The 105,123-nt window shown below is 39.5% G+C and overlaps 2 protein-coding genes across 2 annotated transcripts; one reads left to right on the forward strand and one right to left on the reverse strand.

The window, feature by feature from the left end:
* The first annotated feature begins 3,183 nt into the window (after positions 1-3,183).
* ano2b (anoctamin 2b) lies at positions 3,184-68,540 on the forward strand. Its single transcript, XM_038739280.1, is given in 27 exon segments — positions 3,184-3,629; positions 6,972-7,182; positions 7,185-7,345; positions 18,921-19,013; positions 19,384-19,532; positions 20,288-20,342; positions 20,424-20,475; positions 22,933-22,988; positions 23,643-23,690; positions 24,418-24,482; positions 25,301-25,435; positions 26,806-26,966; positions 27,840-27,922; positions 28,455-28,541; positions 29,706-29,789; positions 40,642-40,719; positions 40,964-41,099; positions 41,102-41,164; positions 42,694-42,805; positions 44,196-44,253; positions 44,349-44,449; positions 47,685-47,827; positions 53,052-53,204; positions 54,343-54,395; positions 55,718-55,896; positions 65,779-65,884; positions 67,078-68,540. Coding segments are annotated over 27 exon segments (2,985 nt in total). The 5' UTR covers positions 3,184-3,596; the 3' UTR covers positions 67,408-68,540.
* A 13,753-nt stretch (positions 68,541-82,293) lies between these two features.
* Positions 82,294-87,148, reverse strand: LOC119917909 (capping protein inhibiting regulator of actin dynamics). Its single transcript, XM_038738329.1, has 4 exons — positions 87,039-87,148; positions 86,869-86,937; positions 83,083-83,178; positions 82,294-82,463 (listed from the first exon to the last, which is right to left on the reverse strand). Exons 1-4 carry the CDS (start codon positions 87,105-87,107, stop codon positions 82,374-82,376), a joined length of 324 nt encoding a protein of 107 aa, XP_038594257.1. The 5' UTR covers positions 87,108-87,148; the 3' UTR covers positions 82,294-82,373.
* Between the last annotated feature and the right edge of the window lie 17,975 nt (positions 87,149-105,123).

The raw sequence follows: 105,123 nt of genomic DNA on the forward strand, positions 1-105,123 counted from the left end.
TATTTGCGTAGTCTTTCAAAATAAAAGGTGTAACTGAGATATTTGGATGGTTTAATCCAACCTGACATTGAGTAAAAAGTGTGAACATGTGAGTCTGAGGTTAATGTTAGTTTTGGGGAAAGACTTCTAATGATAAATCCTGGGGTGTATGTGTGTGTGTGTGTGTGTGTATATTGTTGAGTGAGGTGTTTTGGGTAGGCTGCATGTTGATGATTTTTACTAAAATGCACACTGTAAAGAAGAAATATAATCCTGGGACAAAAGCAATGCTTCTATTACATTTTATATAGTTGCTGCTGTGATTATGGTGTAGCGCTTAGCTCTCAATTTTGAAATATGAGTAATACATTTTAAGAAGAGACATATTTTTTATTCAAAAATATCGAAAACACTCCAGGGAAGGGGGAAGTACACATGATCGCAAACCAACTTGTGACAGAAGGTTGAAATTTGAGATGTAGGGGAGAGCAGGATGATTTGAGCCGGTGAGTCACCCCTTATTGTTTCTAGGTAACCATAGACAAAATTGCTCATGTGACCAAACTTTTTGTCCATTTTACCCACCCTGTGATGGAGAGAGGGCTGTGGAATGAGTGGTAAGCATATTAAAGTTTAGAAAACGGGTTTTTTTATCGTGAGTTGTTACGTTCAAAGAGTCATGATTCTTGTGTCTGAACAATTACAGACAAGTTTGAAAAGAATCTCACATGTATTAGTGATTTAGGAGGTTAGAATATGAGGCTACACTGTTAGCATGGCGTTAGCTCTAAACTGCTGGATGATGCAGGTTAGTTAAAATGGCAGAGGTGAGGTAGCTAATTTGAGCCAAAAGGCCTGGCCAGTTATGATCATTATTAAAGTAGGATTTTACTGTAATTCTACATTGCATTCTTATTTTTTATCAGAGAAATTATGTGACATTTTGAATTTTAGACCAGAAACAATCATGTCCCTCTTCTATAAAAAGAAGACATAAAGGGCTACAGCCCCTCTTGTGGATTTGGACAGAGCAGTGGGAGAGGCACAGAATGGAAAGTCCACACGTCAGGTGGCAAAGGACATGAAGATTGACAGGATGACTTTGAAGTGATACACTGATATAAAACAACTAGGAGAAGTAAAAATAACTGGATATAAGAGGACAAGACATGCCAATCAAGTTTTCGATGAATGGAGATTTACAGATTAACAGCCATTTTACACAAAGTTGTGTAAAATGGCTTCAACTCCTATTGTGGATTTGGACAGAGCAGTGGGAGAGGTACAGAATGGGAAGCATAAGTCAAGTGGCAAGGGACATGAAGACAGGATGACTTTTAAGTGATACTGATATGAAACAACTAGGAGAAGTAAAAAGAACAGGGTATAAGAGAACAGGACATGTTAATCGAGATATAAGGTGTTAATTAGTGAGCTTTGGAGGTGCTGTTCAAGATAAATGTTAGTTTCAGGAAAAGACTTGAGTTGAGGATTCCGACTGATATTAAACATAGCTTAATGATAAAGCCTGGGGTTAGTTGTGCCTCAGAAGGTGTGTGTGTGTGTGTGTGTGTGTGTGTGTGTGTGTGTGTGTGTGTGTGTGTCAGTGAGTGAGGTGTCTGAAGTCTACTGGGTAGGCTGTTGAATGATTTTTTACTAAAATGCACACTGTGCGGAAGACAGCAATATTATCCTGGGACAAATGCAATGCTTTTAATACATTTTACACAAAGTTGCTTCTGTGATTATGGTGTAGCTATTAGAAACACACAGGACTCTATTCAAATTACATCAGTGAGCTATCAAAGCAACCAAGGCTGCTCCCTCTCTCCATGCTGCAAAAAGTATCCATCTAAATAAATTAAAAGAATTTCAAAATAAGAGCAATTTCAAGAAGAGACATATTTTGTATTAAAAATTAAATGTAAAAAACACTCTCAGAAAGGGGAAGGGGAGTTCCAAGAATGGCTGCAAATCAACTTGTGAAAGAAGGGTGAAAATTGAGACGTAGGGGAGAGTAATTTGCGCCTGTGGGGAAGCTGAGTCACCCCTTGTTTCTAGGTAACCATAGACAAAATTGGTCATGTGACCACACATTTTTGAAGAGTGGAAAGCACATTTAAGTTTAAAAACAGTTTTTTGCCATTCTAAATGATTTTTGTTATGTTCAAGGAGTCATGATTCTTGTGTCCGAGCGACTAGAGAAAAGTTTTTTAAAAATCTCACACGTAGACTATTAGTGATTTAGGAAGTTACAATATGAGGCTATACTGTTAGCATCACATTAGCTCTAAACTGCTGGATGATACAGGTTTGTTAAAATGGCAGGGGTGAGGTAGCCAATTTGAGCCAAAAGGCCTGGCCACTAATTTTAAAGTAGTATTTTACTGTAATTCTTCATTTTAGCACTGAAATGGCTTCAACTCCTATTGTGGATTTGGACAGAGCAGTGGGAGAGGTACAGAATGGGAAGCATAAGTCAAGTGGCAAGGGACATGAAGATCAACAGGATGACTTTTAAGTGATACTGATATGAAACAACTAGGAGAAGTAAAAAGAACAGGGTATAAGAGAACAGGACATGTTAATCGAGATATAAGGTGTTAATTAGTGAGCTTTGGAGGTGCTGTTCAAGATAAATGTTAGTTTCAGGAAAAGACTTGAGTTGAGGATTCCGACTGATATTAAACATAGCTTAATGATAAAGCCTGGGGTTAGTTGTGCCTCAGAAGGTGTGTGTGTGTGTGTGTGTGTGTGTGTGTGTCAGTGAGTGAGGTGTCTGAAGTCTACTGGGTAGGCTGTTGAATGATTTGTTACTAAAATGCACACTGTGTGGAAGACAGCAATATTATCCTGGGACAGAAGCAATGCTTTTAATACATTTTACATGTTCACAATACATTTTGTGTCACACACACTGTGATTATGGGCTATTGGGAACACACAGGTCTCTCTTCAAGTTACATCAGTGAGCAGTCTAAGCAACCAGAGCTGCTCCCTTTCTCCACACTGCAAAATGTATCTATCTAAACCTGTCATTCTCGAAATAAAAACAATTTTCTAGTCTATAGGCCTATATGAAAAAACTCCCAGGAAGGGGTAAATCATTTCACGATTTATTCCAAATCAACTTGTAAAAGAAGGTGACATTTGACACGTAGTGTATTTCAGAAGTAGACACGACTTCTAAAATCAGTTAAAACCACGCAAAAAAGAATTTGGCAGAAATGTGATTTCTTTAATTGAAACACATTTTGTGACTCACCATCAAGACTAAACAACATATTGAAGACGGACATTTTTTACAGTGTGGCACGCTCAGCGCGCCGGCGGTGCGCAGGCAGCCTTCAGACCACAGTTGGGTAGATGGGTATCACCAGCATGAGACCAGGCTGCTGAGTCTACATGCGCAGCATCTTAAATCTGACAGAGCTTTCTTTACCAAAACAATGTGGGGCAGATGAGCCGTGGACAAACTGGAGTGACCTCGGGTGTCATTTGTTGATAATGGGGATGAAGGTGGTGATGATGAATCCGACTGTTTTTTTCTGCGGAAACCGCCAACTTTCACTCCTTCTCTCCTTCTACTTCTCTGTGGGTCTGTAAAGCGCAACAGCATGCAGGTCTCCCCGGGTGAAGACAAGATCCCCGTAAGTACATCCCCAGCCATCTGCCGCCACTCTATTGCTTTTCTTGTCTTTGCCTTGAGGTTATTTCGCTACACCTGTGACCAGTCTCCGTTGACATATTTTTTGACGACCCACTGTAATAGTTTTCATAGTCAGTCTTCATTTGGCGACACTGTAACTCCGCGAGGCTGTTTGCAGTTACCTCACTAGAAACCGCTGCTCAAGAAGTGATGTCTGTAACTACTACCTTTGCACAGGAGACTATTTGATACCACGCTAAAGTACACAGAAGACAAGACAACGTAAGATACCGTGAAGACCCTTATTAACTTTAATTATATTATTATTATTATTATTATTATATTATTATTATTATTATTAAGTAAATTGTTTACCATGTTGACGTTTTATATGGTATCAGCAAACACAGGATGTTCTTTCAAGGCTTCTACGACCCTCTGGGAATGTCCCCCAGAGGTTTTGTTAAGCCTCCAGGAACAGAGCACCTGGTAACCTCCTTGAAACAAGCTACGCTAAACCAAATGGGATTCCTCCCAGTACACTTTCCTTTATATAAAAATAAAGTTTCAACAAATTGAAGCCCTAAGGGAAAGTTTCACCTGTGAGAAGGTAGAAGCCATTGTGTGTCCTGTGAGTCTCAGCTGGTGAAAATTTACTAAACATCCAATGGATATTATTATTTTACTTGACAGTACTTTACAGTAGACTGCTGCTATGTTTCCAAATGCAATTTACAGTGAATTGAGTTAAATTGATTATAGTATAGGTACTAAAAGTGACAAATTCTCATATTCATAACCTGAGAATGTTTTCAACATAATTTGCTTATGAAACAGTGTATGTAAAGAATGCACACCTCTGAAAACATTTATGTGATCTAATTTATTCAGTTCTGAGAGAAATTGCTCTCTATCTTTAAGTAGTACTTATTTGTTCATTCTGGACATTTTTGAGGGCACTATATAGGGCACGAGTTCCACACTGAGAATTCAGACATTCAAATTAAATATCAGAAATAAACATAGTTATGGCTCGGTTATGGACGCATCCCATGTAAAGAAAAAAAAAATGATGAAAGGTGTAATTGTTCTACCCAAGAAGGAAGCAAGGAAGATGTCAATCGAGCACAATCTGTGCACACCCACACGGCCATTACAAGAAGTCCAATCAGTCTAGATACATGAAAACACCAGTGTGGGAGGACCTATTAGTCCTAAGGGATTTTAAATATTTTAACTAATTTGGCACTGGAGCCAACAAAGCATGTGGCCATATTTCAATGTCATCCAGATACAAACTTACATTGACAGTCAGGAACGGTAAGCAGTCACCTAAGCTGCAGTTTGAAATTCTGAAATCAGAGTTGAACATTTGCCCACAATTGTTAGCTATTTGGCTAGTGGGAAATTGTGAGGCATTTCAAAATTGTACATGCAAAAACAAAGGCCTTGAGAATCCTTCAACTATAACACTATAAAGATCATTGATGTTTTTGTGTCATGTGCATAAACTGGACTTAAAGTTGTGACTGTTTCAAACGTAGTCAATTACATATCTAAGAAACATTTTGTCCCAACATCATTAGCCGATAACCAATATCTTTACAATAATAATGTATCAAATGACAATGTGAAAGCAATGTGACGCCCTTAGCTTTTAAAATACAGGACTTGAACTGGTCATTCCAACTTTGTTTAAATTTGCAGGTGTATTTAGATTTATTAGGTGGAACGGTGTCATGCCCTGACATTTTGACAAAAGCCCGTATTCTTGCTTAGAGAGCAGCTGCGCACACGCCCCTTGGATCGGGTTGTGGGTTGACAGGTTGCCGTGACAGATGGGTTGAAAATGTACATAGTATGCGGATTGTGTTTCATAGGTGATCTGGCCACGTGAGTGACGTCAGACAAACAAGCAAAACTTGATCCGTAAGTGTACTGTTTGGATGTTCTCAGCCACACATGGCAGCTGTTTAAAGCTCTAAAAATGAACCGTACACCTGCTCATCACTAAACAGCAGAAAGACACATTTGGCGTCTTGCTGGTGAACATAGTGGGGCATTTAGCAGCTAATGAGCCAAATATTCCCCCAAGGAGTTGGTAGAGACCAATAACAGAGCTAAAAGATTGAATATTTGACTTAATGTTGCCAGTTGGCCTGAAACATAAACGCTAATGTTGCTCTGTAACAACTGGACGTATACATGCAACTGTTTGCTAACAAGTTCACCTTATTGACATTAAAGGCAATGATATGTCAATGATGTTCATGACTTGTGCCCGCTGCCCCTAAGTGGCCGGTTATTGCAGGTTTTAAGCATGTCGGAGATATTTTTCATACATGTGTAAAAAAAAATATATTCTGAAGCATACATACAGTCAACTCCACTAGTATTTATTCTGTTTTAGCAAGACCTAACCAACAGCATTTCAGACCAAAATATGTTTAAAAAAATGTACATGCTATTTTCTATTCTGTGGGAAACTATAGCTTTTAAAGTTTTAACAAAATAAAAATATAAGACAGCTTAGCTTAGCTATATTGCATAGGTTCTTCCTACATTAAAAGGGTCATCCCATTATTAGCGAATTAGTCAATGGGGTTTTGGACTTATTGGCTTATAATTAGTTGTCATGCAAAAGCCCAGAAGACGTGTTGTCTTCACTGTCACTGTTCATCTGGTTTTGAGCAGGAGTACATTCATTAGGCTATAGTTGCAGAAAAAAGAGACGCACATTTGGCCAAAGTTATTTATAGTTGATTTATTGGTCTTATTCCATTTAGTCATATCACACACACAGTGATAAAGGAATAGAGGAGAGAAGAAAATAGATGCACAACACCACGTTTTAGAAACCTGTCCTGCTGATAAGTAAGAAACCAGCTTCTAGGAAGATATAAAAAAAAATCTCCCATCATGCCCAGAGCCTATAGAGTGTTCCCTCTCGTGCCCTCCATGTTTAGTCTCCCTCTCTACCTTCCCACTGTCTAAATAAAGAATAAAACTGCCAAAGGTGAGCTCACTGCCCACTCTGCTGCTGGAGGTTCTCACTTCAGTGTTTTTGAGAACCTGCCAAAAGCCACTTCTGCTTGTGTGTGCTGACAGTGCAGTAGATGTTTAAGTTCATTCAAACAGTTATTACATAACTCTGCTGCTTAAAGGTTTTGTGGATGCTGTCTTTTGCATTTGTCAATTTATTATTAAATTGCTTGTGATACCTTGCTGTGATTGAGCTTGATATGAGATGACTGGTTTCCTCTTTCTCACAGCAGTTCCAATGTTTAGCGCTACTGTTGAGTACTTACAGTATTTTGCACTCCCTTTTGATTTCTCCCTACAGGTCGTGGGTTCAGCTTCAAGCCCTCAGGGCGGCAGAGAAGGCCTTTACTTCTCTGATGGCCGACGAAAGGTTGACTATGTTTTAGTCTTCCATCAACGACGGCCCAGCTCCATACGATCTCTTGCCAGCGCCTCAGTTTCACATGACAGGTTATCCATTGTTTCCAATGGCAACTTTCCTTCAGTGGGCACAGATCCGGCAGTAGGAAGAGGAGTGGCATAGCGGGAGGGCAGCCTGCGAGTGTCGGTGAGGTGTTCATGGAGCTTGGAGGTCCAGCAGGGAATGAGCCTGCTGACCATGAGATACATCTAATCAGACAGGAATTTGAAGCCAACTTGTTGGAGGCCGGCCTGGAGATAGAGAGAGACAGAGAGGTGAGTGTGTATGTATGGCTACGCTAATGTTCATGTTCTCCCCTTCCTCTCTTCTCCAAGGCACAGTATTGTCACTTACAATTGCTTATTTGTTACTTCCTATTGTTATATAATTATGTGGTAACGCAGTTGTGAGCAAGCGGAAATGATGCAAACGCGGAAGTCCCTTAAACCTGCATCCTATCGAACGGCCAGCAGGGGCGACTCTTCTGGCTGTCCGGTTCCATTAGAAATAATGGTAAAATTAACCTACTTCTCAGCTGAACCAAAATTGCAGTTGTGAAACCTCCCACGGGCCACCAAACAGACAAAATTTGGTCTGACGAAAAGAGGTAGTTTCGGTCCGGATCAAACTGAACCATGGTTCGGTTCGTTTTTAGTGTGAAAGCATTTTTTGGATGGTTCGGACTTTCAGACCATTTACAGGAAGTTCAGCATTTGCCATATAAACCGGAAACAAACAAATGCACGGAGAAATGAGGACACATTATAAATCTCCCGGGACAGCTCACTGTCCTGTCAGCGACGTTATAATGTTCGCACAACAAGGACGTTTAATTGCGACTAGCCTTCAGTATAGTTGGTGCTACAGGTAGTAATGCTATATAATAATAATATAGTGGCAAATATGCATGTTAATTTTTTATTCATTCATTCTTGTCAAAGACACCCACTGAACTGTTTAATAAACCAATCAATGTCAAGTATAGGGAAACGCAGCCCACATAGATGATGTATAGTCCTTTAGTGCGGTCGCAGAATTGCAGTGTGAAACCAAACCAAACCGTATGTATCAAAACATGAACTTTGGTTCGGACCATGGTGCGGACTTTCAGGTGTGAAAGTTCCCCTGTTGTGAAAGCCTTATGTTCGCTAGACAAAATTGTCAGCCCTGTGCCACACACGGCCGTTAGCTCCACCGCCTCGTCCAAAGTCCACAAACCAACGGGTGACGTTACGATGTCCACTTTTACATACAGTCTATGGTTTGTGAATGATGATTAGGGTGAAACTCTTCCTTGTTGGTGGATTCAAAGTGGAAAACTCACAACCAGCAACAATTTAATACAAGTCAAATTGTCACTATCACGCTGCTCCCCACGTTTGTCTTCCTGACAGTTTTTCAGACCAGATGTATAAAAAAAGTTTAAATTAAAGTGCTGCTGGTCAGCCTCACTAAAATGTCCATAAACACACATACCAGAAAAAGATTTAAGTAGCCCTTAAAACAGCCCTTGCTGCACTGGCAATGTTTTGGCTTCAGGCAGGCCCCAACAGTCAACTAAAAGAGACTATGAACAGAATGTGTTGAATGAGAATAAAATATGCAATAAAAATAAGCAATATAAACACAAGCTACTAGTGGAGAGTTAAACCGGCTGTGATATATTTGCGGGCAGCATAACAAGTTGTTAACAGAACAGCGACAGATATGGCATGTTAAGAAACAATATAGACAACAGACCGCAACAGACACGGAGCAACATTAGCATTCATTTGAAGTTGTGTGTCTTCCCATCTGATGAATCTAAGTCTAATATTCACTTTCCTTTTAGACCTTTTAGATCTCCAGCAACTCCATGTTACTCAATATTCACCTGCTAATTGCTAACTTTGGCTGGTAGTGTGTTTTTTTGCTCAGAACAGCTGTGTGTTGCTGCTGGAAACAATGCTGATGAGAGTGGTGAGAGTTAAAATATTAAAGTTGCAAGCCAAAAAACAAAACAAAACAGCGAGCTGAAAGATGCTACAGTGCTCCATAGATCTGAGGGGAACTGCAGTGTCAGGTGATAATCCTCTGTGGGTTCATCCCTCTGAGAGACAATTTTCACATTACAATTATTTTTTTCCATTGTTAATTGAAAACACTGATTGGTGCAGCTTTAAGTAAACTATAGAGCATTAGTAGGTTATGGTCAAAAATTTACAAAACGACTAGCATGTTCCTTTGCTGGTGTGTTGGTAGAAGACTTTGAACTGTTTGTTATTTGGAAAAAGCATTGTTATTTAATCAAGATAAACAATCATGGGTCCTCTTTTTATTCACAATATCTGGAGAAGTAATCAAGATTATAATTTCAGACATTTAGCAGCAGCCTGTGGTTTAATACACACAGTAAATGCTATAGTTTTAGTGATTTTTTAAAGATAAATGTTAACACAGGATCTGATGTAACTGTCTTGAGCTATTTAAGGTGAGCGCCTACATAGGAACCTGGCTCAGATGGAAGAGAAAAGAGGTGGGTGAGAGTGTGTTGTTAAGGATGTATTACGAGTATCTATTACACCAGCAGGAACCAAGTTTCATGAGGAGGTTTCCACTAAACTCTGAAATGTATCTTTTGTACCATGTTGTTCTGCCTTCCTTAATTACCTTGCAGCTGCTGGACAAAATGACAGAAACAAAGCATAAAAAAAGTGAGTAGGTCACAACCGAGAGGAGTCATTACGTTAATGCTGATTATCATTATGTGTGTCTAGGGATGCACCAAATTTCGGCCACCGAAATTAATTGGCCGAAAATAGCAATAAAAGCAGTTTCCGTGCTCGGCCTCAATCTAAAGACCCAATCAATTTTACCGAACAATGTAACAATACAGTGTGGAAGCATTTTCAAGTGTCTGAGAAAGACGCAAAAATTGCCGTTTGCAGACACTGTTCTGCTGAATTGTCTCCTAGCACATCCACTTCATCTGTGGCTGACTTCTTAGAAAAGGCAACGATCATTTCTGAGAAGTCGCTTAAGCTAGCCGCACCTAAATTTGGAGGGCACACGTATTCAAGCCTTTATGGTAATGTTGGATCCACTGAAACAGACCAGAGCGAGCTGACAGGCAGGTTAGCGACTTTATCCTGTCAGTTTCTCTCTTTCCAAAGACAAGTGTTGCAGTATGAGAGTCCTACCTGAAGAGAGGCTGCGAAGTCTTCACGTTACGCGATATGAGAACCACATACAACATTATTTTTCAAATTGGGTCGGACTTGATGAAATTAGCGCGAGGATACACATGTGACAACGTCCGGTTTTCAAAATAAGGTGTTTATAAACTATGGAAATAAGATTAATTGGATTATTTTCACAGAAAGTAAAACATTTACAGTGTACATTAAAAGTAAATGGACACATGTAATTTACTTTACCGGACCCCCTTGGGCCTCGGACTCACCCACTAGTCACTCCAAATCCTGTGGGAAACACTGAGTAAAAAGCACATTTTTACTATTTAATTTATGCAATGGTAAAAAATTGTCAAAGTAAATGGGAAAAAATGGGAAAAACCTCAATATTCAGTATTCAGGAACGTTTTTCATTATATTCGGTTTCGGCTACAGCCAAGAATTTTCATTTGGGTGCATCCCTAGTGTCAGCTTTAGAGCAAACAAAGTGCACACACAATCATAGCCAAAGGCATGATAATATATCCACCTGTGTCATTAAGCTCAACAAAATATTTCCAACTGTACTGTGTGTCAGTAGAATCTCATACACAGGTAGGACTGCTCAGTCAAAGCATTTAAACAAATATTTTTTAATAATATCATAAATATGATATATTTTTCTGTGGCCTTACACAGTATCAAACTCTAATTTCTGTGTCACTGTGTTCACAGTGGACACAATAGCTCCATTTCATACTCAGTCATCAAATTCTGATCGTCAGATCAGTCCCAAACCCTAACAATAGGCAGTAATCTTGCTATGTGATAACAGTTGACTCAAATGACCAAAAAATTGACTTTTTTAACTTTAGCGCTACCTGCTAGTATATCATGGTGAGCACAAGGTTTAAATATCATAAATTTAAAACAAAGTGTTTATTGTCACACACCTTGATACCCCTCTGCTACATTGTGAGAGCTTTTAAAGGCCTCCTGAGCCCTTTGGGCTTCTGGGGTAAGGGGTCGAGCTTTAAAGAAATAATGTAGTTTTGCCACTTGAGCAAACCTGAAACAATGGGAAAAAAATCCAGTCTGATGAGCCATTCAGCTTTGTTTCTTCTTCCAGAAACACACACAAAGGAAACCTTTAACCTATATTCACTGCCAACAGCGTGGATCTGTATTGATCCGATGGCAAATATAAAGACTGGTGATTGTTCTACATGGTCAAATATATATATATTGAACATGCTATTTTTCAGGACCAAATTAGACCATTAGATGTGGTGGAGCTCAGAGCATTTGAACTGAACCCTGGACTGAGATATGAATAACTTCTCATTAAATATAATTACTTCCTCTCATGTAATGGAAATACAGTTGTCTCAGTTATGAGCTTTGTTCATGTTCTTTTGAAAATTCACATTCATTGTATTGATTCTCTAAACTCTTTCATAAATGACCTATGCTTCTATATGGCCGTTTACTGGATGTGTCTCACCTTTACTGCTGTTTCCCAATCGTGATTGAGTTACTTGCAAACTAAACTTTATTTTCACGTGATGTTTCTGTTGTTTTGTGTCTGCCTGTAAATACGACTTCTGTTGATTTTGGAGTCGGAATACACACGAGGGCCTGATGGTTTGATGTGAGCTGCCAAACTTTAATTCTATTCGCTGTAGCCAACACAGCTGCTGTGCTGACCTCTTTGTATCGATTTACTAATTTAGCCTGAAATGGGTAATTTTGTTTTGACATGTACAAATCGCTTCGCTGTGATTGTGTGTTACGTAGCAACCATTACTTGTGTGTGAGAGTCCTGTTTTTGGGTGGTGCGTGCACTGGTGTGTGTGTGTGTGTGTGTGTGTGTGTGTGTGTGTGTAGTAGGCGCTTGGCAGAACACAGTCTGTGTGCTCTGTGTTCTTGAAGTGGGGCTGCAGGCTCACTGCCACTGGTATACAAATGTAAAGTTGCACTCGTTACTAAGTAAACTACTGCTGCACTTTATTATAACTTAATTATCTGCACTTTAAATGCAGGATAGGGACTTTTACAGTGTCATTCCAATGTACAATATTAGAGTTTGTGTGATACCAATTTAGCTAAATACACGTGACTGTGTGGATTTGTGTGTGTTGGCTGGCATCCAGTTGGCAGTGTGTGCGGTCTGCAGGCTATAGTATTAAACAGATTGTTGACAGTGAGGCCACAGAGCCTAAGCAAGGATGAGATTAGCTGACTGATTAATAGCTCCTTATCTCATCTCACTGATAGAGGGGTAGATCGAATCTTCTGATGAGAGCAGACAGTATAAGTGAAAGACTTGCATCCCAGTACATCACTTGAATATAGTGACGGGTACAGTTTAACTGACATACATAATTAACACAATTATGCGCCTTCCATCCGGGTGTAGCCAGATGTGGTAGGAGGTGTTGGCAAAGAGAAGAAACTTTGTCTGATAGTAACTGTAGGTTTGCCTGTCACATATAGATACAAGCTAATAACAGAAAATCAGGAATGGATTTTGTCACTGCAGCCTGTGTGCAGGGGTAGTCTGTTTAAGTTTGACGTACAGTACCATCATTAAAAAGGGAATGTATTTGTACCAGAATGATGCAGTTGAATCGAATTCTCTGATCTGAATCTGAAATAAATGAACTTGCATTAAATGTTGACCTGTTGGTTTATAGGGGCATTAATTGTGTGGCAATTGTTTTAATAGACATTGTAGTACTTTGTGAGAGATTATGGTTAATCTAAGATTGGTTAACATGGTTTGTGGACCTGGTATTGAATGATGAACCTCAAATTTCACTTCACTCCAAATGTGCTATTTATTTTTTTGATATTTAATAGATCAGGACTCAATTTGGCTGTGTTTCTCACAGCAGGTTGAAAATGTGGCACTAAATGAATGACTCAGCGAATGAACCAACCTTTCAATGAGGCAACACAATGACTATAGCTGTTGTTCACGTCCAGGTCAACAAAGATAATAATAATTGTATTGTACAAGCCCAGTGGTCAGTGCAGAAGCAATAAATAACTTGCTTATTTAGACAGTTTGATTGAATTTATGGCTCAGAAATAATGTGAAAAAAAATGAACCCTGTAAATTGGCATATTTCTGTATTTTCTTTTGGCGAGGCTAAAGGTGCTGAAGAATTTGTTGCCATTTTTTTAGTTAAGAGTTGAACTCACTGCTGTTTGAGTGACTCTTAATGTTTCACAAAGCACATACACCGAATTAAGGTAATGAAAGGAAGGAAATATTCTAAGTTAAAAAAGACTGATTTAGGCCACACCTCACTCAGTCTCAGTAAGAGCAGGTGTGGTGATGGCTGTGGCAAGACTTACTGGAGTTTGGCCCTGTCCAAAATTATTTGAATTCAGAGTCAGTACTCACTATTTAACCAGTGTTACGCATTCCAGAATCAGGGCAGTATTATGAAGATATTAATTTATAATAGTTACATAGAGGTTAAGATCTCTGTGTTTTTACTGCATAATTACATGACTTAAGATAACTTAAGAAAAGTAAGAGGGAATAATGTTAAACACACTAAACTTGTTAAACCTTTTTAAGTACTTCTCCCAAATTTGTGGTAAAGTAATGTAAGTAAGTGCTAGTTGCTTTCAGCACTTTTGTTTTGGTGTAGGTGTGTCTCATGGTGTCTTTATGGAAGACAATAAATTTTGGGATTGTGCTTTGCCTTTTTCCTCTATCTCATGTCTCTGTGTGGGAAAACTTAAAGCCACCGTCGGACAAAGGTTTTGAATTCATGTGCAACTACATTCTGCTTGTGTCCAACCTGTTTGCCTTCATATTAATTGGATGCTAGAAAAAAAAAAAGGCTTGCTTTAAGGCTTGTCGAACTTGTTGACTGTGTCTGAGGATTATTGAGCTGACCTTTGATTTCTTAGGGACATCCTCTTACAGAACATGCTTAATTAAATCAGAGCAAGATGTTAATTTAAGAAGTGGAGCTGGGACGTTTGAAGAGTTCACTCTGTGGGGGCTTGGGGAACAGAATGAGCAGGATTAACTGTTTGGTAAGACTTCCCTTTGGTAGAATGATTCCCTCCTGACAAATTACTTAAGAAGCGGCAGGACAGCACACTCCACTGTAGTACACCTGCCTGCTCAAGTCCTGCTGCACCACTGTGTTGTAGAGAAATGCAAATAATCCCCCAAAAGATCAAAATCACAATGCCAATGATATCTAAAGGTGCGCTACCCAAGAAGTGAATAGCAGAGATTGTGTTTGAAGCACATCCCAAAATACTGAAATGATCCTTTAAAGTTTCAGTGTGTAAGTATTAGTAGCATCTAGTGGTGAGGTTTGTGAATTGCAAACAGTGGCTCACGGTGCATTCATGTGCTCCTTGAACGGTTTTATTTCCCGAGTTGTGAAGTCGTTCTTCCGACTTCAGTGTGTGTTCATGTGCTGTTGAGTCGGAATGTGGAATTAACATGGACGCTATTACAAAGATGTGTTGGATTAGCATTATCAGAGCATATAAACAACACGCAGACATTAAGTTCACTTTACATGGACAGCAAACTAACCGTTACAACCATATTACAAAGTACATGTTTGCAAAATATGTATATGCAACATGTGATTTTGCACGAATCTGATTACATTTACCATTTCACAGTGATGGCAAAGCCAGCATGCGAGCAAACAAACACTCGTCTTCTGAAAACAATTACTAAACGCTGATCTAATCAAGTTAACCTTCCTTAGCTAGTAAACTAGTAGCAAGGTAATGTTTGATTGCTGATGCTGAGCTAAAAATTATAACCGTCCATTATAAGGCTAATGCACATAGTCATACAGTTTCCAATTCACCTTACCCACACGTGTTTGGACTTTGCGAGGATACAGGGGTATTGTACAATTTACCCGTTCATTGCCACTCATTCACAGCAAACTATTCAGTTCCTGTAAGGCAGCACACATTACTGAAAGCCAACAGGAAAAAAAGTTTTTGAGGGTGCTTTTTAAGACATGATTGTCTAAGCACAGCGATTGGGAGCAAGATGAAGTGTAACCACAACTGTTACACACTGTTAGTCCAAAGTACAACCATAGCTATGTTTGATGAACAGAGAGACAGAGTGGCCATCGGGCTGGGTCACTCTCCAAGCTACTGCAGAGCTTGTAATTGATGCTGAACTCTTTGATTTAATAAACTTTTATGATCAAGAACAGTGTCAAGCGGGTTTCCTCTCAACACATCATCGCAGCATTATTGTTCGGACACCACAATACCCAAGTGGAAATGTCTTTTAAATGTTATTTAAGTCATTATTTTGTGTAAAAACAAATAGCAGCAGGTTTGAGTGATTGTTGTAAGGGAAAGCAGCTTATCAACTCAAGTGGTTAGTTAAGATCTGTGCTTATTTTGTGTGATGCAACAGGTATCCTGTAGTTGTAGAATACATTGAGGTGATCCTCAGTGCAGTTTGACTTCGGCTTTCATGCTGCATTACTCTTTCTGTCTTTGTCTTAATTTGTCTTTTTCTGTGTGATCCATTTTGTCTACCTCTTACACTGTCTTTATCTTCCTCTCATTCTCACCATACTCGCTTCTCTTGACTCTGTTTCTCTCCACTTCACTCTCTACCCAGGCATCCCATCGCCCAACTGATCACCCTCTCATACTCGATGCCCCCCTCCCCCCCATCCAAAGACGCCCCCGGCTGCGTCCTAGTTACCCCCCCTACAGAGATAAGAGCTAATTGGAAATCCCTATACTAATTAACCTTCTCCAGGCTGAAAGGTATTTATATCCTCTGCTTTTTGATGGAGCGATAGAAAGAAAGAGAAGGGAGGGGAAGGGCAGAGGAGGAGGAGGGAAAGGGGGGGCGAGAGAGCTGAGAAATTAATGTGAACAAGTGGGTGGAATATAATGGATGTTGGTAGAAGGTGGGTACAAGTAACTGAAGGAGGAGAGTGAGGTATAGATGCCAAGGTACAAGATTTAGCCTTTTAACATAATATCAAATTATCATTTCTAATTTCTTAATTTTGTGACAGAACAATAAGCACCATGAGCAAACAACACCATTGCTCAGAAGACTGTCAGCTATCAGTTTTCTGTTCTAAATTTACATTTAGAGTTACCAGGGGGTAGAGGCCCCAATAGAAAAAGAACTTTCAACATGTTTATGTTCTTCAGGGAGAGGGAGGAGGAAAGGCAATCAACAGGGGCTTATGGGAAACTAATTTGTAGAAACATTGCTCTTGCAATACCACATCTGTGAGATACAGATTAGCAGTTTGTTTACCAATCATTTACCATGATTATGTGTGTTAGCAGCAATTATATTAAGATGTATGGTTAATTTGACATGAATATATTTTTAAAATGCTACATTTAAAAGGGGGTGGTGGTCCAGCAAGGCGCAATTTAAGAACGTGCAAGCTCTCATCCCTGGTGGATGATTTTGTAATGTGAATGCTGTGTTTTTGCTGTTTCCCTCACAAAAATATTGAAAATAAAATATACAAAATATAGAATAGTTGCAGCTGTCATAACTTTCTAGAGTTGTAAAGACCTGTCTTAGGTATTACAAACTGTTGTGCAGTGTGCTGGCATCTTATAATCCTTCTCATAATGCTTTAATTGGTTACTCCAACTGGACTTCTTGGATCCTTTATCATTTTCTCACTGGTATCTTAAACAACCCAAAGGTTTCTCTTGAACCTCTGGCCACACCCAACATCACAGCTGCATGGTATTAGAGTACCATGGTACATCATACCATATAATAGACATGATGAGGTTTTCTTTCTCCTTAAAATAACAACTTTTTAAATAACTTCATGTATCTCCAATATTTTCACTTTGAATGAACTTACAACGATTGTTGTAAGTTGACTTAAAAAAATAACATATTGAAAGCATATTTCTCTGATCTACATGACAAACATTAAGTTAAGTTTACCATCTTCATTACACAGATAAATGTATCACTCTTACTTATTCTGCCATAACGCTAATTGGTTAGGGCAAAAATAACAACCCCTCCCAAATACAAAACAGCTAATGAGAAAACAACATGATCATCAGGCTTACAACACCACGCATCATTGAGTTTATTCAGTTGATTTTGAAAGTTGTTTTCCATTTCATACAGATGGTCTTCAGTGCAAGGTAAAAAAATGTAAACAAACCTACAAGTTACCTACAAACATTTGACTTATGAATATACATACGTGTATTTTGTGACAAACATATTTTATTAAAGTAGTGTTAAAGCTCAGGTGGCGTTACGCTCCACTGTATCCCTTTATAAGACAAAGGACAGCGTGGATTTTAAGCAAGGGAGAAGATAATGAAATTTAAGAGGAGCAAGAGTGACAGACAGTGAGTCAATCAATCACTCAGTGAAACAGTGTCTAGCGCGTAGCAGAAGGTACTGTAATATATGGAGGGGGCGGGGGTGAAAGATCTCAGGAGACGAGAGAGGAGAATGGGAATCGTTTCAGGTTTCTATCATTTGCCATGCCACCTTTCTCTTCTCACCCCCCACAGCTGACGGGGGTCTGAGAAGGGTCAGGTTACCTGGCTGTCGCCCAAACCGCAAACCAGCTCCACAATGACTGCTGCATAGATTTTGGAGTACCAGTTTTCACTGATCCTCACGGTGAACATGTTATGGTTTTTGTTTCTGTTAAATTGTAGCTCCTAAGTCAACTGTCAAGTCAAGGCCAGAAGGGGTTTTGTCAATGCGCTGATGTTCAGAATTCAGTCACGTACCTTTTGATTCTGTTTGGAGCTGCCAATTATCACATTTTGCTAATGCATCTTAATACTAAATAATAAATACAGTGTGGGCACTTGCCCATGATTCATTAGCAGGACAAGCTACATGAGTCAGGATTGTATTTCACATACAGTAAATACATGATTTCCGTTTGGTGGAGAAGATGTTAAGAACAAAAAGCATCCAATGTGTCAGGAACAGGCTGCAACAACAAAACAACTCCAGGCTTTGCTTTAGGAACAGAGGCTTTATCTATCTTTTATAAATACCGGTAATGCTGCTGGCCAAAACTGGTTAGCCAAAGTGTTTCAGTGGGTCAGGCTGATGCCAAGGATTGGTTGTGTCTGGTTCAGATGTAAAGTGTAAGTTTGATTGTGCACTGCTATGCAGTCTGAAATATTGCAGCTCCAGAGGCCAGTTGTGAGGTCTGAAGACAAAAGCAGCTGAGAAGCAATTGTCTACAGTGAAGTGCACCACACACTGAGGTCTCTTCTGCTAATACTGAGTTTGTTGGCTATATTATATTGCAAAACACTGACAGATGGCCTGGTAAGCAGGTAGTTTCAGCCAAGCAAAATGTTTTGGGAAATAGTGTATTTCCCAAAACATAAAAGTTGAGGGTATAAAAAGTTAATTACTAGTAGAAAACATTCAACAAAGCTCAGACACTTTAAGGTGCATGTACAAACGGAGAAGGGGAAAATGGGGTTAATCAAACCAATAATCCTTGTATCTTGTTGGGAGATCAATTTGAAGAAACAAGGATGATTTGCAGCTCTCCAGGATCTAGACATACTGTATAGCACTAACTTGGACCCACTGAATTTGACCACATGACTGAAGGTTCCTGTCTGCATTCAATTACACAAACATTATATCTTATCTTTACATAAAGTTTTGTTTGTTTTTCAGTTGAAGAGCCCGAGCTTCACTCGTCTCCATGCGCCCTGGCCGGTACTATGTCGAGAGGCTGAATTTCTCAAGATTAAAGTCCCCACCAAGACGGTGAGCTCTCAGTACCAAGTTATGTCTTTTTTAAGCAGTCAGTGGAAACAAACATTATGTTTCTGGGTCCATCTACAGTTGTTGTTATTTCTGAGGTCAAGATAGACAGCAAAGTAACAATGCAGTTACAGTAGAATTTGATAGAAAAAATGTGTCAGCATTCTAAAACATATTTGGTAAATGTAAGATTTTAGTGTTTAGTTAATCATCCCTATACTGATATTTATACTAATAATGTAGTCGGGTCTCATTTCTACAGGCCTGCTCAATCCTTGAAAAGTATAGTTTCTTCAGACCTTTAAGGCACTTTGAACATCTCTGTCCAACATGTGAAATAAGTTGACTAATTCTGTGTTGTGTGCTTCATCAGAGTTATGAACTTAAAGAGGAAAGTGGGTTCGGGTCCAGCGTGAGCTCATTCTGGAGGAAACTGAACCACCCTTTCCAGCCCAAAGTACATCAGGAGCACGGGCGCATCAAATTTCTCTCACACTGCTTCTCTAGGGACAAACTCCACCAGTGAGACACACACCACACACTAACACTATGTAACTTTTGAAAGACCGGCACATTATTTCTCTTAAAAACATGTTAAAGCCTTACATGGTCTGGTAACAGTAGTTGATGTGGCTAATGTTGGCAAAGGTACGTTATATATTGTTCTGTAACTGACAAATCATTTTGCTGACTTTAGGACTCTTTTCTCCTTATGCTAATGATGCACTGCATTTAACATCATCATGCAGCCATCTTGTGGCCATGCAGCCGCTATTTAGCAAATGTTACAAAGGCTCATTTGAAAGAAAATAGAGATTTTTGAATGATTGCACTCTTGGTCAACATACTGTACATCTACCAAGTGATAAGAACAGAATTTCATGTCCCTGGTTTATTGTTGCAGTGATAGTAAGAAATCAGTATTATTTGAAAAAATTAGATCCAATAACATCTGAATGAAAAGATGTCTTATGATATGTGGCTTAGACTGGTTGTTTTGGACTTGGTTTTAAATAATATGAACAAAGTTTTATAGTATATCCCTTACCCTTTTAAGTTAAATCCTTATATGCACTACGTATAAGTATAAATCATCAGACCCAGTGATCTATTGGGCAGACGCATCACATTTTGGTGATCTGATCAATTAACAGGACAGGAAGGTTCCATGTGATACACTATAATAATATATGGATTTAAAGATGGTCGCACAGAAAAAGCCCACATTAGTATGCATAACGTTTTTTATTCATCGGTTGTGTTTTTGTTTTTTTCAGGTATAACATCAAATGTAAAGACACATTCTTTGACAATGCCACAAGGGCCCGAATAGTGAGTATACATTCATAATCAAATTTGTTTTTGCCTCATGTGGTTTGTATGTCCAGTCTAATATTCTTACATCTTTGTTAGGTGTATGAGATCCTGAGACGGACGGTGTGTGTACGGACATGTCAAACCATAGGTGAGGATAAAAAACTCTTCATAGGTAAAACTATGTGTGCTTGTGTGTGTCTGGTAGGAGTTTCCCAAACATATGCAGCCTTTTTCAGCCCTATGCATTCATGTTGACATGTACACTTTGACTTGGTCAGTGTTTAAGTGAATGACGTTAGGTGGAGCCATTCTGACTCTAATATGCTTGCTGCTGGCGTAAGCATCTGACACATGGTCAATGATTTTTCCATTATGTTCCTAGTCAAAAATTGTGCACAAAATAATTGATTGCTTTAGCAATCAAAGCTGTTGGCAAGCAGCAGGAATTGTAGCAATGCAATCTGAAATCCTCCTCCCGACCCCTTGAAGTATGATGGCCGTTAGCTGGCATAGTTGGCAGCGTTGTCTAATGTTGGCGGTACGTTGTAAAAAGCACAGAGGTCTGTAGAAGAATCTACAGAAGAGGTCATGAATCACAAAACTTGTAGTGGCTGTATTGTGACGCTGTTCACTGATTCATTCTTCTTCATCCAACATCAGTTCAAAATGCAGGTTAATATGAGGTCGGAGTATTTTGAAACTTGATTGGTTTGAGAGTTTTTGCTTTAAAATCATGCCTAGAAAATTAAAATCCCAGCAACATGTTCTGTAATAGTTGAGAAAGCCACAGAAAATGATCAAAAATTCAATCAGCCCCCAGCACGTATACTGTGCTCAAGAACAAACCGTGTGTATTTTCCCATTTTAAGGTTGAGATCAGAAAGGCAAAGCAGGTGGAGTGGAACACTTGTGTAACATCTTTGGCAAAGATGGCTGTCAGTTGCAGTTCAAGGTTGTGCTGAAACTCTCAAATACAATTGGACTGTGTTGGATGGACTACAGGTGAAGTGGGAGGTGATATTGATATGCCTGCTGGGAGTTCATTGGGGAGGTGAAGTGAAGTGGAGTGCAGTAGACGCAAACAATGATTGGATAATTGCATGAGATCAACATCTTTTTAACCCTAATTTGTTTGTTTGGGCGTTGTAGCAACAACCTGTTCCCACCAGGCTGCTCCTAGAAACTGGCTTCGCTCATTAACACCTCCTTCAACTGCAGTTGTCCACAGGGACAACTGGCAATTAAAATCCAGGCTTACCTCAGCAGCGGTGTCAGTTGTTTATGACATTTGTAAGCAAAATTTTACAAAGTCTATTGAGATGGCAACAACAGCTACAAACGCCTCCAAATATCTAAGAAACACAAAAAAGATAGTGTCAATAAGACTTGAAATAAAGGTCTACCGCTGTCTGTAAGAGACAAATAAACCCCTATGGGGATTTACGAAATGAACTGGAATACATTCAGCACACTATCTGTAGCTAACAGCTGCCTATGCATTTATGACACCCATCAGTCCCATATAGAATGTGAGCTGACACCCGTTTCATTTCCAGTGTCCACCGTATGTCTGTTTGGCTTCCTCATCATAGCAGAAGGTCTCAGCCAGCGGGTGCTGATGGAGCTGCAGGGGGAAAAGGGAGAGAAATTAGAGTTGCATCTCGTTAACCTCGATTTCCTCTTTCCTCTTGATTATTGGTGTATACACTTTGTCACAAACATACACTCACCCACGTACCCCCCCCCCACACACACAGCCCACTCCCTGTGTCTCTGTTGCCCTCCTCCATCTCCTCTACAAGTGGGTCATACTTCCTGGGTCAGGCTGAGATTGAAACAGGGGCCTCTGCGAGTTGTGGTTGTTTCTAACTGGTTAAGTGGGTGTGTTGGTCGTGAGTTTCACAGCTAATCACTACATAGTTCCCAGTACCCTGATAATTAACTGATTAATTACTTTGATGACAGAGTCAGTTGTGTGTGCAGGTCATGTGGTGTGTCATACTAAAAGTTGCACTGCATACTGCAGATACAGCTAGTGTGCAAAGGAGACTGTTTAAAACATGGCAAATCTTAGCCCCCATGGCCAGTGTGAATACAGGGACAATTGCTATGTTCAGTTTTCATATAGAATGGATAAGGAAGTGGAACACAATTTATGACATTTAGAGTGTAATGGTTTTGACATTGGTATGGTGTGAAGAGGAATTTCATCTTCAGGAAACAATAAAATATCAAACCAACCGTGTGCAGCACTAGATTTAAGAGACAGACGGTGCTCTTTTTTTAATGGCTACCACTTTATTTCACGCCACATCTTGGAGCCATTTGGTGGATACTCACTCCTTAATACCAGTGACTCAACTATTACTTCACCAGCTGCTCAGATGCCTGGTTTAAAACTCCAATCTTCAGTCAAAGAAGTCCCGCCCTACTGAAGTTTTGAAGACAAATAAAGGTTAAACTATCAATACTTATCTCCAGTGGATACAGTACATGATTTACATAAAAGGGGATGATTTGGATGACAGAGCAGGAGGAAAGGAAAGCACCTCATTCAAACAATCCCTTGGGTTTTATGTCTCTGCTGTCTCTCTCTCTTTTCCAGGAATCAGCACATTGATAGCTAAAGGCGTGTATGATTCTGCCTTCCCGCTTCATGATGTAAGTGTGAGGTTTGGAATACCCACTAGACGTCCATTGGTTTCAATTAAATTCATTGTGATGTTCAACTTGCAGAGAATGGAAACTTGCTTGAAAAAGGAATCACAATCAATGCTTTGTTGGATCTCATTTTTTGTCGACCTTGTATCATATTTTTGTGACCCAAGAGCTAGCGGGTACAGGGGCATTTGTCCATGTAGCTGTGTGAATGAAAATGAAAATGAAAGATAAGACCAAATTCAAATTTTCAGCAGCTGGCGCTAATATTCTCAAATGTTGAAGCTATCTAAAAGCATATTGAAAGCACGAACAAGGAAAGTGACAAAATTGTTCTGAAAAGAGGTAAGGAAAGTAAACATGAGTTCCAATTAAGATGCTAAAACCAGTTTGGTACTTTTGGTTTTCAGAACATTTCTTATGACACTCTGTGCTGCCTGCTAGACAGATTTGAATGTTGAATGATTAGTTTTAAGTGTAGTTGGACAGTTTGTGTTTGATTTTATTGAATGTATTTTTGCAGCTTATATGTGTGTGTTAATGTGTGTATTTCTAAATGTTTGAGTGAGTGAATGAATGATCCCCATTACAGATCTCTGTGTGTTTGCATGCCCTGGTGCCCTCATGCGGTTCACCCTCTCTCTTTTCTCTCCTTAGGGTGACTATAAGGTCATCGGACACCTTGAGGAGAGGAGTGACAGACAGGTAGGCCAACTCCTCTTTCATTTCTCTCTCCCTCTGTTCTCTCTTCTTCCATCTGCTTCCCTCCCTCCTCCTCTCTATTTGTCTGTCCCATGAAAAACTGCAAAAAGTGAGCTACTGTAGACTACCACTTCTCTAGGGCTTCAGAAAGTGACCTATGCTATCAAAAAGGGAAATTGTCTGTCATCTGAAAGTCTACTGTACAACACCTTTAAACTTGCAACAGCTGAAAAGCAAGAACAACTTTTCTAAACAATAGTTTCGTCTATGTAATTTCCATCTCATATCCTTTCTTCTTTTCTTCTTTGAGACTGTTCTTCCATCCCATCTGCCTAACACTGTCACAGATTGGAGTTTAAGTTCAGTCAATATTTCTCAGAGGCAGAGCTGTGCTCAAGGCAGAAAGACAACATTCATTGACTGACATGAATGACAAACAAACAAAGACCCTTTTTTTGGAGTCAGCAAACAACAGCAAGCAACAAACTCTGGTCAAAATAGAAATGAAATATACAGATAGCAACTTCTCCATTCAATCATGTTCCTGGCATTTATGTTAAACCAATCAACCAGTCAAACTGCAGTTCTATGGCTTCATCCACTGAGGTTTAACTTGACCGATCAGATGATTTCTGCCTCCAGATCAGCTCTGGTTTTGAGGAGTGTTTGTTTCAAACATAGAACACGACAACATACGCCCATGCTGACTCTCTTTCCCGTCTGTTTTCAGCTCCTGCATGAAGAGTGGGCCAGATACTCAGCCTTCTACAAGTACCAGCCCATTGATCTGGTCAGGTAATGTGACCACAGCAGCAAACTGGGGGATATTTTTTTATGTGGGATGTTTTTGTTTCATGTAATTTGCAACTAAAGATAACTGTCATAGACATCTTACATATGATTAGCGAAAGACACACTAGGTTTCTGTAGTTCACTAACAGACTTGTTATTTGGCAGGATTTTATCTTTAAATGAATGCACCACAGCAAATGAAGCACCACAAAAACACCACAATCTTAAATGACAATATTCACATGCCCGTATGGACTTTGATACAGTTATTAGTCACTTTAATCATGCCTCTTATCCAATCTGGCCGGGAAGTGATCCCTTTCTAGCTCAACCTCATTGTGAGTGTGGCAAAATCCACAGTCCTTGCTTTGTGCGAAAATGAATCAATTTGAAATGTGAAGCTAATATGAGGCTTAAGCAGTCTGAGTTAGCCATATACTGGGCATTACTGGGTAATGTCCCAGTGTTGTAGTCTTTTAAGAACGGAATTTCCTCTTTGGGATTTACTCTTTCCCTTTATAGCTTATTACGACCATTACCTTTCAGTGTATAATAGATTATTCTTTCATTGACTTAAAGTTGGTTGGTCTTTAAGGTTAGAGTTAATGTTTGGTGCAGTAGAGCTGCTACACAAACCTGAAAGAAAGTGCTTTGTAAATGCTCAGTGTAATGAATGAAAGCTCTAAATAAAACATCAACACAGGCCTTATTCTCTTTTAGCTATATATTTTTAAGCATTCTCACACATGTGTTGCATGCTGCTTAATACTTCACAGTCTGCTCTGGCATGACCATGAACTCCTTGACCTCTAACCCCACAGAAAGTACTTCGGGGAGAAGATTGGCCTGTACTTTGCATGGCTCGGTGTTTACACTCAGCTGCTGATACCAGCCTCCATAGTGGGAATCACTGTGTTTGGGTACGGCGTGGCGACAGTGGATACCAATATACCCAGGTACCACAGCACATTCATGCATGCAAGAAAACTATTGTGAAGTCCCACACATTTCAGTTGAATTAAGGTACAAAAGATGAACAAATCCCATTGAAACTTGACATGTTTTGATGTCAGTTCACTGCAATCAAAATAATACTAGTCTGTAATAATAAAATACTAACATTTAAAGGATGCAGAAAATTAGGATTTCTCCTTACCACAGTTTAAATGTATGCACACATACCCGTACCCACACACTAGACAGGGATTGCCCAGATACCTGCTGTATCTGGCTTTAGTCAGGGGTGTGTGGGAGGAACACAGAAGGTACGGCTGGCAGTGTGAGTGTGTCATGAAGCAAAAGGTTGATAATTCCACCTACACTGACTATGAATAGGGTCAAAGCAGAGAAGCTTGTATTGTGATTTGGTGTTCCATTCATTTCTCATGGTTAAATGTAACAGACACGATGATCTCTGGGTCTTTTTACAGGGACAGAATCCACAGACCTCAAAGCAAAACTTTAGTTAATTATATGGTGCTTTTCCATTACCAGTACCTACTCAACTCGACTCGACTCGACTCGATTGTACTCGGTTTGGCCGTGCTCCGTTTTCCATTGCAGATAGTACCCAGAGATACCCCTCAATGTAGCTGGTTGTCATAGCAACGCCACACACAACTGCCGCGACGCAATTTTCAATGTGACACACACACCGGCGGTCCACACAGCTGTCTCTTTATTTAAGTTAAAACGTTTCAACATTCCTCAGAATGTAAAGACAGATAAGCGGTATGAAAACCTTCCAGCTGTAGCGGTCTGTGTGACGGCGGGAGCAGAGGGCTCTGTGAGCGGGCGGCTGGCCGGCTCAGGCTTCCCCCGCTGTCACTTCCAGAGCTCCCGAAAACTTTCAAGCGCATTTTTGTTCCGCCATCACTTTTCATAAAACTGTCAATATTCGAAATCTACACAGCTGATTTCTCACCTGTGATGAAATTACATACGAAAACTGTAAAATATAAAACTTTGTGTTGCTGGCCTCCATCTGGCACATGCAATGATGATGCAGTTAATAGTGACGATTCTCTCTGACCAATCAGTAGTCTGCTGTGTTTTCACGTCACATTTTAGTATCGCCTCAGCTCGCTTGGAACCTCGACGGAGGTGATATGAAAAAAGTGCCTGTTAGCAGGTACAGGTACAATTTGTCCACAATGGAAAAATAATCAAAGTCGAGTCGAGCCGAGTCGAGCTGGTACTGTGCAGTGGAAAAGGGGCTTTAGTGGCTTGCATTTAATACTTCAACTTCACTTCTAAAATGTCATTGCATTAATGTTGTTAGATATAGGTGCTCTGTGTCTTAAGTCTTGATAATCTTCCCCCTCAGTCAGGAGATGTGTGACGAGAGTCTCAATTTCACCATGTGTCCTCTCTGTGACGGAGCCTGTGACTTCTGGCATCTCAGCTCCGCCTGTGGCACCGCCAGAGCTTCACACCTCTTCGACAACCCCGCCACCGTCTTCTTTGCCGTCTTCATGTCTCTGTGGGGTGAGGTTACGTGCGTGTGAGAGTTCATATGTGTGTGTGTGTGTGTGTGAGCAGGTGGGCTGAACATGAAGCTGCTCATTCATATCTTATGAACCCCTTCACCTCAAGAGCAAGCCTTGCTGAGAGCAACATGCTAAAATTTAAAAAGGTTAACAAATGCAGAAAAACAGAGGAAAAAAGAAAGCTGATGAATTCAAACATTGGATTTGCAGCACAAACACTCAGTTGTCTAAATGTTAATTGTGTTTTCATATACTCTGATGCATAATCAGCTTATTTGCATTTTGTGTCATTTTCTCTTCTGTCTTTATTACCTAAAGCATGTGATGCCACAAGAGGATCTTTTTTTCCTGTAAAGTGGCTCTTACAGCAGGATATAGAACAGCTTTTGAATTTGTGCAGACAAAAAGAAATCCTCCTGAAAATCAGTTTAAACTATTTTGATGTGGGCATTTTTGTGGGCATTTTTTAACCCTTGAAACAGCAGTTTGATAAAAAAATGTTTTACTTTTATTTTGAGGTTTACTTACCAGCTTTTTCCTGGGCTTTCAACCAGAGATACCCAGTTACTAGCTTTTTTCGACTATGAGGTGCAGTTGGAAGCTCTATGAGAGCTGGTAACTTCATGGTGCAGTTTTATACAACTTTGAGTAAATAATGTTGTTGGGCAGTGGAAATATGAAAATTCTGCTCTGGATGTATTGCAGCCACTAGAGGTTGAGTCCAATACTAGCCTGTTCATGTGCTGAAATTATGAAATTATTCATTTTGATCAGCAGGCAGATCAGTGATCACCTGATCAATGCCAAACCATAAAAAAAAATGCATCAACCAGATCGCAACATTATTTGACTTTCTTGTGTGTTTATGTAGCGGTGCTGTTCCTGGAGCAGTGGAAACGTCGTCAGATCAGTTTGAGCTTCAGTTGGGATCTGACAGGCATTGAGGAAGACGAGGTATATGCAGTATACATGTACACACACAGACACACACACACACGAATACTCACACACTAATAAAAATGTACACACTTGAACTTTGGAAACCTCCATATATAAGTTTTTTATAGTGACAATATTTGTGAGCCTTCAGTACCAACATTTTGCCAAAGTCTATTGAGATGATTTATTCCTAAGTTACAATATCAGCGTTTGGCAACTACAATATGTTTAAGGTAACTGGTAATATTCAAGGCAACGATTGTCGTCATGGCTTTGAGCTGAAAGCCAGACATGCTGTACTCTTTCCCTCTGACCACATAAAGGACAAACCACTTCCTGCATTTGCACTGAACACTGGCATTAAACATTAAAGATCCGTCGAATATGAACTGGTTTAAAATGTACATAATGCAACATGCACGTGCACAGCACAGTCATACGCACATGTACATAGAGAAAACACACAGACACACCTGAGCATCACTCACACATACAAGCATGTAAATGCTAAACACACATTTGACTCTTTCCCCTATTTTTCCCTCAGGAACATCCCAGGCCAAAATATGAGACCATCCTCCTTCAGAAGAGACAGAGGAAGCAGAAATCTAAGAAGAAGAAGAAAAAGAATGAGGTAGGGAAGATTAGATTTACAGTAAGTGCTTAGGACCACGTTTCCCATAAAGCCTGTTTACCTAATTCACGAGTGCGTGTTTGCGTAATACAATATGAAGACCTATGAATTCCATTCTCTTAGCTGGACCTGACTCTCACCCATACTAGTGTAATACAGTAAAACTAAATTATTTCATAACATGTACCACATACGGCACATTTTGAAATATACATAACATCAGGTTTGAAAATGCACACTATATTTTCCCATCATGGCATCATACATTCTGTGGGGAAAGACCAGTGTGATCACTTGGCTGTTCCACCTGGCTCAGTCTTCCCTTTGGAATCAGATGCTTTGTGAATTTCCAGATGGATCCTGATAGTTTGGTCTCCAAAGTGTGCAGCAGACATTAGAGTGATAATCTAATGATTGGGAACGATCTAGATTCCCTCTGTAAATTGGGTCAATCACATTGAGTCCTGTTGGCCCACATACACTTTGCTGCGGCGACAGATGGCTTCTTGCCACAGACAGAGTGAGGCAGGAACAAATGCACATGATGCAGGACCACTGACACACCATTGCAAAACCTGATCTGAGCATAAAAGCAAGAATCCTGAAGGATCCAATTGACGTTTCTTTTGTTGTAATGAAAGTGTGAACATACGCCATCTGCTGGTTGTGTGTCAAGAAAAAGAAACAGTTTGACTGGCTTTGCGTTAGGGGGTTCTTTGCCTTGATGTTATCTATTACAGTTGTGGAAGTCATAAATAATAAATACGAATAAAAGAAATAAGAATCAGAGTGTGACTGTGGCGTGGTCTACACAAAGACATATCTATATCTAGAATATATATTTATAACCAGATACCCTGGCCTTTTACGTTTTTTACCCTCTCTATTATGGCTGCAATACAGTGTTAAACTAATTAGTTAGTTTATAGTTTATAGCTGCTAATGGCTTAGTTGCTGACATTAGTGATTATGAATACAATAATATTATTGACTATATTATAATAAACAAGATTCAGACAGGAGGGTCTGTACAGTGGACAGGAAATGGCATAATGATGATTGTTCATATGTTTTTGTGTGATTATGTACGATTGTGGTTTGTGTGTGTGTGTGTGTGTGTGTGTGTGTGTGTGTGTGTGTGTAACCTGTCCCTCTGTCTTGCAGCCAGAGAAGCAGGAGGACGGGACAGTGACAGGGAAGGACAGATGGAGACAAAAATTACTGTCTGCCATGGCTGCAGGAATACCGGTAAACCCTCCTCTCCTCCCCTTGCCTTCCTCCTCATCTCGCCTTCCTTTTCCTCTTTTGCTTCCTCTTCCTCCTCTCCTTCCCATTTTTTCCTCCCCTGTACTCTCCTCACTTCCGTCTCCTTTCACCTTCCTTTTCATCTTTCACTTCCTTTTCCTCCTCTCCTTCCCCTTTTTTCCCTCTCCTATCCTCTTTTTTCCTTTCCTGCAGGCTGCTGCCTATCTGTTCTTCTCTTCCTGTCCCATCCTCTGGCTGCTACAGTCTCAACTCTGCAGGTATTTGCTTGTGCATCTTTCTGTGCATCTGATGGTCACAACTACTAACTGAGCTTTAATAATCTTGTCTCTTTGTGTGGGACTAAAACATGACAGAACAGTTTTTTCCAGCTTCCATTCCAAATACAGTTGTTATGAACAAAAACAGGGGCAGTGTGTCTGGAAACCTCCAGCCAGCCTTTTGTTCCAAAATCCAGAAATTTTACCATTGTAAAGTCAAGTAACCATTTAGTCACTGAGCTTTTTTAAGCCTGCTTGTAGTTAATGACACGTTTAAGAAGGACTAGATGGACAGACCAGAAGACAGACAGCTGATGCTAATGAGAGATTATCGGCCTCTGTGGTTCCTGTTTCAGGATAATGTGTTAGTGTGTGTGGGAGAAACATTCACACAAACAAAAACACATACACTTGTCTTAAACACACTGCTAAAGACTGACAGAGTGCCGGCATTAACTGATATTAAAGGATTATCCTGGAGATTTTTTGTTGTCAGCCATAGAGGAACATTGTTGTACTAAAACTATTAAAAACACACCATTGAGCCACATGACATTAAGTGACATGATCCTTCATTACCACGAACACAGTGTAATTCTATTTTGAGCCTTTAAATACCTACTAGTAACCAAATACGTATTAATCTGTTGGCTAAAAATTACAGTGCCCAGCTGTTTTTAGGAAGTTACTGAGCTTTTCAAAAAATTTTAATATATATTTGGACGTGCTGTTAACAATTTCAGGAAATTACACAGCAGGCATTTTGACAAAACCTGCCAAAAACACAGGCGCTATTGATAACATTAGTAACAGCTTACTGTGGTTGCTGGCTCACTTATATGATTTAGTGGAACACCTAAATGGCACAGAGTTGTCATTAATTAATGTTATTAGTTATATCTGTGCATTTCCTGCAATGAAAGTTCTATATTTCTGCTGTGAAAAATATTTTGAATGCTGTAACTATATTTCTGCACCTGCTTGGCAACATTGTTTCTCAACTTTCAAACCAATTCTTTGGCAACAACTGTCAAACCAATTTTTTGTAGAACTAAATTCCAAAAAGACATCAAAAGAGACAAGGAGAAAAAGACAATGAGAAAGACATACAAATAAACAGAGAGAGACTTGGAGAAGTAGGGAGATGGAGAGAAACAGAGGGAGGGCGGCTGAGTGGGAGTGAGGCATGCTGGGCAGGAAGCCAGGGGTAAGATTAGTGAACGTCACTATGGCGACACAAATCTCTCTCTCTCTCTCTCTCTCTCTTTCTCTCTCTCTCTCACTCACTCACTCACTCGCTCACTCACTCACTCACTTACACACGAACCATTTGATTTCTTACCTGGGGCACTGAAATGTGCTGTAAGATCAAATCTAGAAATATATTTTCAAAACACTACTGCAGTGGTTATTTGTCTTTAGTTGTTATTTGTTTCTAAGACATTCTACAGTCAATGGACCGAACACAGCTAATGTATAGTGATATAATAGACTTGTCTATATTTATTCATGAGTACTCAATGTACAAAACATATTGCATTCATTTGGCAATTTGGAACTTTGAACGTGTGATCAAATGATGTGGATGTTGTTCTTTTTACTTTTTTGTTACCTTCTCATTTAAGCCATGAAGCCATGTCTGTTCCTCAGTGACGGACAGTTCTCTGTCAAGAGATGTCATATTTGTGTATTTGTTCTCTCAAAAATATATTTATCTAACAGTTAAAGACAGCAGAAAACACATGAGCAGATCTTGTACATTGTCACGGCAGCAGCTTACAGTATGTAAGAATGAACGTCACTCAATGACTATGTGAAGTTTCCAAATGGTTATTCACCCAGAGATTTAGCAACTATACAACCAAGAGCTTTATTTGCTTCCATTTCTGAAATGGCTGATTATTATTCAACGATTCTGTCAAGATCATAACAGCAATGAACCACATGAGAGCTCAAAAGTCTATGCTGATATGAATTTTAATTATAAACAGTGAAGCACTTGTGTGTATTTGTGTGTGTTGGTATTTTTGGAATCATACTGGCATGTATTCAGCTGGATCCAAAATCACTCCCTAATTGACTACTCCCTATGTAATAGATATTCAGAAGTTTATAGTGTTGATTAAGAAACAACAAAAAGGTCAACAGGCTTTCGTGGTGTTGTGACAGGCAATAATCCAATAAACAGAAATCCAAAATAAATCAAACAAAAACATATCCAAAATAAATCCAACAACGATCCAGACAAAAATCAAAACCAAGTATGCAGTCTATACAAACACCAAGCAGCCAAATCCAAGAGACAAAGCTAATAACAAAGTCCATAAATCTAAAAAGAAGTCATGGAAAACTCGAATGAAACACTGGGGACCGTGACTCTTGGCAAGATACAAAGACGAAATCCAACACTAAACTATGGGAAGACACAGGCTTAAATACAAAAGAGGGAGGTGATTTACAATACACTAGCAAAACCAAACAGGGAGGAGCAAACAATCATGCAAGTAGGAGAACCAAAAGAGCAGGAATTGAAGTGAACACAAACACAAGAGGAAGGGCGCAGAAAAACAGATGTAGTTTAAGTAGCCATCGAGTGACTCCACCAGTGACTTTGTAGCTAACATGCTAATGGAGGTGCTTGGGCTACAGGATAAACAAGGATTGACAGAGCTCACCGTGTACTACGCACTCTCAGCATCTGATCTCGGTATACATCACGACCATGCCCTGGAGGAGATATTATGCAAGGTTACAGCCGCAAGCCAACTCATGTTCCAGGGAGGTTTTCTGGGCCTGCCATCTGCAGTGGTCAAGCAAAGAGCCCTCCGAGGCAAGACAGCTTCTACACTGCAAACCAGGTGTCAGATGTGAGTTGTTGTACAAGGAGACTCTGCTCATCAGGCTCAGAAGCAGTATTTAGTGACCCCAATGACGCCTGCAGTTCATTCAGCGCAAGTTTGGGCACATTTCAAAAGAATGAGAATAAAACAATAAAGGAAGGTATTTAAAGTTGAATAATTTGAAGTATATGACTGTAAAATGAAACAACCTTACGGCTGCTAATGATCTGACAGTGCACGTTAGGTACAGCTGCCTCTATGACAACAATGAAACACAGGCTCATATAGCTTCCATCATGTTTCAACATAAAACCAATTAACTAGGTCAGTGCTTAGTTACTAACTTCCACTCACTAGCTGAGCTACACATGAACAATGACAGCCGTTGGATTGGATATCTTCCACCTGGATGGAGCTACCCTCCAAGAAGTGAGAAAGAAACAGAAACTGCAAATGCATCAGGGATTTTCTTTTTTTTGTGACAACAAAAGGAACAGGGAAATATGGTAAAACAAGAAATAGTAATGGATTCACCTATTTGTAAAAGTAACTAAGTAACTGATCATTTGAATTTACAAAACTAATGTGTTACGTTACTCGTTACACAAAAAAGTATCGGAGTACTCTAACGCGTTACATTATACCACTTAAACTGAATCTGAATCCTGTCTAAAAGTCCATTTCCAGCACTAAAAAGATGAGAGCTATGAAGCCTGAACTCTCCCTCTACAAAAAGCAATAAAACACGCATCGGACAAAGAACTGGGCGATATTTGGAGACATCTGGGATGACAGTCTACAAAATGTACACACTTGTTCTATAAATTTCAGACAATGCATAATTTAATTGAAGATGCTGCATTGGCTGCATTATTCAAAAAGTCTAGCATTTTTCCTGAAGTATCACTACAGTATAATAAGTGCAATTATTTTAAGGGCACCTTTATTCACAGCTTGGCTTGCTGTCCAGCTTACCAAATATTGCCTGTGAAGATTCACAGTCATCCAGGTCATAGTTATCCAAGGACAAAAGGACATTTATTTTCTTATAATATTGGGATATATGTATATATGTCAAGGAGTGACAGCCTGGCTACCCTTCCTGACTACATACTGTAACTCTCCCCACCAAACCCCACATGGACCAGAAGCCGAAAGCTGCTTGAGTTGTTGCATTTCCCATTCCCCATTATTTCTAAGTATAGTTTTACATACAGTGTTTAATCTGGGCAAACCATATTATTAACCACTCAAGACATTGCCAGTAGATGTGAATGTGAGTAAGATGTGTTGTCTGCATGTGTTAGTTGTGACAGACTGATGACTGTCTGTGGTGTACCCTGCCTTTCGCCTACTGTGAGCTGGATCAGGGATGAGCTTCAGCCTGCCTCGTCCTTGGAAAGAATAAGTGGGTACAGATGATAGATGGATGGATGATACCACTAATTTGATGTGCGTGTGTAGATAATATCTTGGTCAGTGATCTTGCAACTACAGTATCCTCTTAGGGTGAAGGTTTGCACGTAGGTTTGTATGCAGTGTTGCTTGTCTGTAGCTTTATTTATTTTTTCATTAATTTAAAGGATATAGAATGTAGCACCTAGAACACAAATATTAGGCATGCTGAGATGATTTTGCTTCCTAGGTAATTTGATCAGCAAGTCATAATCTTCAAAAGTAGGTATACTGTAGGACAACCAGGGTTTGGGCACAAGGATAAAAAGATTGAGAGAGGGAGGAGGGTGAACAGAGGGAGCAAGCGAAAGAGAAATAAAGATTGGGAGTGAGTCTCTATCACGAGATGATGGCTTTGTTGGGCTTTCCTCAACGGAGGTTACAAGCTAAATATAACACCTGACCCATTTACTACTGCCCCTCTCTTCGATGGCTGTCCCCTCCGACCATCACACACACACACACACACTCAAACTCCCACTGTGAAGGTCTTTTTGTCCTTCAATAAGTCAATTGCTCAGGTTCGTCAGCTTATGTGGCTGCGGGCACTGTGTGTGTGTGTGTGTGTGTGTGTGTGTGTGTTTGTAATATAGAAAAAAGCATGACAAGAAAAGCTCTTTGGTATCTTGCTTGAAATGACGTTCTCACTTCTTAAAGGAATATATTGTCCTTGATCATAAAAAATAATTGATATCTAATTATTAACGTTTATTAAACAGTCCTGCTGAGAGGCCGATTTATTTTATTCTCTCAGCCAGACTGGGTGGTGGTGCCAATATGGGTCATCAGCATAAAGAGATGTGTTACAGGGGTAAATGTAAATAATGTACTGTTTTTGTATCTTTGACATATTTATGTGACATTTCTGATGAGGGAAATTCTAGTTTAAACACTTTAAAAGAGTGTTTATTTGATATCAAGTGAAATCGTGTTCAATTATGTTTGATAAAGACAAATAACTTGCATCTCTGAAGGTTGTATGTAGATGTGAGATTGTTATTATTTTTTTTCTAAACTGAATATAAGAATCAGACAAGTTTGCAAAGTTGTAAAACATAAAAATGATAGAACACCTTTATTTATTATTTCATTATTTCAAAGTCAGCATGTTGTTCTGAAGGTTCCATCCATCAGGATTCTACAACTTTTAATCTCTGTTCATCATTTCAACATCTTCACACTTCACGCAAAGAGACATCCAGTGTTCAGCTGTTTACATTTTCAACTTTTGGATCAAGCTTCAACACCTTTCCAAGTAACCGCATGGTAAGTCGATTAAATGTGTTAATTTATTTGTGTTTTAGCACAAACTGTTTTTCTCAAAAGGTGTAACTAATTAGAAACTGCTGCATACAGTGTATATGTAAAACTAGTTTAAGGCTTATTTGCCTTCTTTAGGTACTGACATCTAATTTAAGGTTCACTGACCTGTTAATCTAAAAAGGAAAATCGATAAACACAAGTAATTAGATAGTTGATAGATAGTCGCCCCTTTCAGCCATTTCTATATGGCTATTAAAGATACCAATCTAGTTTTTTCACAGTCTGCTGAAAAATAAATTTTGTTGCTCAGACAGGAATGTGATTAGGACTAACTAAATTAAGGAAGATGCCATTACATCACAAATCAATGGGAGTAACATGTTTACAAAGTACAAAATGTTTATGAATTATACAAAAAAATTGTGTCGATTATTCTTTAATTAAACTACATAAAAGTTATATAAATATGTGTTATTTATTTTTACTTTTTTAGTTTTTGCAAGGTAAAAATTTAAGGTAAGGTGAAAACAACAGATCTAAACATGAATCCAAATATTCTCTCATTTAGTATTACATGGGTGATGAGGGGGCCAGGGCCAGACTCACAGTTGGGGAGAAAACACGACCACTTGACTGGCCCAAAAAAGACCTGTCTGTGAAAGGAAATGGGAGGCTGTTTTCCAGCCAGTATCAGAAGGTAAGTGTTATATCACTTCCCTGTACTGTTGATTTACTACTGGGATTCAAACTCTGGAGATTCAAACAACGTTTTATCTTTATGCAAAACAGAAAGAAAAGAGTGGATGTAAATGGAGAGCAGAACCAAACAGAAAGAAAAGAGTGGATGTAAATGGAGAGCAGACAAACAGATACGACATACCTTTGGTTGTCATCCCACAAAGAAAGATAAGAGCAGGAAGAAGAAACATGAGAGGCAAAGGAAAGGAAAGCCAGGGTGCAGAGAAGCTCTCCTAATGGGTTCAATTTAAAAAAAATAATTTGTCTTTATCCCAGTCTGGGATTAGATTTAATATTTAGATTTTACTATCAAGATTAAAGAGACTGAAATACTGAAATACTTGTGATCTGTACAGACACCCTGTTCATGATGTGAAAAAATCTGGAGAGAAAGGTGAACAAAGGCAAAGTGTGGACAAGGCACTGACAGACGCAGGTCGTTATTTTATAGCAGCACACAAACACTTGTTCAATTTAACACTTTGATGTTTGTGACATGAAAAGGAATCTGAAGTTTTCATACCTGGTTTTGATTTTCAAGCTGTGTGTGACTAAGCAACTTGTCCTTTGAGTGCTGTTGCTTTATCGTTTTATTTTAAAAATTTGTTATAGAAATTCTTTATACAGGTCATACTTAATGCGAAAAACTGGACGGAAAATGAACTGCTCCCCAGCTCGTCGTCACTCCAAGCCTTCTTGCCAAAGGGAGCGAAATGGATTGCATTTCAGAAGATGGATAAACCCACAGAACATGCATATCACTGTTTGGTCTTCACGTGATTAATTAAATGAGTGAAATAAATGTATTGATATTTCATCTACAAATGTGTCTGTTTATAATTTGTCTACCTTTTAAAGACTGTTCATATGCGGAAAATAAACCATCTTTGATATATGACAATATAAAAATTGATTTATAAAAATATATCAAAGTGAAAGATGCAGTAGTCAGCATAAATGGGCTTGTGTTATTGTAGATATGGGTCCTCCATATAGGCCGCATTCACATATATCACTGATTTTCAATAAAACTGCATATTGTGCTGAAACTTAATGATTATAGTGGCTGAGATTGATTTAGTTATTTAGATTATATCATAAATACAGTAAGAATACTGTAATTGCAAAGGCCTACTTACTAGTTGTCATAGGTTTCAACCAGAGCTCAAGGTCTTCTTCAGTGAACAGAGCTTGCTCAGGCTCACATGATCTAAATATGAATCTGTGGACATGTTGAATGCCCTGAATCGAACCTTTGAGCTTATACCATATAGTTCAAGAATGAACATTAATGCTCAGATGATATTTATCTGACACAGTTCTTGTTTCAAATGTGTCACGTGTGGAAACATTTTTATTTAATCTTAAAGGAAGGTACTGTATAAACATACAGTACCTTCCTTGCCAAGCCAAATATAAAAAGACAAAAGAGCCTATACTTTTTGGATGGAGGAAGATTTGTGTGGTCACGCGTGTGCAGATTTGCATTCCAATCAGAAACCTCATTAGCTTTTGTCACTGATTAACACGCTTTCAACCTGAGAATGTAATTTCCTCAGGCATCACAAATGATCTTAGCGCGATCCAGACAGGTTCAATTACTGTAATAATAGAAATTCACCATGGTCTTATATAAAATGTTAACTTCAAATGTTAACTCTCTTTTATGTTCATCAGTTAAATATATATACACAGAGATTCCATTCCTTTTGTAGTGTGAACCCTACAGATTTTAGTAGTATGGTCAGAGGTCACCTGTTAAATAAAGGTGGTGTACATGTGTACCAGGTGTGAGGGATAATATGGCCACAATATAAAAGTGGGAAGATGTGAGATGTATAGTTTGTTCTCTTTGGTCCTTGGACACTAAGTTGCATGGACACAAAGTCAAAGGGACTCACAAACAGCTGGTTTAAAAGACAATGTTGGTGTCTTTTCATACTGCTGGTGACAGGTTAAAGTTAAATTGGTCTTTTTTGCAAATGGCATTATTTTCACAAACAATCTGAAGTTTCAGACAAGGAATATGACCCAAAGCAGACAGGCGAGGTGGACGAGCTAGTTTCAATGATTGATGCAAGAGAATCACTGCACCAGGATATGGAAACAATCTGTCCATCTATCCATCCATCCATCCATTCATCCAAACTTTATATTAGGGCTGTCCCCGATTTATTTATGCACTTTTAAAAACATTTACTGAAAGTTTTATTCTTTTTACGTATTTACAGCATTAAATGTTGAATTGTATATTGTAATAGGTTGAGCACCCCCATATCGCCAAAATGGCATGATCCTTATTTCGCTGCGAATCAGGCTCCGCCCATCGAAGCATTGAATCTTCGACTATTGGGGTTCAGCCCTACTTTATATATAACTTTACTTAACCAGTTAAGAGCCTCACTAAGTATAAACATCCGCTTTAAAGCAGGGCGAGTCATGGCCAAGATAGCAGTACCACATTGACCACAGAACATAATAATAATCAAGATTCACAGAACACATCCGATCAAAAAGATGATGTAAGATTGATAAAACAAGAGGAATATGATAACAAGAAAAATATAAACAGATAAGTGATAATAACAATATTTCCTATGTTCTTACCAATAAATCACTGTGTCTTCCCCAAACACATGCTCTCACATATTTTATGGGGTACTATATGTTTGATTTACTATTATTTAACACTTTACAGGTTAAACAAAACAAAGGAAAGTAATATTTATGTTCGTGTGAATAGAGCAAGTGTGACCCACACGTTGCACTGTGTCAGTGTATTCACTAGGTGGTGCCGATGTCTTGCTATTATTGAAGGTCATCCGATGTACAGACTCTCTGTCCATCATGTGTTAGTGTATGTGTGTGAAAATCCTGCCTGCCTTTGCCTGCCCATGTAAGAAGATGTGTGTGTATTTGGGTGAAGGGGGTCACATATTGGATGGAGATGCAGCATTTGTCTCTGCAGAGATCAAACCTTAACCGCAGACAGGCCGGTGAAGTAGCTTTTCTTGTTGGCACAAGTAGGTCAGCTTCTCCCACTGGTTTTAAGTTCAGGGAACCATGCCATACACACACATTTGAGTGGTTAAGAAGTTGGAGTCAGCAGGTTAGAGGGCATAGGAAAGTCTGATATTTTATTTTTTCATCCTACTGATTTTTACAACCAGATCATCCACATTCATAATTGAGTCCAGTTTCAAAGTTTTTGTTGACTTTGTCCTGTGTGGACTTTTACTTAAAACTGTCTCTTGGGTTTTATTGGGTGTTTGGCACACCTTTTCCCTCTTTCTGGTCTAGTTATTGCAGAGAAAATAAAATAACTTCCCTTTCATTGCTACTCCACCAACATGGTGGAGATAGGTACTTCCACTGATCATGGATACATCTGCCACAGTCTTCTGTCAACAGGCTTTACACATGGTCTCTGATTATGTTTTGGAGCAATCCGTATTCAAACATTGATTTAATACAATATTTTCCTTTTAAGTGGTTTGACATTTTGGGAAAAACTCTTACTTGCTTTCTTGCTGAGAGTAAGGTGAGAAGATCAAAACCAGTCTCTGCTAAGTAATGAAGCTACAACCAGGAGATAGTTAGCTTAGCCTACAGTAATGTTAGCATTAAGAGTGGAAGCAAGGGAACAGCTAGCCTCTAGAGCTTACTTGTTTACCAGTATATCTGGTTTACGTTTTACGTTAAACTGAAAAATAAAAATGATAAGTTGTAGAGTTACAGGGAGCTGGACTAAACCACAACTTTTTAAAATTGCCAAGCTAGCTGTTTTCCCCTGCTTTAGTCTTTATGCCTGGCAAAGCTAAATGTGTCCTGGCTGGACAATAGATAAATCATATTAAATGGGGGTTGTCTGGGTATGGTGGGGTCCATGGAATGAAAACATTTATTCCAAGCTGGTCTCTAAATGTAGGAAGCAGATTGTAAAATGGGCTATTGTGCTCCTTTATGTCTCTGTTGAGATGTGGTAACACTTCCTGTGGGGGCGGTAAGTTACAGATGCTGCTGCTGCTTCAACTCTATATTCAGCTTTTTGCAAACCATATGAAAAGAAGAAAGGGAACTGTGACAGTGCTTTTCACATCATGCCATTAGAGACAGATTTGTTGTTAATTGATGCAACAATATGAAACAGGTTTGTTCTTCCTTCTTCTCTTTTGTGATGTCTCAAGTCTGGCTACTTGAAGCACTGGCAATTGTATGAGTGACTGCTAACGTTCCCTCTCTCTTCCTTTCCTCCCCTTTTCCCACCATCCTTCCTGTCAGGCTACCATAGAGAAGTTGACCTGGAAAGACCGTCTTCCTGGGTACTTCATCAACGTTTCCTCATCCTCTTTATGGTTAGTACATAAAAAAAGGATTAATGCTCTACTAAGAATGATACATTTTCTCACTGTCTATGAATGAAAGTACTTTAAATAGAAAAATAAACATGTAGGCCTACACGGCACAGCTAATGTACGTAAATGAGTATATGAGTGACCTACATCGGTGAGTTCTTGCCGCACTGGGAGTATTAGACAAATATGGTTAAGTAATGGCTAATTTATTTTCTTCTTTTTCTTTCTTTTTTCCTTTCTGCTACCAGTTTGGCTTGACGTTTTCAGCAGTGTTTGGTGTCATAGTCTACCGCATCACAGTGTCGGCTCTGATGGCGATGAGCACTGACCCGGAGACCAAGTCCAATGTTCGGGTGACTGTGACGGCCACTGCAGTCATCATCAATTAGTGGTTATTCTGATCCTTGATGAAATATACGGCTCTGTGGCAATGTGGCTGACTGAATTAGGTAAAGAAATACTACAGTCATTTACTATTATAGTATGTACTATAATAGCCTACTGTGCAACTTTTGAAAACAGACACAATGCAATTTCAGGGATGAATAATTTATCTATCTATCTATCTATCTATCTATCTATCTAAAAATGGGCAACATTGTCTAAATAAGCCTTACTAGCTAGCCTCAACAATTTTAGAGCCATACTAGGTGAATTATTAAAGGAATTTGACATTTTTTTGAAAAACACTTAATTGCTTACTTGTCAAGAATTAGATGAGAAGATTGACACCACTCTCATATTTGTATTTTAAATATGAAGCCAGGATATTGTTTCAGGAAATCGTTAGCTTAGCTTAGCACAAGACTGGAAGCAGAAGAGTATAGTTAGCCACCCTCTGTCCAAAGGTAAAAACAACATAAAATCTTTCACCTACTGTATGTAACTTGTATATAGCAGCCCTTATAGCATGTACCCTGTTTCTGATGTATGACTCAAGGCAAGCAGTTTTGGGCTTGGCTATTACCTGGATCGGAGATGACCTGTGAAAATTAAGTTGCTGCTGGAAGAGTTGTTGTTGGCCAATAGGGGGCAGTCTTCCCTCTGGTCCTAATAAAATCGAAATGCCTTAGTGCGGTGATGGGAATACTGTGCTGTAGAAGATGCCATACTCTGGATGAGACGTTAAACTGAGGTCCTGACAGATCCCATGGGACTTATCACAAAGACTAGGTTCCCTGGTGTCCTGGCAAAATTCCCAACCTGGCTTTCTAACAGTAGAGAATAAAATGAATATCCACCTCATTCAGTTCACAATATTAACAGATCCTTTCATCTTCACCTTCTGTGTCTTACAGTTTCAATATGTAGCGGAGTGTAGTCAATATCCATGATGGCATATTTCAGAAATGTCAGTAGAAATATTCTGCCTCACCAACTCAATGAACAATTACATTTCTACATGAAATAATTCTGCATCCGTGAGTTTGAGAGACAGGAAGAGTCTTTCTGCCTCTTGGTGGATGATTTGATGAAACTTTGATGTTTTCATGCTCCAGTCATCCCATCACTCATCCCAGGAGGTTTCTACCACATTTACATTCATATTCAAAACCTCTGAAATAGAGGAAAAGAATGGAAAGCAGAAGTGTGCGAGAGAGGGAAAGTGTGTGTGTGTGTGTATGTGTGTGAGAGAGAGAGAGACAGAGACAGGACATGTGAAAAGTGCCATCATTTTAACCTACTTCCAGCACAGTGATTATGTTATAACTCAAATTTCAAGATTCAGACTGACAGAATCACCACTTTTCTAAGAACAGACTCAGTCAGGTCCAGGACTAAAGAGACATTCTGTAGAAAATCAGTGTAACACCCATTTATAAAATACAATGTTAGCCAAAGGTAATATAGATAATGTACATACAGTAAATTCCATTTCTGTTGTCATTTAACATGCTCTCTAGCTTCCTTGCTGTCCTCTGACCTCACAAAACAACACCAAGCCAAATCTTACAGTTTCACTTTACCTGTTTTTCAGAGATTCCTAAAACAGAAACCGACTATGAGGAGCGTCTCATCCTGAAAGCCTTCTTGCTCAAGTTTATGAACGCATACGCACCCATCTTTTACGTGGCTTTCTTCAAGGGCCGGTAAGTCCTGCTTTTTGCGTGTACACCGCTGTCCTGTGAAAACCATGTATCCCTAAAATGCCAGCCTTGTTTTAAGCTTTGCGACAATGCATTTTCAACTAATCCAATGGCGATATTTAACTTAACTAGAAGAATACAATCAACAGAGTGCAGATCTCCACCAGGTCTGGTATCACTGAATAGTGTATGAATAACACAGCAAAGTCATTTTTCATGTTACAACACCTTTTTGTTTAGGTCATTTGGTTTGTACTGACTTATATTGTCCAGAGACGGCGTGTCATTTTACAAGTTTCATTTTACACAAATGTCATAAAGGAAAGAAAATGTTAGGTGACATAGTATAAAGAGCAACAAAGTCAACGTAAGGACGAGGTCAGGGTGGTTGGATGGGTGAAATGGGATCATCCCTATGTTCCCAGGATCCTATGTTTCCAGTTTCCTATGCCCATATATGTCTCCTGATATAAATTAACATTGTAATAGATTGGTAAATTACAAAAAAACAAATGGACATGGACATTTCAAATGCAGCTTGAATAGTAAAAATCAGTTCAACCTCTTTTGGAGATATCAATGTCAAGTCAAAAAAACTACCTTGCCTGCAAATAGGAGGACATCGAGGTTTCAAGTAGTATAACATAAGTAAGCTGTATAAGCTGTAGGTGGGTGGGAAACACACTGAGGAGTTGTTCTAGGGAAAAAAGATTGCTGAGGACATAAAACCCTTTGAAAGGTCTCCTCTTTGAGTCATATCAAGAGGATATTGAGCTGGGGAACATTGCGCCCTGGGTGAATTGAACGCTGGGAACATACAGTAGATACACTCTTGGTGAAACAAACAGGACTTTCACCCAGGAGGCCGCTGTTCGTGTCCTGTGTGAAACCAAAAACCAGAGTTGGATTATTTTAACTTACGTAACATAAGCAGCCCATTAAGAGGAGCGAGCAGTCAGTAGTCAATAGCAGTATCAAACAGAGCAGTCAAAAAAATAGGTTTTTAAAAAAAATTGTCTGTCACTGTAACCACGACAGGTCCTTAAGCCTACAGTCATTAGTATCAGTATGCAAGATTAGCTGTGGACAGATACAAAAACAAACGCTTGATCCCCTCCAGGCTTAAACCTGGTTGAGATAATAAGGAGAATTTTCTCAAACCATAAAGGAATGTTTTATCCTTCAGTTTATTTGTCAAAATCTCCAAATTTGGAGATAGATGGTTTTCTTCAGACAGCTACAATATGCACTGGCACCTTGCATTAACACGCCGTGCATTTTACCTGGATTACACTACGCATAACACAACTGTTTACATCCATTTCAGAAAAGGATCAGGATGAAGCCAGGTGCAACCTCTCTGTCCTTATTGTGTGTTTGTGCTTTTTCGCAGGTTTGCTGGTCGACCTGGAAATTACATGTATGTCTTCAATGATCATCGAATGGAAGAGGTTTGTTACCTTATTTTGTATCTGTTTAGCCTCCAAAGTAAAACATAAAGTGGTGATGAATAAGTGTACAAATGAAGTGTGTTCTCGCCCCTCAGTGTGCACCAGGAGGCTGCCTCATTGAGTTGTGCATTCAGCTCAGCATCATCATGCTGGGAAAGCAGCTAATTCAGAACAACATCTTTGAGATTGGCATCCCGTAAGTAAACTTCAAGATTCCGTCTCACCATTCTTGTTTTAACAACATTCCTCTCATGTCTGCATGGTGGTACTTCAAAACCCAAAGGTCAGAGGTCATCTTTGTTTTTAACAACTGTCTAACAACAGAGGTGCCTTTTGACTTCAGGCTGCACTGTTACTGTTGCTGTAAGCACAGCTTGACCTGCTGACCCGCTGGTCTCATCAAACACCGTGGTTTCTCCAGGACGTCCTGAAGGATCAGCAAGCCACAACGCATACCATCATAGCATCTACATACCATCCACTCATTTGCTTCACATTCATGCACTTAAAAGCTTTCAAACCTGGGAGCAAATCAGTAAAGTCTCATATTGTGGGCCAGTGTGCAGTTTTATAGGGAATCTCTGGAGCCACTGAGTGAAAGAAGTACTTCAGAAGTTTTCACAGGTTTACCAAATTGTAACTGACCCTTAAAGCCCCTGTCTAATGATGTAGGAGACGGAGACATTTAAAAGAAGTTAAACCCAAACAGGAGAAACTGACATGATTCAGAATTAATTCATTTTTAGGTATGCTTCTGTATCAAAGTTGCGACAATAGAATATCTAATTATTAATGACATTGAATTAGTAATATTCAATATCTTCAATTAACCAGCTCATTTCTGTATGGGTTGAAAGATGTTTTTCTTTTGGAACAGTAGTATTATTTTAATTAGGTAGTGATGCACATAAGAAAGAGCCTGCATTTTAATGTCTTGTTAACATCACCGGGGCTGGCTAACTCCCAAAAACACAACTTAACAGGTTCCCAGGGGCTGTATCCTTGGTAGAACACAAACAACGGAGGTGTATCTTTCAGAGGAGTGAGGGCTGGTTAGCTGACTGTGCACATCCTCCCAAACAGGATTCAGATCTATGGAGACTTCACAGCAGCGTCATTATGAGCTCGCATCCATAGAGACCAAAAGTGTGACTAAGGCATGACAGCATGACATATATATATATATATATAGGGTTTGTTTTTTCTGCATTTGGAGGAGGCTTCCTGACAACACAGTCTTGTTGACTCATTGTGATGTGTTGATGTTTGAAATGTGAACTTGTATGCGGCCCGTGAACAGAGGTTTGGACTGAACCTGTTTGGCCTGCTGATTTGGCCCACTAATCAACACAGTCAGCAGTTACAGCAGCAGCAGTGGCTGTGACACACAGATCGTGGAGGAAATGAAAGTATTTTAAAACCCATAGTGCACCATTGCTGCAGTTTATGTTAAAAATCATACTTCTTCTCCGAGTCATCATTCAGTTAAACGCACAGTACATAATATCAGCAGCTAGGGGTCTCTCGAATCAAAACAATAACAAAAGACTAAGTTTGATGATGTTGTGAAGTAGCATGGGGTCATGGGAGTTGTTGTCTTTATTGTTAAAATATCATTATCTCTGATGTTTACTGCAAATAAACATATTTAAATTCACTTTCAGATCATAGAAAAATACATTCCTTATACCTCCAGACCTTGTCTGAGAATCATCACGTCTTTAAATATGCTTCAGTATCAAAGTAATCCCGTCATAGTCTGTACATCCATGCGTACATTGCAAACAGTAGCTGATTTGGAATATTTCCAATGATTCTAATTTGACAAAAGATAAACAAATGTTGGCTAAACAACATGCCAAGTTGTAGCCTAAAGCATAACTCAGAATGAGGGGTGGGGGTTTGAGAGGCACTGGTATCTCTTGTTCTCTTTCTCTGTGTCTGTTTTGAATTTGAAGTTATTTAAAGCTGTCTTCAGTGATTATAACCAAAAAACTAAAACAGATTCACAAAAACACAGCCCTGACAGGTTGACCTAATTATAGTAGTTTTTAACTGGTAAACACTCTGTCTTACACATCAAGCAGACACCTGCTGCAACATTATCATCCCATTTGGAGTCACGTTTCTGGCCACCTGATGACTGGAAGTCCAATTTTGATTGTGCTTTAAAACAACAACTCTTCTTGTGAGATGCTCAATTTAATACTAAATATCAGAAACTGTTGCTAAATTCAGGTTGAATTAGATGATCTGGTAGGGTTTTTTTCAAATATTAACTGGCACATTTTCCAAATGAACATTTACGTTTTTGAGTGATGTATTGCAATTTTCACAAGATATATGACTAGTGATGGCATCACCTGGCTGTAGAGCAATGTAATAGCTAAAAAAAAGGGACAGGAAAGGAACAAGGGGCAAAGGAATCTCTCTCCTCTCTCAAACCTACCCCAGTATCATGACAGTGTGCTTGGAGATTGTGTGTATGTACTCCACTAGATTGTAAAGCATGTTTGTATTAGTGTGGACATGTTTATCTAAATCTACTGTATGTGATGGTGTGTGTTTAAAGGACAGTAAACATTTATATATTCACTGCCTCCTTGGATGTGCAGTACCATCTGTAACTCCCCTGTGTGTGTGTGTGTGTGTGTGTGTGTTTGAATCACATAAATAATGCAGTCAAGCATTTAGCTGCTTTTATTAGAGTTTTTTTTTTTTACAAGCAGTACACACTTACAGTATACACACTGCACACACTGTCACACGGTATGTTTTGTCCATTTACACAGTCATACATGCATCATTTCATGTACACATATAATATGCAGGCACACACATACTGTGAGTGGGAATTATTTACCAAGGCATGTGCTTACTGAAACACAAAACTCTTTTGCTCTCTGTGTACCTGGCTCTCTCTGCTCTCCCACCGTGCTTCCCAGCAGCAGCTTGTTAGCATCACATAGCTTCAGTTTTCAGTTGAATGCCAATCTGCTGGTTGCTTTCTTCATTCACGTTTATTTGAAAACAGTCAGCTTCTGAGTGTTTGTTTAGCCTTACTTTACCTGTGTAAATACTTGTTATTATGTTTCACAAGCAGAGACAAGTGTCAATACATTGTTCCAAGGAAAGTTTACACATTCCATACACAAGCACCACACTGCTTCACACATAATATTTTATAATATGAAGATGTGGCTGTTTTCTGGGATTAGATTGCTATCTTACAACATTCAGTCAGTAGGATTCCTTTTTAGTCACAGCGACTTTTATTATTCATGGTTTATAATTATGTACATTTCTTCTGTTTAAATTAGATTTACACTTTGTATTGAACACTAAGCATATGGACACACACGGTACAATGTGATCTTTTTTCCTCCGTTCCTCTCCCCACCTTCTCCTCCACCTTTCCGTCATCCAAACAGGAAGTTGAAGAAATTGGTGCGTGCAATGAAGAATAAAGGATCAGCAGAGAAGGAGAGGGAGGACGAGCGGCCGCCTCAGCAGTGGAAACTGGATTATGCCCTGACTCCTTTTGATGGCCTTACGCCTGAATACATGGAGATGAGTGAGTCTGCATGGATGCACGCACGCACACATGCATGCACGCATGCAATGAGCAGCCATTTAGGCGCCAACATACATTTAAAATGACTGAGAGGTGTTATGTAATCCATCTCAGGTAAAAGTGCACACCGGTACTGAAAAGTATACGGATATAGGATGTATTTGTGTTTTCTTATAGGTCACGCTCATCAAGGCTGTCCCTTATGAACAGCATCTGTCAGTTGCATCTGCCTTAAGCAGCCTAGGCCTGACCTGACAAAGACCTCTACTGGAGACAAGAATCATGATTCTTGTCTGTCAGAAGCAAATGATCAGGTGGCCCAACAAAGCGTGTCTTTCTCAGAGGGGATTGTTTCAAATTTTTTCTGACACATCGTTGTTTTCTTTTACCCTATGATGTTTTCCTAACCTTAAAGGTGTAATTTTTGTGCCTAAACCTAGTCAAACTTTAACCACAGCAGTGGCTGATCAGCAAAGGGTCATACAAATTGTTTTATTAAGGTCAAACAATTAAAAATAAATGTTTCTGTACAGTATGTTAGTCTTCAAAACGTCTTCATTAAGGTCAATTATAGGCTAATTTGTTAGGAAGGGACTGTCATGTGTCAGTAAAAGTTGACTGATTCACTGCCTGTGAGAGGAAAAGTTATTATGTGGAGCTGGTAAAAACCTGCAGGTCTTGTGAGGGTACACACAAACACACACACACACACACACACACAGCTGTAGTCATTCCTCTCTCCTATTAAAACTAATTGCAGTCATAACATACCAAAACCTGCTTAGTTATAACTCTTCCTGAGAAAAAAATTAAGCCTTAAGGTTTGATGAAGAACTAACTGGACTGCAGGGATCAACATTGAAGATTGACATTTAGTTGTTAAAATTTTAGTTAAAGTTGTAATGAGCAGATTTGTAACATAAATATCTGTTTTGCCAGGTTCTGTCACAGACTGCCGATGACGGTTGTTTCAAAAAATAATTTCAGTTACCTCGTTTAAAATTCTTTAAATTATATCTAGTCCTCCCTCATTGTAAAATCAAATCTGTGAAGGTTTAACTGCAGGAAACAAGATGTCTCCTACTTCACTGAGAAGTACATTTTCACTGTAGGTGCACTGGAGGCTTCATGTTTCTCCATCACACTTGTTTAAGTAGCATATTGGCCAATATTTGCATTCCAAAGTTGTTGTGAAGTCACAAAATCATATTATACGTACATGTGTTAAACTGACATTTTAGGTAAACACAGAGAATCTTTTCCCTCCTCAGTAGATGAATGTGAAAACAGACTTCAGGGGAAGTAACAACAATCAAACCATATTTTTGAGTGGAGCTGTACTTTAAATTTGCTGATTTAAACACTTGAGGTATGGGAGAGTCAGTCTTTCCCATCACATTTCTTCAATTTAGTTTAGGTTAAAAGAATCAAGAAAAACAGATTGGATTAAATACAATACTTTCAGGATATCAAATTGCAATTTTGCATGTTATCTGTATATCTTTAATATTTTACGCTCTGGTGTGAATTTAAGCGAGCTCTCTAGTTGCAGAGTAGGTGCAGTCAAGCTGATACCCAGAAAAGGAAAAGACAACATTTTTTAATCTTCAGGGAGGAGTGACAGATATGAATTGACAATCACGAATTAAGAGATTTTCTGCTTTTTAGTCAACATTTTTGATAAAGATGCAGCTCATCAGAACCATGAGTAATGCCTCTATGTCCATAATCTGCTTTAGAGCTTTGTGCTTCTCTGATTTTAAGACACAGGACCCTGGTGTTATCTTATGACCGAGGTGTAAGGTTAATTCATGCCTGACCTCCAAACAGTGAAGGTAATGAAAATTTTACTGGAATGTCCATTAACCAACTAGGTACCCAGTACCCCCTGTAATGATGTGTGGGTTGAGTGATTGACCTATTTTACCAGAAGAAAACTGGCAACTGAATGTGAAAATATCTGCTTCCAGTCTCCATTGAATGCATTAATTGTTAATATGTAATAGAGAGAAAATAAAAGCAAAAATGTGCTTGAGAAATTCATAAAGCAAAACAGACAGTGACAGCGGATATGGCCACACAGCTTGATGTTACTGAGCATTTCCTCCAGGTTGAGCAGCAGTTCAGCAAACTTGCAGCAACAAGCTTGGCTTTAGAAACTGGCAACATATGTGCAAACATTGTGAACCAGTAAAACTGTCTAAATTGTGCTCAGTTCAAAGCCATAAAAACACATGAGATTTTGGTGAAATTGTAAATAGCAAGTTTTGTTGGCAAAATCTGATGGGTTCTTTGTGGGAAATGATCTTGTAAACGTGGGATCCAAAACAAGCTTAGAAACCTATGAAAGATAGACAGACGCAGGAACCGTAACTCTTCACAAGTGGAAACATGGTCAGATTTCCTGAAACTTTATATTTTAAAATGAGTGTCATAGCTGCTACCTGTGTCTTTTGGTGGAATAGAGACCCTTCCAGAGTTCAGAACTGAGTAGAAAAGTTCTGTTTTGGCTTCTGACCGTGCAGTGATAAGATAATGTGGAGATTTCACGCGATATGGAGTGAGGACAGAGGGAACCGGGAGGAGGGTTGAGGGAGAGAAAAACAGAAAGAAGACTGAGCTGATGTCGCTGCAGGGCACAGCAAGGAATGTCAGATATGTCTGAGCTCTATATGCAAACACACACTCACACACAGCTGTTAGAGTGTGAATGGGTAGTTCTGGGTATGTGTTAACTCATTTGTTATTTATTTCTGTGTGTCTGTATTTGTAAGACCTGGTCCTTGTGTTACGGTGTTTGTGTTCTTTGTGTGTGCGTGTGTGTGTGTGTGTGTGTGTGTGCCTTGGCCATCCTTGAACCCGTCAACCTCGGCTCGGGTAGATAGCGAGGTTATTCTAAGCTTGCCCTCTAGCGTCCGCCGTTCCACTGTCGTATTTTCTTCCTCGCCGCTCTTTGTCTCAGTGTGGCGTCCGGAGGTGAAGCCGTCAGTCTCCAGCTTGCTGGAAATACCCGTTCCCACACTGCTAAAGTTCCACTGCCCTGATCAGAGCTGAACATCAGCCAAAGTCGGGCAAAATGCCTTGTCTCTCTCATGTTTCCTTTCCACATTCTAGGAGGCAGGTGGATGTTGATTTGATCATGTATTGATCAACCCAAAATAAATGTTTGTAGCAGAAATAATGTGAAAAAGCTTTTATCTGTTTCTGCTTTGTCCGATCAATCAAAATTGACAGCATCTCTACCTTATTCTGGGGATAATATGAAAGGTGAATAACTTCAACCCACATCACAGGGTTAGGGATGATAAATCTCTCTGTTTCTGTCACCCTGGCTGTACTGTGCCTTTAACGATGAACCCCTGCTGATTGCATGAACTTAAACACGTTTGAAATTCATGCAGTTAGCTCAGCTTATTTTCATTTTGCTTTTGTATCTTGGGGACATTCAATATCATATAGTTTATAGCCATACAGTTGATAAACTTAGAGGAAAAATGTTTTCTTCTTTCTAGTTTGCAATTGGAAATTAGTGGCCAAACCTCAAACCTAGCTCTGTAATCTAACAATTTTCAGTCAAAGAACAAGAACGTAAAGGCAGCCTGGTGAACTTTCTGTGTATGTAAACTAATCTACCTCTATCTGAGAACACTCCAGACAGAGCTGACTAACTGGAGCTGACCTCTCTGTGGCCAAAGGGAAGCTAGCGTGGCACCTGTCCAGGCACAAAACCAACCACCGACTTTAGTTTTAATTATTAGTCATGGTTGTTGTGTCTCTGGGTTATCTAACCAGACTGACTTGCATAACACACAAACACACACACACACACTCACACTCACACACACACACAACAGACAAACATAAAGCATAGATACACACATACTGTAGTCCCACACACTGCTTAATCATAAAAAGTCCCTGTTTAGCTGGTGCATTGGAGTGTTTAACCTTAAAAGGCATCATCTGAAACACAGAGCAAGCCTGGACAGACAGTGCGACTCCTGACCAGACAAATAGGCATTCACCAACGTCAGTCTGACGTGGTTTGAAAATGTGTACTTTCAGTGTTGTAGGATGTTACTTTGTATCCTACATAGCATTTATAATTGAACAGACCTTTCTCACTGTGGTGCATTGCAATCTGCCACACTGCGGTTGTTTTGTTAGTGTAGATGTAAATGTAGCCAGCGTTAACTACTGTAAGCTAGTATCTGTAGCAAGGAAATACACCTGGAAACAAGGTGTAAATCTAAATAAAGCTTTTTGTATCTGCAAGCTCTACAGAGTCTTTTCTTTACCCTAAACTCCCTTCCATTTAGTAAAAATTGAGAATGCTGAACAATTCTCTAATTATTATTCAATTATTGCCTTTCCTTACTTTTTAACTATAACAGACAGAACTAAACATAAACATGACAACAAGTACATACATTATGCAACTCCCAGTGGATGACTTTCACATCTGTTGTGGATCCCACTGGAATTAGCTTAAACATTTACCAGACCACCATCTTGATGTGGATCCAAGATGCATTTCTGGATCGTGTGGAGAATAGAAAGTAGTTTTCTCTCTTTAACAACTGTAGCAAACTCTGGGCGTATTGAACAACCTTATCAGTTGACCTAAATTCAGAATACCCTAACTAGGACATGCTTTGTGACAAAACAAAGACAAAACCACTGCCACTGTCTGGTAACTCTGCTGCAAGGCAGTAACAGAAACAGGGAAAATACTTTGTAATGTTTGCTGCAGACTGTAGTATTTTACATGTTGTGATACCCAACGTTAAACTGCGGCCTGCAGTAGAAAAGTGTAACTTGGGTTATCTAAATGTCCTTACGACACCAAGTGAATTCCAGCGATGGCATGACTGATGTGCTTCCCTAGTTTTTATGATGGCAGCAGCAGCTGGAGGGAATGGGACCAAACCTTTTGATACAGATATATACATTTGAATGTTATCAGAATAATTGTGCACACTGTGCCAGTGTAAGTGTGTGTACATGTGGCCTGGAGCAATGGGGATTATGGGAAATGTCTCCTTCATTTCCAGACACACAAATAGTGATACCATGTCCCCACCATGGTCTCTTTTGTTGAATTATACAGCTTCTAATTATGACAGGAATATTATACTTAGTAACAGTATTTTGTGTATGGATGTTTGATACCAATACACCTACTGTGTCAAGTTTAATGATGATGTTTATCTCTCTTCTCCAGTCATCCAGTTTGGTTTCGTCTCCCTGTTCGTGGCTTCATTCCCGCTTGCACCTCTCTTTGCTCTGCTCAACAACGTCATAGAGATCAGACTGGATGCCAAGAAGTTTGTTACGGAGTTACGCAGGCCAGTCGCTGTGCGTGCTAAAGACATTGGTAAGCTGCTATGATGCACATAAAAAGGAATAGACAAACACATACTGCTTTACAACCAGGATTATAAACTAAAATATCAAATTTGGCAGTGGATAGATTTATTATGGTTTTGTAGATACCTTCCTTCATGTCAAAGTGGAAACACAGCATTTCAAACATCATGCAACACCAAAACTCTCCACTGAAACCAGACAGATTAAGCTCTGTCAGGGTTAGCAGCGCCTTCAGGAAGTGAGGCGTGTTTCACGGCTGAGCTGGCGCGTGCACTGATAGACCCCAAAGGGTTCCTTTTCCCCTAACACTTTTGTTAGTTGTTTTAGGCTATTTATTTATTTTCAGTTGCCACATTTCTTTCTGGAAATTTGATTTATAGGTTACCAAGAACTATGATGTGTTTAAACAGCTTAAAAGGCTATTGCTATATTAACGCTTTTTAATTGTTGCTTCAGTGCAAGCATTTAAATGTTGTTTTGCAATAACTTAAATAATTAAATTATTTATTTAATTCAGTGAAAAGTGAAGGGTGTCAGAGGAAAATGAGCAACAAACAAAATGATGGAAACAAGGTTTACTATGCTACAAAGTTTGTTGCAACTTCACTGTTATTGTATGAATAACAATATGACATGCGGTTACCAAACTTTCACCATCTCCAGAAACATGAATTCAACCCAGAAAGGAACATACTGGCCACATATTTGTGCAGTATAAATATACACAGATAGATATGGATAAAATGGATAAAATAATCTTGTTGCTTCGGTCTCTTGTACATATTGGACATTGCATTCTTGTTAATGTTCTTTTCTGGAAGAAACCATTTAATGTGATTCAAGTTGCCTGAACAACTGAACACTGAATGAATTTCATTAAAACATGTCAAATTTGTGGTACCTTCAAGGAAAAAAGTGTTTGAATGGCCGTATGGCAACATGGGGTGGAAATAGATGAATTGTAATTACTTACTTACTTACCAACCTGCCCTATGCTTTGGTTCATGGTGAAATAACCTTCAAAAGGAACGACATTTTTGTCAGCCTCAGCTGTACTTAGTGTTTAGTGCTAATAAGAAAATGTTAACATGGTAATGTTTCTTCCATGTTCCTGAAAAGCCTCTCTCTTGCTCTTCTTTCTCTAGGTGTGTGGTACAACATACTGAGTGGAATGGGAAAATTCTCAGTCATTATAAATGTAAGTATTAATGCAATGCCCTTCTTTTTACCATCTTCACATTGAATTAGTGAAGGCAGATATATGACAACAAATGCATGAAGGCAGGTATTCTATAGTATATAGTACATAATGTGAGCTCTACTAGCAGCCTCTCCAGTGTATTTTAAATTGTGGGTCGCCAGGTTAGATTTGGAGGGAAATCAGTGGTATTACTTCCTAGGACAACATGGAAAAAGATTAACAGAGCACATACAGAAAGTTCAGTTTACTTGTCATGAGTTCTGCTCAACTTATGGAAACAGGATCTTGATCATGTCTAAGAAAAATCTCACTTTTATTACTATATGTGGTTATATTCCTATTCTTGTTCGAGTTATTACATTGTTAGCCAGTATTGTTATTACATGACTAGTTCAGATGTCCCTGAGAAGTACTGTAAATGACTAATGTAAAAAAATTTTTTTCATTACATTGAAATGTTTGACTCGTTTAGAATAACACTGAGCTACATTTCCAAGTTATTACATAATGCCGAAGTCACAAATCCAATTTTTACATAAACAAGGCCAGTTTATTAACTTCAAAGACATCGCAGGGAGGAATAGAGCTTTACAAAGATTGCATAACACAACAGTGCTCTACCACTGACCTCGAACTTCTTTGCTGGAACATTTCGACACATAATCCAGCTTTCATCAGGTGTGTTGTGTGTGTGTGCGAATGCCCCAGATTTAACCTCTCTCTTTGCTGTTAGATGTCATGTGTCATGACCTTGTGAGATCCCAGAATCATGTTTGAACCACCTTAACATGCTGATCTGTGGAGGTCACAGTATATGTGTGTGTGTGTGTGTGGTGGTGGAGTCAGGAAAAGTTCTGCTCGGGATTTGTCCTTGGCCGGCTAATCAAATCCTATTCAGTTTACTTTTAATACTAAGCAGATTTGTGGAGGATTCAGAAAAACAAGCAGCAGGAGTTTTTATTTATTCTAGAGCTATAGGGCACTGGACACACTTACACACACTTAAGCTGCTCCGGGAGCTTCAGCGCAATGGAAAACAGGGATCAGAATTCCTTCTTTTTGTGCATGAATCAGTTCTACAGACTTTATTTCATTGTACTAAATTAATATTTCAATACATTACTCAAATATCTGTGTGTAGTTTACAAGAACAGTGCTTTTGACCATCTAAAAATAAACAATTGAAGGAAGATATTTGACAAATCACAAGTTTTACAGAATACAGCATCTTTTCTTGTGGTGTTTGTTTGCGTTTCGTCAATGCTCGTGGCTTCACTCTCTCTCTCATTGTCTGTCTGTCTCTCTATTTCTCTCTGGAGGCCTTTGTGATTGCCTTCACGTCAGACTTCATCCCTCGGCTCGTCTACCAGTACATGTTCAGTCAGACTGGCACCATGCACGGCTTCATTGACCACACACTCTCCTACTTCAACGTGTCCAATTTTAAACCCGGCACCGTACCGCAGAACTCCGCGCTCGGAGACATCTCAGTCTGCCGGTAAAAAACTCACACACACAAACACTCATGCACACACTGAAATGCTGCAGTTATTGGAAGCAGTACTTTTAAATTATAATTTGCTTAATTGCCTTTGTGTCAAGTATTGTGAAATACAAAGTACAAATCAAGGTGCCCTCTAAAAACAATACTTGTGGCAAAGAAAGCCACCTGGTCAATAAAAATAGATACATAGTCATACACAATACATGCACACATGGGCCTCTCTTTTTCTTGTTTTCTGATTAATTTTCCTTTTACTGCCAGTGGAGTTCTGGGTGAGTGTTTAAGAAAACAGTCAAGTCAATCATCTATCTTTACAAATAGATTACAGGAATGTACTTTGGTGGGTTTTGTCTTAAGTGGATTAAGCAGCATTACTCTGACTTGTCAGAGCTTATAACTTTGACCTTAACAAATACATAAACACTTCCCTTCAGTCTCTGTGTCAACAACAAATAAGCCTTGCTAATTTCAAGGCTAGTATCCATTTAATTTGACAGAAGCATGTTTTTGTTTCTCCTGTGGTTCATGGAGCTGAACTGTCCAACAGAATTTTCTCGCTTCTTTCAAACCTTTATTCACACCAGGAAACCTTTTGAATAACATCTTACATTCACATTGGAAGCTATACGGAACAACCACAGCCCATTACTATGCACCATTTGCTGTGACCACAAACTCTGAAAGCTTTTGCACGTAAAACAGCACACTTGTTCTGTTATTGTGAGATTCTGTTTTTGTGATAGTAAGTAATAAAGCAGCCAGGCAGCGGAATTAAAGGCATAGCTGCAGACAAAGTGCCAAATTGAGGTGAGTGTAGTTGGAATTGATGCATGATGATGCATATAATAATCATTTTCATAAAGCACCATATTGTCTTTATATTTAATGACGTGTATATAGACCTACAATAAGACTGATGCATTACATGAGTGATATCTAACTGCTTAAGCAAGGGCTTCCAGAGATAAACAAAGTGGGGAATAGTGGACAAACTTGTGTGGTGGATCTGGATTACACTACTTCAGGCAGACCTGTATTGAGAGGCTGTAGATGTAGGGAATAACGAATCTAGTATTTGCACCTTTATATACTTTTAAACCTAGATTCAAAATGAAACCACTTAATTTCAACAGGTAATCCCATTCTGGATGGTCATAGGCATCTAGGTTTGAGATAGGGTGGAATCTATGGGTTTCTTGCCACAAGTAGGAAGAAGAAGGAGAGTATCCTTAGTTCTATTCAAAAACTCTTGATGAAGATTGTTGAGCTTTGTGCTGTTACTGAGGTTTGCAGGTGAAGAAACAAAGCTTTCAGTTGGAGTTCACTGCAACTTCCAAATGATACAGTGTTAAATTTTTCTCTAAGCCATGGATGTGATAATCGGTTAGGGTCACAGAACAGTTTTTGGTTGGAGATGCAGATGGGCTTGAGGCTGACACGCACCTTAACGCAGTAGTAAGTCATTCTGAAACCAAGATCAAATGGGAAACATGTTGTCACAACTCCAGTGAAGCTCAACATTATTAAGCCCAAAAGACAGTGCACTATTGTATCTTCTATGCATTTTCACTCATTCCAGTGGCAAGCATCTCTTTCATAATGTCAATATAAACCGCTATAGATGAAAAGGTCATGGATGCCGGCGCCCACAGAGGCCAACCTGCTGTTACATAAGACAGCAGAGAATTACAATGCAAGAATACAGTCTTTGTGTCAGTGTAGTGTGGTACGTCACGTCTCAAACACGATGAGCCTTGAATGCTTATAGGCATGAAATAGACTGGAAGATGTTCCAAGAAGGGTGTGTGTGTGCCTGCAGTGTGTAGTGCTGTATAGTGTATGTACAGACTAATGTTGTGCGCTATGCCTCCAGGCTCAAGGCAAATGATTCAAAACTGCATGTAATTCAAATTATGTCAGAGGCTCCAGACAGTTAATTTCTTTCTTTCTTTCTTAGTTAATTTGGGGACTTTGGTTGTGAGATGAATAAATGCATGAGGGAGAAAAAGAGGATAAATGGATGAATGATGTCTCAAACAGGGAATGGACAGTGGCAGATAATATCATTGAACAGAAGATAAGATAAAGCTAGGGACAAGGAAGCCAGGAAAGAAAAAAAACACAGAGGAAAGGAAGGAAGGGCAGAGGGAACACATTTTGACAAATAAACGCCTGCCTTAATTAAACGCCTGGTCTGGTTTTTATAGAAGTTCTTTGTATGTATAAAACCCCGCGGGGTTGCCCGCTTTAGCTGCTTCTAAGCTGCTTAGATCATTAATACAATATTAATGTTTAAACGTATGATCAATATATCCGTATGAACATCGTTACATCGGTTAGATCCTCCACAATACCACTGTTAAGTTCATTTAACGGAAACAACCAGAACCAAAGTCTAATTCTTCTAGATTTACCGGTGTAACCTGCATGGCTGCAAGAGAGAAAAGGGAAAAAAAGTGCTGACTCACGTTAACTTTGAAGCGCTCGTTAAGCCCGAATGTGTCCGTTCCTTGATTATTTAATATATTCCTTTAGTCTGTAAGTTTCCACCCATAAAAAGAATCAAAACAGCTTTTCAGAAAAATGAATCCAATTGTGAATCCTGTCATGTGCAGTCCATCGCTCTCTGTCTGCTAACTTTTCTCTTCCTACACCGTGTTGTTGTTTTCGTGAGGTTGGTGCCTTAAAAATAAAAGCGTGTGAGCCGTCTGTCGGAGCTAGACCAAATGAATGACGTGTATTGGATATTATTTGATCATTTTTACACAAGTATTATTCTGTTTGAAATAAATAAACTGTTTCATAGTAGTTTCTGTTTTGTGCAAAAAGAATTAAAGGCCTGTCCCATATGGACGTCTGTCTCAAATAAGGGTCAATTCAGTGACTTTAGCAAATAAAAGCCCAGGCTATTATTCAAAGTTTTACGGTATGTATGAGAAGTGGTATACAAGTTATTAAATCTCAATTACAGGTATGTGTACTGTATTTGGTTACTTTGAAAAGTTTTAAAAGTGTGGCAGTAACAAAATAGCAGCAATGGCAGCACTAGAACAGTTTGATGTAAATCTCGTTTTGGTACCTGCGATATTCTGTCGGTCAATACCCACAGCTAATGACGTACCTACATACGTTTACCAATCCAGAGTTTCACTATAATTCTCAATTCCCTGTCCTTCATGACACCTTGACCATCACTGATTTTGAACACATTTCAATTCATGTAACTACCAGTAAATAAGACCATCACTCAGATATCTTGTAACCGTTTGTATTGTAAGTCACCTGGCTGGATATGAAGAGATCAAGAATGATTATAAATGTGAATATCTAACATCTGGTCTGTAATCTGCCACTGTCTTCCTCATGCTTTTAAAGACAAACATTTTAATTGGTTGGTATAACTCCTTAAAGTAAGTTTACCTGCTTGTTGCTTGTAATGTAGTGTTCCAATAGACAGATGGAAGAATTGCCTTTTTTGCTAAGTGGCTTAGCCACACAAACTTGTTGGGAAATTAACCCTCTGTTTGAAGTACCTGTTATATGACATGGTGACAGACGCTGTATATTATTATAATGTCTTCTTTGCACAGTTCCCAGTGATAGAGCAGTATTACACAACAGATTTGCGATGATTTTAGTAAATTGACCAGAAACTTAGTCCAACAAAATGTCTTTCTTTAAAGGTGATTCATGTCCATGCCCCTGCTCAGTTACTTCTGAGTGAATATTAAATCCCTACCAGCCCCTACTGTCATTTGACCTCTGAGCTCCATGTGGAGGGGGCAAGAGAAAAGGGAATTTCCATACAGGGATACAATTTTTCTCTGTATTCCTACCGACGTCAGTTCTACATCAAATTTTTTTTTAGCCAGAAAGCTTCACAGTGATTTAGAGAAAACAAAGAACACAGACACAACATATTAAGTATAATAAAAACAATACACAAGAGTAGTTAGCCACAAATTCTTGTGATTAGTAGGCTTTATATGTTGCAAATCATTGTCACTTCTTGGACAGGACTTGGAAAAGTATTATGATAGCGGGACTTTCAGGCTTCTACCTGTTTCATGTCAAGACAGCGCTTGTTCCCTGAGCTGACGGGAAGTTGGCTCTTAAACTCTTTTATCACCAGGAAGTCAAATGAGGGCCAAGGAGTTGGATTATAATGTCATTTCTGATACGATGTTTCCTCCTGGTGCATCAACTGAAAATGTTTGTTCAGGAAGTCAGGATTAATCCTCTGGGGATCAGAACCTTCCAGCAGTAGGCATGAAGTCTTTGCGCCTGATGCTGTGGAGTTTGTTCATGGTCAGCCGTGGGACATCAAAGTCAGAAACATGGCATTCCCAAACGCTGGAATTGAGCCACTACGGTATAAAAACATGAGCGTGCGTAAGACAGCTGTGTGTGTTTGTACACAGAACTGTACAGCAGCCAATGTTACTGTACTGATGCCTCCTGACTAGACAGTCCAATTTAAGGGATTTCTTATTCAATTTCTGCCAGATTGAAACTGTGAAATGACAGATGGAGCAACATGTGATCCTTTATCGGTCAGTATCTCAGAACATGTTGGGCAAGAATTTTGGACCTTAGAGTTCTTTTCCTCTTGTTCCTCTCTCTATCTGTCTCTGTCCCCAGCCAGGAGGAAGTAATAAAAACTGCTGAGGGATGGAAGTGGTTTTGGATCAAAGCAAGCTGGATGCCAGACCTGTCACTGTTCTCATGCTCTTAACAATTCTGAGGAAAGAAATAGAAATGAGAGGGGGAAACAAATTAGGAGCAAAGAATAAACATTTACTGAGAGTGTCTGAATAAAAGATCACAGAAAACTGAAAGGCAGATGCACAGACATATTAAGAACACATATTCTTACCCACAACAGATAGAAAGATAATATTGTTTTAGGTCATTGATTTCTCCCATACCTGAGAGCAACCGCATTCTGTGATGAGAGGTTGGCTGTGTGTGTGCTTATTTTAAGGATGGGAATGGTCTGACCCTTGCTTGTCTGTAAATGTATTCCTCAATCCCAGGAGAGACTGTATTTGCAACAGTAACACACACACACACACATTCTCAAGCCTCTCACATACTAACCATAATCTCATTGAGAGGTCTTATGAAAGAATATTGAGTTAGGTGCTCCGGTTGTTGCCGAGCTGCACTATTATAACCAAACATGGGGCGTCTACAAAACACACACACACAGGGAGAGAGAGAAAATGTTCTTTGAGAGTAACATTTTAGATTTCATTCCAACCAGACAAGTTAAGCATGCATGGAGCATGACAGGACGGGAGGTCTTGTTTTACAGTTTAGTTCAGAAGTTGATCCACAACAAATTACAGTAAAATACTGGCCAGCGAGTGAGACAAAGATGAATAGATCAAAAGGGAAATGAGAGGGAGAGAATAGATGACTCTCATAGGAAGCATTCCTCACTCATGACTGTATAAGGAGAAAGAATCAGACACCATAAGACCCTGCTAACACACATAAACACACACACAATGCACACACACACATCTCCCTTCCCCCTCTATTATTTCTATACTGCTAGTCAAGTACTTAATGAGACAGCTCAATCAGGCCATTTCATCCATTTTGGCTTTGGAGGAATTTTTCATGACTGTGTGTGTTGTGTGTGCGTGTGTGTCAGTTGTCTCAATTTAAAACTTTGATCTGAGCCATCACATTAACCTGACATGTTTAACGGCTGTGTGTTTACTGTAAAAGACAGTTTCCAGTGTGATTGGAGTTTCCTGCATTCCTTTTCTGTTCTAATTCATCTTTTAAAAACACTTTTATCTAGCTACTGTAGGATGTATTTTAAATTCAGTTTTAAGATTAGCTGTATACAGCACTGTCGCCTCACAGCAAGAAGGTCATGGGTTCTCTCCGGGTGCTCCGGCTTCCTCCCACCATCCAAAGACATGCAGGCTAGGTTAATTGGTGTCTCTAAAATTGTCCTTAGGTGTGAATGTTTTGATGGGAATCCTGCTTTGTAACATTAATTGCCTCGTTGAGAAAGCAGTCAGAAGTTAAATGGTTAGCACACACATATAAAAGTTTTCCAGTTTTTGTGGGGACATTCATCCATCGTCAACTGCTTATCCTGCATACAAGGACGGGGGGGGGGGGTGGACATCGGGCAAAAGTCGGGGTACACCCTGGACAGGTTGCCAATCCATCACAGGGCCACACATAGAGAAACAAACACTCACACTCTCACCTAAGGACAATTTAGGATATTTCCATCATAAATAAAGTTAATTCACTGAGTCTTCACTTCTAGTGGGAGTGTTGGTTCTGAGAAATAGCCGTGCTTTGCTCACTGTCATAGGTTTATGTTGACGGAGTCGGTGTAAGAAAGGAAAGAACAGCAGAATGCTTGGAAGATTCACTATGTTTTCACTCTTTGGTTGGATTAAACTGTAAATATCCCCCTTGTTTTATGTTTGCCTGCTTGTTTTTACCAAATGCCTTATGGAAGGGAATGTTTGAAATGTCTCTATACTGCAAGTGTTGCAGTATAGAGGTGTTTGCAGGGTTACACTGATTTGTGACTTAAAAAGAATGTGGGACAGTGGCGTAAATTTTGGGGGCCAATGGCCTATTGCTTGACAGGGTTGTGAATGACAGGAGGCAGAGCTATTCATTCAGACACACCTTTATATTACAGTTCTAATGATAAATGTCATTGTCAGACAGGTTGGCAAGTTTGCGTAATGGCTTACTTACTGAAAGTTAGATGAGAAGATTGATACCAGTCTCATGTATTTCCATTAGATTTGAAGCTATAGCTAGCAGCCAGCTAACTTAGCTTAGCTTGGTTTAGCCTAGCTCTGCTTAGTGTAAAGACTGGAAACAGGTGGAAACAGGTAGCCTGGCTGTATCCAATGTTAATAAAATCTCACTCACTCACTAAATAAACCATATATAATAAAGCATGTAAAAAGGTTATAGTTTTAAGAGGGTTATGTGGCAGACTGTTTCTTGAATCGAAGCAGTGACTTTCTGAAGTCTTTTATGGTTGCTTGGCAACCACACGGTGACAACAAAACAATAAATCGGCCAAGAAAAAGTCTGGCACACATACCCTCATAAAACCACAAAATTTCCCCTTGGGCGGCATGGCAGTGTGCTAGTGAAAATGAAAATACATGTAAAAAAATTACTCAACCACTTGTTAAGTTTGGAGGAGCAACAACGCTTACCTTCTCTTTAAGTTTATGCCAAGTTTTTGTTTGGTTATAGTAACCCTAACCCTGTCCTATGCATTAACAATAGAATTCTTATGAAACAAAGCCTAATCCATCATAATTTGCACTATACAACAAATAGTTTCTTTGTATCCTTGCAAAGGAAGTGGTTGAGATTCTTGTGGCCACAAAGGTTTGCTTTCGAGGTAGACTGACAAACATACATAGATATAAACCAGTTTAGACAGTTGGTGTCCAATCCATGTTTCTAGTCATGGCAAGGACCAGCATGATGTGCAGAACTGTTACGCAGAAAACATGTCACAGTTTGATTATCTCCTCTACAGAATTTTTCCTCTTGATTTTCTGTCTTATGTTAGAGGATGCAGTTATGCAGATATGTGCTAAATATGTTTACTCTTTTTATTTTCCTTGATTAAGACTCTGTCATGTGTTCTTAATCAGATGCCCTAAATGCACTAATGCGACCTAATGCTGGAAGACTCTGTCTACAGCTCCACATAATGCTGATCTTTGTTTATAAAGCTCAATCTCTTTCTGTCTTCTGTACATTCAGTGGGTAGGGAGGATGCATTTTTCTGCCTAAAGATATTCTCAAGATTAACAATGAGACCAACTGTCTCACTTGCCTCGAACAGAATGTGATATGTTGTACTTTCTCTGCATCCCACAGGGAAAATGACTTTTAAAGCAACTTTGTAACATAAAGCTGCGCTTTACTTTACACTCCTCTCTTCAAGAAATACTACACCTGTAAGGCACAAATACAGACAAGAATTACAAGAATTACAAGAATTTTACTGACCATAATATAGCTGTAGAGGGTTGGTAGAGGGTCAGGGTAGTTAACAGCTGCTGAAATGTCACTTTCTGGCATGCACTGTGCAATTCCTGCAGTCCCTGCGTTGACGTGTCTCCACGAGATGTTTCTGTTGTTAATGAGCTTTGTCTGACCTCGCTGCATGTGTTGACATCGGGCCACCATTGTTGAGAAAGAAGAATCAGTCAGTACATTTACATGCAAACACATCATTTGATTACTTTGAATACCCATATTAATATCCCAATTTGCAAGCATACACCTGGTTTCCATGATGACCTGAGTTGCATACAGTTTTTTCTCCTCAGATTTGTATTCAAAAGGAAGTGTTGTAGCCTACATACAGTAAATAAGATAATAGCTGGAAACTAAAATTGTATGGTCATTTATTGCTTTTGATAAGTCTGATTATGTGTAGCAGGCTTTTAAGCAGTTACTGACTAACACTGATGTCACCTCAGCTGATTGTTATGCTGAAGAGCTGCTTTTGACTGAACCTTGCTGTGTTCTTTTATGTTTCTATACGTGAATGACTGACTGCATCCAAATAAAAATATTCTAAACAAACACTCAAGCTGAGCATAAGGACGATGAGAACCTCCTTATGTTATTTAGGAGTGATTGCATCCAACAGGAAACATCTTGGTCAAACTCTCAATCAACTTGGTTTGTACTGGACACAAACGTACACAATATGTTGGCTCATCCAAGCCATCAGTGTATGTGTGTTATTGCTGAAACCAGATGTTTGTCCAAATATGTAAGTTTTTGGCTATAACAACAAAACACAAGTTTTTCTCCTTCAAAGTCCAGGTTTTGCAGTTACATTGTGCGCCTTAGACTGACAAGTCTAGGGCTTGTCATGTCATTTGTATACATATATATATATATGTATTTGTATGTCGTTTGTCTTGTCATATATACATATATATATATATATAATAAACTAAAGAATAATAAATAAACTAAAGACTGGCTCTAAAGAATGTTTTCATTTTTGTGCCCTAGACCCTCCACTCATTCAAGCCTGAACATTTCATTAATGACCAAAACAGATATGCAGCTGTTTCACGTTGTCTCTGTGCTTGTGTGTGTGTGTGTGTGTGTGTGTGTGTGTGTGTTGTACCGGATGAGAACACATCCTCAATCTGCCCACTCAAATAAATTCTGCTATAAACAAAACAGCATCTTCTTCTCTGTCTGTCTCTCTAAGTTGTCATTCTTTCTTTCATTTCTCACTGTTGTCTTTCTCCATGTTCCTTTTCCTCTCTCTATCTCTCTCTGTTTATCTCTTTTTTCCATCTCTTCTGTCTTCTGCCTCTGTTCCTTTCATCCCTCTTGCTTTCTTACTCTCCTCTCTTGTCTCTGTCCTTGATTCCTTGTCCTCATTTGGAACCATTAGCTCAACATGTGGTTTGTGTTTTCTGCTGTTTGTTTTGCCAGCACAATAAAAAGTATTTACTACAAAGAAAACAAGGGAAAGGAATCCTAATTAAGTGGATTGAACTATGTGTCAGGTGAATGGTGTGAATTGTATATTTTAATTTTAAAGGTAAATCAGTTTGCAATACAATAGTACAGGAGGAAGTTTGTCATTGAAGCAGTGTGGGAGGTGCTTTCCTTGGATTATCAAGTTGTTTATGTTTGTGTTTCTGTAGGTGGTGCTCTTTTGTTTTAGTGTTTAACCATGTTGCTCAACCGCACACATGATTCCAAACCAAGCTCATTTAGATATTTTTTCCCCACACAGGCAAGAAACAATGAAACAAAAGAAGTTTGACATACTCCATTTTTAGCATCTGTACTGAATTAATTTGTGTTTTGTTCTAGGTATAAAGACTACAGGGAACCCCCCTGGTCTCCAAACGCGTACACATTCTCCAAACAGTACTGGTGTGTCCTGGCTGCAAGACTGGCTTTCGTCATACTGTTCCAGGTATGAGCTCATTGTGTTTCATTTGTAAGCTGATCAATCAGCAACAAAACACGCAGAGAAACAAATATGAAGAGAAAAGCAAACAAAGCATATATGGGAATGACATCTATATGACATCTATAACAGATGCAAATGTTCTGAGTTTTTCCAATGTAGTTGCTACTCTGCAGTATAGTTTAAAGCACACACACTGTACTTTGATAAGTGACATATGTGTTGGTGTATCATTTTTGTGGTATTTTGCAGTGGAATTTAAGAAATTTCTATGTTAAAAAGACAGATAAAGTAATCGTGTGTGCATATGTGTGGGTCAGTCCTGATTAGGCGGATCACGCTGTACTCTCATCATGATCGGGAATATTACCAGATGCCTCGGTCAGTTAGCGACCAGCTAATTTGATAAACAGCTCCTTCTGTCTGCCCGCCTCACAAACATATGTCTACCACATGTGTTTTTAGAGTTCAGGATATTCCTTACAACGTCTTTAAGGTTCAAGATTAGACGTTTTCAAACTGTGAGACCTGCCTCTCAAGGGGTGCGCGGGAGGGTTGTGGGGTGGACGTGGGGTGAGAGACGTGAGGCAAAGGTACTGCATGAGGTGAAATTGATACTGATTCTAAAAATGTGTCCAGTGCCAATCAACGTCCATAAATCTGCGTAGAGATCATAGAAAAGAGACACTTGTAAGTGCAGAACTTGCCTGAGAATCTTCACACAAGTTTTCTTCAGTATCAGAGTAATCCAATCATAGTTTTCAGTACATTCCTGGGTTCATAGCAAACACGACAGCTAATAACTAATTTGGTATATTTTTAATAGTGGCAATATAAACACATGTAGACTAAAAAAACAGCAGACTTCACTGAATCCATGGCAACATTATATATTCTGTTTACATCCCCCAAACAGAAGTAAGATAAAGAATATAATTATATATGTGGCTAAATAAATAATGTTAACATTTTCATGTTGCACTATCAGCATATTTTGACATTACCAAGGCTCAGAATGTCATATCAACATGGTTCAGATATTACGGATCATACAGATATTTGTGTTAAAACCATTTCTATTCTGGAGCCTAGATTCCTTGTAACCTTTTTGTAACATTACTTTTGTCGTCCATCTCTCTTCATATCCATCCATCTTTCCCTCCCACACATCGCTTTCTCCTCTTCACTCCCTCCTCCAGAATCTGGTGATGTTCCTCAGCCTCGTAGTTGCCTGGGTGATCCCTGACGTTCCCAAAACCATCGTGGAGCAGCTTAAACAGGAGAAGAAGCTCCTGGTCGACGTCTTCTTGAGGGAAGAGAAGGAAAAATTGCAGCTCATCCAGAGCCTCTTCTCCAAGGACCAGGGCCAGGGCCTTCCCTTCCCGGGCCGCTTCAATACTCTGCCCTCAGGTCCAACGCAGGGCTTGCCGAGGGCGAGGTCTAGGGCTGCCAGCTTCAGCCAGTTCACCAGGAAGATTCCCCCGTCGCCCAGAAATGAAAATGAGAATTCGAGACATACAGCGGTGTGACATGTAACATATACATCTGTAGGGATGCTTAAGCTGGGCCTCAGGACTGCGATACATGTTGCTCGGGTGATTCGGTCTGTGAATGTCTTTGCCTGTGTCTTTTGTGTCCTTGAGTGTGTGACACAGTAGTGCTGTGATTAAAAAAGTCACAGAATCATTTTGAACAAATTGGAATTCATTGGCCTCAGTGTGGTTGAACGTGCAATGTCCACACAGGTTGAATGGGTGTCTCTGTTTTGTTCCTCCTTGCACAGACTGTTCACCTGATAAAGTGTTATAACTTTTACTTTTTGGTAATAATGAATTATTTAGCGAGGCACACTTGCTTCATAGCGTAGAAAAGCAATAATTACCGTATTAGGCTGAACACACGAATATTACCTGAAGAACCTGGAAGAGACTGGAGATAAAGAAAGAACTACAAACAAATGGATGGATTCTGTGATGAGCACTTAATCAGCACGGACATTGGGGCTCATTACGACGGCTGGAGACCGTCAGAATTTTCCTGCTATATATTCTTGTGCTCTTTATGTATTTTTGTTTTTAATAGAATTTGTAGCAGCTGGTTTTCAATACATGGTACTGAAAGCACAAGTGAGCCTCCTAGAAGAGCATCATTTTCTTGACACCATTTACTGTGTTCCTGCTGATTTTTCTCCATAGAATTCAGGAATCACTTTGAATCATTTTCAGACTATACTGAAATAGTATTTTTAGTCATTACACAGCTGCCTGTCATTGTTTTCTATACACCCTGCCCTACGTATTTAATGGAAGGATACACATGCCAATGTTGCACACTGTTATATGCCACTCATTGATTCCAGTCCAATCCAATAGTTATAGAAATAGAAGCTCTGTGAACAAGAATATATTTTGTTTTCTTAGCCATACTGGGTACAGAATGATTTATAACTACACTTAATTGCTTCTGAATGCAAAGAGAAAGCCAACTATTTTGCAACTGTAAATGAAAGTGAACTAGAAATTATCTCACATAACAAACACTTCATCAAAATTTCTTCATTATTAAATATCAGACTGTACACTCTGACATTCCTGCAGGTAATAATAAATCTACTTTCCTATTGCCCAATAAAAAGCAGCCATGTTGATGGTCTTGAGAGACACAGGCTTTATTTTGTACACCTGCAGTTGTTTCTGACCTTCATCGCTGATTCACCAGACTGATTTTTATGTTTAATTTTAGCTTGTTAGCTACATACTATCTGGTCTAACTATTGCTGTATAGTTGTTATCAACTTATTAGTATACTAATTAAATTAGCTTCATATTAAGTTAAACTGAAATTTGAATTCTCCTCACTTTTTGTGTAAGGAAATATAAGCTAAAGTGATGCAGCAAAGCATAAATATCCATTTACAAGTAAAGCATAAAATGATAGTGTGTAAACCTCAGCTCTTCCCATTTATATAGTGTGTGACTCATACCACTTATCGGAGTAACCCATTTATGGAAGATCGGAGTAGCGTATGGAGTGCTTAAATCACAGCCATGACTAAAAACGTCAGCCCACCAGCTTAAATGCCTGTGTGTGACTTGGAATTTCAGTGACATTACAAAACATTTTTAGTGCCTACACTAGATATTGGACTGCTCACATTACTAGTAATGACATTGAAATTCATTCCCCTGAGAACACTCTGTAGAGGTCGCTATAACGGCAGAAAAATGTATAAAACTAAAATTTCTTATTTTTGACCTGATAAGTACACAAGGCAATACAAACACCAAGGATATATGCTGTAGGCAGATTTCTGGTTATGGTGTGAAAGTGTCCTGCTGCCAATTTGTCTTGTTGGCCAACTGCGGTGTGCAGACCTTTTACACTGTGAGAGTGAGTGAGCAACTTGGATTGGAACGAATGGGCACCATCTTGGAACACCATATCCAGTTCTTGTTATGATGTTAACGTGCTGACATGTTGTAAACCTTCAGTACTGTTTCAGAGGCCTTTTAACTGCTCTTGTATTTCCAATAACACAAAATACAACATCTGTCTAATCAGTTAGGACTCAGTGACAGACTGTTAACTTTAAATGCATTCACATGGGCTTTAGGACAAGGAAATTGTGATAGTGGTGTTATACTGGTTTCTGTTATTCAAGAAGAGAAATTTTCATCCTTGCCTGATCCTTATAATTTAGCTGGTGTAGGAGTTCTTAAATACATGATTGTTAGATGGATTATGAAAAATGTTTTACATGTTGTGTAATCTGTTTGCTTTGATCTCATTGGTCTCTTCTTTTTTATTATACATTTTTTTGCTTTTTTGACCGGGTAGTCCTTGTGAGATTACCTGGCCAAAAGAATAAACTTCAGAAAATAATAAACATACATGGCTGAAGCAGGTTTCTGTGCTTGCTAGAATGTGGCATGGCAACCTGTTTGGCAGCAATATATTTAGATATTCCTACATGTACCGATATTGAATTACTTTTTTTTATTTGTCATTATCTCAGGTGCCTGTTTCCTCTTGTAGGCCTATCTTCTTATAGACCCCCTTTATCTTTTGGCGCCAGATGAGATCATAAGGAAAAGTGCGGCTGGTCTTACCGGGATGTTTTTTGGCAACCAGTAGATAAGGTGCACAAAAATGGCAGCTGGTCGAGGGAGGAATCCTTCCAAAAATCTTCTCCGCTTGCTTTATATCTCAGCTTTCCACTACTAAAATAATAAATAATAATCCAATGTAAAATCCCTTTATAACCCAAGAAAACCCGAGACATTTTTCTCACAAGTTGGTGGAGACCAAAACAGAAAAACAAGAAGAAAAAAAGAGAGTGACTCCATTTAGATGCTCATGTTGCAGTGTTGGAAGTAGACAACTGTTTCCTAAAACAACTTAATGTGAAAATGGTATTTCAGGGAGTTTTGGAGAGTATGTCTGCCACCCAGTGGTCACAAATTGCTGAATGCTGCTTTAAATGTCTCCGTCTGATTGTGCATCAGACCACTCCATTACACAAATAATTTTTAAGTGGTTTAAGACTATAGGTCTTTTAACAGCTGGTTAGTTAAAGACATCAAGTGGCTTAAGGTAACTTTTCTCCAGATTTAATGATCTATCTTGAAGCTTTAAGTAGGTAATCAGTATTGTGCGGTAATTCTTTTTTTTATGTTTTTCAATTGACGGTTGTCATTTTTATGCACCATGATCACTGAACAGCCACACAATGGCATGTTACATTGCAATCATTCACGTGAGAATATGGATTAGAACCTTAATGAATTTATATTCAGTGTTCTGGACAGAAACCCTTCAGGCATCTCCCAGGTGTTTTGAATGAAGAGTTTGAAAACTCTGTTGATAGTTTTAGAACAACTGATAAGTTAGCAGTGGTTTAGTGTAGGTAGAAGCTATAGAAAAAGCAATATGTAACACATTGGACATGTTTTTTGTCATATGATGTACTGTGAACATCCCTTATCTCTTAAAGTAAATGAGTGTATATCATGTTATATACTATGGAGCTGTGTGATTTTTCCTTTTCAAGTATACATTTTGTCAACAATGCATAAAATAAGGTGCAGAATTTTCTGTGGTCTGACCATGCAAAACCTTTGGGAAGTTTCCTAATTTCCCTGAGTGCAACACTGACATCCTGTCTGTAGATTAATTTTGAAGCTGTTTCCCAATCTTGTTTTAGGGATAGAAATCTTTGCAGGCAACTGTGAGTGAAATATATGTTTTTTCATCTACAACAGTGGAGCCACGTGATATGCATCCTTTTGAACAGGAATACTTTCAAGCAACAACAGAATAAGTCAAATCTGTGTGTTTGTTTTGAACAGATTTCAGAGCATGGTACAGATAGAGTATATGTTATACATGTTATCATGTTTTATGTTATCAGAAAAAAGAGAAATGGTTCATACCTGACAGTTTTTAAGCCAAACAGTAGGCAGGAAACAGGGTCTATCTGTATACATTATGTTCAAACTTATAAATAAGAACTGCCAATGCAGAAATAATATTTAGCTTGCACAGTACTTGGCATCCAATGCTACCAGTTTTTACAGTGCCATTCACATCAGTGGTTTCCAACATTTTTCTGACGTATTCCCACAGCCCTGATGAACTAACTATTCATTAACCTTGCATTCGTACCACTAGTGGCAGAAACAAGCCACCTTTTGTCCACTACTTCCAGCTAACCGTTTTAAGTGTTTATCAATTACTTTTAACTAACTAACTAACTAAGGCATTGCTCCACTTAGAAATTAATACCTACTTCCAGGAAAAATGCCTAAAATAAATCAGTAATAACTCCTCAACAATTAGGCCTAGATGCATAAGTCTCCTTTGATAGGTCAGAAGCTAATGAATATGAGTCAACTGTAAATGAACCTATTTATTTTTCTATTAAAGAGTAAATGGAGATGCAAGAAAGGAAAATATATTTCCATCCTCGTGTGGTATAAAATCTATATTTTAATTGCAATATCACCATCAAAACCATCAACTGATAATAATGCAACCGAATATCTACTAATACACGTAGAATACAACTGAACTGTAAATTTGATATAAAGAAACTAATTTACAACCGTTATTACACAAATATACCAGGTGAATGTCCATGTTTTGGCAATATTTACTGTTTATATGTTTTTACACTTTTACTTGGAGTTTTCTTCAAAACACTATTTCTCTCCATCCAACCACATTCCAAATAACATAAAGCTTCCAAAACATTGAAATATTGAAAAGAAATATTGATCAACATTCCTATGACCCATGCTTTACAGGCAGAATGATGCAGAATGTTGTAGGAATCCATCGTAAGCCTTCAAGATCCTTCTCCATCCTTCACCCACTTGTCAGCAAGTTGAAATAGCAGCGGGACATGTACATCTTTAACAATTCAATCAAATAAAATTTTATTTATTTAGCGCCAAATCACGACAACAGTCATTTCATAGCGCTTTTCATGTAGAGCAGGTCTAGTCCATACTGTGTGATGTTATTTACAAAAACCCAACAGTTCCCACCAAGAGCAAGCACTAGGCGACACAGGCAAGGAAAAACTTCCTTTTAAGAGGCAGAAACGTCTCGGATTACGTATGTAACCCTTGTTCCCTGAGAAGGGGAACGAGACACTGCGTCAGTGACGACACTATGGGAACGCCTCTGGGCGTGGCAGGGCTGAACTATGAATGAAACTACTCCAATCCTATTGGTGTTACTAGAACGGTAGTGTGTGACGGCGTAACCGGAGGGGGTATATAAGCACGCTGGCACATAGGACACATTAGCCCTTTCTATGAAGCAAGGCACTCCAGGCGGGGTGAGGTGTGGCGGACCGACGCAGTATCTCGACACCATAAGAACGAGATACCCACTTAGGCCGCGCCAAAACCCTGCCTGCCCCCAGTGTGCAGAACCTGACGGCACGACTAGGAGGAGAGCACACGGGTGCCGGGTGCAGAAGGAAGGTCCAGACTGTAAAACCGGATAAAAGTGTGAGGGGTGGCCCAGCCAGCCGCGTCACACAAATCCTGGAGTGACGCCCCTGTGAGGAGGGCCCTAGAAGCCGCCATGCCTCGAGTAGAGTGCGCCTTTACGGCCATAGGTGAAGCGCACCTGATAGGCCAGGGAAATAGTCTGAACGATCCAGTTGCTGATGGTGTGTTTAGAAGTGGGGAGCCCAGCCTTGGGGGACCCGAAACACACCAGCAACTGGTCTGCTTTCCTCCACCGGGAAGACCTCAGAGTGTAAATACTCAGTGCTCTGACAGGGCAGAGCAGATGAAGTCTCCCGTCCTCCACCGTCACATGAGGTGGGGGATGAAACGCCTGCAGCACCGTGGACCCTGCCAGTCTGGCCGGAACCTTAGGGACATAACCTGGACAAGGGTGCAGGATGGCCCTGACCCTCCCCGGGGCAAACTCCAGGCATCGGGGAGAAACCAAAAGTGCCTGGAGATCCCCCACCCTCCTCAGAGAGGTGATAGCGAGGAAAAGGTCATCTTAAGGGTCAGGTGCTTGGCCTCAGCCAACTCCAGGGGTTCAAAGGGGGCCTCAGCCAGCGCTTCGAGAACCACTGCCAGGTCCCAGGTGGGAACCCTGGAACGAATCACTGGTCTCATCCTCCGGGCTCCACGGAGGAAGCGCACGACCAGTGGAAGCCTCCCCAAGGGCCCATCACTAGACAGCCGTGCAGAGAAGGGTTTGTTCCACGATCCGCAAAGATCCGGAAAAAATGGTAGGGGCCGACGCGGGGGTGGCGCTCGCTGTTGCAGCAACCGCTCGTCTAGTTTGCTGCCCACCGATGGCTGCTGCACCGCCTGTGGCCAATCAATGTGCAGCTTGGCCACAGCCCGCGTCACCACTTCTAACAACTCCTCGTATCCTGGCGAGGGCTGATGACGTTTCATTTCCCCAAAGTCATTCTCCATGCTAAGCACATCTAGCTCCTCAGAGCCAGATCGTGCAAGCCTCTCAGACTCGGACTCACCCCTGAAGTGGGAGAAACCGAGAAACGGGCTCCCGATCGGGGACGAGGGGAGGAGGATTCTGCGGACGAGGACGGTAAAAAGGCCTCAGCGACGCCTCAGCAACCGCGGGGCCTGTGCCACAGGGGGAGTGCATCTGACCATCCTCTAGAAAAAGAGCCGCTCAAGACCTCAGCACCCTCAGGGGCAGGGCCTCGCAATGGTCGCAGGCAGCCCCCTCGAGCTGCCTGAGCGTGCGACATCCCCAGGCATGAGACGCACATCCCATGGGTATCACCTTCCGTGATGAAACGCTCACATGGAAAGACACACTGTCGGAATCGCTTCGACATGATCTGCTTCGTCACGACTTCAGGTAGGATGATGGAGCTTCCAAACATAGCCAGAGTGCCTGCTGAATAGAAAGAAGCTAATGTGTCCTATGTGCCGGCGTGCTTATATACCCCCTCCGGTTACGCCATCACACACTACCGTTCTAGTAACACCAATAGGATTGGAGTAGTAGTTTCATTCATAGTTCAGCCCTGCCACGCCCAGAGGCGTTCCCATAGTGTCGTCACCGACGCAGTTCGTGTTCCCTCGAAGGGGAACCTCGAGCAGAACCATGGCTCAGGGTGGTCGGCCATCTGCTGCGAACACTGCAAAAATGTATACAAAAATGTATATCAGCAACAACTGTGTCCAATCACAAGCTGTTGTCTTTGGGGACTGATATTAAAGTGAAAGATCCAATTTATGACCCAATATTTTGATTTTGAAAATTATTTGGATAGTAGACCCCTTTCCTGTCCAAACTACATTAGTACAGGCCAATATTGAAAGCTGTTCTGTATGTGGCCCATAATACCTTTTCCTGTTAATAAAATAGATTACAGTCTCAACAACAATTGCACATCATTAAATATTTGTCTGAAAGAGAATAAGCATTGCCTATGTGTATTTTATCTAACACATAATCTGCCGTAATAACTACATTCAGTGTAGCATATCTAATTTATCCCTGTGCCAGCACGCTTTAATAATATCCAAGCTAGGTGAAACCATTTCTCAACCACCAGCTGGCTCTAAATCATGCTGCCTAAGATAACGTTACAGTGACCTGCTGTTGAATGCATCTAATACTACATGTCTACAACGAGGACCTGCATCTTTGATATTTCATTTAACTAACATTATAACTACAACCAGAGCCGTTACAGCTCTGACTACAGCGTTTCACGTCTACTATGCCACACAGAGAAGCTACAGGAAGCCGTGTTAGATTCTTGTTCAGTTCACGTTTATTTACGTCTGCTATGGTTTAATCATTTCCGACACGCCGACTAAAACTGCAGACAGGCGGCTCGCAGATATATTTGGAATACGTCAGAAGCTATAGTTTAACACATAGTGTTAGCTTTGTGGCTAATTTAGCAAAGGCGACGTGAGCTGCTATAAGCGATTTTAGAGAATATTGACAACGATGAACTAGGGAGAAAGGAGAGGACCGGTAGCTACAACTGCCACACTGTTAGAGAAATGCATCTACACTCACGTTTGTCAGCAGCGTAACGTTACCCAACCCAACTACCGTAACATTTAACATGCTGCTGTGAGCTGGGAGGAAACCGGGAGAGGGCAATGAAAAACGGGAAGGTTAGCAAGTCATGAATGTTTTCAGGAGAAGATAAGTGTTTGGGCCTGTTTTTATCATAGTTATTTAAGTCATGTAATTAATGTGACAAAGGACCGACTCACCGCTAACACAGCCCTCCCACGTGTCTACATGCTGCGGTAGACTCCGGCAGACTCCGTCAGCTGATTGTTTTCTTTTGTGTTTTTTCTGGTGCAGCAGTGTTGTTAGCAGAGGAGCTGCAGAGCTCTCTCTGGTGGGCAAAGTATGCAACACTCATCTCTCTGTTTCTTTATCATTAGTCATATATATCTGCTGTTATAAGCGCCGATAAATGCAATTAGCTGATATCAGCTGATAATAACGGCTGTCCGATATATCGGTCGGGCTCTAGTGGACATGTCCATGCCATCTGCATCCTGAATGTAACATGGGATTCACATTCCTGATATTTAACTATAGAGCTAATCGCTCTGCCCATCTTACTAGTCTTACAGTAGGCTTACAACAGCTTTTGTTAAATATGTTAGCTTTAAAGTGGAAACCACAAAGCAGCATTTTGCTCGACCTTTTGAGCTGCAGGCATATTGAGAACAGCCCTTGGTTCAGTTTATTGCTCTCCAACAAACAGCTGCTGTTCTCTGATGAAAAACCTGCTGTTTAGTCAAATCCGGATGTACAGCAGATTTTCTATATTCATCAATCCGATCTTTCCATCTGATCTGAGTATGTGCATATAGCAGTGTGCACTTCCAAAGAAGATTATGTGCTATAAGGTGAGGGCTTGACTATAGTCTATAGTCTGGTCATTTGACAAACCCCGCTCTCTGTATGTAAATATTTGGATTTCTAGAGGCTTAGCTTTAGCATGAGACACAGTCAGAACATAAGCTGATGGATGGTCACATAGCAGCGGGTGGGGAGTCAACAATTCTAATTTTTGATGTTTATGCATGCATACATTTGTTTTGGACCTGGAAGAGTTGACTCAACCTTCAGATTTAGGTTATTTTTACCTGAAAAAGTGTTTTAGTGTTTCCTGCTACACGGAGAACAACACTGTTCTCCGCAGGTCACAATAAATGAAGTCCTATTGCAACAGAAGCAATCACAGTTTGTTTACAAAAACCCTGCATCACGTACATACAAATTGATGGCAGCAACGTGTTGAATGTTTTCTTTTTTCATCTTAGATGCATGTTTATGCTTTCATATCTCATTGATAGCAACACTTTGACCAACATTAGATGAAACATTAAATGAAAGCTTGAGCTTATCCACAACTAGTCCAACCAGCGGTGAGATGTTGCTGTTGGGTAGATTTGGTTTAGCAAAGCTGCTAGCAAAGCAACACAGTAAATAAAATAAGCACAGCAGAAACAGCACAACAAACTATATATCTTTGAATGTTACAGTTACGGATGAAATTGACAACAGAAATAAACAAAATAGCTGCAGAAGTGACTGTTGTTGTAAGATTAACATCACAGTGATTTCAGGCTATTTAAAGAACAGAAAATGCTCCACATAGTACAAAATAACAACGAACACATTTAAACACTATACACAACAAAAATGAACATCTGATTATGCTCCAGCAGTCCCTTCTCATTCCCAGCGTCAAATAGCTGTGCCTTGTCACTTCTTTTGCCATCTAGTGCCAACGCACATGGCTCCATTTTGCGTCATAGTTCAACACACTGGGGGAATCCCCTTAGCACCATTGTTCAACACTAAAAGTATTATTATATATAACCAGAAAAGTCCCGTAAGGAGGTGGTTGGGGTGGATTGGTGGACAAAAACCTGACATTCAAGCAGGAAAGTGTTCGTTTCCTATGTGAAACAGAAGGTCAGTATTGATTCCTTTTAGTGACATTACGTTAGTAGCGTTACTTAAATTACATTATTTAAGTCACGTAAGTTATTTTAAGCCAAACCATGATCTTTCCCTAAACCTAACCAAAGTAGTTTTGTTAACCACGTGCTGTTTCACAACATTAACCACTAGTTTTATTTTTGAAAGTGTAACCGGAAGTTAGCATATTTATTATTATTATATTTATTAACTTGACCAGATTTTGCATAGTTATTTTTGCTAACTTAACCGTGGAGCCCTGCACATACAAAAACAACGCTAAAGGATATGACAAAGCATCCATATGTGACTCCCTGGGATGAGAACAGGTTGGCTCCAGAATCTCTCTAACAGATTAGGGAAAAATATGATGAAACTACAGAGCGTTTGCTCTGCAGGTGGTATTTTTAAAATACAAATTTCATCAGTTTTTTTTATTAATTAAATTAGTACCAACAGTTTTAAAAACTAAAATAATGTGAAAAATGAGTGTAAAATAATAGTCTGCACTCTTTGTTGAGACTGCACAGAGGCTCTGATGGATGTAAAAACTGAAAAGACATTGAGAGGGATGATGAGCTAGAAGTTCATGTTCCTGTAGGTCTGTGTCCTTGGGCAACACTATACTTGCGTTGTCATATACTCCTTTTTCTTCCTGTTTTTCTCCATCCGACACACTGGAAACTCCTGTTCTTCCTCATCTCACCTTCCTCTCCTCCCCTCTCTCTCTCAACAGCTTTGTTTTTTTTCTCTCTTTAATATACGGATGAAAGAGCTCTATAGAACTCTGATGTGTTCCTCTGAAATAGGCCCCAGGCCACTCCTTTATATGCACGCATACACACACACTGAACACAACCAACCTCTGTGCATTTAAACACTATACCAACCTACAAACACACTGAAGGTACACAGTAGTTGTACATCCGCCCACACATATACCCAAACAATAAAAACAAAGATCTTAATCATACATGTGAAAAACATTGTATATGCATATTTGCACACACACTTGCATGTGAAGAAGTGTGCACACAGAGCCATGCAGGAACTTGTTCACACACACACACACACGCTCACACACATAGATTGCAGCCAGCACACACCCTATTCTCTGTACATCTGTGTAAATACATTAACTTTGAAGTGTGAGAGGAGGGTGTGTTTTTATCAATCCATGACGATCCTTGGTTGGCCTTTTCAGGAAATATGTGCTTTCTTGGACAGAGTTAGATGTCAAGTTTGCTGTGGTGAAAAGTAACTAAGTACATTTACTCAAATACTTGCAATACAATTTTGAGGTACTAGTTTAGAGTATTCTATATTTCCACAACATTTCAGAGGCAAGTATTTTTATGTTTTACTCCACTACATTTATTTTAAAGTTATAGTTACTAGTTACTAGCGACTAGGATTCTACTAGTTTGGACTTGTTGAACCAGTTTATAAAGTATGATGCATTATTATAGATTAAACTACCAAACACTATATGAAGCAGATTTCAAAAATTGATTCAGTGTTGTATAGGGGGAAATCACTGTAGCTTGTTTTACAGTTTCTAAAGGGTGTTCATGTAACAAAAATAATTTTTTGCACTTGAATGCACCACAAATCCAGCTACTGCCAAACAGGCAATGGGAAGGTGTGACATTGCAGGGGCACGAGACCTAGTCCCCAAAGTTTGGTGTAACTGTTATTATCGCTGGCTACTGGTATAGTGGAAGCTGCAGTGATGCTGACAGTAACGTGTCATCTCTGATGCAAATCCCAAAAGGATGCAGTAAACTCAACCTATTGTTTCCATGATTATGCTGACATTAGATTGTGAACAGCAAGTCTGTGTTTAAATCATAGAAATCCTCATCTCTGTGAACTCCTACACACACGGAGCAAAGTCAGTGGTCAGCAGAGCACAGAGGCCATGGTGGAGGCAGTGAAGTGAACCAGGTGAACAACATATCTTTATACATAGGGCTGTCACCGACTAAGGATTTACATAGTCAAATCAGAATCGTCAAGTCCTGCCTAGTCGAAAAAATGTGTGTTTTGTGCGCGGAGATAGCGAGCCGGAGGTGGGGGGGGGGGGGTTGCACATGGTAGCACTTTAAATTTCCAGCCAAACTGAGACTTTTTGAAGACCCTTTTCTCTCTCTCTCATCTGTCATTCACTGGTCTTGTGCAGAGTTTTGCGTGCATTGCATGCTGCCAACAACTGCGTGTATGTCGCGGTTCATCAACGGTGATAAATTATGGGGCTCGGTCTTTTCAGTAAGTGTTCCTCTTCTGCCACTACACACACACACATGCTACGCCTACACATGCGTACTGACGACACAGGATTAGGGTTACAATTTTGGATTTATTTACTCACTTTAAAAACATTTATTGAAAGTTTCATTCTTTTTACATGTTTATTTAGAGCATTAAACGTGGAAATGTGTATTTTAATAGGCTGTATATTAACTTATTGGGAGAAAACTGGTAGTTCTGTCAGATCATACATTGAGCACCTCCATGTGAGATTGACAGTCAAATCAGGCTCCACGCATCAAAGCATCAAATGTTCTTATCTAATCCTGTTTTGAATTTATTCAAGTTAATGTAATATTAATCTTGTTTGTTTGACAATTCATGTGTTTATTGTTGTTGTTGGACAGGAGACAGCATCGGAGCAGAGAATAGTAGAAAATGTTTTTGGCAGCTGAATAAGCAGTGTCATCAAGTTTTGTATATTTAAAATGTTTTTTATATTTTGTATATAGCTGTCGTGATAGTAAAATATTTAAATACATATTTAAAACATAAAATGTTGAAATCTGTGAATGTAATCCCCCCACTTGATTGACAAGCCCTCAGGGCAGCTCTACTTCTTTGTCCACAAACCCCTGTCTCTGTTGTCAAAGCTGTGTGTTTTGTATGCCCAACCTGAGCTGTGGATGACTTAGCTGTCGTATAAGAATGAATGGAACAAAACATTGCCAGTGAACATATTCCAAACAACAATTACATTTCCTCCAAAACACATGTGCCAGTGTTGTCTAAACTTACTTCATGGGAAACAGGGTTATATAGTAGCTTGTTTTGATTTTTCCAAAGTAATGTTGAAAGATTTACTACCCAAAGAATTGACAGAACTTTTACTGCTGGACCATCTCTGGGTGTGCTCTCATGCCTGGAGGATTGGAGTTTTTTTTGTATCTACCAGAGTGACCCTGAATATTTAGGCTTGATATTTATTGTCACTGTTTATTTTCAGCTGTTTTCTTCTTCTTCTGCCTCCACATTTACCATAGAAGGCCACAGTGAGCTGAAGTCTTAGGACCTCTTAAATCTTGTTTAGACAGACAGACTTTCCTGCCACATGAATAGACACATACAGTTACATAGATGCAAGTGCAAATACACAGCCACAATCACAAAAACATGCACATACACACACTGCCCACAAACATACACACATTCACAAACAATTACTGGAAATGCATCAAAATATGCATCCATGCTCTCACACTCCCACATGATAAATCAAGCAGAATCTGAACCCATGCACTAAAGTTCATTCTCTGCTCTCCAGACAAGAAACATTTAGAGCTAAATGTTGTTTAAATTATGTTTTATGGCCAAGAAATGGTTTGCAGGCCTCATCGCTGACTCGTAGGTGAATTTCATCTACCACGCTGAGGTCATCATTAAACAATGAATTAATTTTTCTCATCATTTTAGATCCAGAAAACCGAGCTCAGCTCCATTATGTCATGATAGGATCCAGCTTTTTGCACAGCACCTTTAACTTTTGTCCGATAAAGTAACTGCACCTATTATCGATGAGGTAATCTAGGTATTTTATGGTGGGTGAATCTGAAATGATGTCTAATCTTCAAATAATCCCCGCATGTTAGATATTAATTCTCTTTTCCATCAGCATTGTTTCAAAAATGTTAAGGGCACCTGGGGTCACCTAGACTGATGAAAAAGTTCAGTTCAGTTCTGTAAATTAAATAAAAATAAAAGCATTAATCACCCCCATTCTCAGTTTGTACCCACTGTATGCCTGACTGTGAAAGTATTAAAAATATGAATCAAGAAAGCAAATATAGCTTCCTGTGCAGATGAGAAAATACCACAATTAAAACACACACTGAGCATTAAATATAAAGCTGGAGCCAGGAGGTGTTTCGTTAGCTTAGCATAAAGACTGGAAGCCAGGAAACAGCTAGCCTGGCTCACTTTAAAGCTCAAACAGCCACCTACCAGCACTTTACAAGCTCACTAACACTTTGTATCTTGTTTGTTTAATTTGTACAGAAGCTCCATGGGGAAAAGGACAAAATTATGAGGAGTTACATGCTGGAACTATCTTTGCGCAGTGACTTCCTCAACGTCATGCTCCCAACAAGACTCCAGGAAGTTAATTAGTAAATTTTAGATATGCTAATAGGTGTACATTTTAGCTTTAGAGGAAGACAGGCTAGCTGTTTCCCCTACTTCGAGTCTTTATGCTACGCAAAGCTAGTCAACTCCCAGCTGCATTTGCATTGCCCAAAATGCTGAACTACTCTTTTAAGGAATTCATGTGCTTTTTGGTACTTAAGAACAAACAGTGAAGATAGTAATCAAAAGATAGGCTAAATAGAGCAATGGTGCTACAGTAGAAGCATGGTAGCATGTAGCAAAGGAGAAGGCATTTTTGGTTCTTTCAAGTCTGGATTAATTTATCTACTGCTGACATAGAGAAAGGGCATCTTTTTTTTACTGCCGTTTAACCTGAAATTATTATTTTTTCACACAACTGCTCCAAAGCAAGCCGCAGCCAGTACAACTTAGTTAAGTCAATGTAAAGGTTCCTTATGCTGCAGTGTCTGTGGTTGCTGGCTAACAAAAGAATCCTGTATTACATGATCATGTCAATCAATTACATCAACCCTGCTAATGTCTTAGTTGACACAGTGATCATTTATTGATGTTAAAGAACAAAAAGCACGTTTATCATGAGTTAGTCTCTCATATGGTGCATCTACATCCTGGTGAGAAGTTGGTTGACCGTGAGGCTTGCCTCCCCATCCTCCATCCCTGACTCCTCTACTAGGACCTTCCTCTGAAACTCCTGCAGGAGGAAGCGTGAAGAAAGGAAGAGAAAAATTTAACAATGGAACAGTTAGCCTTTTAAATAGTCTATACCCTCCCCTTAATAGTGTGCTGTATGGTCAAAGAATGAAGCCAAAATATCTTTGGTCAGCAAACATTAGGACTGATAGAGAGTCACTTGATCAACGGGAAAGAAACATCATTTTTAGCCCCTCCCACAGTATTTGATTGACAGGCGGACTCATTGAGGTTTTGAAGTATTCACTTCACCAAGTATGTATTAGTTTCAAGAGCTTTAGACAAGGCTCTTTAACCAGCGCGCTGATCAATGACCTTGAACCCTGACCTCTCTGTAACTTAAGAATGACGTCCAGGAAGCCCCAGTTTCTGATAGATAGCTTGCCTCGGATCTTTAAAAAAAACTTTTGTATTCTGCAGGAGCTTTGAAACATTAGAAGCCTTGTGGCTGCTGAAGCCCTCACACTATGGTGTTAGATCTCCTACTTTTACAGTAAGCATTAGCACGTCAAATATGCTAACAACAGCAGCTGCCTAATATGTCAGCTGCACATTAGACATCAACCGTCCAAGTCTTCAGCTAAGTTTCAGATTATGTTTTGTGTGTGTGTCATTCTCACCCTGAATCTCCTCAGTCTTGCCAGTCTGTCTTGCAGTGTCTTCTCCTGGCTGGAGGTCAGCTCTGCAATGTGAGTCCGCCACTGCTGCTCTTTCTCCTGACACATGAGGGGATTTGCACAATTAAGAGCAACTCTACACCACAAGACTGAACACCAAGATGCACTTTTAAAGCTGCACTAATCAATATTTTCATATTAACTGTCAAACAAAAATCCACATGCATTTGCCAAGCTGACTAATATGTAATATGACTGGTCAGTATCTCAGTTGCTCATCTTGGTTTAGAAATGGCAGTTCTGGAGTTTCTTGGGTTGAGTTAAACAAACTAGATTTGTTATTGCATCAAATATAAATTATATTAACAATATATACTTTCAAATATACTCATCATATAAAGCTTTAACAATAATATGTTGGACTGAACTCTTTATACAGCACAACATATATAACATCCATATTAAAAAAGTATCAGAACTCCATTTCACAGCTGCAAACCAGCTTTGAAAAAAATTGAAAAGAAAACCCACAGTTCCCCACACTGAATCCTCTGTAATATCTTAAAGCTTTCTAGGATTATTTTGAAGGTTACAAAGTTCCCCTGGTACAATAATATAACAGTGCATACAATCTGCTGGGGCCGCACCTCTGAGCTTCAAGTAGGCTTGTTCGTGTGTGTGTGTGTGTGTGTGTGTGTGTGTGTGTGTGTGTGTGTGTGTGTGTGTGTGTGTGTGTGTGTGTGTGTGTGTGTGTGTGTGTGTGTGTGTGTGTGTGTGTGTAGAGGTGTGTGTGTGTGAGAGTCATGAGAAGTGCTGGGCCTGCTGGATATGCATCCCTGACCTCAAATTGGACTCTCTTGGATCCAGTTTCCTGCTGTGTGTTTGTGTGTGTTTCTATGTATAATTTTCATGTGGGTGAGCAAGAAAAACTGAAATCTTTCAGATGTTTTTGAAAGATTTTAAACAGTTTGGATGGGATACATGATGAGAGGGGGGAGGGCAGTTGCTCTCAACGGACAGCGCCTGTCATTAATTAACATTTCTTTCATGATGCGTGTGTGTGTGTGTGTGTATGTCGGGGGAGCAGTAATGTGCAAAGGAAGTTGATGTGAGCAAGGGAGGCATTTAGTTTAATGTCAGTCAGTTTAAAGAGGAAGCCTTGCTGACACATATAGAGTGAAGGTCAACACAGTTAAACCGTTACCTCCCCAGTTACATGATGATCGCACACGCATACAGGCGAACAATCAGGTCTTTCTTTCCAAAAAGGCCTTGAGTTGAAATTGAGCATTTGGACTTTTATTTATTTATTTTTTATTGAACCTTTATTGAACCAGGTGACACCAGGTGTTGAATTATTACTTTTATCATGTTCTATACACACTTGTTCATCTTCATGGTGTGTGAAGTGGGAGGATCACTCTGAACAAAGTGCCTTAAATTTGCGATCACTGACAAATTGCCTTTAATACTTCTTTTCTGACTCCGGTCCAATCACAACATCATGGTGGCTATTTGCCATCTGGCCAGTGGTGTTGGTTGTGGAGTTGAGTGTCAGTGTGCAGAGCAGGCCAAAAATACATAAACTGTCAGCAGAGGTGTGAAAATGTCCCACCAGAGCCATGGACACATGATTTACTATATGAACCCAGTGTTCCATGCTGAGGAAATTCTTATACTTTTATAATACTTATTTACTAGTCTTCTGCAATTTAGACTAAATATCTAATGAGCCCAGCTCCAGTTTAAGTGCAGCTAATTATGTAATACTGGGCTGTTTAAGATGCACAGGAAAAGTGCATAGGAAAATGTTTATCGCTGAATCTAAAATGTTTTTTTGAAGAGAAGAGACTTTTTGAACTTTAATAGTGCATTCAGACAGAGCAGGGCTACATGTGAGGAAACAGATGTGAAACAGCCTGGTGAGATATTTCAGTCTGGACAAAATCGGTGGACCTATTGAGTGACCAACAGACCAGCACTGACAGCCACCCAATCTTAGAGGTGGACATAAGTATTTATATGGCTGCTTTAGTCACACTGGACCTGTAGTGAGGCATTCAGAGTCAGGAATTTAATACACTCAAACAAAAGACAATCTACAGACAAATTCCAAAGACTTAATTAGTGGAGACTGGTGTAAGCATGTAAGGATGCCCAGAAGGCTTTGAGCATTCTTTGTAACTCAGCTCAGTGTCGACCGTTGCGTCAACAGTGTCGACCGATTGAAGTGGAGGAATGAAACTGCACATGTATTCTTATTAAACTGCAATGTTATGGTAGAAACATTACAGTGTGTTTCTGGAATTCCTCTGGCTCGACTGTGGCGTTCCAGCAGTGTGTGTGTGAGAGACTGTATCCAGAGTAATGCCTGTGCAAAAGTGACATTCTGTGTGTGTGTGTGTGTGTGTGTGTGTGTGTGTGTGTGTGTGTGTATCTGTCCATGTTTAGGCTGCTTGTATACATCTACTATACCTGCATAAGTGTGTGTGTGTGTGTGTGTGTGTGCAAATTTCAATGGTCATGAAGTCTGTGTGTTTGTGTGTGCCTCTGAGGTTAAGTTAGGGTTCAGTGGAAAGTACATTCCATACTGAGGTGAGAGTAAATGTCCTCTCTATCAGGGTAAATGTTGTCAGCTTCCTGCCTTTCTGAGTGTGTGTGTGTGTGTGTGTGTGTGTGTGCGTGTGTGTGCGCGCGCGCAGCGGAAACACTGACAACGACAGCCCACGTCCCTTGTTGACCTCACACACTCTTGTCAGAAACGGGGCGGCTGCTCGAAGCACCCACAGCTGTTTTGCCTGTGTGTGTGTGTGTGTGTGCATTCCATGTCCATTAGGATGTCCATTTGTTTTGGCAACGGTGTGTTTGTGTTTTTGAACTACTACACCACTACTACAAACTACTTTTTAAAACTGAAAAACTGCTGCTATTAAATGCGATGCAACATGTGTGTGTATCTATGTTTAGCTCAATGAAGTGTGAGTGATGTTGGAAGCGACTGATAAGCCCGGTAGCCTTTACAGCGTTCCAGAGTTGTGTTTCCATGGAAGTGAATTTGATTTTGCCATGAGCGATGAAGTGAACCTTGGTGGTAAATTAACACTCATCGATCCAGCATCACACTACTGCCTGTCTGCCTGATTGGTCAGCCCCCTGTTTCCATTAGGCTGATTATAACAGCCTGGGCTCATGAAATGTTAAGTACACCGTCTTAAAATTTGAATAACGAGCTCCGTTCACAGAAAGGATTAACCAGAGGAAACACAAACAGAAAGCTGTTTTGACATTTGCTAATTGCTAATAGTTTAAGAAGAAAAATTGGTCCTTGGTTCAAATCTGGCCCAGGTGATGCTGATAAATACAAGGACAAATCAAGGGCTAAAATCCAAAAAGTATTTTCTTCCCTTAAGACTTTGGCTTCCAGCAAATAGTGCTCAGAGCCAGGAAAATCTGTATATTGCTTGGCTGCTGGGTGACGACTGGTTGACTGTGTGTGTGTGTGTGTGTGTGTGTGTGTGTGTGTGTGTGTGTGTGTGTGTGTGTGTGTGTGTGTGTGTGTGTGTTTGGTGTGTGTTTGGGTGAGAGCAAAAATCTGCATGCATGCTTTGGCAAGAGTTTGTCCTCGGGAGAATCAAATGAGAGCCGTTGAGGTTGAACTGGTGTCATTTCCTATAAGCCTAAGAGGCTGTTTGGTTTCACAGATGTACAGACTTGTAGAGTGTGTATCATCTTAGTGTGTGCACGTGTGTGTGCATGTGTGTGTGTATGTGTGTGTGTGTGTGTCCACACCTTCTTGCTCTCTTCCATTTCTTGCAGTCTCTTTTTTTCCTGCTGCTCCCTCTCCAGTCTCCAGCGGACCTGAAACACATACACATATGCTGTAATTCATATATTTTCATTTAGTAGAGTGTAATAACAGGTGGGTTTTGTAGTATTCAAATATCTTCTTTATGCCTTACCCTCTCCTCTCTTTTATCCCTCCAGTCGTCCTCCAAAGATCCAGCCCCCTCCGATGTCTTTTCTGACATTCCCAGAAACGCATAGTCCTCCTCTTTACACAAACCTCTCATTGACTAGAACCAGAAAAGCAACTATTCATCAAATCTGATACTTGTTTACATGTTACTCTTAGATTTAAATTGCCTTGAGCCCTTGACTCAACTGCATGTATGAACCGTGTCCACCAAAGTAGATTTAATGTGACTTTTATGATAATGATCAACATAAAAAAACAGTTTAATATCAAAGTGAAATCAGATCTCTACAAAGTGATCTAAATGAATTACAAATGTAAAACACAATGTTACACCCCTTATATAGGACACACCCACATCATTACTGGTGCAGCAATTTTTAGAAGTCAGTGTATTCATCTGTATCTGAAAGGCCCAACATTTGGTGGCAAAACCTCCACCATGAAGACTAAAGCAACTCAGTGAAAATATGATTAAAAAGCAGAAGTCAGGGGACGGATACAAGAAAATTACATGGTCATTGAACAGCCCGTGACGTACAGTTCAATTAATCTTGGAAAGAGTATGGGCACAGCGAGTAAATCTGCCCAGAGCAAGCCGTCCTCAAATACTGAGTGGGCGTGCAAGAAGGAGATTAGTGAGGGAGGACACCAACAGACAGCTGTGAAGGAGCTGAAAGGTTCAGAGGCGGAGACTGGAGAGGCCAGGTGCTTCACCAGTAGCAGCTTTATGGCAGTGGCAAAGACAAAGCCACTCTTAAAAAACCCACATGACATCAGCTGCAGTTTCCCAGACAGCTGGAGGAAGCCTCTGTGGTCTGATGAAGCCCATTTATTTCCTTTTTAGCTATCATACTGAACGCCAAATACTGTCCATCATCATAAATATATTGGAGAATTCACAGTGCGAAGCATGGAGGAGGCAGCATCATGCTGTGGGGATGCTTCTCTGCAGCAACCCCTGGAAGGCTTAAGTGGGTGGAGGTTAAAATGAATTCAGCTAAATACAGGGAAGTCCTGGATGACAAGCCAAAGTTACACCGGAATGGCTTCAAAACAACAATGTTTATGTCCTGGGCTGGCTGAGTCAGAGTCCAGATCTCAATCCATTTGAGAATTTCTGGCTGGACTTAAACAGCTGTCTAACTCACAATCCACATGCAGCCTGACAAAGCTTTAGCAAATAAGAAAAGGGGGAAATTGCAGTGTCCAGATGTACAAAAGTGTTTTATGTTCTTAATGAATTTAGATCACTTTGTAGATATCTGAAAAATGAAAATGTCCAAGCGAGGAGAATCATTTTCAGAGGCACATTGATACTGTATATGAAAATGATGCCTAACTTTCAAAGAGGGAGATTGTATTTGAGTGGAAATGCAGAAGAGTCACAAATTCAGAAGAAAGGAAAAACGTTTATAATATAATAATATTTCTTCTCAGTCACCAATTTGCCCAAATTACAAAACACAGATGTGAAACAAATCCACTGTAGAAGTACTTTACTTTTTTACTGACGTTCTTTTGTTGGCTCTTTTTGGAAAAAAGTAATTGTTTGGTTCCACTGAATCATATCCGAGGAAGAATCGTCTGCCAGAGTTATGTGGGTTCAACAAGGAACAATTACATTAAGGAACTTGCAAAATGGCATGTCACTGCGTGCTGAAGCTGTTTTAATAACGGAAATCCTATCCCCTTGTCTTTACAGTCATGATGCTCTTTTGATTCCAGCAGTTCATGTTGTACCTTTGACATGGGAATTCCTTGAAACCTTTTCACATGAGTCATCTTAGTCCAGGACGGGTCTGCTGCTCATGACACACAGACATTCATAGTTTAATTTATGAAGTCTGACTGATTTTGAGGCATTTGCGTCACATGTTCTAAAGCTATTTCATTTTTTATTAACAAAAATGCAATCAGATTTGTAGTATTTGGATGGAAAATAAGCTTGAATTAGGTCAGACTAATTAAAAAATGTACACAATTTAAAGCCAATTACTCACCTGTAGGTCAACACTGACTGTGTACTCTCACACCTGTCACACACTGCTTACTTTCCGCTGTGTGCTGATCACTTGTTCTTCACTCTGATTGTTTCCTCTCTTGTTTAATTTCTTATAACCACAGACGTGTCCTGCCTCCTTCTCTGACTGAGAGTCCAACGGAACGTTTCTGATCAACTATAGAGGTTCTTATACAGTGACGGCACGCAGCTTACATGCTAGTTATTTCCACAGTACAGTGATAGAAGTGCCACTGTCACACTAATAAAGACTCATGAAGTCAGAATAGCATAATGGATAGTCCTGAAGCTTTTTTGATTGGGTGAGATCAGTCGGAGGCCTCAGGATACTGTATCTCAACAAATACCAATACCAATATGCCACACACAGTAGGTGTTGTGTGTCACCTGAATATTGATGTGCTAGCCCTAAAATAATTTTGTCAGTCTGGGTTTTAGTGGTGTAAGGGTATGTTATATTATGCTGTTTTACATCCAGAAAAGAACAAAATTTCTCTGGAACAGTAAATACTTTAAAGCAGCAGTTTGACACACAAATGAGAAAATACCACTCTCTAGTCTATACGTAAATATGGGACTACAGCTGGAAGCCAGTTAGCTTAGCTTAGCAAACAGTAGAAACAAGCTGTGGTTGGAGGGGTTGGTGTATGTTTTTGTGTGGACTGATCATGGGAGTTATAACATTTTTATTAGAGAGCTTTAGAGGTGCTTATAGGCAGATTGCTATCTTTGGAATATGCCAGGCAAACTGTTTCCAGTGTTTGTTTTTTTTTGGAAATTTGCTTTTGTATTATAAACACATGTCAACACAGCTCCCTTTGCAGGGTTGCACCAATCCTTGTTAGCATTGTGAAAATGCAGCTCCAGTTTTATTTACAACCCAGTTTCTGCAGCTGCATTTCCCCTCTGGGATCAATAAAGTTCATCCCGTCCTCTTATCTTAATTAACAGTACTTTCAGCAGACTGCTAATAAGGACCCAGGCAGCCACATCAGCTGCTGTTGTGATGGATGTAGGGTAGATGTTCAGAGTGTTTCCAGCGTACTCACTCTGTCACAGTTTTGACACATTTATGAAAAACAGGTCTGGGAGCTGTTATCGTGCTGCTGGATCAGATCTGATCACCAGGCCTGACCGAGAGAAGTCAAAGCAGAGTGAAGGCGGATAGCTGACTTTCTGTTTAGGGTAGTATGAATGAGAAAACCCAGTATATAGTATGACTGTGAATTGATCAAAGTGGTGTGTGTGCAAAGGATCAAAAGAAGGTGTGTTTTGTGTACAGTATGTTCTTTATGAGGTGCAACATTTTCATCTTCCCAGTGTAGAATAATGTATGTTAACCTGACTGTAGCTATAAATCGTTTTTTATCTGTTGTTAACCCCAAGTTATTCTCATATTGAGAAATCACAGACCTCTGGCAGGCCTGGAAACCCTACGAATAATGTCCTCTGTAGTGTGTGTGTAAATTAAAGCCACACTGTGACATTCAAAATATGGTGAGAACATTTAGTTAGTAAATCAAATATGTAATGATGTTGTAGTACTTTTAACTGTCAAACATCCCTGATGATCTAACTTAGACTGAACAACATTATGTACACATCTGCAAACAATTCCTGAAAACACAGCATCAAGTTTGGTCACAACATGCAGATGCAATGAGCAGGAAATCATCTACGAAGGTAGTTAGAAGTAAAACTGACTTGAAGTCTGAAACCACAAAGAGCACTTGTGGCGTCCATATGTTTTTAAAAACTCTGGACTGGAACACCCACGCTCGCTCTGAGAGTTGATCTACTATCCCACATCATTTCACACCTTCTGTACGTTTAGCACCTTCAGAACGAGCAACAAGCTGTCGTCTTTGACCTTTGGTCCCTGAACATCCCTGACATCCCTGACATCACTCATCAGCCTGCTCCTAACAGGAAACAGCTCTGGCCTTTAAATGCTTCTCCCAGCAAAACAACTCCATAAACAGCAATTGTACAGGTGATATTTTAAAATCGGAGTGACTCATTACAGGTTATACAGCTCATATGCAATGATATGCATCTTGTCGCAAATAGTTCACATTGCACATAATATGGTGTTGAGCTCCATGTATGGCCTTTCTATTCAGTCACTGTCATTACTACCCCCTTGGACTCATTCATGCCACTGCAATCCCTTTTTAATAACACATCTCTTCACATGGTCTTTTTTGGGCATGTGGGTTAAAAAATGCAGAGATCTTCAGCTTTGGCTTCATCTTCTGTTTCCTCTTTAACTTCTGCTGCATCTATACACTTCTGCAAACTTCAAGTTCCAGCAACAGAATGGATGCCCTGACTTTTGATACACATTTGAGTAACACAGTGTGAAAATTCCTTTGGCTAACTATCAGTCACAAGATTGGCTGTGTATTTTGAAAGGAAAATTACTTTTGGCTCAAGTCCCACTTTCCATCCATCGTTATTTGACCATCTTTGTCACTGTCGCAGCAGGATAAGCAAGGTACCACAGAAGTCCTTCTACTCATTCCACATCCTCCTAGATTCTCCTGGGGGATCCCAAGACATTCAGGACTGTCTGCAATTGCCCTAAAATAACACATGTTTACGTTCAATCAACAAAGCCCACTAGCAGCCAAAGTAATTATGACTCTTGTCCGTCTGGTATTTTGGAGGACTTGTTGAGCAATTCCTAGGCATGCTACTTCTTTTCAGTTGGCATGCCTGGAAAACCTCTAAAGAGAGGTATCTAGGAACCTCCTTTCAACACAAAGGAGCCGCAGCTCTATCCCAAGAGCCCTTCGGATATCTGAGCTCTTTACCTTAACTCTGAGACTCTGAGTGCAGCTACCCTCCGGAGGAAAATCATTTCAGGTCTCCTGTAGCCGCAATGTCATTCTTTCTATGACCATATGCCATATTCTTATGACCATATCTGAGGTTTGGAATGTAGATGTAGTATGACACCTGCATTACTCCTGACACCGCACCAATCAATCTGTCGATCTTGCACATCTTAACAAGACTCTGAGACTCCTTCACTCGGGAAGCAATTCAACGTATGCGAGGCCACTGATTCCAGGTTATCAATGACAATTTTAAATTCAAATTAGCTTTACTGGCATGAATGTGTAACAACAATATTGCCAAAGCATCATACATACAACATAAGAACAATCAACCCCATACATTTCATTAAACAACTAATTAAAGCGTAAATGTAATCAAAGCGTATGTGTGTTTGTGTTAAAAAAATAAAAATATATTAAAAATTAAATAAATAAACAAAACAGTAAGCGTGTGTGTGTTAAAAAATAAATAAATAAATAAAACAGTAAGCGTGTGTGTGTGTGTTACAAAAAATAAATAAATAAATAAAACAGTAAGCGTGTGTGTGTTTGTGTGTGTGTGTTAAAAAATATATATATTAAAAATAAAATAAATAAATAAAACAGTAAGCGTGTGTGTTTGTTAAAAAATATATATAAAAAATTAAAATAAAATAAATAAATAAAATGGTAAGCGTGTGTGTGTGTTTGTATGTTAAAAAAATATATATATTAAAAATAAAATAAATAAAACAGTAAGCGTGTGTGTGTGTGTTAAAAAATAAAAATATATTAAAAAAAGTAAATAAAATAAATGAAACAGTAATGTGTGTGTGTTAAAAAATAATTAATTGATTTTAAAATAATAATAACATTTAAAAAAAAAGAAATCAAATGTAAAAACAAAACAATTACTAAAATATGAAACAATCAAAATAATAATCATTTGAAAATCTGTACAATTATTTATCAGTCTGAGGTTCCACTGGTTGTCCTCACTTCATGGCATGAGGAGACATATTTTGCAGCAATTATTTCACATTTGGGCATTTCTCCCAGTAAATAGGGGAGTTTCTGTGTGTCTGATATGAATTCGAATTCAGGGTATATTTGGGAAATGTTTGCAAAGTGTTTTTGTCTTAGTGTTATATATTTGGGGCATGAGGTTAGAAAGTGCAGCTCTGTCTCTACCTGTCCCCTGTCACATTGGGTGGTAGCCAGCTCTGTCTGTGGCAACCATTTTCTATGGCCAGGCTGTGTTCACTCAGTATGTATGTTGTCAACATTTTTCTTAATTTGGGTAATTTGCCAGTGTGAATTCTCTTTTTAGGGTCAGATAACATTGTAATTTACTTTGTGTTTTGGTCGTTTCTTTCCAGTATTCAATATATTTTTCTTTCTGCTTGCTGATAATTTGGTTTGGTCTGCTTGTGTTGGTGTTGCTGTCCTGAGGCTGTTGGGGACTTGTTACTGCAGAGAGCCTCAGGACCAGCTGGCTGAGGGGACTCTTCTCTGGTTTCAGCTCCTGGTATGTTAGGGCTTTGTGATGATATGTCTGGGGGTTAACTGATTTTAAGTGATTGTAAAATTTAAGTGATCTTTTCTGTATTTTTAGTAGGAGGTGGTCCTGGCTGAGCTCTGCTCTGCACAGGTTATTTGGTGTCTTTCTCTGCACCTGCAGGATGCTCTTACAGAACTCAGTATGGAAAGATTCTATGATTGTTTTGTCCCATTTGTCAAATTCATTATTAAGTTTTGGCCCCCAGATTTCACTACCATATATATATATAATTATTGGTTCTAGTACAAATTGGAAAGTTTTCAGCCAGATTTCAATTGGAATATATATTTATTTTATATGTTTCTTTTTATTGCATAGAAAGCTCTCCTTGCTTTGTCCCTCAGATCTTTCACAGCCATGTTGAAGTTCCCTGTGTATGTAATGTTGAGGCCAAGGTAAGTGTAGTTTTTTGTGTGTCGTAATTTAGTAGTGTCTAAATAGAAATTGTGTGTAACCTGATTTCTGTATTGTATCTCAAAGATCATTATCTTAGTCTTTGCTGTGTTTACTGTCAGGGCCCAGGTCTGATAGAATCTCTGCAGGATATTAAGGTGCTGCTGCAAACCTTCTTTAGTAGGTGAGAGAAACACTAAGTCATCTGCATACAGCAGACCTCTGATCTCTGTGTCGTTCAGGAGGAGGAAAGGTGCCGTGGAACTCTCTAATTGGTTTGCTAATTCATTGATATTTATTGATTGAAGAGAATTGGACTGAGATTGCATCCCTGCCTCACTCCCCGGCCCTGGGAGAAGAACGCTGTTAGTTTGTTTCCAATCTTTATGGCACATTCACTTTTTGTATACATGTTCTTAATCAAATCATATGTTTTTCCTCCAGTGCCACTTTCAAGTAGCCTATAGAAAAGGCCCTTGTGCCAGATGGAATCAATTTTGTTCACTGTGTGGCTTTTGAGAGTGCAAGACGCGGCTGTCATGTACTGACGTACACAGCTGCAGACAAACTTTGACAGCTGTGTCATAGATTAGACAAAGAGTACTGTAAAGCCTCATTAAGTGCAGAAATCGACTGAATAAGACCCAAGAGCAAAGTGTATCACAGCTGTGGCATGATGCCTGCTTGACATCGTATCCTTTTTTTTATTCCAAAGATCTAATTTGTTGCCTGAAATCAGATGTGAGCGAGCCGCCGTGTGGTGACCTGGAGTGACTCTGTGAAAGCTGTTGTCATGAAAGACTCCCAACACGCCTTGTGTCTTAATGCCTGATCCCTCGTCCACTAAGTTGTGTGCAGCAAGCGGCTTAACTCCTCCTCAGTACCCATTGTCCAGCACCGCTCCAAACCCCAGGGGACTCAACTTAACCCACGGGACACATTGTAGTGCGAGTATACATTGGGTGTGTGAGCTCACAGATGGGAACCAAAGGGGTCTGGAACTTCCTTCTCTCTATACAGTATGCCTGTGGCTGCAGATCCTGCTATGTTATATGAAGCGGAGTGGCGACTGTAGGAAGTCATTGTTGGCAGTCACACTGATTGGACAATCTCCTGACCTCAATCTCTCTTAGAGCAGAGACCTTTATGACTGCACAAACATTCATCTTCACATTTTTAAAATATGAGATGTAACACAAGACTACACCAACCTGAACATGTTTAAATCGTCTGCCAGCTAAATCATTTTCAGGTTATTATCATGCTTCAGATGGGCATGGCACATTTACCACAGTGTTAGGTGGAATATCTCTAGCAACAGCAACCCCACTACAATTTAGGTGAATGGATGCATTTTCTGCATTTATTACAGTGCTGACAGTATAGAGGACAGGAAATGAGGAGATAGAAAGATTGACAGACAGAGATGGACAGAAAATGATATGATATGATATGATGTGACACGACCTGCTGTTGGCACTACATGAAAAGTCAGATCACCAAAGGCAGTAGGATTCATCATCTGCACATGGATATCTGTACCAAATTGCATGTCACGCCATCCAATAGTTATTATAGTTATAAATTACATAGCTATAATTTAATATTTCAGTCTGGATCAAGGTGGTCGACCAACAAACTGATATTGAAATTCCTAGAGCCTAGCATGGGTACAAAATCAACAATAACGTGTCTTTCCAATGGTAACGTGGTAACCTGGTTACTCTGGATAATCTATAGACCATGCCATAAACAGTTTACATTGGAACTATCTTTTACCAAAGAAATGGTCCCTACGCAAATTACCATTGTTTCTATGAAATATCTAAAGATACAGGGACAGTCTCTTTGTAAAAACATTTTGTTGCTTGAATGTAGCTCATCCAACTTAAATAGTGTATTTACGTTTTCCAGAAAATTGTTTGACCAAAACATAAATCTTCCACTTGGTCCATCTTAGAGGAAGAATATACATTTTAGTCAAGTTTGTCTGGTAGCCAGACTCAGTGAGTAATGGCATCATCCCTACGTGAACTACAGTAAAATGTATGATATTTCTCATGGCTATCCATCTGCCTTAGAGACCGGAGTTGCCATTTTTTGTTACTTAGAAAGATAAACATGAGGTTTTATGACCAAAACTGGGGCACTGGAGCTGTGAGAGAAACAGGCAAGGTATTATTTAGAGTGACCGGGTTATGACTCCACTTCAACATGGACTAAAATAACATTATGTCAGAGAGTTGTGGGAACAGGAGTGCTGTGGAGAGAATCTCTGTCTTACCATTGAAGCTGAGAGCTCACATTTCCATCTTATGCCTTTGTCCTCTGTTAGACATGGGAAACAGACGAGTCATGTGGGACATGACACACTGTAAAAACACCTCAAGGTTTTTCTTTATCAAATCTTAGTCCTGAGCTAAGATTATAAAGCACACAAAAGGACTGATTCCATAGAGGGGGAAATTTAGAAATTATTAAAACCATAACAAGCTTAACAAAATGGAGGAAATACCCCAGTAAAAACAATTTACAGCATGTAATATAATTTTTCAAGGCAATCTGAGACGTTAGAGGAGTCACTGGCTTTTAGAGATATTATGAAAACAAGAGTGATAGCCATTGAATTCCCTATGCACCATAAAGTAGCAGCTATTGCGGAAGTCCACCATGATGTATTAGCCTGCATTTACTGTACCCTGCATTAGTGCTGTCAGACAGTCAGTCAGACAGTCCTTTCTTTAGACAGGCTTTTTGCACATTTCTCATTTAGAAATTACTTCTTTTTTTTTACTTCTCTGTAGCCGGAAAACTTCCCAACCTGGATCAAAGTTATTATCACATTTGCCTTCAGGCATCTTTCCAGCAGCCTCGTCCACATATCTTCCACTCATGCGTAGTATCAACATGGTCTTGTACGAGATCATCCAACCTTTTGTTTTTCTTTTTTAATAAACTAAGCAGATGACAGTTTAATCTGACTTAATCCTTGCACTTTACTGATTCGAATCACTTTTTTCATTTCAGTTCAAAGACTTGTCGTCACTGACCATGCAGTTCATTCACCTTTTTCTCCTAAGCTAAGCAATCACATCAGTGTTCGAATGCATGTCAGTAAGTAACCACCATTCATACTTCTTCAGTTTCGTAGTTTTTTCAGAATGTTGCTAGTTCAAGATAAGATCTTAATTTCACTACAAAACTACTCCACACAAGCACTGTACATAAGGTTAATAGCTCAGCAGACTCTTATTTAAAGCTGAAGTATCACATCATGATTATTTCTGTGGGTTTTAGAAGTAACATGCTTTGAGTCAAAGCTGAACTGACAGTGATGTATTCAGTCAACAGTGACGAGCTCCGCTGCTAGTAGCTACCAGTTGCATTTTGGGCATTTAGCAGACGCTTTAGTCCAAAGCACCTTACACTTAAGAAAGTGAAAAAGCATTATATTGCTGTTGGTAGAGTAAGGATGTCAATAGAACAAGTTTCAAGCACTCATAATTGCTAGGTTAGCCATTGCTGGTGGACAGCAACGATAGCTAGGCTAAGATGCTACGCAGTGCTAACAACTATTTTTTAAGAGCCAGGATGTACATACATACAGGGTTTATTTGGGTGGGAGGACTTTGAACAGGTGAGTCTGGAGTCTAGGTGGAAGAGTGACTCTGCTGTCCTTCCTGACACTGGCCGGGAACTCGTTCCACCACTGCGATGCAAGGACAGAGAAGAGTTATGACATAAACTGAGCCAGTCGGCCAGCAGAGGTAGTTGAGTGGCGCGCTCAAGCTGGGGCATTAGGTCTAACTAATGCCAGGAGGTAGGTGGGGGTAGTTCCATTGACAGCCTTGGCTAAAACCACTAAGTTCAATCTGATGAGAGCTGCTACCTTAGAAGATGGAACCCGAGGCGTGCTGTGGTATTCTGTATACGCAACATTAAAACAATACTAATATTCCAAAGTGCTCTGACTTGTGGATAAACTCTGTGAATGAATGAAAATATGTATATTTAAATTTTCAACTGAATAGTTGCACACTCTAAAAACTGCATCGTAAAAACTCACAATTTCAAGCAATTAAATTGAGTTACAAACAAACAAAATGTTTCTACATTTGTTGAAAACAGCGATATATTCATTAAGACACGTTTGACATGGCATTCAGAATGTGGACATTTTTTCAATGGCATCACTTATGTTTAGAATATTAAATATAAATCAATATTTTTTAGAAGCTCTGCCATGCATGCACATCAATCACACATGGGTCACTTTACGTATTGAAATGTGGATTTTTATCACGGCCACGTCCAGCTGTATAAATGGTCAGCTTTTACTTAACAACAAACATCACACAGACAAACATCCTTTATTAAAATAGAAAACTGTCACATTAATTTAATGCTAGGAAAATCTAAATTGCTCAGGGGAGGGAAAAGAGCAGTGAAGAGGGGAACGCACAAAGACTCTTTTGATTATTTTTTGTCTATTGGCACATTTATCCGAGTTATATGGCACTGGAGTCAGATCCGGTGGTGTGACTGATCACTGGTTTTTGGGGCAAAACATTGACTGTTCAGCTGCAGGGGGTAACGAAACATTCATTAAAAATTTAAGAAGGAAAACAAGGGAATGGGTTGTCCTTGGTGAACTACTGCTGTAACCTGATATCCATTTGACTGAGATGTGGTTGTAGTTACTTAAAGTCCATTAAGTTGTAAAGATTGAACACAAAGCAAATTTTAAAAGCAGCACGACTGAATTCAAACAGGAGTAAAATAACAGAAAGAAGTGACATGAGCTACTGTCACAGAAACAAAAGCAGCTACTCTGCACACGGTTGGCGCATACGTTGTTAGTTTGCATGAGTAATGCGTGGTAAAAATAAGCTTTACATTGAATTGTCCAAGTTCACTTACTGAATTACACATGAAATAGAGTTAACACATGTTTAAAATAGCTCAACATTGTTTTGACCACCTTCTATTTTGTGAGCATATCAAAATGATGGAATTGACTGCTTTCTCCTCTCAGTCCAAACATTTGAAGGAAAGGTAACTGTAATTGTGACTGTAAGTTTATTTATATAGCCCATACATAAAGGGACTTTACAGACTGTGTAGCATACAACACCCTTGGTTCGTAAAAGCAAAAACTCACTAAAGAAAACTCTTTAACATGGAAAGCAATGGAAGAGACCTCAGCAAGAGCAGCAGAGGAGGGATCCCTCTCCCAGGACAAACAGAGATGCAGTAGATGTGTAGAATCAAGGGTGCAGATCTCATTACAACTTAGGGAGGACGACAAACAAGGAAAAGAGTATTTTCTGGAGGGATCAAAAATATCACCTACATGTACAAAATTATTAATTATCTGAAAATAGACCTATAAACCTATATTCTGTTGATGAGAAGAACAAAAACATTGAGAGACTTTATCTTTGTTTGAACAAAATTACTTAAAAGGCATCTATCACAGGACTAGCCTACGGTCCTGGCAGTCACCAGTCACCAGACTCTCAGACACAACTCATGTGCTACAGCAATGCTTCAGAGATGGAATCTGGGGAACGCAGTCCAATAGCAAACAAAGGTATCAGGATAAAGTAAACCGTTAACTTAATTTCCCCAAATTCCCACTAAATTTAGTATATGCAGTGTGTTATAAGAGCAGCGTAGCTCCTTTAAGGAATAGGGTAGTGCATAATGTGTGCGTATTTAGAGCTGGTCCTGACCTCCCTGGGGCCCTAAGCAAAATTCTGCTATGGGGCCCTCCTACCATGAGCCATGTAAACAATTTGCCATTGCTGCACAGTCACACCTGACAGCGCACCCCATTCTCACTCTCCACTCGTCACATATGGACGCATGGTCAAGACCAATTGGTCAGTTTGAAATACGCTGGAGAGCGTCATAATTCAACACACTGGGGAAAGCCCTGTAGTGTCACTTTTAAACGCTAAATGTAGGTGTAGGATATTTAACAGGAAAGTCTGATTAAGGAGTTGGTTGGGTTGGACGGTGAGCCAGACTTTCAATCAGAATCAAAACAAACATTGACAGGAACAGGAACAAAAAGTCAACATTGAATTTTATCTAAGTTACATAGGTTACATAGGTTACATAGGTCACGTAAGTTGACCTAAGAAGTTAAAATGATGCACCGTTGAGCCCCTTAGCATCATAGTTCAACGCCCTGGGTACCTCTTTAGTGTTATTTGTCAACATTTAGGACTCCACGGTCAAGTTAGCAACAACAAATATGCAACATCCGGTTAGACATTCAAAAGAAAAGTACTAGTTAACATTGCAAAATGTTGCAATTTTGAAACTGCACATTGTTAACGTTGGGAAACTTCTCAATTAGGTTTAGGCAACAGAATTACCTGGTTAGGTTTAGGCAAAGATCATGGTTTGGGTTACCTACATGATTAACATGTGGTTCATGTTATAAAATCAAAACAGAACAAGAATAGCAGAGTGGCAGAGCTGGGCATAAGGCAGAGGAACCAGCAGTGGCGTCTAGGTGGGCAGGGTTAAATAGTTGGGCTCACTGGCCAGGTTCTCCCAGTTACCTTGATTACCTGCAGAAGACACACACAGTACACAGGCCCAAGAGACAGGGCTCTTGGGGCCGTCACAACCACCACTGTTTTCATTTGCAGTCAATGTACAATAATCCTTTTGTCAACTTCAAACAGGAACTACCAAAATTACAGTTCTGATGTACATTCATAGTACATTCTGATGTACTAACAGAAATGGTGAAACTAAAGTGCGCTTTGCATTTTTCACGTTGCCAGTTTTGGGCATTGTGATTTTTAGGTGGTACCTTTGAGTGTTGGGTGGAGTTTTCATCCAGGATATTAGGTGAATTGAACTCTATTCAGTTGTGTTGTTTTAGTGTCAAGCTGTTGATTGCTGGTCTATCCATCTAAATTAGACAGCAAAGTAAAGGCAGATATTGTAAAGCAAACCTCAGGGTGTGTGTGTGTTCACCTCTCCTCTAAACCATTATAGAGGAAACAGCAGTCCATATGGACTCTATGTGAACTAAAAAACCCTATATAGAGCAATGCTTTTCGCCCCTGTGGTGTCTCTCTCTCTCTCACACACACATACATACTGACACATACGGACATACTTACACATACATACATAGACCCAGTGGGTGGTCAATGCTGCGTTTAACCCCAGATGTTCACACTGCAGGCCAGCTCCAAGACGACCCCAATCATCACAGTGAAAAGCACCTTCTCATTTCCTCTTTTCTTATTCCCCGGTGAGCGTGTGTACACCATTATGGGCTCACACTCTGCCGTGTACACAGGCCTCACATTGTCACCCAATTAAATGTCTACATGTGAGTTTCTCTTAACTGCTGCCAGTGTCAATACGGAATGTACTGCAGCTGCAAAATTCCTTAAGACTTTGAGTGTTTTTTTCACCTTTTGATCAAGCACTTGGCAACGCCTCTGTTTTTCTTTTGCCTTCCAATGTCAAGGACCTCTGCCAGTAATAACTGTGTGTGACATGCTGATAGAGAGGAAAACATATTACAGGCTACTTATTGGATGCACTTTAGCTTCAGAAACATACTAACAACATAATACTAAAGTTTTGTTTGACACTGTAAATGCTTATGCGTGGTTGTTTCAGATATCTGATTCTGGGACGGCATCAGATGTTGTTCTCTGATTAGTTCTTGCTTTAAATAAGTCAAAACTGAACTTTTCCAAATCCTGCAGGAAATGTCACTGTAAATCTTTTGCTGCTTAGTAAACTTAATTTATAAATTTAATTGTATGTCTGCAGCCTTGAAATGACCCTAAACCAAATTTAATAAACTTGTTTAAGATTTGCAGCATAATTGATTTATGTCGCCATTAATAAGCATTTGAATAAAGGCTGAGCATACTTAGATTAAATTTTTATTGCAGAACATACCTATTTTGGGCAATACAGTGAGTTGGCCTCCCTGACAACCATATTAGGACGTGTCTTGAAATACTGGGGAGCTTAAATACATGGTGTTAGTGGATCCCTCAAAGCCGTTTTGTGGAATGTCTGATGTTGAATGAAGCACTTGCTCTGGGTACGACCTGGCCCTCTAAAGCGCTGTTTAATCCCCCGGAAAGTCAGAGCTGTTGGCATGAGAGCGAGGCAAAATAAATGTATAACAACGCTACCAGACGCAATGAATATCCTTGGATGTTTGTAGGCTTGAGAACTATAAAATGTTACAAGTGTTTGAACACTAATGGATTGTATTATTTTAAGAAACAAATTCATTAATCTCATGTCAACAGGGCTGTAGCAAGGTTTTTAGGAGGAGTGAGGTCCTAGTCCTGCTAAGACTAGAGCAGAAACTCCGAATTGAGAAGTTTGGACATGTCCCATTTTGAAAGATAACGTGTTAATAGTTTTTGTGTTTAGATCTTGCTTTGAGAGGTAGGCCATGTAACTAGAGCACTCCTCTTATTACTGCCATTCTATACTGTTCTTAAATTAACTAGGAGGATTGGTAGCGCAGGCTGACAGCTAGCATGCTCATCACTGAAATGGCAAGCAATCAAACATTCGCAACATTTGCCAAAATTTACTTCAAATACATGAACAGCGTCCTAAATATATACAGAGATATGCTCTCTAAGGATTTGGGTACCTAATTTACATTGTGTTAACCTTTTTTGTAAGAAGAAAGAAAGAATTGAAAGTTTTTAAGTGGTGTAATCAGCTGGTTCCGCATGGTCCTAAAGCCTTCACTTAAGTTGACCAAGTTCTCAATGGTTTTTATTAGAATTTTTTGATAGGCTATAACCTACATATAATTATGGAGATCCAGACCTTGGTGACTTCATAGCTAGCTACAACCATGGATGTCTTGTCTTAATTGTGGCCGGATTAACCTGCAATATATATATATATATGTAACTTTTGACATAGGGCCCATGTAAAAGACAGACAATAATGTAGAGGGAATTGGATTAGGTAAATTGATTTAAATCTCTAGATCCATGATTGTGATCATGCAGTGAGCATGGAACTTAAGTCTCAATTCAAGCAATCTGAGACAAACAAGGCCAGCTGAGTAGCACAGGTTTAGGCTTGACAGATTAGAGGTGTGGTTGAGGCATGGACCCGCTACAGAAACTAAGTTAATATAAATTTAACTTGTTAAATTAACTTAATTTATGATGTTGTGCTCCATTAGTTAAGAACCTGATGAATTTGACGCAGAAATCAAAAAGGTGTCATCAAAATGACAACCGCACTACAGGAAAAGTCAGGGAATCACTAACATCAGTAAGATTCATCCTCTGGGGAAATGTTTGGGCAAAATTTCAAGGCAATCCATCCAATAGTTGTTGAGCTATTTCAGTCTGGACCAAAGTGGAGGACTGACCATCAGACTGAAATTGCCATTCCTAGAAAAACTACAGCATCAGATGTTTCAGCAAGAAATGATAAATAATTATAGCTTTGTAGCATGTACTCCACCTCTGTAGTACTCAGTAATACTCAGCCTTTTTTTAAAGCCAATTTCATTCATACAGTGATGGCAGTTTTGAAAAATTCCAAGAGGATACGATGTGCTTTCATCTTTCCATTTACCTATATTAGTTATGTAGTTTTTACATAAACCTAATATAAATATAAATAACTAACTTCAATTTCTGCATACATCATAATCAAATCTACTACCCTTTCTTATGCTCATTTATTGTTCTTCTTTAAAAGTTCATGTTGTCCAAAATGTCAGACTTACTGCAACTCAATTCTACTCAGTAGAGCACAAATCCCTTCCACTGTTGGAACATTCTCACAGGCCTTCAGCTTCCATATGGTTAATGTTCATTTGTTGTTTGTTACATTCAGAGTTGACTTGCAACAATCACACCAGCAATAAATGTAGCTCGATAATGACAACCAAGAAAAAACGTATTGTAGAGTGGAAATCACTACCAACATCTTATCGTATTATCTTCAGCCCACAGGCGACACACCAAATTCCAGCCAAGTCACTTAAGCAAATTTTGATATATCTTGAGAACAAAAACATGTATGGAATGGGGAAAACATAACCTCTTTTGAGCTTTGTTGGCAGAGGTGTTCAAACCTTGAGGTTTTTTGGCTAAAAAGCAGTCCAGTCAGAAATATAGTAACAACAAAGAGCTTGATTGGCAGTTGCCAAATCTCGTTGATCCTGCCAACTGTAAATACTCATGACCTGTGACCTTCAAGCTTCTAGCAGGGCCTAGGACTTTATAAAAACCCCGAAGTGCCTTCAGTGCCTTAGTTCAAGACAGGGATCTTCCACACTGCTCAGATAGCCCAGTCAAGATACAGAATAGCCATCTCAGTAAATCTACCCTACAGATATCAAGGCAGGATTGAGAAGGAAAACCTCTTGAAGCTCAGCAAGCCCTCTTTATGCCTATGTCTGTCAAGTGTTGTCCAACGTTGAAAGAATCCTGTTTCCTGCTATAACCAACCATCTTTTCTTGCTTGTCAAGCATGCAACAAAAATATAAGTTAAGACCAAGGCCAAGCAGCTACCTGTAAGCATAGTTGTAATACATGGGAGGAAATACGTACAAAAGCAGGTCATTTACTTGCACTACTACTTTACTTGGGTTCTGGTAACACAGGTGGCAGGATTGGGAAAGAATGCCACAAAATGCAAGAAAATGTCGGTGACTATTGATTCTTTAACAGATAGAAAACCTTTTAGAAAGCTAGTTCAGGGTGTTTATTTGAACTTTTCCCCTCAAATGATCCTCATATTATAATAATGCTGTGAATCAAAACATGTAACAGACAGGTTAAGGAGTGTTTCTTGCTGGTTACAAGGGACATTTTTTCAGCAATGCCTCTCTTTGTTCGCAATCATCCAGGCTGCTCTCACAATCACCTTTGCCATGTTCCCCTACTAATACTGTCTGGAGCTGCACGTTGGTGTTTATATCACAGATTAGACAAGTTCATCATGTCTGCACTTTTGGCTCTATCTGAAAAGACAGTAATGAAAGAGCCAATGGCAGAAAGGAGAGCATACTTAAGCAGGTTGAAGTGTATTTTTTGGAGGGTACTTGTTGAATCTAGTGTGTGCATTTTGTCACAACTAAACACTAACACGTGGTAGATTAAACTCTCTGGGCTGCTACTACACTTTTTGAAAGCATTGTACCATGTGATGGTTGAAACATATGAACAAGGGCAAATCTTAACCATTTGTATGTTTCAGTAGTTTCTTTCAGTAATTATAGAG

Source organism: Micropterus salmoides, unplaced genomic scaffold, assembly GCF_014851395.1.
Source record: "Micropterus salmoides isolate LMB-PRFRI ecotype aquatic unplaced genomic scaffold, ASM1485139v1 Ms_hic_scaffold_23, whole genome shotgun sequence".
Taxonomy (NCBI): domain Eukaryota; kingdom Metazoa; phylum Chordata; class Actinopteri; order Centrarchiformes; family Centrarchidae; genus Micropterus; species Micropterus salmoides.

What these genes read in the sequence shown, in the direction of transcription:
- LOC119917909 (XM_038738329.1), bottom strand. Translation starts at nt 87,107, where the DNA reads ATGTCAGAAAAGACATCGGAGGGGGCTGGATCTTTGGAGGACGACTGG. An exon ending in GGGATAAAAGAGAGGAGAGG is followed by an intron (nt 86,938 to 87,038) that starts GTAAGGCATAAA and finishes TATGTGTTTCAG; the next exon opens with GTCCGCTGGAGACTGGAGAG. An exon ending in CAAGACTGAGGAGATTCAGG is followed by an intron (nt 82,464 to 83,082) that starts GTGAGAATGACA and finishes TTCCTCCTGCAG; the next exon opens with GAGTTTCAGAGGAAGGTCCT.